Source organism: Ictidomys tridecemlineatus, chromosome 11 (genome assembly GCF_052094955.1).
Source record: "Ictidomys tridecemlineatus isolate mIctTri1 chromosome 11, mIctTri1.hap1, whole genome shotgun sequence".
Taxonomy (NCBI): Eukaryota; Metazoa; Chordata; class Mammalia; order Rodentia; family Sciuridae; genus Ictidomys; species Ictidomys tridecemlineatus.
The window spans coordinates 16,563,521-16,671,883 of NC_135487.1; the positions used below are offsets into that span (position 1 = coordinate 16,563,521).

Here is a 108,363-nt window from a genome sequence, read left to right on the forward strand (position 1 = left end):
TCTTAAACAGCCTTTCCCAAGTTCGCCATTTTATTTTAGTGCGTTTTGCTGCATGGTTTCCCTATTTAGAAGCTATAGGAAAAGCGATGCAGAGGAATATAGATAGAGAGACACGTAAAATTATTTTTTTTTTCTGAGAAGAGATTGCAAGCATCATGCTCTGCTTTTTTTTTTTTCTGTGCTGGGGCTTGAACCCCAGGCTTCACTCCTGCTGAGTAATGTCCTACCACTGAGCTGCACCCCAAGCAGATCAGATTATGCTTCTACCCCTTAACACTTCAGCACATATTTTCTAATAACAAGGATGCCCGCTCCTTACATAATCCAAGCACAGGTATTAGATTTAGGAAACTTACCATTGGTCTGATACTTTACTCTTCACATTCTAATTCTGCCAATGAATGATTTATTACTTATTTATTAGTTTTGGGTTTTTTTTTTGTGGTACCAGGGACTGAACCCAGGGGCATTCTACCACTGACTTCCATCCCCAGCTCTTTTTATTTTATTTTGACCCAGGCTCTTGCTAACTTACCTGGGTTGGCCTTGAACCTGCCATCTTTCTGCCTCAGGCCTCCCAAGGAGCTGCGGTGTCAGGCGTGGATATGGTCACTGTGCCTGGTTTCGCAATGTGTTTTTATGAGATTCTTTTCCCCACTGGTGCAGGTCTGCTGATATACGGCATCTAATTAAAGAGGTATAAGCCTTTTGACTCTGATCTGGAACAGGAACCCTGTCTTTTATGACATTGAACTTTAGAATACAGACCAGTTCTTTTATACACTCTTCCTGGAGTGGGGTGTGTCTGGCATCTCCTCACGATCAGATGCGGCCACGCACCCTCAGCTGAAATATGACAAAAGTGACATTGTGTGCCTCTCCGGGCTTTCCTTCCAGGAGCGCCTGACGTGTGTCAGCCTGGGCAGGGTGATGTCAGTTTTGATCACCTGGTCAGAGTGGTCTGTTTTCACCACCAAGTTACCATTTCCCCCTCACAAGCACAGGAGGCGTCTGCAGGACTCCCCTGGGCCATGTAAATACCCTGTTCCTGCAGATTCTTGCAGCGTTGATTTCTGACCAGCAGGAATGGATGTTCTGTCCCTGTTCACCTTCTTTGTCTCTCTTAGCATGATCTATCAGCCTCCTGCTAGGAGAGGCCATGGATGTTAGCAGAGGATAGGGGTTGGTTGTCGGGGTGTGGACCTTCTCCGCTCCTCATCTCTGGTCCCTTCGCTGATAAGGTGGACCTAGCAGCTGACCAGTATGGGCAGGTTCAAGGGAACAAAAAACTTCTTCGAGAACCTCACCTAAAACCTAAGGCCAATCAGGGAGTGCAGCTCAGTGACAGAGCACTCACCTAGTACCACGGGGGTGGGGGGGTGGGGGGGGTGGGGGGGCTGGGTTCCACCCCCAGCCCTGCGAAAAATAAAATAAACAAATAAACCCACAAACCAAACAAAAAAACTAAGAGGCTAACCAGATGGGGAAAGCCAATAAATGCTGGGCTGGCTCGACCCTCACAAGGCTGTTGTTCTGTCACGGGCTGCTCCCAGTGGGCTGTCAGACACAGCAGGGCTCCGCGCGGGACACAGTGTTCTGCACAGAGAGCGCCAGTGCTGGTCCCCATACAGGGGTTGCAGTGGGAAGCATGACTCTGGGAGGAGATTAGTGACGGCTTCACGGCTTCATGCAGGAAGCCAACAAACACACCAAGCCTGAGCCCTCCAAGTGTCACACAAGCCACCAGCGGGAGAGTGGGGTGGGCCGCCGGGCGGGCGTGGGATGCAGCTGGAAAAACATCAGATGGGCTGCCATTCCCGGGCCGAGCTTGCTGGGCCCCGCTGGCTGCCAAGGCTCTGTGCGGCTCAGAGCCGGGAGCGCAATGGGTTCTTTTGAAGCGTGAAGGGCACTTGTCAGCCCTGAGAAACGCGTTGCCTGTGGAATTCCAATAGCCTCACACCCCCTCTGCTACCCAGCTGTGATTTACAGGTCTAATTGTTCAGGACTCAAAGTACCCACTACATGAACTGGGAGTGTTCAAGGATGAAGAACTGTTCTTATTCAAACCACATCTTATGGCTGGGAGCGCACAGTCTGACTTTGTGGGGAAGCGATCGTGGCCTGGGGCACCCCTTGGCATTCACCCGGGGCTGGAGCTGGCTGTTCCTGCACCCTCAGGCAGTAGGAAGTGGGCACCTCATCCGAGCCAGGATCACCAACTCCGTGGGGAGAACCATTTCTCTAGGTTAAGGTCATATTCACAGTCTGAGCTCAAAGGACAAGCCGACAGGCGAGGATCTGGAGGGAATGCTGGACACAGTTCACTGCCCACGTGGTGGCTAAGGGTGATGGGAGAAGGACGGGGCCGTGGAGTGCACCATCGGGACTGAGAGCAGACTTGGGTTCAAATCCCACCCCTGCCGTTGCTTACCAGCTGTTTCGCTTGGGCCAGCAATTTAGCCCAGTTTCCACCTCTTCGGTGTGAAAGCAATTATGATGCTCAACTTGAGGACAGAGGTTGAATGAGATGGCACAGCCAATGCATACAACAGGCATTTATTTATTTATTTATTTTGTACTAGGCATTGAACCCAGAGATGCTCTACCATGCAGTTATATCCTCCACCCTTTTATTTTTTATTTTGAGACAGACAGGATCTTGCTAAGTCGCTTAGGCTGGCCTCTAACTTGAGATCCTCCTGCTTGGCCTCCAGAGTTGCTGGGATTACAGACACCTTGCCTGGAGCAACAGGCACATATTAAGTGTCCGACATGCCTCTAGTAATAGCGTGTGTTCTGATAATAGTTGGCGTGGGGATGGGGGCCCACGGAGCCGTGAGAACTGTGCTGAGGTCCCTAAACACAGAATGCTTGTCCCGAAGCTGACTCTATCAGTGCCTGTCCCTATCAGTAGCTCTGTCTTCAGCAGATTTCAACATTATTACTATTATTTTTTGGTGGCATAGGGATTGGACTCATGCGAGTTACACACTCTACCAATGAGCTACATTCCCAGACCTTTTTATTTTGAGACAGGGTCTCACTAAATATCTCAGGCTCATCTCTGGTTTGTGATCCTCCTCCCTGAGACTCGTAGCTGGGATGACAGGCAGGTACCACCACGCCCAGCTCAACATCATCATTTTTATTTTGGTACCGGGGATTGACCCAACCCAGGGACCATTTACCACCAAACCACATCCCCAGACCTTGTTATTTTTTATTTTGAGTCACGGTCTCTCCAAGTTTGGGTCTCACTAAGTTGCTGAGGCTGGCCCCGAACTTGCAATCCTCCCACCTCAGCCTCCTGAGTTGCTGGGATTACAGGAGTGCAACACTGTGCCCAGCAGGGATTATAATTTTTAATAGCTATAGAATATTCCAATGACAGTGTGATCCAGACTTTGATAGGGACACAAAGTGGTGTATTCGAATCAGAACAGGCTTTGAAGACAGACATGTTCAATCACTTAGTTGGGCCTGGTGTGTGCTACACCGCCACTGAGCTGCACCCCTGGCTTAGGCAACATTTTCTGAGCACCAACTTTGGACCAGATGGGGAGCTCTGTGCTGGCCACACAGATGGAGAAGATAAAAGCAGGCCTGGCCTTATAGAGCTGTACCTGGAGGGGAGGTAGTCAAGAACTAGACCTGAGTTGAAGTCCCTGATTGTGTGATTTAAAACAAATCACTTAGCTCTCCTGAGACATTCTTTCTTCAAATATGGAAGGTCCTGGTGGAGTATTCTAAGTACAGTCTATAGCCAACAAACATTAGTTTTCTCTTCCAAGCACTGCTAGTTTACTTAATCCGTGTTCTGTTGCTCTAACTGAATGCCTGAGGCCTGGAATTTTATAAAGAATGAAGGTTTATGTAGCTCATGGTTCTGGAGACTGGGAAATCCCAGGTTGAGGGACTACATCTGCTAAAGGCCTTCTTGCCGGTGGGGACTCTGCAGAATCCCAAGGTGGCAAAGGGCCTCACGTGGCGAGAGGGGTTTGCAAGAGACAGAACCAAACTGGCTTTGATGAAGATCTACTCTCAAGACAACTCATTAATCCATTAATCCATGGATGGATTAAGTCATTCCCCAGGGCAGAGTTCTTATGACTAATCACTTCTTAAAAGTTCCGCCTCATCCTACCTCTTAATTCCTGACAATGGGGATTAAATTTCATCGGAAGTTTGGGTGGGGACCTTCGAACAATAGCAGTTTCAAATCATTTTCCATATTCTCGTTTGCCTTCATGGCTATTATAACCCTGAATATCTCCCTAAATGTCATCTATTTTCTTCTTTTGGGGGATGGAGTGATTTATTCCTCATGGGGTGAGTTATACGCTGCAGCTAAATAAGTTTTCCTAAACCTTCTGCTATTCTTCGGTGTGCACGGGTCAGGGTGGTGGAAAGAGCCTCTGAATTGGTGGCCAGAGGTCTGAACAAACAAGGCACCCAAACTCTGCAGACCTGGGTCCCTCCGGGGGGTCTGTGCTGTTGGGCTGTGTGACCTCCCGGCTCAGTGTTTGTTTATTATACTTCTTCCCAAAGAGCACTGAGTCTGTGAGAGCCAAGATGATGTCTGCTTGGGGCCTGGGACAGTGCCTAGCACATAGTAGGCTCTCAATAAAAATTCGCAGCATCAGTGCATAGAGACTGGACAAGACCATTCACATTCTTACCATATTTACTGGTGTCTGGAGACAGCCACAAGCTCGTCCAATTAAGGGAGAGTCATAACATTTGGAAAATTTATACCGCACCTTATTTGGGTGGTAGGCCGTCCAGGACCTTGGCTGGGCTGCCTGCCGGTGGGGGCTGGGGCCGGGGAGGAAGTATTTCCTCTCTGCCAAGCTGCAGCAAGAGGCTAATGGCCTCCCCGGGAATCCAATCCAATTAAGAGCCTGGCTTCAAGTCAACTCGGGTTCCCTTCCTGGCTGGAGCAGCTTCCCAGTGACCAAATGTAACTTCCCCAAGATGAGACGGTCTCACAGGGAGCAGGGCCAACAGGGGCCCAGGGTAGGGTTTCTGCTTCCAGGGGATCAGGTCTGCCTGGCTCCCAAATGCTTTTAATGCTGGGGGGCTGGGGGTGGTGGGGAGGCAGACCTGGGGGACAAGGGCAGGCACACTGGGTGCAGAAGCTGGATCTTGGCGCTGCCCGTGAGGACAGCAGGGCAGGAAGCTGCAGGGTAGCTGCAGAGCCCCTGTCCTACAGGGAAGGACATCAAGTGGGTGGGAGGATGATGGTGTGTGCTAGGCACCCGCTCGGGTGCTCTGTCACTGAGCTACACCCTTGACCTCTTTTTTAAACCAATTTTTAGGTAGCTATTACATACACATGTGCCAAAAGTTACCAATGACCTAGTTCCCCTTTCTGGGTGTAAGCACTGTTACCAATTTCTCTCCCCTCCAGAGAAATGCGGATTTGATATGCAGTTATTCCAAGGTGGTATATACATATGTCAATGGCTGGGGTTTCGGCTCAGGGGTAGAGTACTCACCTGGCATTCGATCCTCAGCATCACATAAAAATAAATAAATAAAGGCATTGAATCCATCTATGCCTAAATTAAAAAAAAATCTAGATGAACAATAAAAGACCTAATATCGTTATATTTTTAAATTTCCCTGTCCAAGAATAGAAAATGCCTTTATGTATTTCTGTGTGTGTGTGTGTGTGTGTGTGTGTGTGTGTGTGTGTGTGCGAGCGCACGCGCGGGGTGCAGTGGCCCACGCCTGTAATCCAGCTGCTTAGGAGGCTTAGGCAGGATCGAGTTCAAAGCCAGCCTCTGCTGCAGTCCGGCTGGCTGCAGCAAAATAACCAGGGGTAAGTGGGAAGCCCTTTATTGTAGGACAACAGAGGTATTTATACATTTTGCACAGCTTATCTTAATTAGCATAAACTAGATACATCAGTCAACCAATAAGGAATCTCCACACTTAATGGCTCATTTTTGTTACTTCTCAAACCACTCCCTCTGGCATTTTGCCAGGCACCATCCAGACTTGTTTAGAACTCTAACATTCCCCTGGCAAAATACCAGGTGTTATTTTGACTTGTTTACAGACCTTAACAAGCCTCAGCAATTTAGTGAGGCCCTCCACAACTCAGTGAGACCCTGTCTCTAAATAAAACATAAAAAGGTCTGGGGATGTGGCTCAGTGGTTAAGTAACCCTGGGTTCAATCCCTGGTACAAAAGGAAAAAAAAAAAAATCTCCAAATTGTTATAAAGTTGTTTTTTCTCCAAGTGAAACATACACATATTAATATATTTTCATATTTCTTAGATTTTATATATTCTTGATTGTTCGTAATAAATGAGATCTTCAATTATAGTTCTAAGTGATGGGGCTTTTGTTTTGTTTTGACTGGTAGTTTTTTTTTTTTTTTTAAACCCCAAGATAAATTCAAAAGGTTTATGGCACCAAATGCCACAGAAAAATTGATCCAACTAATACATGAACAAGTTTTTCAGAAAAATTTTCCACGTGTTGACATTGGAATCTATTCAGCTCATCAAAATCATAAAGTCCTATCAATTTCTCTTAACGGACTTTCAATAACAATCCCCAGAATTTTCTCCTTATCTACCTCAAATTTAAGCATATTGCAATCTCACTTCCTAGATCTATGGTTCATCAAATTTCGATATTTAAAAGTGAACATTCAGGGGCTGGGGCTGTAGCCCAGTGGTGGGGTGCTTGCCTGGCATGCGCAAGGCACAGGGTTCAACCGATCCTCGGCACCACATAAAAGTAAATAAGTAAAAATAAAGATATTGTGCCCATCTAAAAATACATTTTTTAAAAAAGTTAACATTCAGAGGGGATGTTTGATTTAAGCAGAAATTATATTAAAATATCCCCTCAAGTAGAATTAAACAAAACAAATGGTTCGCCTTAACTAAGAGAAGCAAAGACTTTTTTCATTTAATGGTGAAAATATGCAAGAACGAAATGCTCTCAAAAGCACAAATTAGTGGAAGCGAGCACTGGTGGGGGATTGACCCCATGGGCAGTTTACCACGGAGCTATACCCCCAGAACTTCTCATTTTTTATTTTTTTTTTTTTTTTTTTTTTTTTTTTAAGAGAGAGTGAGAGAGGAGAGAGAGAGAGAGAGAGAGAGAGAGAGAGAGAGAGAGAGAGAGAGAGAGAGAGAGAGAGAGAGTGTTTTTTTTTTTTTTTTTAATATTTATTTTTTAGTTCTCGGCGGACACAACATCTTTGTTGGTATGTGGTGCTGAGGATCGAACCCGGGCCGCACGCATGCCAGGCAAGCGCACTACCGCTTGAGCCACATCCCCAGCCCCTCATTTTTTATTTTGAGGTAGGATTCTGCTAAGTTACCGAGGCTGGCCTCCAAATTGAGTTCCTCTTGCCTTGTCCTCCCGAGTTGCTGGGATCATAGGTGGGTGCCACTGTTGCCAAAAGCTCCGTCTTTGTTCCCCAATGCCAATCCGATAACGAGGACATGGTTTTGAGAAAAAGGAAAAAGAAGGTTTATTGCTTGGTTAGCAAAGGAGAAACACAGAGGACTCCTGTCCCAAAGGCTGTGACTCTGCTCATCAGCAGGAACAGGGGGCTTTTAAAGAGGTGATTCAGAGAAAATGAGATTAGGGAGCAGAGATTAGGGAGAAGATCAGGGAAAAGAAGATCAGGGAGGAGAAGGTCAGGGAGAAGTTGAGGGAAAAGAAAAAAACCTGTAAGTTTCAAAGCCCCCAGGGATCTAGTCAAAGCAGCAAATGAACTCCTGTCCCACCACCAGCTATGTAGAAGAGAACGGTTAAAAAAACAAACAAAAACCCCCAGTAACTTTGTAACTTTGTATCTAGTCACTTTCATATTGTTGGTACTTGATTTCCATTTTGTGGGTTTTTTTTTTTTTTTTTTGCAGGGGTAAGGGTGGCGTGAGGAGCTAAAGTGAAGACAGCCGATCCCTGGGACCCTGTGCCTGTGGCTGCTCCGTGGATAGGTTCTTCTTGATGGGAATGAGGACCCTTCCCATCAGTGTACCCTCCTCTCCCTGCCTCAACCTGAACTTCTGAGGGACACATTATTCCCGGTCTCCTTGGAAGAAGAAAATAAGGTGAAATGATTGGTCTAAGCTAGTCGAGGGCAGCAGCGCTGGAATTTGAACTGGGGCATTTTATGCAAAACTTTCTGACCTCAGCACCCTGAGGCAAAAGAGAGGTGGAGTTGGGGAGGGGCTGTGCAGAAAATGACACTTCCTGAGGGCCTCAGCTGTGCTCCAAACTTTTGTACTTTTTTTTCTTTTTCTTTTGGTGCCAGGAATTAAACCCAGGGCCTCTCTCGTGCTAGGCAAGTGCTAGGCAGGTACTCTATCACAAAATCACATCCTGACTTTTTGTAAAAATTTTATTTTGAGACAGGGTCCCACTAAGTTGCTTAAGCTAACCTGGAACTTGGCCTCAGTCTCCAGAGTAGCTGGCTTTACAGGTGTGTGCCCTTGTGCTTGGCTTGTGCTTGTATCTTTTTTTTTTTTTTTTTTTTTGGTCCAGGGATTGAACCAAGGGGTGCTGAACCACTGACCCACATCACCAGCGCTTTTTTTTTTTTTTTTTTTTTTTTTTGGTGGTGGGGATTTGTGCATGCAAGGCAAGCACTCTAGGAACAGAGCTATGTCCCCAGCCCCTATCACCAGCGCTTTTTATATTTTATTTAGAATCAGGGTCTCACTGAATAGCTTGGGACCTTGCTAAATTGCTGAGGCTGGCCTTGGACATGAGATCCTCCTGACTCAGCCTCCTGAGCCACTGGGATTACAGGTGCGTGCACCACCAGGTCTGCCTGTACCATCTTTTTTAATGCTTGTAAGAACTCTGTGAAGCTTGAATTATGAGCAAATGGCTAGCCAAGAGAAGGGCAATAAGGACAAAGAGATTCGGTTTTAATTATAGGTTCTGCCACTTACCAGCTGTGTGACCCTCAGCAAACCACTTAACTTCTCTGAACCTCAGTTTTCTCTACTCTACCCTTGTTATAAATGGTACCCAGATGGTTTTTCCCTCCATGAAATTTCATCTACAGGGCCTGGTGGCCAGGAAGAACATCTCTGTCCTCAAAACCACGGGCACTCTATGTCTAGGGCCGAGGAAATCAGAACTGAAACGTGTCTCCAGTTCTTGTGTTTGTCAGTGACTCGTGTCTTCCAGGGGAGCCCAGATCTATAGGGAAGCTGGACAGGCTGATGCTTCTGTATATAGCACAGCACGTTCCGATTAAGCTTTAGCCAAACTTATAGGTGTGTCAATTAACAGAATTTTATAGGACCAAATTCACGTCACAAGCACACGGTTGGAATTCAAAGCCACGTAGAATTTTCCACAGCCAAGTTGATGGCCATCACTAAAGATGAACCAAGCCCTGATTTCGTGGTAGGTGTAGTGAGTGAGAGAAACCCCATTTGGAACGTAGGAGTGGGAGGCTAAGAGGCAGCGCTTGGAATCTGTTCGTTTATTTCTTCAATCAGTCTGATTAGATGGAGCAGGAAGCTTCTTGGAGCAGGGGACTGTCTGGGTTGGGCCTTGAAGGATATGTGCGAGATTCCCTTCTCTACACCCACTTAGCATGCAGTATGGTGGAGAGCGGCAGGGCTCCCAGAGGGTCCTGGGTTTGAATCTGGCTCCACCTCTGCCCAGCTGAATGACTGGAGTAAGTTGTTCTCTGACCTGAAGTTTCCTTATTTGTAAAATGAGAACAGTGAACACTGTGCTTGTGAAACACCATGACGAATGGACATGAAAGCACCTGGCGAGGTGTCCGCCAGGCAGTGGGGCAGCGCAGAGACTGGTGGACAGGAGGGTATAATACCCACAGTGAGTGCTGATGAAGCTCTCCCTCCAGCCAGGGTCCTCACACACTTGACATTGATTTATCAATGATCCTATTAAATAGGTACTATTCTTAAACCCATTTTACAGATGAGAAACTGAAGTTCAGGGATAAAATAACAGGCAGATGACAGAAGCAGGACTGGAACCCGGGCAGTTTGACCCTAGAGTCCATGCCCATAGAGCCTCCCTCCTCTGCTGAAATCGCTGACACTGGGGTTGGTACTGTCAGTGTGCAGGACCACCTAGTCAGAGGAGGGAGCTGGCGGGTATGTCACAATGGGAGGCTTACGGGAGGGAGGGGTCCTGTGTCTTTGGAGAACCTGGTCCCTCGTGAAATGCTAATCATGAAGAAATACAACCTGTAATACAGCTTCTTGAGAGGCTGAGGCTGGAGGATTTCAAGTTTGAGGCCAGTCTGGGCAACTGAGTGAGACCTTGACTCAAAAATAACTAAAAAGGGCTGGGGATGTAGCTCAGCAGTAGAGCACTTGCCTGGCATGTGTGAGGTCCTGGGCTCAATCCTCAGCACCACAGATAAAAACAACACACAAACCGCCCTGGTTTCCCACGCCGGGGGAGCAGGACTGTCCTCCCGTAAGCCAGGGGCAAATGAAACCAAAGCTCAACAGGGCACAATCATTCATTTCTAAATTCGAGCTGTTCTATGAACCAGGAGCATAGAAAATAACCCAACAAAATTCTCTGCCCTAAAGGAGTTTATATTCCTGTGTGTGTGGGCGGCAGATAAGAAGCAGGCAAATAAGCAAAATATATATTAGAGAATGTAAATGTTAAGGAGAGAAAGAAAAGGGAGGGAGGAGTAAGAGAAAGCAGTTTGCAATGTTGCTTTGGTGGGATTTGGGAAGATCACTCTGAAAAAGGCAGTATTTGAGCAAAGACCTGAAGGAGGCTAGGAAGGGCAAATGCGAAGGCCCCAAGGCAGCATCCTGCTTGGTAGGTTCAAGGAATAGCAAAGAGGCAGGTGTGGCTGGTGTGGAGAGCAAAGGGGACAGAGTAGAGATGAGGTAAGAGGGGTGTGTGGGGAAGAGAAAGCACCTCCACCCATCTTTGAAATTTCTCTGTGTTATAAAAACAAACAGGAGCATAAGATGCAAACTAGGCTTGCACTTCAAAGCCAGAAGGAGACGTGAATGCAGTGTTCTGGGAGCCTCCCTGCATAAACATCCCTTCAACCCCTCCCCAGACCACCTTTCCCCATCGATCTGAGACTCATGGGGGTGGAAATTGGAAGCCAAGTTGGAACTGTGATCAGTTTTCTAACAGGCTCTGAGCCTGAGTCTTTGCTCCTCCTGCTAGGTCATCTGCCGACCAGATGCCTCGAGGCCAGCCTGGGGCTGCAGACACAGACAGGTGGAGAGTCACTGGTCCAAGCTGCATTTGACAAACCCTCAGCACACCTGAAGCCAGGCCAGCTGGGGCCTTCTTTGAGGTTCCAGTGGGATCTTTCCTTTTAGGCTTGGATCATCTTTGAACTGGTTCTCACTTGGGTTCGTTCCTTTTCAGGCAGAGCTGAAGGGGAAGACTGGACGGAACTTTAAGGCAGTTCACGATTCCATGAAAAATTAACACCAAGTTCAGTTCAGAGTCCAGCAGTCACTTCAGTTTGTTTTTCAAGCCCAGATCTAAGGGGTGGCCTCCTGGCATTTATTACTTTTTGACAAACAAGCTGATCATAGAGAGAGTTGATATGATGCCACCCAAGTCCACAGGGGTGGATAGGGACAGTACAAGGACCAGCGCAGGTAACAACCATCCGGACAGCATGGGACACATGGGAAGGCGAAGTAACTCACCTACCATCTACTGGATAATGAAAACAAACTTAGGGATTTTAATGACACTTCTGTGTCAAGATGTGAATGTAAGTAGTCCGATTTTAGAGGTGTTTTTTCCAATTACTTGCATATATCATCCCTTTAACAGAGTCCTCCAAGAACATCTGGGCAACTTGCTTTGGGCTGGCAGAGGGGAAAGTTGGAAGGTTTCACTGTATTTTCGTACATATATTCAATTTGTTCAAAGATTCTAATATGTGCTGTGAGCTAGGAATGTGGAGAACCCCACCTGCACCCCGTGTTTGGCCCTTCTGGAACTCAGTGATCAACCTAACCTGGGATGTCCAGTATAAGAGCTGTGAGTCAAGCCTTATGGAAAGTCAGAAGAGAGCCCAAGTTTCCAGAGGAGGTGACATTTGCCCCAGGGGTTCAATAGCAGCAAACCAAGGCCAAGTGCCTATCACGTGCCTGTTTCAAAGAATTCTGGCCCTTGCCCTCAAGGCCTTAAGACCCAGGGCAGTTTTTCCAGTTTGAAGACCACTTACTTTAGAATTGTTCCAGGTGCTTATAAAAATGTGAATTTCTTTCCTTTCCTGAGAATCTGAGAATCAGATAAAGCAGGGCTGAGTGTCGTACCCAGGTGTTTCTGATGTACACTCAAGTTTGCCAGGTGAATGTGGGAAAGCAATGGGTCTGGTGGGGGATAAATAGGAGTCCTGGTTCCAGCACCAAGGGTGCAGTTCGACTGCAAGCTCTGGCAGGAGAGGGATCCTGTTCCACCCCCCTCAGAGCCTGAACACCCTGCGACCTCATGATGCCTGTGAATATGCTGATTTCCAATACAGAAGAGACCCGAAAGTCAAAAAGGAAAAAAAGAAGTCGGAGGAAGAAAAAAGTATTTCTAAGGAGATGAAAACTCCGAAAAGTTTTCGTAGAAAAGGCAGCTCCACCTAACACTGGGAGCAGGGGGGTGGCCGCTCCGGGAAAGGGCGATGAGTAGTGGAGTGCAGCGGGGGAGAGGCTGGCAGGCGCCTCCTCGCTTCCCCAGGCCGGCCGAGGCATGAGGTCACCTGGAACCGACCCAGCAGCAGCTGCTCAGGACGCGCTGGCGCTTCGGAGGGAGGCGGTGTCAGGCTCCGACCCCGGGTGGAATTTCCCTCCCGCCCCTCAGGAGGCGTGGCTTGAAGGCCCGCCCACCGCCGGACTCAGCCTCCGCTGAGTACCGCTTCACCAAGGCCACACCCCGAGTCTAGGCCACGCCCCTTAGCCGCCTCCCGGCCTCCGAGTGGTCCCTTCGCCTCAGCTCGGACGAGGCCACGCCCCGCGAGCTCCGGCCGCCCCCATTTCCCTCGGAGAGTCCCGCGGCGCCGGGCCTTGGCCCCGCCCCCGACCCAAGCCCCGCCCCCGGAGCCCCGCCCCGTGGTTTGAAGCTGCTGGGGCAGCCGCCGCCTCCAAGTCGCGCGCGGGGCGTGGGGCGGTGCTGAGGAGCTGAGGCCGCGGCCAGCTCGACGCCGGGACTGTCCAGCGAGTGCAGCGCGGCGGGAGCCGGCAGTCAGAGTAGCCTCGGAGCAGGACCGCAGTCGCGCCGCCGTTCGCGGAGCCCAGCCGAGCCGGCCATGGCGTTGTCGATGCCGCTGAACGGGCTGAAGGAGGAGGACAAAGAGCCCCTCATCGAGCTCTTCGTTAAGGTGAGCGCTCGCCCGCCGTCCCGCCCCGCAGCCGCCGCGCCCGAGGCCCCCGAGGCCCCCGCCCCCGGCCGAGGCAGCTCTGCGGGTCCCGCGCCCTCGCCCATTGTCTCGGCACCGAGCCTTCCCGCCTCCGGGGGCCGTCGAGGGGGCCGGGCCCGGGGCGCGCGCGGGGCCGCGCGGGGCGAGCGGGCGCAGCCAGCACCCAGCATCCCGGCGGTGGAGGACCCGCGGCGGTCCCGGCCTCCCGGGCGGGCGAGCGACCTGTCACCTGCCCCACCCCGCCCGGAGCCCCCGCGTGTCCAGCCCCCGTGGAGTGGTAAACTTCCCTGAGCACATTTGCAAGGAATCTTTGCGCGCAGCTGGTGGGAAACTGAAACTTAAGTGTTCGGTGCAGTCTTTAAAAAAAGCAAAAATGATAAAGGGGACAGACGCTCCAGGGCCTCGGGAAGAGACCAAGATTCCCAACTTTGTTTTCCTGCCGTAGGTATTTTACCACCATCTGCTTTTCTTGTTTCTTAAGCGCAGAGTGTTCCGAATGATGCAACATTTTGGCTGCTCCCCTTGGTGTTGCTGCCTCGGGAAAGAGTGTGTGTGCCCTTTTGTCTTGAAAGAAAAATTGAGTCCATAACTTCTTTGGGGGCTTCAAAGGCTCGATCCCCTCACTCCCGGCTTGTCTCTTCCGCTTGTATATCCTGGAACTACCACTTTTTGCTTACGAATAATATCCGTGCCCCTTCTTCCTTTGTTGTGTTTTTCAGTTTAGCCAAGGGGTATCCAGCTGCTTTTCCTAACAGTCCTTTAAAGTCTTTTAGATTCTCTCAATCACTTTAGAAGCCGGTGTCATTTGGAGCTAGGCAACATGCTGGAAAGTTAGCAGGAATCTAGAACTATTCTGTCCCTTTTTTCTTCATTTTTTTTCTTTTTAAAGACAATGAAGGGTGTGTTTAAGAGATGGGGAGAATACATGATCTGTTAGTGAGCAGAAGCAATGTTTGTTTTAGGATTTTTTTTCAATCATCGGGTTTAGGAATGTTTTGGGCAAGAGAACTGAAAGAACATCTGGGCATAGAACTCCCAGAATATCACAGTCTCAGTTACTTTGAGTGGCAGACAGTACTTTGAGGTGCAGAGAATGTAGGAAGAAGCCTGGAGCAAGGGAAGGGAAGAGAGGGGCGGGAAAGCAGCCCAGAGAAGGGAAGGTCAGAGATTAGTAATTTTTTTTTTTTTAACTGAGCTAGGAATAGAAAGGAATTTCTATAAACTCAAAAATAAGTGTATCTACTTATAATGGTGAAAAACATAATACTTAATGGTGAAGCTTTAGAAGCATTATTAAATTTAGAATTGTATAAGGATAATATCAGTTGTGGCTTGTATTCAGTATTGTACTAGAGATCCTAGCCAATAAAATAAGCCAGGAAAGTATAGGAATTAGAAAGGGGTTGGAGGTGTAACTCAGTGGTAGAGCACTTGCCTAGCATTCTAGAGTACTGGGGAAAACAAAACAAACAAAATTGGGAAGAGACCAGTGCTTAATACTCTGCTTACTGCTGATTTAATCCTTCAGTCAGAAGGAGATGGGTGTGGCAAACTGTTTCCCAAACTATGGTCACTTGCCTACCTATTCCCAGTTTTCCATATTTATGCTGTGAGCCACCTGAAGTCATCCTGCTTATTTATCTTAAGTCTTTCTCACTGGGTTTGCAGGCAGAGAACCAGGATTCAAGGCGTAGTTGAGTGCTTATTGGCTGGATTATGCTGGGCAATTTGTTTTCCCTCTTCAAACTTATTTTATTTTTGGTACTGGGGATTCAACTCAGAGGCACTCAACCACGGAGTCACATCCCCAGCCCTATTTTGTATTTTATTTAGAGACAGGGTCTCACTGAGTTGCTTAGCACCTACCTGTTGCTGAGGCTGGCCTTGAACTCCCCCCTAGTGAGTGGGATTACAGGTATGAGCCACTGTGCAAGGTACCAAACATTTATTTGTGAAATGAGAAGTGAAATGCTTTTTGCTGGCCTGTGATTCACCATAGGCCAACTTTGCACTGATGTAGACCTGGTTTGTTGTTTGAAAGGAAGGAGAGCAACAAAAAAAGACAAGTAATGTGGTATTCTCAATTTCTTAAGAGCTATGTGTGGGAAATGCAAATGAGGGAAAATACCCTAATAAATATAGTTGTTTTTCAAAGCAACAAGGCAGTCAGAAGCTGTTATTGTCCAGAGTAGTGTTGATTATTCTGCCAAAAGGTATCCAGTTAGTAACAGAAAACTATCATTTTTTTAAACAGGAAAAGCACACAAAATTTGTTCACATGTCTAAGGCACAAGACTATGGATTCTGTATTTATATCTGAAGCATATAGTAGTGAAATAATGAGAAATCTGATGGTGAATGGTATTAATGGAGAATTGACTCTACTTGTCTAGGACTCAGCTTGTGTAAGAGGATTGGCCTAGGTCCTTAAAGGGTGTGAGTGGACTCGTCTACCTTTCCTTCATGAGTATTATTTTTGGAGTTGTCTGCCTGTGAGCCCAGTAATTCTCCATCACCTATATAACAACATTCCTTTTTTCAACATTCCTATTTTTTTTAACCTTAACACCTAAAGGGTAGGAACCCTCCTAATAGCTTACCTTAATTTTTAATTTTTTTTACCTGTTTATTTTTGAAGCAGTGATACGGGGTATCTCTTTATTGCCCAGGCTGACCTGAAACTGTGGGGCTTAGGGCTTACAAGATTCTTAGCCTTCTGAGTATCTGGAACTACAGGCATGAAGCTCAGCCCTCCTACCAGTAAAAGGGGCTTATAGTGGCAGTCATCCTCAACAATGGAGATGTACTCTCTGCCATTTTAGTTGGGAACTAGTGTCCAGTAAGGTAAAGTGCAGACCCTTTAGCAAGGGCATAAAGCCCTTTATAATCTGACTACTCCGGGTTTCTAATCCAGTTTGTCCACTTAACTAATCTTGTGTCCCAAGATACATTACTTCAACCTCTCTGTGCCATATCCCGAGAGTTGGTCTATTAATAGACCAACCTCAGGGGAACAAATTAATACATGTAGGTTGTAGTGATCTTAGAACAGTGTCTGGTGCACAGTAAGCAGAGGCTAGCTGTGTCATTTTGGTATATTGCAGCAGATCTTTCCTACACGAATGCGCCTGGAGCGTAGGGTCTGTGTATTGTTGAGAGTGGCTGGAACTGAAGAGGGTACCAAATGTTTGAAGGGAGATTGCTTCCTCCTTTTAGAGTATTTTATGTCAATGTATATGTTTATCAGTCCTTGGAATTGGAAACCATTACTTATTTCCTGATGTTCTGAGTCACAAACCATAGTCCTTTGTCCTGAATTCTCTAGTCTCTGGTCTGCCATACCTCGTGTGACTTCTATCTCCTCACCTCTTCTGTTCTTCTTTATTTAGTACTTTTAGTGTTTTCTACCATATTTTCCACCAATATTTCTTCTTGGCTATATCCAGAATTTGGGATTTTTTTGAGGGGGGTACCAGGGGCACTCAACCACTGGAGCCCCGTCCCCAGCCCTATTTTTGATATTTTATTTAGAGACAGGGTCTCAGTAAGTTTCTTAACATCTCGCTTTTTACTGAGTCTGGCTTTGAACTTGCGATCCTCCTGTCTCGGCCTCCCCAGCCACTGGGATTACAGGGGTATGCCACGCTGCCCGGCTATATCCAGAATTTGAGAATCAAATGCCTGTTTGGGTAAAGATACATATTAACTCTTAAATCACAAAAATGAGAGAAGTTGAGGAGACTGGATTTTTAAATTTTTCTTTTGCTCGTATAAGCCCAGCTCCTGTTGACATTGCTACCCCTTCTACCCTTACTGGTAGCTTTGGTATGATGTGATCTCCAATCTTTGACTAGTTTTTTGGACTGGAATTTACACTTTGTGTACTTTTATGAATTGCGACAGTCACTGTCTACAGCATTCAGTAAGCTGCTGGGTTTTAGGGGATAGTTGTAAGAAATTAATCTGGTTTTAGGGTGGCATAACATGTGAGAATAACTTCCTTTTGAGATATTTGGAAGGGATTTCTAATATGCAGGGACCCAGGAGCCAAGACTGCTTTGCTTTTATCTGGCTTTTTATAATATATCTGACAAGTTTCTTAACCTCTCAATGCTTAAGTTTCCTTACTGTCCCCCGTCCCCCGCCCCCGCCTCGGGGTGGTGGTGGTGGTGGTGGTGGTGGTGGTTATGGCACAGGGGAGTACTGGAGATTGAAGCCTGGGGAACTTAACTTCTGAGCCATATCCCCAGCTGTTTTTAAAAATTTTAAATTTTGAAACAGGGTCTTGCTAAGTTGCTGAGGCTGGCCTTGCAATCCTCTTGCCTCAGCCTCCTGAATCTCTGGGATTACAGCGTGCACCATCATGCCCACCTACCTTACTTTTAATATTAGGATAATAGTAATTATAATATCAATTTTATTGGGTTGCTGAAGGATTAAATGGTAGTTTGTGTGGATTAATTAAGGTATTCTAAACTGCTGTAATAAGTAATACTCCTTCCTGTCCCCAAACAGTGGTTCAAACCAGATGGAAGTTTCTTTTTTACTCAAGTAGCAGTCTGGGAGGGTATTGTAGATGTTGGAGTGGCTTTACTCCTCTGAGTCATTTAGGGACCAAGCCCCTGCTCTCCCAGCACCATCCTCTTCTGACTTGTCAAAGCTGGTGACCGAAGTTCTGGTTACCATTAGTGAGAGGTGGAGAATATGGAGGAAGCACATCTTAAGTGCCCCAGCCAGAAGTCTTTATCTGTAATTTCCTATCACACCCTGGAGGAAACTTAAATCACATGGCTTTATCTAATTGCAAAGGAGGCTGGGAAGTGTGGTGGCCACGTACCTACCACACACTAGGGAAAGAATTAAGAAGAGTGCTCGGCACATAGTAAAGTTTTTGTCACTGATTATACTATATTGTTATTTTGGGCACTGGGGATTGAACTCAGGGGGCGCTTGACCACTGAGCCACTTCCTCAGCCCTAATATGTAATTTATTTAGAGACAGGGTCTTGCCGAGTTGCTTAGCACCTTGCTTTTGCTGAGGCTGGCTTTGAACAAATGATCTTCCTGCCTCAGCCTCCTGAGCTGCTGGGATTACAGGCATGTGCCATTGTGCCCGGCTACAATAATAGTATACTCTTATTAAATGTAGATCTCATTAATAGGATTCAGGGGATGCTGTGCTTGAAATTACATAAAAAATTTGATGTGATTCCTAACCCAAGGATACAGTTATTGAGTATTAAAAACAATTCACATAAGCAAGGTATGAAAAAAGGGGATGGGCTAGATTCTGTTAGTTCTGATTAGCTGTGACTTCACAAATTGACTGGTATGAACCAAGTGCATATACTTTGGGAGATTCAAGAAATTATATTTAGGTTTATAAATTGTTTTTGGCAGGAAAATTATATAAGAGGTTACATACTTAAAGAGTCAAGTGTGATTCACATTAAGTTGGTTTAAGAGAAATGAGGAAATATGAAAGTAGACTTGAACTTGGCCTTGAAAAAATAGGAGAATATGCGGATTGGGAATAATCAAGAATGAAAATGTTAGTTTTGACATCATTTGTAGACTCCTTATACAGGAAACAGTTGATAGGTTGATATTTTTGAAAGAAGGAACCAGGAATGATTCAAATCTATAGTGCCAATTAGATAAGTTTTTAAAAAGTTGGATGAGATCATTAGAATGAACCTAGTTTTTTGTAAAGACATACGTTTTCCAGCCTTGTTTGTTCTCCTTGTATTTCCTCATTTCCTGGATTGCTGTCTATTCACCTTCCCCTTGGCATTTGGGAAGGTGTAAATGGATCCTGCAGATGGCAAGCTCTCAGCTGTTTGCTAGTGTGAACTGGGAGCTCTTTGTGTTTTCCTTCAGGGCCGACTTGGCCCCACTCCTGTGCCCCCCCTCCTTTTTTTCTCTCAAACAGAACAAAAGACATTTTCTATAGGAAGTGATGTTGTAATCATTGAACAAAAACTAACTCAACATCTAGAGAGTGTTACCTTGTATCTCATGGGTTTGCCTTTCTTTTGTGGTCTCTAGAGGGGGAAATTCAGGAAATAGAAAGGAGTGTAAAATGTGAAGTTAATAGAAACTGTTCTTGTTACTTTTTGCTGCAGCTGTTCCTGAAGAACTAATAATGCTATTTTGGCAAAGACCAAGGCAGTGGTTTTGGTTCAGTATAAAATTCTGAGAGAAAGTGGTCCAGAGTGGGGAAGAGAGAGGCAGCTGTTGAGCCAGCAGGACTGAGGAACGCAGGGAAGACCCCCGGCCACGTGAATAGCAATAGGAAAGAGGCACGTGAATAGCAATAGGAAAGAGGCACGTGGAAGGCCTGCCGTCACTAAAAGTCGAGTTGGTTTGGAAAGATGCTTACAGAGGTGCCTTGAAACAACCAGTTAAAGGATGGTGAGCAAGACTTTCCCACTTCCTGTTTCACTAGAACAGTGGAGCCTCAGTTTTCCCATATCTCCTGAATAGGGAATTTAGTCTATAAGAAGGAAACGTGTTAGGCAGGATGAGAAACGTGATTAAACTTTTAGTTAAGTTTTGATCAAGTAGGAGCTTAAGTGAGGATGGATTTGCTCATTTTAGAGGATGATATAGGGAATGGAAAGGGAGTTTCTGAAGGAAAAATAACATTTTGGTCATGATTACAAACCAACCAAGTATGATTTAACAGATATCTAATTTTAATTCAGGGCATTAGTTTGTGAATTTTCTTGGAACTTTTAATCCTGTTATCTTTTTTTGAGACTTGGTTTCTCTTCCTAGTTGTCAAGTATTGGAAGCCAGGCAATGTTTGGCATGCCTGTAGTCCCAGCAACTATGGAGGCTGAGGCAGGAGGATCACAAGTTGAGGCCAGCCTCAGCAATTTAGCAAGGCCCTAAGCAACTTAGTGAGACCCTGTCTCAAAATAAAGAATAAAAAGGGATGGGGATGTGGCTCAGTGGTTAAGCACCTCTGGATTTAATCCACAGTACCCACTGCCCCCTCCCTAAGAAATAAGGAATATCAATTAGTCTTAATTTGGTTTCTGTTTTTTCCTTATTTAAAACATAAAACTAGGAGACTCTGTTAATCTAATTATAAGTTTGCAAAAGTAACAACTTAATGTGGATAAATAAGATCGTATTTGAGAATGGTGTCAAAAGATAGACTAGGAGTATCTTAAATTTGACCATTATTTTAGATAAGTAGCAATAATAGAACTAGGGCTAGTTCATTATGCTTACAGTTTGTACTTCTAAGCTTCCTTTCATAGAATTTTTTATCTTTCTTTTCTTAAAGCTGAAATATGGTGTCTAACTGTAAGCTGGTAATAGGTTTTCTTCTTGTTTTTGGCAATAAAATTATTACTTCCACTTCATATGTGAAGTAATTCATTCTTATGAAAAGGATTTCATTATAACAGAGTTGTAAAAATGTCAGTTACCTTTTATAATGCAAGTAGTGACTCTTACCACTGTGCAAGCAGCATAGCTGTTTACTTGTATGTGTGGGAGAAGAATAAAAGAAAATTTGAACAAACTCTGATGAGTACAAAGCCAAATAATTAGAAGAAAATTGTAGTAATTAAGAAGTTCTAGGCATTTGTGAATTCTCTGAATGTCTTTTTTTCCCTCTGCTGACTACTGGTTACTTGACTTTGGAGATGGAGACCAGGTGGTAGATTACTAGAGTGAACATTCATTAAAAACTAAAGAGGAATCAAATTAGGTTATTGTGTCACTTAGGAAAGCTGGCTGAGTGGTAGCTGGGAGACCAGACCATACAGACTCACTGGGGAAAACAACGGTGATTCAACTTAAGAAACTAAACTTTGTCCTTGAATACAACACATACCCAAGACTGAGTTGACATTTTTGTAAAGATGGAAGCTTATGAGGAGTGTATAGTTTCATATTTCTTGATGGTCTAGGTTATAGCATGTTTTAGTTAACACAGGAATCCAAAATTCTAGGTTGAAAATGTTTAAGACTTGGGCTGGGGATGTGGCTCAAGCGGTAGCGCGCTCGCCTGGCATGCGTGCGGCCCAGGTTCGAGCCTCAGCACCACATACAAACAAAGATGTTGTGTCCGCCGAAAACTAAAAAATAAATATTAAAAAAAAATTCTCTCTCTCTCTCACTCTCTCTCCTCGCTCACTCTCTCTTTAAAAAAAAAAAAAAAGAAAATGTTTAAGAGTTGTTGAGTCTTCATTAAGTTGTGTAAAAACTGTTGGTAGCCATCAGTAGCACAGATGTTATTTATACTTTGTAATTGTCAATAAGGTCCTTCTTTGCAAATATATCCTAGTCTTTTTCCTAAATTTGAATGAATCATTGATGAAAATTTATGTGTGGTATTTTTGTGTTCTTTATGAGATCAGTGAATAATGAGGTTCATTTAAATGTAACATTGAGTTAACTAAGTTGCCTTAGAGATAATTCATTTATGCTTTGTAAAAGAAACTTAGACTGTGCTGGTATGTATCTTCCTAACAGCACTAAAAGAACATTTGTCCTGTTTGCTCTTTGCTGGAGGAAAGTAAGGTTTGATGTTGTAAAATTTGCCAACAACTAGAATTGCTCAAAGAATAGATATTGATTAAATGGTTCGAAGGTAGGCTCTTCTGTGTGCTCTTTAATCTTTTCTAAAAATCCAAGTTATTTTTCAGAATTAATTTCTCCCTTCCATATCTGCATAAGTAAGATATGACTATTTTACAGTTGGAGGATATAAGATACAATTCTTGCCTAGGAATAATTGAGCACAGTATAGGGATCATAATAGTAGCAAATATAAATCGAATACTTTCCATGCAATTACTGCTGAAGAGATAAAGAAATAAGAACAGGCCCCTAGTCTGCCAGGAGCTCACAGTGGAGCTGAAGGGGACAGTCAAATGAGGAGTGAGTCCCCCATGGTTGATGATAGTAGTCAGGCACTTAGCACCGTCTTTTTCCTATGTAATACAGAGACTTTTTGTTTCATTCACTTATAAAAATCCAGTTGAATTAAGAGTTTAAGGGATTATTTATATGTGGGTTGAGAAATTGACTTAGAAGTGAGTAAAATATTTATGTTGTATTCTGACAGATGGAAGGTAGTTAGTATTATCAATTAAGTGTTTTAAAGAAGCTTTTTATCTTTTCCCTCAATAATTGTGTGTTATGCTTTGTAATTTTTTGATTTATTTAAAATAAAACTGATAACTTCTTGCCTTAAATCTTTTTTCCTTTTCTAACTCGAGTATTGTAATTACATATAGTACTGGAATTCATTATGCTGTATTCACACAAGCACATAACACAGTTTGATCAGTCTCATTCCAAAGTACCTTCCCTTTTACTTCTCTCCTCCCTCTCAAATCTTGAATAAATCTTACTTTTGCTATTTGTTTATCAGATATAAATTACTTGATCAAGCATTTATGATCCAACTTGTATTTCCACTCTGGCTGCATGTATATTTTATATCCTAATTATATTGGTCTTGAACATGTCTTGTATTTCTTTGCCTTCCGGGGAAGAAAAAATAATTTTTTTTCTCCAGTACTCGGGATTAAACCCAGAGGCACTCTATCATAGAGTTACATCCCCAGCCCTTTTACAAGAAATATTTTAAATTTTTTAAAAAAATATTTTTAGTTGTAGATGGACACACAAACCTTTATTTTGTTTACTTATATGTGGTGCTAGAATTAGACCCAGTGCCTCACACGTGCTAGGTGAGCACTCTACCACTGAGTCACAACCCCAGCCCAATATTTTTTTAAACATTTATTTTTTAGTTCTAGTTGGACCCAATACCTTTATTCTGTTTATTTTTATGTGGTGCTGAGGATCAAACCCAGGGCCTTGTACATGCTAGGCTAATGCTTTACCGCTGAACCACAACCCCAGTTCCCACCCAATATTTAAAAAAAATTTTTTTTTTTTTGAGAGAGAGAATAAATCTTTTTTTGTAGATGGACACAACATAATGCCTTTATTTTTATGTGGTGCTGAGAATTGAACCCGGGTCCTGCTCGTGCTAAGTGAACGCTCTACCGCTGAGCCACAATCCCAGTCCATTTTTTAAAGAATTTTGAGACAGATCTCATCAAGTTGCTAAGGCTGGCCTCAAACTTGTGATCCTTCTGCCTCAACCTCCAGATTACTATAGATATGTGATTACTATAGGTGTGTGCCACTGTGCCCAGCACCTTGGAACATTTTTGTTGATATTCAAATCTCTTGAGATAGGTTTGGCTTCTGCAACCTTTCCCCTATCCCAAATTTCTGCCTGCCCAAATGATATCTTCTCTTTTTTTATTTCTTTAATAGATATCAAGGCAGTGCTGGGGTTGTGGCTCAGTGGTAGAGCACTTGCCTAGCATGGGTGAGACACTGGGTTCAATTCCAGTGAGCACTCTACCACTGAGCCACAACCGCAGCCCAATATTTTATAAATAAAAATAATCAAATAAAATAAAGGTATAAAAAATTAAAAAAATAAAAATAAATATCAAGGCACATTCCAGGTGCTTGGCTATACACCAGTGGATACATCATTTCCGTTGGGGGAGGAAATTAAACACAAGTCTACTAATGATTTAGTGCTATGAAGAAGAGTAAAGTAGGGTAGAAAGTAGAGTGAACGATGGGGGGTGCTGCTTTCTGACTTGAGGGGACATTGGGCAACACTGTGGAGGACAGCAAATAGGGCGGCAAAGGCAGAGACTACCTATAGGAGCCTTTTTCAGTAATTTGGGCATGAGGTGGTAATGGTTGGACAATGGTGGGAAGTAACCTAATTCTAGATATCGTTCTAACATGGAGATAGCAGGAGTTTGGATGAATTGGATGTGGGATATGAGAGAAAGAGGGTCAAAGATGATTCTGAGGTTTTTCTTCTGAACAAGTAAGTGATGGGATTGCCATTAATTGGTGTGAGGAAGTCTACGTCTGATGAGGAGGTTATCGAGATTTTTTTTGAACTGGTGATTGAACCCAGGGATGCTTTGCCATTGAGCTACATTCCCAGCTCTTTTTTATTTTTGTCTGTGAGACAGGGTATTGCTGAGTTGCTTAGGGTCTCATGAAGTTGCTGAACTTGGCCTTAAACTTGCTATTTCTCTGCCTCAGTCTCCCAAGTCACTGGGATTACAGGTTTGTGCCACCACATCTGGCTGGGGTTTGTTTGAGATGGGAGGATCTTACTACAGTTTCCAGGCTGGCCTTGAATTCATGATCCTCCTGCCTCAGCCTCCTGAATAGCTGGAATTACAGGCGTGTGCCACAGTGCCTGGTAGGAGTTTAATTTTTGACATGTTGAATTTGAATATGTCAACACCTTATAGGATCTATTGTCTAGTGGGAGAGGCTTATATTAAAGAAATACATAAATAGATAACTATGTAATTGAGGAAGAGAACAGAGCATCTTAAGAAAAGATGACAGGAAGCTCATTGTAGCTGGAGGTTCAATGAAAATTTATTTGAGAACCTGATTTGTAGGATGAGTAGTAATTAGAGGAATAAGGGGGAGAGAGCCTTCCAGGCTGGAGGAATCAGCATATGTCAAGCCTGGAAATAGTCGAGAAATTGAGAACGTGATTCGAACACGGAGGGTATAACTGAGGAGTGGAGGGAGGAATAGGATGGGGTCAGGTTGTTGAGGTCCTCGCATGCCCAGTTTTATCCCTCGTAACAGTGTCAGTTCCCAGAAGGGTGCAGGTGAGGGGACTCAGGGTTGGGGTTGCAGTTCAAGTTGAGAATCCTGGCTGTCTGTGGGAAATGCACTGAGTGGAGGCAAGGGCAGAACAGAGGGGGACTCTGGGCAGTCACTGCAGTCAGTGATCAGGGTGCCTGGGTTAGGCAGGAGGTGGCAGAAGAGAAGAGAATGGGTTTGGCGTATCTTTTAGTCAGCTTTCTTGCTGCTGTGACTAAAGGATCTGAACAGAACAATTATTTAAAAATATTTTTTAGTTCTACATGGACTCAACATCTTTATTTTGTTTATTTATTTTTATGTGGTGCTGAGGCTCGAACCCAGCACCTCACATGTTGAGGCAAGTGCTCTGCCACTGAGCTGTAACCCTAGCCCTGACCAGAACAATTTTAAAGAAGGAAAGGTTTATTTGAGGGCTCTCAATCCACCAGAGGCAGGCATGCCTCAGGGCTCCAGGTGAGGCAGGATGTTATGGAAGAAGAGTGTGCTGAAATAGCTCACATGTTGATCAGGAAGCAGAGAGAGATACACTCTCCAGACACGGGTATGCACCCCAAAGCCACGGCCCAACTCCCACCTCTAGCCATTCGCCACCACCTCAGTTACCACTCCATTAATCCCTGTCAGGGGGTTAAATCACTGGTTGGGTCAAGACTTTCACAACCCAATCATTTCTCCTTTGAACCTTCTTGCATTGTCTCATATGTGAGTTTTCGGGGGACACCTGACATCCAAACCTTACCAGTGTAGATTTTGGAAGTGGAGTAAATAGGAATCCATTGAAGAAGGAGGTGTGTGTGAGATACTGTGAGAAATGATAGGTCTCTAGTTGGACTCACTGGTCCAGAGGTGCCTTTTATGGAGACGGAAGAGGAGCAGACAGTTGACTTTCTGATTTGTTGAATTTGAGATAGCTGAAATGTCAACTTGAGATGTCTCCAGATATACAGATTTGTTCAGAAAGAAGTCTGGGAAGGGTGGAGAAATCTGGGTCTTGAGGACACATATGCGTATATGCTATTTATGTGGTATTTAAAATGTATCTGTTCACTCTGTGGATGAGGGAAGAGTTGGGCAATGCCAAGTTCTTAGGAACTCTCGGCACTGAGGCCTGGGTTATGGAGAAGCTAGAAAAGGAGAACAAAGAGGAGTTGTGAAACTGCCAAGGGAGGGGAACCAGAAGAGGTTTTTAAGAAGGAAGGAGTGACCACTTGTATCAAGTGGAATGTCTTTTGGATTCGTCAGCGTGGAAGTCGCGGATAACCTTAGCATTGTCAGCCTGGGAGCGGGAGGAGTGGTGAGGGGCTGAGATGATGGTGGAAGAGTGCGCAGGAAAGGCGGTAAGGGAGGGGGTCCCGGACAGTCAACTCTCAGTAAACTTGGTGCAGGAGAGACAGGTTGATAGCTGGAAGGGGACAGACAGATAGATGTCAAAGGAAAGCTTTTAAAATGTGTGAGCCTGAAGAGTTGGATTGAATGCTGATCTATTAGAGGAAGAGGTGAAAGATTAAATGGAGACATGGTTTAATAGATAATCCGTCCGGGAACCTCTCAAGTGCCATCTATTCCTTGAAGTCCCTCACATGAACCTTCTCTCTTTTGTGAACCTCCGTGCAATCCCTTTCCCCCTTTTTTCTTTGACCTCAAAGAAGGAGAGATTTTGTTGAGAGATTTGATGAGGGAGAGATTTTGTTGCTCGTCTTTGTATACTCCAGAGGATCCAACACCGTGTTTTCTTGAAGGACCAACCTAAGGTGGGTTCCTCTACTTCTTACCTCTAAATGCAAAAATTATTTTGTTGCTCTCTACTAAATAATCAAGTTCAAATCCTTACTCTGGCACTCAAGTCTCTGGCCTTCATAGTCTAGCTCCAGTTAATTGAACAAATCTATCTCCTACTTCCTGTGTCTTATATTCCAGCCAAATTGAACTCTTCGTTTCCTCTTCCTTATGGGCTGTCATTTTTCTGAAGCAACCTTTATTATTCCATTGCCATTTGTTTCAAACCTATATTGTATTTTAAGTCTCAATTTTAATGTTTCTTCATTTGTTGATCCTTTGGGGTTTGTATTTTTTAACTCTTTTATGGCTCTTCTATTATCTACTTTGTGGATAGTTTTGGGTGAGTCTTTGCTATAATAAAGGAAGCCCCATGCAGTAGGATCCCTGTCCTAGTCATCTCTGCACCCACCCAATGTTTAGTACATTGCTTGTCTCACAATAGATTCTCAATAAGTCTTTTTTTTTTAATTGAGTAAGTGCACTTAAGTATAATTAATAGAACTTCCTTCTGCTACTGATTATAGTTGGCCAAAAGCTAAAAATATTCTTTAAAATATGCTGCCTTTGGAAAAGGAACATCTACTTAACAGCAGTATTTGATGGATAGTTGACAGAAAATAAAGCAAAGACTAGCTGAAATTTCTGGCAGAAATTCTACCAAATTTGGCTACGCCACTGAAACACTGATGATTTAAATTAGATTCGGAGGGGGAATTTTACTTGATCAATTATCAGCCCAGTATTTCTCAGAAGCCTTCACTCACTTTTTCTGGTATCATAGTGCCTAGTTTGAAAAAAGATTCCAATTCATGGGGACATAACCTTATTTGACTCTAGCTTTTTAATATGGCAGAGCACTTCTTACAAGTTTGTTGTTTTGGGCTTTGAAGATTCAAAGCCAAAAGCAGAGTATTAAGAGTTTTCTCCTAAAGCAGGTTCCCAGTTAGGCTTTGTAAGGTAAAAAAAAAAAAAAAAAAAAAGCATCTTTTCTCTAAATGCTGTAATTAACAGCATCTTCCCCTTAAATAAAATGAAGTTCAAGCTTGAATAAAATCTGCCTTTCAACATTTATTTTGACCTCTTAAAATTTCCTCCATGCTTCTTGTATCCTCTGCCACGTCACAGAATTGGTAACATGGCTTCCTCCCTTTATTTCTGGCAGATATTCCTTTAACCGTGGTGTCGGAAGAAGACGATGATGCTGGGGCATCTAGATTCTGCCAAAACCTATTCTTTGTCTTGTTAAAAATGATACCTTAAGCAAGTTTAGGACTCACCAATAAAGCCCTAAATTCCTTTGTATTTATTTTGTATTTGGGTCCCCTCTCACTGCCTCCTCCTCCTCCTTTTGTTCCGTAAATACGGAGAGTACAAACTAGTACCAGTTTAAGCAGTCATCCATTAAACAAGCCTGTACTTCAGTGTCTACTAAGTACCAGAAACTGCTCTAGGCCCTGGGGAAACAGAGAAAATGTGCTCTCAAGCTCTAGCAGCCCAGATAGGAGCCTTAATGTAGGAAGGAACACTGTACCATCACTGCAGCTGGGAAAATATTTTCCAGGGACTCATCGCAACTCTCTGCCTGGGAAGCTGTTTTACCTCTACCAAGATCTGATGTGTGTGTATAGATGGCTGCTTATTCTCTCTGACTTATTTTTATGTTGCATTTCCCAAGTGCATGTTGCAAGAAATATATGGAACTAACATAAACATTTGTGGAGTACTTTCCATGTCTCAGATGCTGTGGTAACTGCATTATGTGTATTATCCCATTCAGTTGTCAGTAAAATGTTTGCTGAAGAAATGTACAGAAGCTTTCTTTCCCCCATGCACAAGCTTAATTCCAAAAGAGGCTACTGGGAAAAGAAGAAATAAAAGATCATGTGATTGGAAAAGCAAATGCCTAAAAATTCACAGAAATACTAATATAAGAAGCCAGAGAAATAGGCCATGAGGGTCACGCAACTCCCTGGACTCAGTTCATATTTGCTGTTATGGTGCAGTGCGTCAAAAGAACTCTTATTTTAGATTGAAATGAACAGATTTACTTTTTATTCCTTGTAAAGTAAAAAAAGATTGACAGGAGAGTCCATGACTGTGCGCCTGTGACCTGCCCACCATTGGGATTTAGATCAGTGGTGGCATTTACTGTCTTGATAACTCAGCAGGGACCCTGACTTAGGTTTATAGTGTTGCCTAGGTGTTGCTTGTAAAAAGGTTCTTTCCATCTTTGGGATGTTTGAGATCTAAGATCTCAAAGTCAAAGCCAGAGGATAGTTGTTGACCTGAAGGATTACTTATATTCTCCATGTAGGCACTGAAATGGTCCATTTTAGAGTTCAAATCATTAGAATTACTATTTCAGGTTTGCAGATGAGTGACACATAGAACACTGGATCCAGTGTTTTGCTATTGGAGTGTAGTGGTGAATTTTCCAGCCAGACAGCTTGTTTGATCCTGGTTCTTTATACCCTTCATTTAGTGCCTTAGTGTCTCCATTGGGGTAATAGTGTCTTATCTCTTGGGTTTTTGTGGAGTTCAAAAGAGTTAATAAAAGAGAAGCACTTAGAGTCTGACACATAGCAAACCTTGTTTGTGTATGTTATTCCGCCTTTGGGAATGTGGCGCCAAGGCTGTGTTGGTTAGTTTATGTCTTCAATATATGTACTTTCAACCTCCAGGATGTTATGAAGTGCAGTATCTGCCAGGCTGCCACCACACGAAAGTGGGGAACTTGCTACGCTTTCTCAGACACAGGGTTAGTACAAAAAAAGTCCAAGATTAGACTTGAACTTATTCCTGAGTTAATTTCAGTGACCGTGATCCTGTTTATGCTTACTGGGTTGCTAAAGGACAGTCCAACTGAATCGCAGTTTTACTCCATTTGCTTCAGCAGCTCTTTGTGGACTTGTAACCAAAGCAGAGGCCATTCTTTTCTTTTCTTTCTTTCTTTCTGAAAGCACAAAAGAAGTAAACAGGAGTAATTATGATATAGCAATAGCAACATATGATCTAGTGGTTCAGAAGAAGTATTTTGAGTTATGGATATTGGCTTCTTGTGCTGCTGAATTTCATTCTTCCTTGATTTTTGTGGTATTCATTTATAAAATTAAACGGGTCACATTTATTTGATTTTTTTTTTTTTGGCAGTATTGGGGATTGAACCCAGACTTGAACTATTTTTTTTTTTTGGCTATTAAAAATAAATCTTTATTTCTCAGCAGAAGCATATGCTTATAGAAATTACTGCATGTTTGAAAGACTTGAACTATTGCTAAGCTATGTCCCCAGCCTTTTAAAATGTTTTTGTTTTAAGACAGGGTCTATGTTGCCCAGACTGACTTCCAATTTAGGATCCTCCTGCCTTAGTTTTCCCAGCCCCAGTACTCTGGCTTATCTGATTATTTCTTTAGGGCAAATGTAACATGAATAGATATTTAAAATCTTCATTATCCCAGAAAGGGAGGAAGACTTTACTTTGTAACTGTGATAATTGAAACAGTGTAGATTTATAGGTTCCAGAGCCAATTGATATAGTACAGATTTACAAGGTTTTATATTTGACGCTTTTAGGGGGTAAAGGTAGAGTCGAAGTCTCCTAATTCATGTATTTCTTGACCCTAAATTTATTGTTTTGCCTGGTGCTGGAATTTGAACCTAGGGCCTTGCACATGGTAGGCAAATGCTCTACTGCTGAGCTACATCCCAGCCCCTTTTTATTTTCTGATTTCAGACAAGTTCTCACAGAGTTTGCCCAAGTTGGCTTCACACTTGTGATCCTCCTTTCTCACCTCCAGAGCGGGGATTACAGGTGTGTGCCACTGCATGTGGCTTAATTTTTTTTTTTAAACCTTATACCATGGTTACAATGGTGATAGAGCTTTAAAGTGTTAGCATGGCTGTAATTGATAGATGAGATAAGTAAGGGTCATAAAGTGACTTTAAAAATATTTATTATATATATTAAGTTATAAACTTCTTAAAACTACATGATTTTGTTTCTAAATAGGATATAGTGAACCAATACCTAAAAAATGAACAGTAGTTGTTAATTTCCCTGTTAAAGGTAGGATAATAATCAAAAGCTTATCCATAGCATTGGGTACTGATTATGGGTCCGGTACAATATGCCAACTTTTTACATGTTAGCTAATTTGATCCTCATATAAACTCTGAAATAGGTTCTGTCGATTCTACTGTATACAAAAGGTTTAGAGAGGCCATTGCTTGTGTATGGTCAGGACCAGTAAGTAACAAATTGTGATTCCAGGCCTGAATCTTCTTTTTTGTGGCGCTGGGGTTGAATCCAGGGCCTTTGAGTGTGCCAGGCAAGTGCTCTACCACGGAGCTGCTCCCCTTAGCCTCACTTGGTAAAATTTTAAAGGAAACTAAAATTTTATCATCTCACCTCTTTGCATTTTGGAGGCCTAGTTAATTAATATTTTAAAGCATTTATTTATATACTTGTAGAAGAAACCTGACTTGAATACCACATATTTTGATTTTAAAGTTATTTTCCAATTTAGAAATGTCAGAGGAGTCCAAGTTCAGCAAAAATAACATATTAATTTGTTAATATTTTCCTCTGAATTCTTTCTTCCTAAGCTCCTTCCCCTTCAGAGGAGCCTACACTTTCCATTGTTGATAGAAAAAAAAAAATAGTAAGGAAGTTTCTTTTTGTGGAGAGAGGAAATGGCTGTTAGTTCAGGACTTCATCCATATTAGGTATAAACTAAATTTAGAGTTGTAATCCAAGAGTGAAGTCACATCTATAAAGTTTTTTAGGCCGAGCTAATGAGATCAGCCAGTACTTTTGAATTGGTCTTTTATCCCCCCTACTTTTGGCTTACTTAAAAAGTTACCACATTGATTGTCCTGTGGTCAGCCTGCCTTTGCCCCTTTAAAAAAAATAAAAGCCAAACCATTTACAAGGAATCATTCTGTAAGGCAAATAATTAAAATTTCTTTTAGTTTCTTGACCCTGTTATTTTGCCCTCACTAATTTTTTTAAAAGTTAGTCTTATCCTTCAGCTTTTGTTACAGGAATTTTTACCAGGAGGCTGGACTTGTGTAAGAAACATGCTTCACATAATGCTTTCTTGAGTTATTCAGTTTTTGACCATTTAAGTTAGATCCCATTGTGGCTAAGTGGAAAACAGGATTTCTTCTGATTGGCTGGTTTTAGAGATTGTAGTAGAGACAGAATGATGGAATAAATCTCCTGTTTCTGGCTAGAGCACATGTTGTTCTCAATAAGGACTTTTGAAAGCTCCCCAAAGCATTCTTACTCACAATAACCGTCTTCAGCTCTTGTGGTCCTCCTTAGAGCCCTTTGCGAGCTTGCCAGGGCTCTCAGCTACTTATGAATGTGCTGTTTCTGAAAGGAAGAATTCTATATGTTTATGGCAGATTTAATTAAAAGTAGTTTGAAATGCAACTAACAGTACAAAGTTTAGCTTAACAGATTTCAAGAGTGTTTTAGGGAGGCAGTTCACGAACCCAGATATCTTGTTTAAATAACTTCGAGCCCTCAGCAGAGCTGGACCTTCCTGCTGTCTTTCTGAAGCAGTTGTGCGTTTTCGTTTTCTGCTATTCTTCTGAATCCTCTTTTTTCTCTGGCTAGAATGTGAATTCCAGGAGTTTTGGAATCAGACTGTTTTCTTTATCCTTTATATCCCCCACCTACCACAAACCTTGATAGATGAGATAGTTCATTAATTCAGTAAACATCTGTTAGCATTTTGGGGCAAATTGGTATGCACAGTACAGGAATAGAAGCATGTTAATAAAATAGTACGTCTGTTTCTAGTGTGGTGTTCTATATTACCTCATGGTAAAATACCAGAGGTAGAGGTAGTGTTCAATTTTCAAACTCAAGACATGTTATTTGGGTTTGGCTAGCTGCTCATTTTATAGCCATTGGTCTAAGCTTAATAACAGATTGGTAGAGAGGATTAGAATCTTCAAATTATATAACTGGAAGGCCAGGTTCAACCCTTGCGTGTACCTGGACCACTTTGCTGCTGTTTTCATCAGTAAAGCCTGCATGTTTCTTAGCAGTGGCGTCTGGTCTGGCCCACATGGATGCCAAGGTCGCTAGCCTTAGGCCTGAGTGTGAGGCCCAGACAGAAAGCTTGAGACCTGAAAATTTGAAGTCAGAGCCAGAGAATTAAATCCTCATAGTTAGACGTAGTCTATTAGCAGACACATATAGAGATAGAGCCAATAAATGTGATAATGGAGGCATATTGCCAGGGAAATGAAACTTGATTTCAAGAGTGAATTCTTTGAATAAAAAGAATATATTTTTCATTAAACAGGCTCAGTGGCCCATGTTTGTAATCCCAGTGGCTTGGGAAGCTGAGGCAGGAGAATAGAATAGCAAGTTCACAACCAGCTTCAGCAACAGTGAGGTGCTAAGCAACTCAGTGAGGCCCTGTCTCTGAATAAAATATAAAATAGGGTTGGGGATGTGGCTCAGTGGTCGAGTGCTCCTAAATTTAATCCCTGGTACCCCCCCACCCCCAAAATATATTTTTTCAAATAAACTACTTGGATGATAAAGGGATGATTTTGTTTGTCTTATCTAAAATAAAATTGACACATAACTATACTGTTTGAATTTGCCTTTGTCATATTTAGAACACTTGTGCACTGAAATGATAAGTTAAAAAGAAAAAAATCTCAGTAGCAGACATGCTGTCTTGTGTTCTTCAGTTATGAGAAGTTTTAGGCCAGGCCAAAGATAGACTATTATTCTGAATAATAATTTTTTTCACAGCTGAAATATGTAAGTTTAAAAGAAACTTATTTTGTAATACTTCTAATGAAAAAATTTTTAAAAATACAAAAAATACAATACCTGAGAAATATTCATTTGGTCATATGCTTATCAAGTGCTAATATTTTACGTTAAAATATTCTGTAGTATTTGCATGATTGTAATTTTTTATTGTCTTCGTTAATTTACTGTTCTTAGTCATTTAGAGGTCCAAAATTTAGCTATTAAACTCTTGTGATGTACATAATTAAAGTCAATTCTCTGTGCATATCCATGTCATGTAGTTCTTTTTCTAAAGTGAATCCTTGCACTTTCATTTATCTCCGAATCCTTTATTTTTGCCTGGAGAATTTAGATTGTTCTACAAAAGGAGAAACTGGAATTTTGACTCCACTGCTGAACTCTTGGTGGCATGTCTAGTTAAACTGGTCTGGAGCTCGGTGAGTGACCTAGCTGTTGCTCACTGTGTTTGGGTAGCTGCTGGTAGCACAAACAGGGGAAGCGGGGGTCTTTCTGGAACAATTCATCATTTTCTTTCGTTCTTAAGATTTTTTCTGAATCTAGTTTATACTACAGCTGGTGTATTTTTAAACTGCCCTCAGGGAAAACGGGTTGCTGGATTTTTGACTTGACAGGAGAATTTATTCTTCCTTCTAATGCATTTGTTTTTAGTTGATAAACAAAGGAAGACACCAGCAGTTAGTGAATTGATCTTAGGTCAGAAGATATGTTAAAAATGTGGCTTAGAAGCTGGGTGTGGTGGCAAATGCCTGTACTCCCAGGGGCTAGGGAGTCTGAGATAGGAGTATTTTTGCAAGTTCAAAGCCAGCCTCAGCAATTTAGCAAGACCCTGTCTCAGAATAAAAAAATAAAAAGAGCTAGGCGTGTGGCTCTATGATAAAGCCCCCTGGGTTAAAATCCCCAGAACAAAACCAAACAAAGAAGTTTAGACCATGGAAAAGTTTGGGATGCACTATTTTTGGATGTGACCAAAGTGAGAATAACTAGTTATACACGGAGTATGTTTCTTTATTAAAAACAAAACAATAATAATAAAATAATAATAAATACAAATTAATGTTCTGTATCCTGAAAGTTACTTATCTAAATGCTGAACATTGACATTCTGAATCGTTACCTGAAAATATCTTGACTTCACTTCTGTTCTTTGAAGAAGTTTATATAGGATGTGGGGTTTTGACTTTTCATGTTTTCTGGCTTTCATTCTTTCTTTCTTTTTCTTTTTGGCGTGGGAGGGTACCAGGGATTGAACTCAGGGGCTCTTAACCACTGAGCCACATCCCCAGCCTTATTTTGTATTTTATTTAGAGACAGGGTCTCACTGAGTTGCTCAATGCCTCGCTTTTCCTGAGGTTGGCTTTGAAGTCGATCCTCCTGCCTCAGCCTCGCCACCATGCCTGTCTTGGCCTTCATTATTTCTGATGAGAATTCAGCTGTCATTCAAACCATTACCCTCTTGTGTGTAGTGTGTAACTTTTTTCTAGATATTTTAAAGATTTCTTTTTCCTTTGCTTTTTACCTTGTTCCCCCTTTATGGTTCTAGCAGTTGAACCCATTGGGCTCTACTACTGAACTACATCCCTAGTACTTTTATTTTTTGGTACAGTTCTCCTTAAATTGCTGAGGCTGGCCTGGAACTTGAGATTCTCCTGCCCAACCTTCCATGTCGCTGAGATTAAAGGTATTTGCTGCTATGTCTGGCTGCTTTTAGCATTATATTACATTAAACCTGGGATGATTATTTTAACCTTTTTTAATGTTCAGGAGAGTTTTTTTTTTAAATTTTTTTTTAAGTTACAGTTGGGCACAATAAAACCTTGTTTTTTTTTTTGTTTTTATGTGGTGCTGAGGATTGAACCCAGCTCCTCGCACGTGCTAGGCGAGTGCTCTACTGCTGAGCCACAACCCCAGCCCTTCAGGAGACTTCTTGAGTCTATAACTTTATCCTTATTTGGAAAAACTGGGCTGCCTGCCTGCCTTTCTTCCTTCCTCATCGTCTTCACCATCTTCTTTTTAAAATCTTTATTATTTTTTTTTTTATTTTGCAGAACTGAGTATTGAATCCAAGGGCACTTTATCACTGAGCTCCATCTCCAACCTTTTATTTTTATTTTGAGATGTAATCTCACTAAATTGTGAGGCTAATGTTAAACCTCCTGTGTCACTGGGATAATAGGCATGTGCCACCTTGCCTGGCTTCCATAGAGAATTTCTATCTTTAGTATAAGCGTATTTTTGTTTTGTTTCTGAGCATAGTTGTGATAACTGCTTTATATTCTGTAGACTCTTGGTCATCTTAGGGTATGTCTCTGATTTTTTTGTTTGTTTGAGAATGGGTAATGTTTTCTTGTTTCTATGAGGAATAATTTTGATTGTTTCTGATATTACAAGTAACAAGTTGTAGAAACTTTGGATTTTGTTATGTTTCTCTGAAGAGTACTGATTTTTTTCCTTCTTTTTTGGGAGTACTGGGGATTGAACTCAAGGACACTTGACCACTGAGCCACATCTCCAGCCCTATTTTGTATTTTATTTAGAGTCAGGGTCTCACTGAGTTGCTTAGCACCTTGCCATTGCTGAGGCTGGCTTTGAACTTGTGCTTCTCCTGCCTCAGCCTCCTAAGCTGCTAGGATTATAGATGTGCACCATGCCAGCTCTTTTTTTTTTTTTAAGTAGGCAGTTAATTGAATTGAAAATGCAAAATGCTATTCCTTTGATAGATAGCAACTTAGATTTCATTTTGTTTCCTTTAGCTGAGCTACATGGAGTCTAGTGTGTGTGTGTGTGTGTGTGTGTGTGTGTGTGTGTGTGTGTGTGTGTGTGGTTTTTCAGGGATCAGCCAGAGATTTGGACAGAGTTTTATGCAGATTTTAGGGTTCCCCTTCTTTGGCTTTCTTTTTATTTATGGTGCTTTTATTTTTCAGTGCCGTTGGCAGTTCTGGACTATTCTTTGGTTCTGCATGCCAGCGAGACTATGAGTTTCCCATTAGCTGCCCTGTGTGGCATAAGGGTAAAAGATGAAAATAGGAAACCCGAGCAGTACAGCTCCTTCTTCAAAGTGTCAACTCCCTTCCAACATCTGCCTGCTTTTATTCAATCTCCAGGACCTTCAAGTGGTCATTTTTATATAGAAATTAAGCTGTTTTGAGAGGTAGAGGGTTAGTCCTTTAGTAACTGGTTGGCTATACTAGAAGTCTCAAAATAATTTTTAAATAAATTTTTAAATTTTAGATTTATAAAAAATTGCAAAATAGTTGGTTCTTAAATTGGTTTTAAGTAAAAATGTTTCTAAAATATGTCAGTGCTTCACTGGCTTCTTAAAATGCTGAGTTTAACTGTTAATTAATGTCAGTGTTCTGAATATAAATTCAGTAATGCACTAATAGTCTTAGTATGTGAGATTATTTTCCTTCTTCCTCAAAAGCCTCAGCCATAACACCTCTTTTTGTGAGAGCATCTCTGTGTGCATGTTTTTCTTTGCTAAATTAGCTCTGTTGATGTACTCTCTTTCCTTTAATTTTCTATTGCAACGTGTTGTGTTCAATAAAACAGCTAAATAAACTTTTAAAATTTGTTTGAAGTAAGAGTAAGTATTTCCGAGAGCTTGAGTGTTGGTTTAGTGAGTCAGGCACCTGATCCTTTGTGTGTGGTTGTGTGACGGGTGTGAGTTGCCCTGAGGCTGGTTCTCTAGACTGTGCCGGCCACCACATTGAGCACCACCCCGTGTGTGGCCACTGATTGCTTCAAAGTGTCTAGTCTGAATTGTGTAATTATACCATATACACCAGATTTTGAAGGCTTAGTACAAAGAAAAGAATGTAATAACTTTTTAGGTTGATTACATGTTGAAATGATATTTTAGATGATATTTTTTGTGTTAAAAAATACTACTTTAATTACACCTACTTACCTTTCTTTTTCTTCCTCCCTCCTCTCCCTCCCTCCCTTCCTCCCTCTCTGTTTTTCTCTCTCTTTTTCTCTCTTTCTCTTTTTCTGTCTTTCTTTCAATTGAATCCATGGCACTCTATCACTGAGCCACATCCTCAATCCTTTTTATTTTCTGTTTTGAGACAGGGTCTCACTAAATTGCCCAGACTGGCCTCAAATTTGGAATCCTCCTGCCTTGGCCTCCTTAGTAGCTGGGATTTACAGGTGTGAACTACCATACCTCAACTTTTTTTTTTTTTTTTTAAATGTGGGCTGTTTCATGAATTTGTGTCATTTTTGTACAGGGGCCATGATAATCTTCTCTGTATCATTTCGATTTTAGCGTATGTGCTGCTGAAGGGAGCACTCTTTTTACATTTTCAGTGTGACTACTAGAAAAATTAAAATAACATTTGTGACCCTCATTATATTGAATATAGTTTAGGAAATTTATCTTGCATGATAATGATGTGAGTTATGCCATAAGAACTGTGAGACCAGCCAGGTGATTCTTGTATCTCCTGAGCTTCAGGATAAGAACCTGCATCTTGGCAGCTAATACTGTGGAACCTGGAGTTCAGACACTCAGCTCTGCCCTCCTCAGTTGTGTGACCTATGGTGGATTAATTGGCCTCTCTAACTGCAGTTCCTTCATCTGAGCATGAGGAAAACAATACCCAACTTCATATGGCTATTGTGGGGTGAAATGTATGTGGACAGTGAATATGGAGCAAAGCAAGTGAGAAATAAATTGCTAGCTGTCTTATTTTCAGAAAGTTTTGGCAACATTTTGATTCATTCTAATTGGTATTTTTTTTTTTTAAAGAGAGAGTGAGAGAGGAGAGAGAGTGAGAGAGAAAGAGAGAATTTTTAATATTTATTTATTTTTTTAGTTCTCGGCGGACACAACATCTTTGTTGGTACGTGGTGCTGAGGATCGAACCCGGGCCGCACGCATGCCAGGCGAGTGCGCTACCGCTTGAGCCACATCCCCAGCCCCCTAATTGGTATTTTATAGGGAGTACAATCAAGGTCGATCCAGACAGACAATGACTGTATTCTTGTTCAACCCCCTCCCACTTTCTTCATGTCAGTCAGGTTTTGTTTTATACCCCACGGATCCCCCCACTTTTTGGTGGTATTAGGGATTGAATCTAGGGCCTTGTGCATTGCTAGGCAAGTGCTCTACCACTGAGCTGTATCCCTAGACTAACAGTATCTGTACTGAAGAATTTGGAAGAAAAAAAATGTGGATTCCTCTGTGAAAAGAAGAGATGTTACCTTTAAACATCAAGTCTTTTAATTATATGTTTTATAATTTGTTCTGAAGAAATACTAGACTTTGCTCCTTGTGGCTCAGGCTGTTGATGGGAGCATGCCCAAGGCAGAACTGAATGTTTTCATCCTGGTTCTGTTGTGCTTAGTTGGAAAGTGCGCTCCTTGCACACCTACACTTTGTTTTTAAAAATGATTCCAGCCGAGACATTTCAGATTCGGTTTAGTACAGATTAAAGCCTTCATTTTCATCTTTAGCATTTGCTTTATTTTTTATTTTTTAAAGAAAGAGTGAGAGAGAGAGAGAAAGAGAGAGAGAGAGAGAGAAAATTTTAATATTTATTTTTTAGTTCTCGGCGGACACAACATCTTTGTTTGTATGTGGTGCTGAGGATCGAACCCGAGCCGCACGCATGCCAGGTGAGCACACTACCGCTTGAGCCAAATCCCCAGCCTAGCATTTGCTTTCAATAAGAAATAAAAATACTTAAAATCTTTTCTCAACTGAATTAATTTCTTCCATTATTTTCAGTTAGTAGTTTTTCATCAACTACATTCATTTTTTATTTAAGAAATTATATTTTATTTAAGAATTTTAATATTTTGGCAGCTATTAGGGACAGAATTGAGATCAAACATCTGCAGTATTTTCTTAAATCTTAAAGAAAAACAAAATATGTTCATTTTAAAAAGGAAACAAATAAAAAAACCCCACAAGTGACGGAATTTCCCTTTCCACCCTTCAGCATCTCAAGGCACCTTGCTCCCATTTTGAGGCTTTCCTGGACTCAGTTGCTCAAAGCAACTGAGACATTGACATAGGAGACATTGATATTTCTCCCCCGCCACCCTCCTGTTCTGGGGACTGAACACAGGGGCTTGTGCGTGCTAGGCAGGCACTCTACCACTGGAGTGCGTTCCTCGCCATCCCCCCTCACCTTTTTTTAAGACTTTAACCTTTATTTATTTGTTTTTATGTGGTGTTGAGGATGAACCCAGGGTCACCTGTCCTAGGCTAGTGCTCTACCACTGAGCCACACCCCCAGCCTCCCCAGCACTTTTACTGGGTACTCAGCCCAGGGGTGCTTTATCACTGAGCTGAATCCCCAACCCTTTTTATATTTTATTTTGAGGCAGTCTTGCTGAATTGCTTAGGGCCTCCCTAAATTGCTGAGAGTGGCATTGAATTTGTGATCCCCCTCCCTCAGCCTCCTAGTAACTGGGATTATAGTGCGCCAACACACTCAGCTGTGACATCTTATCTAAAGTAGGTGCTCCTTGTCCTTCCTGTGAGTACTTGGTTTCCTTTAGACACTTAACCACAGTTTACAGTTTTTAACTTGATATGCTTACTATTTTTTTTTTCACAAAAATCTTAAGTTTCATGAGTCCAGATCTTATCTTTCTCACTCCCAGTAGTTTCTTGTGTGCCAACTACAGTGCTGCGAAGATAGTGGACCTTCAGTAAATATATGTTGGATGTGGAGTATCCCTATCTGGGGCCTAGGTAAGGAGGTTTCTGTAAGGTGCTCTGTGACTGCGGAAAGAAAGCCCATACTGAGAACTTCAGAGGAAAATACTGTCTTAAAATTGAAATCTATGGAGAATAGAATTAGTTATAAACAAATCAAGAGTCCTGGAATGCCGTTATTTCCCCTTTACTCATATAAAGAGTTTTCTTTTTTAGCCAAGCACAGTAGCACACACCTGTAATCCCAGCAACTCAGGAGGCTGAGGCAGGAGGATGGCAAGTTTTATAACTTAGTGAGGCTCTAAGCAACTTAGGGAGGCAGACCCTGTCTCCAAAAAAGTGGGTGGGGTTGGGGATATGGCTCAGTGGTAAGGCATTTTAATCCCCAGTACCTGCTCCCGCTTCAAAAAAAAAATTTTTTTTTTAATTCTTTTTTTTTTTTTTTTGGTGGTGCTGGGGAATTGAACCCAAGGCCTTGTGCATGTAAGGCAAGCACTTTACCAACTGAGTGATATCCCCAGCCCCTCTTTTTTCATTCTTTACCACGTTTAAATATTTTTATTCTTACTGTTTAATTTTCTTTTTTTTTTTTTTGAATTTTTTTTTTAATATTTATTTTTTAGTTCTCAGCGGACACAACATCTTTGTTTGTATGTGGTGCTGAGGATTGAACCCGGGCAGCACGCATGCCAGGCACGCATGCCAGGCGAGCGCTGCCGCTTGACTGCTTGATTTTCTTTTGTTTGTTTTTTTAAGTGGTACTAGGGATAGAATGCAGGGCCTGGTGCATGCTATCTAAGCACTCTACCACTGAGCTACTGCCCAGCCCTTCCTGCTAATCTTATTTAGAGATAAATGACAACATTGGTTTGGATACTTAAAATTGTTAATAACAGAAAACCCCAATTCAGTTCAGCTCTAATGACCAAAGAAGTCTAGGAAGAGCTCCATGTGCATGTTGCTTGCCAGGGTCCACTTGCTTGTGATTCTCTTGGCTCTGTCTTCTGGTGTTGGTTTTGTCCTCAAGCCACTGTCAAGTCTGCACAGGTTTCACATCCAAGGTGTTCCTTTGCTAGAATCCTGGGAGATTCTGTGTCTTAATAGTTAGAACTGGGTCCCGTGATTATGTCTAAATCAGTCAGTGGCAAGGCGAATGGAATTATCAAAACCGACTTAGAATCAGTCAGGAACTGCCCTAGGGTTGGGGTTTGGATCATCATCGCCTGCAGTCCTGGGAAGAGGGAGGAATGGATGCTGACCAAAAATAGGTGTCCTATCATCAAAAAATGATAAGAATGCATGGATGTTGGGCAGGCAACTATCAATTTGCTAAAGTGCCTTCTGTGCTCTGTTAGTTCCCAGATGATTTGGGGACTTATGTTTTTGCGAAAGATGATGGCTTAATTTTTTAAAAAATATGTTTTTAGTTGTCAATGAATCTTTATTTTATTTATTTGTATGCAGTGCTGAGAATCAAACCCAGTGCCTCACACGATAGGCAAGCGCTGTACCACTGAGCCACAACCCCAGCCCTCAATTTATTTTTGAGAAAAATTATTAATCAGGAAAATCAGGAGATAATATTTCAGGGCTGGGGATGTGGCTCAAGCAGTAGCGCGCTCACCTGGCATGCGTGCAGCCCAGGTTCGATCCTCAGCACCACATACAAACAAAGATGTTGTGTCCGCCTATAACTAAAAAAATAAATATTAAAATTCTCTCTCTCTCTCTCTCTCTCTCTCAAAAAAATATTTCAGTGGTACAATTAAAGTGAGCTATAATATAGTTAGAAGCTATTAGGGCTAATGTAGGAACTAGATTAATAATTAAAAAACACTTTATTTTGAGATGAATTCAAATTTACAGACAAGTTGCAAGAATAACAATTCAAAGAACACCCTTTACTTTTGTTTACATATTGTTAACATTTTACCACATTTTCCCTTATTATTCTTTTCCTGTCAGTTGCATACCCCATGGCTTTTTTTCCCCCAAGTACTCCAGTAAGTAGGATGTGTCCTGTATATACAATGTTGTTACATTACAGTTATCAACTTCAATCAATCAGTCTCCCACCCCCCTCCTGGAATAAGAAACCAAGACCCAAAAAGATTAAGTAACTTACCCATGGTTAAGTAGCTTCCAGATGGAAAGTTTAGCCTGTTTTGCAACAAGTCAGGTATTGGTTCCACCCCTATTACAACAGAATCCTTTCTGACTAGCTACAACATTTAGCAGTGTACATTATAGTATAAAATTTGTGATTGTTCTTTTAAACTGGATATAACTATCCCACAGCACTTGATCTATAAAGAATTCTGGGTCCCCAAAATTATCCTTGACACTATATTTAGTTTTTAAGCCAAAATTCTTAGAAACATTAATGTCATATTGGTTTGCCTTAAAAAGTTCTCATTTTTGCTTTTTAGTTCATGTGAAATAAAAATGTTTTTGAATTTGACTGTCTGAATCTTACAGGGTACTAAGCTGGCTTGGTTTAGGTTTGGGTTTGTCCAAGTTTAAGGCAAGGTAGGTTGATATTCCTTTAACATCAGGGAGGGAACTGTTATTTACCAAGCATGACAGTGTCAAACAGCGATCAGGTTACTGGTCTATGAAGAGCAGAGTCCAAAAGACATCGAGAGGGATTCAAAGTTTAACCATGGAGCAAACTCTTTGCAGTTTTTTTTGCATGTTTCCCTGTCAGTGTTTATGAAATATGGTGAACCCACCAAATGCATCAGAATTAGAATTGCGTGAAGGGCTTATTAGATTGCAGGTTCCTAGGCCCCTCCTCAGCCTACTGAAAGCAGGCATCTGAAGGGAGATCTGGTAGTCTCCATTTAAACCTGCTGCTTGAGGATTCTTCCACGTCCTATATAATTCTGTTAATAGATGCCCTTTATCTTTAGAGCTTTCCCATAGTCATTCTGTGACTTGTGTTTTCCTTCATTTTAATAGGTTTAGGGTAGAAAGGTTTTTGTTTGCTTGCTTTTTTAAAATGAAAGATGCATGTTCATATTATAAATATCGGAAAGAATGAAAGAATATGTGTACGGTGAGCTACACCCTCGACTTTGGAGCCTTGTGTTCTTCTAAGCCCTTGATGTGTATTAGCTCCTTTATTCCCATACAATCCACTGAGGAAGGTACTGATATAGTCCCTGTTTTATAAGAAGAAAACAGCCCAGAGAGGCCAGATTACTTCTTAGAGTACTTAGCTAGGAAATGGTGGAGTTGTCTGAGTGGCTGGCTCTAGATCAGTGCTCTTAACTACCATTCCCCGCTGAGTGAGTGGAAATAAGGATTAACCAGATTAGTGCATGTGGGGAGCTTGTTATAGGAGAGTGGAGAGTTCCTTAAGGTGAATATTCTACGTGGACTCCAAGAGACCCTCCTGACTGCCTCTCCCCCTGGTAGGTGGGATCCTTGGGTCACTTCACCCTCATCTGTTCCTCTCTCAATTGCACAGGCTCTTATTTGGAGAGTAGATTTTATGATTGGGTAATGCTGAATAAGGAAATGGTAGCAACCCAAGTCTTTCCATTGTCTTGTCCTGGACTGGGTTTATTTACATGGTAAGAGCTTGGGAGGGTCATAATTCTTCCACTTCCTATCATTTGACTTTATTGAATTTTAATTCTTTGATATGGTTATGGTCAGGAAATATTGGTACAGTCTGTGCAGTACCAGAGATTTTTGACATCCTACATAAATAATATCTTTGCTCACTCCATGCAGTGGACGAAACTTTATGGTCACTGTTTCTTAAAGCACAGGGTCACAACACACTTCATCAGCTAAGGGAGTTAAGTGTGGAATATACTTAGATTCTTTCCCCCATTGTTTTTTGAAAGCTAAAGTAATGTAGGGATTCTAATGACCAAGGGTTTGAACTAACGAAACTGTTTATAAGCCCTGGGTTCTATACCTGAAGCATCTTTAAAGCCAAGCAACTTTTTTTTTCCCCAAGCAACATTTTTTAAACTCTTACCATGTGCCAGGAGCTGTGTGTACCCTAACCCATGTGATCCCCATAATGATTGTATAGTGTTTTCATAGACGTTAAGTAACTTCCTTAAAGGTGACATAACTAAGTTGTGAGGTCAGGATTCAAACTCAGAAATTTGATTTGAAACCTTGTTACTTCCTGCACACTCTGCAGACATTATAGAAGGACAACAGCTTATTAAATCTTTAGGCTCTACATGTTGGCTTCAGCATGTGTTTAACACAGATCCTAAAGAAATCAGTAATAGAGGCCAGATGAATTTTCCATTTACCTGTTGGTTTGTGACTTGTAAATTAATTAAGGCATTTTGATGATTCTTCTCACTTAAATCAACAGAATCCACATTAAGCATAAATGGGGTATTGCAGTTTTTAGGTTATTCTTTAGCAACACTTTGCTCTGCATATTCCCTAGCAAATGTGTGCAGTTAAATAATTTAGTGGTCAGGAGCCCACTCTTACCTTTAGGTCCCAGCTTTTCTCTCTCTTTCCCCAGCTATCATCACCCCTCACCCCAGTCCCATGGGTGCAAAGAAAGAGATGAGCAAAGTTAAAACTCTCCCTCTTAGGTATGTTAAAGTCTCACTTGTCTGAAGACTGATTAAACTAGGTTTTCTAAGTGAGCAGTTCTTTAATCTTGACTTAGTAAAACATTAAAATATTTATGGCATTTGCCATTGACCTTGATTCTGTAATGTAGGAGTTAATCTAGCAGTTTCTCATTGAATACCAGAATTATGCAATTCCATGGGTGACAACAGAGGTCTGGAGCAAGGAGGATGAAGCTGGTGGTGAGGCGTAGTGAGTGTGTGAGAGGAGCTCCAGACAAAGCTGACAAGACACTGCTTTCATCAGAACAAACCCACATGAATGCTAAGATTCAGTCTTTTTTTTATTTTTATTTTTATTTTTTGGTGCTGAGGATTGAACCCAGGGCCTTGTGCATGCAAGGCAAGCACTCTACCAACTGAGCTGTATCCCCAGCCCAAGATTCATTCTTGATCTGGAAATCTGTGGTTATATTTATGTCAGTGAGAATACTCATGTTTTCTCTGATTATTTGGATTTTCTATTTTTTAAGAATATATAGAAATGTATATTTTTCTAAATTACAATTTTAGAACTATTTATATTCTTAAAATTAAAATCTTCTCCAGCGTGTATTTATACTTATAATATGCCTGTACTTTTTTTGCTTGTTTGTTTTTGGTATTGGGAATTGAACCCAGGGGTGCTTGGCCACTGAACTAAATCCACAAACCTTTTTATTTTTATTTTGACACAGTGCCTTGCTAGGTTGCTGAGGCTGGCCTCATTTTCCTGAATTGCAGGGATTGCAGGTGTGGGTTACCACATCTGGCTACACATTTCAAAAACAGTTTTATTAGACATTATTTTTATATCATACAATTCACCTATTTAAAAAAGGTAAAAAGAAGTTAGCATCCATCATCAGTCTAATTTTAAAACATTCTCTCACCGTCTCTAAAGAAACTGTGTACCCTTTAGTAGTTACTTCCCAACCCCTTACCCTCAAACCCTAGGCAACAAGTAATTTACTTTTTTAATTTTTTTTGTAGTTACAAATGGATATGATGCCTTTATTTAATTTATTTATTTTTATGTGGTGCTGGCCCAGTGCCTCACACATGCTGGACAGGTACTGTGTCACTGAGCTACAGTCCCAGCTCCTAATCTGCTTTTTGTCTCTATGAATTCGCCCATTTTGGACACTGGACATTTTATATAAATGTAATTATATAATATATCGTCTTTTGTGACGGGCTCCATTTATTTAACATGTTTGTAAAGTTCATTGAAGTTATAGAGCATGTATCAGTGCTTCATTGCATTTCTTTTATAATCTTTATTTTTTAGCTGTAGTTGGACATAATACCTTTATTCTAACGTGATGCTGAGGATCCCACCCAGGGCCTCACATGTACTGGGTGAGCTCTGTCCACCGAGCCCCCACCCAGCCCCGGCTTCATTGCTTTTTGTTGTTGAGTCAAGTTCACTATATGGATGTACATTTTATATATTTTTGTTTTGCTTCTTAAGTTTAATACTTCTTAGAGATTTTGCTTCTTGGACAATAGAGGAGATGGTAGTGAGTTTCTTGGCAGTTTTTTTTTTTTTCCTTATATATTCCAGGCTTGGAAGCAGGCAGTTTTTTTTTGGGGGGGGGATAGGCTCAGACAAAAAAAAAGAAAGAAAGAAAGAGTTCCAAAAACTCCTGGTCCTGCTAGACAAAGATTCAAGAAAGGGAAAACCTAGGGGCTGGGGTTGCGGCTCAGTGCTGGAGTGCTTGCCTAGCATGTGTGAGGCACTGGGTTTGATCCTCAGCACCGCATAAAAATAAAGGTGTTATGTCCATCTACCACTAAAGAAAGGGAAAACCTAAGTGATGCTGAAGTTTTAGACCATAATCACGGTGCTCCAGACTCCACAGTGGGATGTGGAGGCTCAATCCTCGCCCATATGCCGCAGGCTGAACCAGTGGCCTAGGTGCGGTCCTGGGTGCTGATCTGTTTGAGCAGAGCCTTTCCTTATGGTTTTGGGGGTCTCCAAGGCTTTCTGTTAGAAACATGCTTCAGTCACAAGAGATGAGTATCTTTGGACATCAGTGTAAGTGTTTCTACTAGGTTAAATTTCTAGATGTCTAGTTGTTGGGCCAGCGGCATACAAGGAAAGCTTCACAAGTGACAGTTAGATGTGGACATCAAAACATGGGAATAGTGGGGCATGGTGGCACAGGCCTGTAATCCCAGCGGGGCTCGGAATCTGAAGTAGGAGGATCGGAAGTTCAAAGCCAGCCTCAGCAACTTAGTGAGGTGCTAAGCAACTCAGTGGGACCCTGTCTCTAAATGAAATACAAAACAGGGCTGGGGATGTGGCTCAGTGGTCAAGAGTTCCTGAGCCCAATCCCCCCAGTACACCTCCTCAAAAAACAAACAAACAAAACATGGGAATATATAAGAAGTATTCAATTTTCAGCCTACTTTTTTTCTGTTGCTTACACTGAGTAAAGATTTTTTTGTACTGGGGATTGAACTCAAGAATGCTTTTCCATTTAGTTACATCCCCAGTCCTATTTATTTTGAGACAGATTCTCACTAAGTTGCTGAGGCTGGTCTCAAACTTGAAATCCTCTTGCCTCAGCCTCCTGAGTTGTGGGGATTACTGTTGTGTGCCACTGCACCTGGCTATGCTGGGTAATTTTTAAAAATGTATTTATTAGTGTGTTTTAATTATAGATAATAGTGGGGTTCATTGTGGCATTCATGTATGTACATAACATAATTATTCCAGTCCATTCCCTAGTGTTTCTCCTTCCCCTCCCCGTTCCCTCCTCGGGTTCTCCTTCCTCTACGCCTCTGGTCCTCCCTCTGTTTACTCACGAGCACTTCCCCGCCTTGGTGCATTGTGTTTATACATGAAAGAGGATTCATAACGGCTGTCGTACATGCATGTATAATTTGGTTGATTTTATTCCTCAGTTCTTTCCCTTTCTCTCCCTCCCCTTGATGTCTTTCCTGTCCTCTCTACTTTCCCTTCTATTTCTTTTCTCTCTCTCTAGCTTGTGCACATGAGGGAAAACATTCGACTCTTGACTTTTTGAGCCTGGCTTCTTTCACTCAGCATGATGTTCTCCGGTTCTGTCCCTTTTCCTTCTTGTTTATGGATGAGTGCTGCTCACTGGGTGATTCTCCAGCTCGTTCATTCTCCCTTTCTCCCTCCACTGGGCTCTGAGTCTATGTTAGTGAACTTTCCATCACTGCAACAAAATATCTGGAGTGATTGACTTATAAAAAGAGAATTTTTATTTTGGATCAGAGTTTGGAGGTTCTAGTCCAGGATCAGGCAGACCCGTTGCTTTGGGAATCTGGTGGGCCTGCTGGGTGGCACTTGCTGGAAGTGACCAAACATACTGCTCAGGGCCAGGGAGCTGCGGAGAAAGTGGGAGGTCAGGGTCCCCTGGTCACCCTTTTATTTCAGCTACTGCATTTTTTCCATCTTGTATTTCTCCGCTTGTGGTTTTTTTCAAGCTCAAGCTGCCGATAGTTGCTCATTAAAATATTTTTTATGACACCACTTCAGAGAGATGCTTTGTCGGATGTTCTGACATCTCTGTCTTCTTGGTGCTGGCAGCTGCTGATTGCCTTTTCTCACTCAGAGATGGTGTTTGGTGTTTGGCTTTTTAGGTGACTTTCAGTGGAAACCCTGGCGGTTTCATATTACAAGACCCTGGGTTTTATTTAACCCTGTGTTTCAACTTTTCTGATGGAGAGAGGTATAGGGTGAGGGGGGTGGGGACATCATTGCCTTGTTACAGACAAATGAAGGTGGAAATCCAGGTGTCCCCGTGGGTCTCCACTGATGCTCAGAGTGGAGGCACCTCATTACTGCTGGGCACCGGTGAGAGTCCACTTCCCCACGAGGCCTCCCTGATACTGCAGCAGAGGTGGCCTCACTACTGCTTCTTGGTGATCAAAGTCTCTCCACTAGGCCTCCTGTGACCCCACCCAGCTGGGAGGGAGGAAGCGGGAGGGGCCCCTGTTACTGGTCAGCAGGATTTCTGCTTCTAAAGGTCCAGTGTCCTTCCCATCTGAGGTGATCATGGCCCCAGGCATAAGCCTCCAGAAGGTTGATACACTAAGTTGGAAACAAAGTACTTCATTCCCTTTAAAGAATTAATGGCTTATTGTGGATGGAGCATTTTACTGAAATGCTTCTGAATTTTTTGAGCTCGATTTAAGTAGGATAGTAAGAAGTACTTTTTAAAAAATATTTATTTTCTAGTTATAGCTGGTTATTATATCTTTACTTCATTTAGAGACAGGGTCTCCCTGAGTTGCTTGGGGCCTTGCTAAGTTGCTGAGGCTGCCGCAGGCTCCCGAGCCCCTGGGATTACAGGCCCGCATCACCTCCTGACTCACCAGCGTCTTTGAATGACTTCTTGAAGAGTTATTTTTGGAACTCTTTATAGACTTCATAATAAAGAGGCTGTGTTGATGCCTAGCAAATGTCAGAATGTTTTCTTGTCTCCTTTTCAAGTTGGGGTAAACCTGATGAAATGAGGGAAATATGTCCCACTCAGATTTTGGGAAAATTCTACCTCATTCTTGAGCTTAGAAAAGTCAGCTGCTCCATCCATTAAAAAGTTTATAAATAGCTTATTACAAAGGCATCTTTTGTTATTTTCTTGCTTCCTGAAGGAATGTATAAGAGAGTATATAGGATTTTTATAATGAAAAAAAAATTTTTTTTTTTTTGTACTGGGGATTAAACCCAAGGGCACTTTACATTCTCAGTCTTTTTTATTTCTTTATTTGAGACTGGATCTCTAAGTTGCTGAGGCTGGCCTCAGAACTGCAGTGCTCCCACCTCAGCTCCTGAGTCGCAGGGATTCAGGTGTGTGCCATGTGCCCTGCTGGGCTGCTCGTTTCTCAGAAGAGAAGGAGGCAAATGAAAGACCCGGGTAATCTTTCTTTCCAGAACGCACCTGGCCCTGTCTTTGGTAGCTTGGATGGAAATCCACAGAAAGCCCTGTCGTTTTGCGAATCCTCATGCTGACCTCCTTGTTAATGTTTCTTTCTGCTTTCAGGCTGGCAGTGATGGGGAAAGCATAGGAAACTGCCCCTTTTCCCAGAGGCTCTTCATGATTCTTTGGCTCAAAGGAGTTGTATTTAGCGTCACAACTGTTGACCTGAAAAGGTAAGACGTGGTCGTAGTCTGGGATCAATTTAAATTGAGAGTATGCTGCTGTCTTTCAGTTTCATCCTTTCCCACCCTTCACCTTGATTGCATTTCAAGGAAGTGTACTTTATTAAGTCCTGCTGGTTTGTGTCAGCTTTATCGTGCGTCGTATCATGGACAACCTACGGTAGGGAACTGCCGTGTCCGCTCAGTCTGTTTGCAGCCTCTTGCGCACCTTAAGTTTCTCAGGAGCTACATTTTAGCGCGATTACAGAGGAATCCTTGCACTCCACTGGAAGCCTGGAGCAATGGAGAAGGTCTCCGCACACATTTTCTTCGTCTAAAATGTGCTAAACATGAAGATGAGAAGGGCACTTTTAGAACGCTGAATACTGTTCATTCAACTTTTTCTATTTCATTTTCTACTTTTCAGGGAATAAAAAGGAGTTTTCTATAAAAACGATTTTAATCATATTTTGTTAAATGGAATTATAAAACAAGAGCCAGTTACCCATGACCCTATGATTGTTGCTGAGTTTTTTTTTTTTTTTTTTTTTTTTGTGGGGAGGAAAGGGGACTCACTGGGGACTGAATCCATCTCCAGCCCTCCATTCCCTTTTTGTAGTTGTAGATGGACGACAGCATGCCTTTATTTTGTTTATTTTTAAGTGATGCTGAGGATAAAACCCAGTGCCTCACACATGCTAGGCAAGCACTTTACCACTGAGTTACAGCTGCAGCCCTCCAGCCCCTTTTTATTTATTTTTATTTTAAGCCGGGGTCTCACTAAGTTATCGAGGCTGGCCTCAAGCTTGTGATCCTCCTACCTCAGCCTCCCCAGTACCTGTGATACACACATGTGCCACTGTGCCAAGCTTGTTCTTGCCAGATGAAGATTTGTTTCTAGCTTTCTCTTCATAGGCCAGATTGAAGAAGATCCCTGACAAATAGAAAGCTATTTTTTATTCAGGAACTCTCTTCTTCCTAGCAAATTCATACTCCTCTTCTCCCCAGGAGATTTAAATCAAGGGTTAAGAATACTTGTATCAGTGGTGAATTTAGAATTTGGCAGTAGACATTTATTCCTCTGACACAAATGCCACAGCATTGTTTGCTGTTTATTTTTTAAGCATATCAAAGTCATGAACAATGTCCGGGGGAAATGTGGATAAACTGTCACTTGTGGTAGGTGGCAGAATTGATGTATGTTATCCCTCTGAACAGCACATCCTGGGAGTTATCTGAAAGCTGGAATCCCCTTTCCAGGGGTAGGGTAGCAGACTTGGGGTCTGTCCATGCCTTAAATTTATTCTTTATTTGCTCCCAGTGCAGTTTGAAATGGTGCAGACTTAATATTTATGAATCAAAAATAAGCCATAAAATCTTCTAGGAAACTTTTTAGTTAGGGGTGTGAATGTGGAAGTAAGCCTTTGAGACGAAAACTCCAGGTTGTTGAAGACCTTCCCCACTTCAGGTTGGAGAGTTATTTTAAGAATGAAGTAAGTCATGTAGTTACCCTTCTATTACTCCCCCCCCTCCACTCATCCAGAGAGGAAGTTTCCCAATATAACTCCTAAAAATAGACATGCCACTAGGCACACACCCTCACTCTGTCCTAAAATACACGGATTTTTTCTTTTCCATTTTTGGCTTTGAGCGAGCGAGTTGCCTGCCACACTTTGAAAAGCCCTTGCTCCACACAGCCCTTGGTTGTGCCGTGGTCCAGCCACAGTGGGCCCGGTTCAGAAAGTGAGGGGAATTCCAGGGCTGTTTCAAAGTCATCTGTTTTTTCTCTTTCACAGGTTTTTTATGGCATTATTATTGTTAGTTGATTGATGCTTAAGGGTTTGGTTACGTGTCAGTAACATATGAAAGGCGAAGGCATCCAGGGCCTCAGGACCAGAAATACCCAGGAGAACAAGCGTCTCCTAGGGCTTGTGTGAAATCAGAACCCAGAGGTCTGAAGTTGAAACCTGTATTGTTTTGTTTTCTTCATAAATTTGAGGTCTCTAGTAAAAGCTGTTCCTTAAGGACAACTTTGGTGTACAAGTTGTACATGATACTGAGTCCTTTCCACCCCATCCCTGGGGGTGGATACTAGCTTCCCCTTCACAGAGATTATTAGCTTTTAAGTTTGGTCTTTGTCCTTCCAGAACTTTTCCATGAGTTTACTTACATAGAATCTTGAACCAAGCCAGGCCCCAAGCCTGTAACCCAGTGACTGAGGAGGCTGAGGCAGGAGGGTCATGAGTTCAAATGACAGTAATTTGGTGAGCCCTAAGCAACTCTGTGAAACCCTGTCTCAAAACATAAAAAGGGCCGGGGATGTGAGTTAAGTGCCCCAGGTTCAATTCCTGGTTTAAAAAAAAAAAAAATCAAAGAATCTTGAACAGAATTTCAAAGAAAAAGTACCCCAAGAGAGTAAATAAATTAATATAAAATAAAGTCACAGAGAAATGAAACAGTAAAAAGGAGTTTTCATAATAAGTTATTAATTTCAAGCATTAAATGTGACTCTAGAACTCTGTGGGGGAGAAACTACCTGTAAGTGCTTATTTTACTGCCTTTCTTGGTAATTGCCCAATTCTTCTGTGAAAAGTACTGAACCCAGAACAAACCAGTGGTGAGCAATGGAACTCCCCTGAGCACTATTTAGAAGCCCACTCTCTGCTCTGAAGAAAACAATTGTCCATGACATTTCATCCCTAAGAACAGCCCATTGCCAGTTCTGGCGCTGATGCCCGTCTCTTTCAGCCTCTGTTGGGGCTGATGACGGTGCTGGGGGATTTGCGTGTCTTTTGTGAGGCTTTGAACAGTCTCCCATTACTCACTTCTAGTGCAGCCTTTCTGCTTTAGTGGGAGTTATTTCCAAACCTAATTTTCTGTTCATGCTGCATAAAGAAATTTTAGATAAAAAAGTACCCAGGCTTCAGAAAGAATTTACTTTTACATAAAGTTTGATTTGAACAAAAGCTGCGGACAAACATGCAAAAAAATTAAAATTGGGGGCACAATTGCAGGTGTCATCACATGTCATTCAGTGGGGACCAACCATGGTACAGGGGAAAGTCCCAGGCATTAAAGTTGGCTTTGTACAAAGTGCCCTGCCAGGGACTGGGGATGTGGCTCAAGCAGTAGCGCGCTTGCCTGGCACGCATGCGGCCCGGGTTCGATCCTCAGCACCACATACAAACAAGAGTGTTGTGTCTGCCAATAACTAAAAATAAATATTAAAAAAATTCTCTCAAAAAAAAAAATCTTAAAAAAAAAAAAAAAAGAAAGTGCCCTGCCACTGACATCTGTGGGATCCCAGGCAAGCTGCCCCTTAAGGTCCGCTACTTCATATTTAAGTTCACGAAGAAGGAGGGGAACACAAACTAACATGTCTTCAGTCTTGTGTGTGTGCTTGGGACTATTGAGGGTGCTTTTTCTATTTTATATTCTAAAATATATTTTCAGACCTAAAAAATATATTTTACTTAGAGATAGGGTCTCTCTGAGTTGCTGAGGACCTTGTTGTTGCTGAGGCTGGCTTTGAACTTGTGATCCTCCTGCTTCAGCCTCCCAAGCTGCTGGGATTATGGGCGTGTGCCACTGTGCCTGGCAACTTTCAAACCATTTTTCAACCTTGATATACTCTCTGACAGAATAAAGGCCACTTTTTAGAAGTCTGGGAAATGGGTGTTTCTCTTTGTCCAATTTCACTTTAAACACTGAAACATCATCAGTAACGATTTCCTTCTGTTTCAAGTGCAAGTATACCATTTGTAACAGGTTGTGTGTTTCTGACTAGGGTTCTAGTCACCATAGTAGCAACATAAGGTCTTGCAATATTGTGATACTTTAAATTTTAACAATTTCATAATAATAAAAAACTGTTACAGTGGAACTATGAAACTGTATACCTTAAAAGCGGTTATAAACTCAGAACAAAATCTGATTTCCAAATTCCACAAATAGTTTTACTTTCATTATCATGTTTCGTAGTTCCACTCTCCTGAAAAAATAATCTGCAGTAAATTGATAAAAGAGTTCAATAGATCTTCAGTAAAAGCAGCGTTAGTGCCACATGCAAAGACACAGAGTGGCACAGAAAGGCCGGCTGTTAGAGGAGTCATCCGTCAACTGCTGCCGGCCATTGGGGAAGGCACACTCCACCTTCCCCAGAATAGTTCGAGAAGCTTGAGTTTTCTGGATGCATTCTTAGTCCCGTATATGCTCTGTGTGCTGTGTGTGTGTGTGTGTGTGTGTGTGTGTGTGTTTGTGTGTTTGTCTGTCTGTCTGTCTTTGTGTTTCTGTTTCTCCCACACACATTGGGACAGGGAGAGCTTTGCTGCCACAAGTTTTTATGTTCTTTTCAAGATGATTTCCAATGATCATAAATCCTGTTGAGATGCTAAGAACTGAATTAGAAAAATTATTAGCAGAAGTTCTTCTAAATTCTGTTTATAAATTGCATTATTAAAACACTTTAAGAATTATAAAAGTTGTATTTGTAATCTTTTAATGTATGCTATTTTGTTCTTTAAATATTATTCCACAAAGAGATACTGAAGTAGATCACCATTAGTAGTGTACTACATTTTGAGAAATCTGTAAAATCCTTTTACTGTTTGAACTGGGGCACATAGAAAGAAGCTTCATTACTAGGAGACTTGGTGTCTTGCTGTGTGTGTTTTGGTGAGTCCATTAAGGTCCTTCAGTGACCTTAATATTGTCAAGCCAAAACATATCAAATCTAGAAAGGAATAATAAGTAGGAATAATGTGTACAGAAGCAAAGGATTTGGTGGTCTTCACTTTTATGGGGAGGGATCAATTATTTATTTAAATATAGTGCCCAATATTTTCTTTCTTTTTTTTTAGAGAGAGAGAGAGAGAGAGAGAGAGAGAGAGAGAAATTTTTTAATTTTTACTTTTTAGTTTTTGGCAGACACAACATCTTTGTTTGTATGTGGTGTTGAGGATCGAACCCAGGCCGCACGCATGCCAGGTGAGCGCGCTACCGCTTGAGCCACATCCCCAGCCCCCAATATTTTCTTGATGTGTGTGAATTTATTTTGTGCCTTGAAAATTGGCACCTGTAAAAGGGAGTGCAACTTGCGGGGCTGGGGAGATAGCTCAGTTGGTAGAGTGCCTGCCTTGAATGCACAAGGCCCTGGGTTCAATCCCCAGCACCACCAAAAAGAAAAGGGAATACAACTTAAAAGATAAGTTCTACACACTGAGACTTATTTCTTCATTTGGCCAGTCAGCTGGCTACAGACAGGTTAATCCTCACGAGCCAGCTCCAGTGTCATATAGCTACGACGACCTCACTTCCCACCAAGCAGCTGGGACTGAGCCACCAGCCCAGGCCTCCAGTTGGTCCATGTGCACTGCATTAAATCCTAATTGGAGGCCCTTAAGTTGCTGAGAGTATTAGCTTCTGTAGGGTCCTCCTTTTTGTTCCCTCATTTCCCTCTCTTGGTTTCCTGTTTTCGTTTCTCTTCATTCCTTTCTTTATCCAGAAATAAAATGAGAGAGAACAAAATAATTTGTTTTATGCAAAAAGAAATGGGCTAGTAGGGAAAAACCCACAGCACACAACACCAAAGAATAACCACGCCTGTATTTCAAGGCTTGAGCTTCGGGCCCTTTGCTTTTTCTAGATTATCACCCAAGGGAAGCATTTGAATGAGTCTGAATGAATTGCTGAGTATTTGTGGAAGGCCTTTTATGAAATAAACCGAAGATGTCCTGTTTTTAGCTGTTACTTACCAGTTCATTTCCACATATCTCAAACTGCAGTTCCTGCAATGTTAACTTTCTGTGAAGCATCTGTGAAATGAGCCCTTGTGAGTCAACAGGAATGCCTGTGGCTTGTGAGAGAGTCGCCCCACTGCCTAGGACTTGGCCCTTCAGTTTTGGTCCATTAAGTGGGACCAGTTTCTTCTTAGATCTTGCTTGGAATAAGGACCTGACATGGTTGTCCTGCATCTGTCTCAACAGTTCATCCTGGAAAGAGTTTCATTACCTTTGTTTTTATAGCTTTTCAGAAATACGATGGACTAATCAGCACATAGCTGGGAACTGGTTGTCCTGTGCCTGGTTTCATTTCCTTGGTTGAATATGTCCTCTAAATCAGGTTTTATTATTATAAACTGGCTAGTGCTGGACAACTAGCCATGAAACATCAGCTGTACTCAAGTTAAATCTGCTGATCTCATCATCTGTGTGACGCCCTGTTAATGTGATATGGAAGGCAGCAATGACTTCTGTTTGCGTACTTTTGTTGAGTTCACGTTCACGTTCACATGTATTATTTGATGATAAATCAAATATCTATACTCCCAGAGAGGCAGGGACTTCCTTAGGGAAGCAATGAGTGAATGACAGAGTTTAGGACTTTAATCAGCCCATCTTATTCCAACTTTGGTTCTTTCTTCTCTGCCATGCCACCTTAGTCCCTCCTCTAATAAATATTTTTGCTTGGAGAGTTTAAAAGCTGTCATGATTAATTATAGAAGTAATAGTTGTTATTTATTTTGGTTCCTTCATGGGCTATTTTTAAGCATGGTGTTCTTCCCCTTTATCCAACTGTACACCATGAAAAATTATTAGTAAAAAAAAAAAAACCTTGTGGGCCTGGGGTTGTGGCTCAGTGGCAGAGCGATTGCCTAGCATGTGTGAGGCACTGGGTTCAATCCTCAGCACCACATAAAAATAAACAAATTAAATAAAGGAATGCTGTCCATCTCTAACTACACAAAAATTTAAAAAAAGACAAACTTGTATTATTACTTTATACTTAGGCACATAATTTACTATGTATTGTAAAAATGTTGATGATTATGTTTTATGACTTTAGAATAAGAAAATTGTTTTCAGGTGATCACAATTTGTATGTGAAGAGAGGAAAGAACGTTCTTACTCACCCAGCATCATTCCCTGGGAGATGTGTGTTGTGTGTGTGTGTGTGTGTGTGTGTGTGTGTGTGTGTGTGTGTGTGTGTGTGTGTTTGGCAGTGCTGGGAATGGAACCCAGGCCTTGTGCATAAAAGGCAAGCTCTTCCACTACACTGAGCTAACCACCAGCCCCTCTTTTGTGTACTGTTTAAAATACAAGTTTTATTTTATTAGCCTTCTTGCTTTGGTGAGATGATTTTTCTTACCTTTATGCTATTTTTTTTGTTTGTTTAGCTTTCTAAAACATTTTCCCAGTATTAAAAAATAATACTGGGAATAGAACCTAGGGTACTTCACCACTGAGCTACATCTCTAGTGTCTTTTACTTTCTGTTTTGAGATAGGGTGTTGCTAAGTTGCCCAGGCTGGCCTTAAACTTGCAATCCTTTAGCCTCAGCCTCCTGAGTCACTGGGATTATAGGCCAGCCTGTTTAACTTTTTTAACTTGAAAAATATTAAGATTTGAAAAAGAAATATATGAACCCTGAACTTTTAGGGTTTCAGGACTTTTGATTATGTACAAGATCTTCTTGAATTGAAGAGGAAGTAAATTATCAGTGGGAACAAATGAGTCTGTCAGTGAGTGACGTCTAGACTAAAGATGACTGTGGTCTTGAACATATGGGATTCTTTCATGATCAATGAAGAACAGATGTCTGGATGGGGAGTAAGAAGAAGCCAATGAGGGGCAGGTTATAAAAGAATTAGTTCTTCTGGTAGTCAGACCAAAATGCCTGACGAACAACTTAGAAGAGGAAAGATTTATTTTGGTTCATGGTTTCAGAGTATTCAGTACATGGTTGGCTGACTCCATCGCTCTGGGCCTCAGTGAGGTAGAGCGTCTTGGTGGAAGGGTGTGGCAGAGGAAGGTGCTCAGCTTGTGACATTCAAGAAGCAGAACGAGACAAAGACAGTGCCAGAGAGAAGATAAGTCCTTCCAGGGAATGCTCCTGGTGACCTATAGGTCCCACCTCCCAGGAGTCCATTCAGCCATCCTGGATTGGTGAGCTCAGAGCCTCAGGACTAGTCACTTCCCAGAAGCCCCACCTCTGAGCCCATGAGACTTGGAGGGATGTTCTAGTTCTGAACCATAACAGTTATAATTTGAAGTTGAATATTTATAAAAAGTAACTAACATTATAGGCTTACCCCTATTTTAGTGAGTGGGGGTCTGGAAGACCTCAGGTTTCAGGTATTCCCGCCATTTTGAGCTCACCTTTACCTTGTCAGACTGAAGGGTGCTCAGGGAAAGAATCAAATCAGACCTTGACTTTTAGAAGTCATCTTTGGAGCTTAAGAAAATATGTCTTGTCTTTGATTTGGAAGAGAGGCCCTAGAGCTTGGGTAAAGTTAGAAAATTGGAATAATCGAATAGTTCAATAAGTCATCGTGTCTTTGCTTGGAATGTGGTCACAGACCGAAGAGGCGCTCTCCAACCTGGATGGAAAGATGGAGCTTAAGAGAGAATGGGAACGAATGAGACCAGGGGACGTGGACAGCTGGGCTAAGTATGGATCCAGGCCCTCTGTTTAGAAAATTCTTTTTTAACAACCAAGTATTCCATTCTCATGATCCACTTAAAGATATCTTATTTTATCCAGATTCTGTGCATCTGTGTTCAGGAAGGAAGGAAGAAGGCAGGAAAGCCAGCTCCTCCCGTGTATGGGCTGAGAAGGGGAAGTTCTTTGAAGTGATATATTGCTATATATTTTTTTAAGTTTAAAGTTTACTTTTTTAAATTTTGGAAGTTTTCAAACATATACTAGAATAAACTTCTCCATAACCCCAATATAGTTACCAAATCTTACTACATTTTCTGAAATGCTTAGACTTTACTACATTTTCTTGGCTACAATGTTTTAAAGCAAATCCTGGACATTATGTCATTTCCTCCTTGCTAACCTCAATGAGGTCTCCAAACAACAGGGACGTTTTTTTACCTAACCACAATGCCATTGTTATGCCTGGTTTCTAGTTTATAATCCGATTTTCCTGGTTATTGCCAAAGTATCTTTTTTATCTATGGCAGTTCTGTTCAAATCACTGTCTAAACACATGTCACTCATTGTATTTGGTTATGTCCCTCAGTTTTTGTTTTAAATAGTCTGCTTTAATTGAAGAGTAGATTTCTTGTATCTGTTTCAGGATTAATTACCTTGTCATCTTACACACAAAGTAGCCAAAATAAATTTGGAAACTTTACTCTGCATACACAAAAAAATGAGAGTGATCAGGCAGATGATGGATGCCCTGGTTTTGACCTCATGGACTACCCTGGGCAAGGGGTTGCCTGGTTCATACTTTGAGAAACACATGCCTCCAAGGCTTGATTAGATTCAGATTTTTTTTTTTTTTTGGTAAGAATATTTCATAGTACTTTATACTTCATGTTTTATCAAGAAACACACCATATCTGGTCATCTCATTTATGTATTCTAATATTCATGGGAGGGGCCTGAGTGAGACATTCTACTTTTTAGCTATTTAGTAACAATATTCCTTGCTTTTAGTGGTGGTGTTGAGTATAAAGTTTTGTCATCTTTATTAGTGTTTTATGGTATTTTCAGTTTTTCCTATTTAATAAGAGGAAAATAGCTTCATTGTTTAGTTTTTAATTCCTTGGATAATTGTGATATTTGACATATTTCCATGTGTTCACTTTTCTCCTATTAATTTCTTTCAACCCATTCTAATTTGATCTTTTGATGACTCTAAAAAAATAAATATATGGGCTGGCGTTGTGGCTCAGTGGTAGCGCATTCACCTAGCAAGCGCGAGGCCCTGGGTTTGATCCTCAGCACCATATAAAAACAAATAATAGGGCTGGGGATGTGGCTCAAGTGGTAGCGCGCTCGCCTGGCATGCATGCAGCCCGGGTTCGATCCTCAGCACCACATGCCAACAAAGATGTTGTGTCTGCCGAGAACTAAAAAATAAATATTAAAAATTCTCTCTCTCTCCTCTCTCACTCTCTTAAAAAAATTAAAAAAAAAAAAAACAAACAAAAAAAAACCAAATAATAGTTGTGTCCAACTACAACTAAAAAATAAATATAAAAAAAATAAATAAATAAAAATAAAAATAAATGTGGACAAAACTCCTTATAGATTTTCTTTTTCACTATAGTGTTTATCTACTCTACTGCCTTTTACCATTGATTTTGCTATCTCTTATATATTGAAGTAATTTTATTTTTACTTTTTGGTACCAGGATTGAACCCAGGGGTGCTCAACTATAGTGCTACGTCCCCAACCCCTTTTATATTTTAATTAGAAACAGGGTCTCGCTGAGTTGCTTAGGGCCTTGCTAAGTTTCTGAAGCTAGCTTTGAACTCATGGTCCTCCTGCCTCAGCCTCTGGAACTGCTAGTATTACAGACGTGCGCCACCATGTCTGGTTACTGAAGTAATTTTGATAATTATATAATCTGGTGATCTTTTTCCTTGTTAAGTCTGAACTTCTATAAAAACGAGGAGAGGCAGTGCCAAGAGTTGGAATCTTAGAGTTGAAAATGGCTGCAGGATCAGCTGCTCCCCTGTATTTTTTTCCTGCTCCCCTCAAAAAAAGGCCTATATAGTTTCTGTCTTAGGCACAATTGCTACCAGAGTCGAAAATCAGAGACTGACTTTCCCAAGTCTTTCTGCCCCTCATTCTACCACCATCTCTCATAAGCACCTTAGTTAAATTTGGAATAATGGAAGACACTTAATGGTCTTGCCATAGAATATGTGCTTTGTGGAGATCTGCTTTCTATTGGCGTACTTTTGCAGCTCTTAGACTTTAAATGCTGTCTCTTATTCATTCTAATATACTTTGAAAATTTAGAACTACTCTTTAAGAATTTAAAGTATTGTTGCTTTTTTTTTTTTTTCTTTTTTTGTACTGGGGATTGAAACCAGGGGCACCTTCCCACTGAGCCACATCCCTACCCTTTTAAATTTTTTATTTTGAGGGAAGGTCTTGCTAACTTGTTGAGGCTGGCTTCCAGTTTGTAATTCTTCTGCCTCAGCTTCCTGAATTGCTGGGGTTATGGGCTACAGTACTTTTGCTTTACTAGAGTAAAAAAAAAAGAAAAGAAAAAAAAATCTCATTTTGACTACTATTTTGCCTAACAGGAAGCCTGCAGACCTGCAGAACTTGGCTCCTGGGACACACCCACCATTTATAACTTTCAACAGTGAAGTCAAAACGGATGTAAATAAGATTGAGGAATTTCTTGAAGAAGTCTTGTGTCCTCCCAAGTGAGTATCAAATAAAATGTACATGGAGACATTTCTGCCTTTTTGTAGCTTTGTGTGATTTGTCCTTAGAGACCCTTTACCTGCTTACTTAAATTCTCATAGCATTGATTTGGGAATGGCCAGGTGTCTTTTCTAAGTTACTTATAATTAATGCTACATAGATGTCAGAAATGACTTCTTGCTAGGCCAGTAAGCCATACTGAGAAAGCAGGGAATGTGTCTAAGCTCTCAGGAACATGGAGAAAGCGGGTTTGGGACATATCAGAAAAGACTCTTGTGGGCTGTGGGTTCCACTGACCCTAGGCAGAGGTCTGAGCAGGTGCTTGGTGCAGGGTGCTGTTGAATTTGCTCTCACTCACTTTTAAAGGTAACTTTCGGAACCTATAGCTAGGGGAAGTGATTTTTCACACTGTTGGGATTCATTTTTACTTATTTCTTTGAGGTACTCCAGATTTCCAGGTTGTACATGTACTAGGTTAACTCAATTGCAGATGTGCAGTTTTGGATCCTTCTGTAATCTTGGCATAGGTTCAAAACATTATTAGTTTCTTTGAGACTTTTCCAGTTTCATTATCCCAAAAGTTGATGGGTTTTTTCCCTTTAACCCAAGCTTTTCTTGTTAGTAACTTGACTTTTACCCTCCATGTCCAGATAAATTCCCCAGGAAGGGAATTATTAGGTCAGAGGGTTTTAAAATGAATTGCTCATTATCTATCCATTTATTTGTTCCTTCCTTCCTTCATTCTGCAGTTACCGGGCAACAAAACAGTCTAGATACACTAGCGAGGGTGACACGGTCCCTGCCTTCACTTGGTGCCCTCAGTAGGAGTGGGAGGGGTTGGGTGAGGGTGGTGAGTGGCAGCAAGAAAGGCTTTGGAAAAGGGGCAGCACCCGCACTAAGCCTGATTTATAGGGAAAAAAAATGACAGCTAGCAGAAGAGTGGCAGGCATTTTAGGGTGCAAGACTCCTTTTAAGGAAACAGTGTTTCTTTTGGGGAGCTGGAGGCTGGCGGGAGCCGGCGGTGAGGCTTGGTGGAGAAGGAAGGCTGTCCTAGTGGAGTAACGAGCCTCCTCGGCAGCCAGCTCCCTGTCCCCTGGGAGCAGAGTGGCCTGGCTTGGCAATCCCGTGCCAACCCCAAGATCGTGTTCTCTTAATCCTTTTTATATAATTCCAAAAGCCTGTCCCCCGCCTGCCTACCTTCTTTCTAAGAGCTTCAAGCTTCTTTTATCTCTTTTCCCCAGACTTTCTAACTGCCTTGAGCCTCCAATAAAGTGTCTCCAGACCAATGTTAATAAAACTGTCCTAATTTTTCCTCTAGGCCGTGCTGTGATTAGAATACCCGTACATCAAAACTGGGATCTTTGTAAAATGTGAAGGAAAGCTTTAGACACATCAATAGGGAAACATTAGGAACTTTTTTTTTTTTAAATATTTTCTTTTTAGTTTTAGGTGGACACAATATCTTTATTTTATTTTTTTATTTTTATGTGGTGCCAAGAATCGAATCCAGTGCCTCATGCATGCTAGGCAAGTGTGCTACCACTTGAGCCACATCCCCAGCCCCAGCCCCACATTAGGAACTTTTGAAAGCCTGTTGCAACATGGAACATAGTAGATTAGATCCCTTTTTATTCTTGAAAAGTACCATGTTTGCCAACTTGTCCTCAGACTTTGATTGAAAGTGATCTTCCTCTCATACCTGTGGATCATTGTGTGAACATTAAATTATAAGTAGAGAAGGTGTTTGAATGACATACTCATTCTCTATGAAGAAAACTATTTTGTTTTAAAGCACTGTATGAAATACTTATTGTTTAAATTCCTCCAAGTTTAAGTTTTTAAAATCATTGTGTTGATAATATATGCATCACTTAGTCAAATGGACATTTTCCCATATTCCTTTCTAGTCTTCTTCACCAGCCAAAAATCAAGAATGTTTATCATTCCTTCTTACTTCTCCCAGAGGACTTTGACATGAAGAGAAATGGTAGCGCTGATATCAACATATTATGGTTTCTTGGTATCCATTGTTCTGTAAGACATCAGAGCTTTGAATTGGACCATGGAAACAAACATTTTCATTTTGCTTTGTTTTGTATGGAAATTTCAGCCCCATGGGGGGGAGGGCAGATTTGAAGAGATACTATAAACAGAAATGGTCTTTTCTTTCAGTTTAAATGCATGGAAATCTTTCTGTTTTGAGTATTCTTAAGGTGCCATACTCTCTCTAGGGTATTTTTCTTGTTTATATGTTGTAGTTTATATTCTGAAGAGAGTTTCTGAGTAAAGTTATAAAGTTTTACTTTATATAGAAGAAATTACTTTTGACACTGCTAATGCATGCTTCTGGTGTTACTAGTATGCATGTGCTAATGTGTACCATGTATTGTGCTTTGAAGATTATTTTTATGGGTGATCTCAATTCCCACATAGACTTGAAAAAGAAACTGAAAAATGAACAATCCAAATACTTTGTCCAGCCTCTCCCAGTTAGTGGTGTCAGAGCTGGGCCACCTTTAAAGCCAGGTTGATACGGTATTAAAAACGTGTCTCCTCTGTTCTCTGCTTTGTCCTCTCATTTCATTGGGTTTAACTTTTATAAAAGAGGCAAAATGTGAGTCTTTGATCAGAATCGTGCTTCATGAGTACAAGATTGAAGTCCAACTTGAAGTTTAGAGGAAGGGTGGGCTAGAAACCCAGGCGGGTCATTACCAGGCTGCTCTAGTGAGACCCACCACGGTTGGCAGCAAGTCATGAATGCCCCGCTGCTGGTGAGCTATGGTGAGGTGTGACTTTGGCTGTCCCTACTTCAACATGCTGGGGTGGCGAATGCCTTCTCCGAGTGGACTCTGTCGCCTACAGTGCGGAGCGCTGTCCACAGGACGGAGCTGTGGGTGCAGGAGCGGTGGAAGACACGCTGCTGGCGCCGCCTGCGCACCTCTGTGGCTTGCACCAGGAGCGCCCTGGCTGCTGGCCCCTTTCTCTCCTGGTGCTTTGCGGCCTTTTTCTGGATAGGATGAGAAGAGGCAGGAGAGCGGTGCAGGCCGGGGTGCAGGGTGGGGTGCGGAGGGGCCGGAGCCCAGCATTTCTAATGACAAGGCTTTGGCGCTGGTGATGCTGAGCACAGCGTTTCCATGTGAACGCCTCCTGGTTTAGTCACAGCGAAATACAGGCACCAGGCAGTGTCTCCTCTGGAGTGTTTGAAATTTAGGGACTGATGGAAAGCTTGACTCAGAGTCGGGTGTGTGAGACTACAGGTTCCACAGTGCGCTCCCTTCCTGCGCTTGCGAAAGCAGTTCTGTATTTTTTTAGTCCCTCTTGCTTGAACTACTCTGCCTTTGAAACTTGGGTTTTTAACTCAACTATACTTGACCAAAGTACTTATAAAAAGATAGAAGGATAAGAGAAGGATAATAGGATAAATTTGGAGGAGAATTCTATAAAAGTTAAGCTGATTTTATTTTTTAATTTTTATTAATTTTATTTTATTTTATTTTATTTTTTGGTGCTGGCTATCGAACCCAGGGCCTTCTACATGCAAGGCAAGCACTCTACCAACTGAGCTATATCCCAGCCCAAGATTAAGCTTTTACTCTTTTTGTTCAGTGAGGAACTACGTCATTAAGCCAATTTTAAAAAATGAGAAACACAAGGAAAGAATTTACAAGGATAATTCAATAGGCAGTATATAACCAGTTTTTTTCTTTTAATACAAGAATGAAGAAAATATTGATCTTTTTTTTCTTTCCCCTAAAAGGCTATAATATTCTTAGCTGGTCCACCATGAGTTGAAGGGCTGGTTTGAGACTCAGTCTGATGCCCTGGGTGCTCATATCTGTTCTGTTGTTGACACATAGTTCATGAATTATTTGCTTCCTTTTTGTAAAATATTAAAATGAATGCTCGAAATAATTGAAAATCATTGCTTGACTAAGCTAAAACTAATAATGGAGGAATTAAAATCTAGTGTTTTGTGAAGGTGCAAGAAAAATTGGCAAATGATTTTGGACCCACTAGTTTAGAATTTCATTTATCTGTTCTATTAGATTCTATTAGAATCTAATCTAATAGAAGCAAACAAAAAAATCCCCACTGATCCTGAAGATAGGAAATTTGAGTTTTTGTTAGTGGTTACTTTTAACTTGTTCAGTGTTTTTTGGGACCAAATACGTAAACTTGAGGAATGTAATTTTCTTTTAGGCCAACTATGATTTGAGGTGAAAGATCTCATGTAGCTATACTATTTTATTCATTAAACTAATAGTACACATTTAATACTTTCTCACAGTAGGAGGAGATCTTATAGTTAGGGGAAAAATTCATACACATGCATAAATTCAGGTGAAAATCCTTTACTCTGTTCATTGAGAAACTACGTCATTGTATCTATAAGGGAAATATTTAAGATTAAAAATTGAGAGCTACTTAGAGACTGTGTAGATCTATTGAGAAGGAGGTTAACTGGAGCATAGAGATGTTCAACAGGTATTGTTTATCTCCCTTACCAGTGTATAGTATTGTGCACAATTTTTAGAAGCTACATCTCTTCCTAAAATCAAAATTGTGAACAGAAGAAATGTGATTTAAAACCTGCACTGAAACACAGCTTGTAACTGAGCTCAGTTTCTTAAAGACTGCCTCGCCTGCGTCTTGGATGGCAGGACAGCATCTTCCAGTGTACGAATGATTGAAATAACTAGTTCAGTGTAAAATATTTTTTCCCCAGAGTTTTTCTGCTTTTTGGTCCATTTTCCGTTGGCATTTTACAGGGCTTCTGGCTGATTCATCATCCCTGAAATGGGGTGGAGGTTGAATTTCTCCAGCCTTGACTCTGGAGTGTGCTGGCCCTGAAGGGAACATGTCCAGTTGGGCCTTTTCATATATGTTTTCCAATTTGAGAAATGTGCACTGAGTATGTGGGTTTGAGATCTAAATATGTAAAATACACACATGTTTCAAAAGGCTGCTGTCATGTCTGTTTTCAGAGTTGAAAACTTTATAACAGTGCCCCAGAGCGCTCAGTATCATTTCCAACATTTATTTTTTTTTGCTGCTCACTGATGCCCTTATAAATGTAGTATGGAATATGTAACATGGAGGTTTGGGTAAGTATGGGTGAGGGTGTGCAGTGGAAGGCCTACCTGCCATGGGTGATCAGAACGCCAGATCAGCCTGGGTTTTCTTCTTGCTCTCAGCATCTCTGGTACCTGTGCAGGCCTGGTTCAGTGCGTGGACAACTAAAGATGTATGAGAAGGCACCTGAGCTGTGCTGTCTCGTAACTACTGAGTGCTTGAAATGTGACTAGTGCAACTGAGGAAGTGATTTTTAATTTCATTTTATTGTGATTCATTTAAATTTGTATTCAGACAGTCACTGGCACTGATGACGTCCACACTGGACCGTGAAAATGTGGAATATCTCCATCATCACAGAAAGTTCTCTTGGACAGTGCTCTCCAGAGGTCTCATTCTCTGATGCCTCTTGGCTTGGCAGGAATCACATAACAAGTCTACTATCTCCATAGTGTTCTAAATTATCAAATGGAGGTGGCATGTAGATGGTCTTTGGTTGCCAAGAATATTAACATGTGAGCAAAAACACTGTGCAGAGCTTTGTTTCCTAAGGAAAAAACATTTAAAAAATATCATAGCAAACAAATGATGGCTTTCTTACAGTAATAACTGTTATAGGAGAGCTAGCACAGTTCTTTGTTGATAGAACTTATGCTAATGCATTTTTGCATCTATAACACACTGTCACCTTTTCTATTTAGGTACTTAAAGCTTTCACCAAAACACCCAGAATCAAATACTGCTGGAATGGACATCTTTGCCAAATTCTCTGCATATATCAAGAATTCAAGGCCAGAGGCTAATGAAGGTAAAAAACAAAACAAAACAAAACAAAATTGAATCATTACAGCAAATAAATAAATAAACAAAAGCTAGTGTTGTGACAGTGATTATAAATGAACACTTGGAATCCAGGTATTCCCATAAACATTAAGAACATCTTTTAGAGTTGATCAGAGATTTGATGATAAACTGGAATAGTCCTTAAGTTGCTGTTTTTCTGTGTTTTTTTTACCTAATGCCCCAACACTCTGTGCAGAATAGAAATATGACAAGATACATATTGAATGAAATTGTTCTTATATTCTATTGAAGTTTTTGTGAAGGGAAATATGTAAAGAATAAAGATGAATAGAAAATAATGGATTATGTGGTTGTGATGGTTTGAAATGGATTGATATAGATAAAATATATTTATTGTATATTTATGATATTTATTTATTTATACTTATATTTATATTATTTATATTTGTGGTGCTGGGGATTAAACCCAGGGCCTTGTGCATGCAAGGCAAGCACTCTGCCAATTAAGCTGTATACCCATCCCTGAAATGGATTGATTTAGCTTAACTATTGCTAAATCTTTTATTTTTGGGTTACCAGCAGCCTAAAATCAGCCTGGATGATTTTTTTTTTAATGCTTATTACCCTTAAAAAATAGTTTTCAAGAATCGCTTTAAAAATAAATAAATAAACAAACAAATAAATAAAAGAGTTGCTTTTAGAGCATAATTAGATTCAACAGCCTTCCAGATTTCTCTGCAACATAAAAGTTTTGTTTCAAGTGATATTTTCATAGAATTATTTAGGTAGTACAGAGGCAGTTTTTAAATTTTTATTAAAAGATACTTCTGTTATTTCATTTACCAAACTTACATATAGTGAAAAGAAGTCTCTTTGAAAGAGGCCCCTTCTAATGAGCATTGTCTGACATATACCATTTGGTAATTTCTCATTTTCCTGTCTTTGCAATGTGAAGCATCGTTCTCTCTATAGAAAACCGTACAGAGGGAATGCTAGTGTTTACTTAAAAGTTGTAGCGATAACCAGAAAAACTAGCTTCTAAAGATGCTTTACTTCATCATAGTTTAGTTTGGTATCGAAGGTGGGGTTTTGGGTGTATGTGGCGGAGTACCAAATGGGGAACACGTCCGTGCTGGTGACAGGACAAAACATCTTTTTAAAGATTGGAAACACTGCTAATTTCCTTATGTTATTTTAGTAGGCAGTTCCAAACTTTTCAGACTATATTTTATAATTAAATTTTAATATTATAGCATTTATATAATTTAGTATTGAATTTCAATTGTTTTCTTCCCTTGGTTTCTGGAATAATATTCCCTGCATGAAATGTTTTTCTCCAGTGAAGGGAAAAAGGGGGGATTTTAGTGCCTAGGCCTAGATTGTGTCTATTTATAACGTGTTCCAGTGGCTGCCTTGGTTTGGGAGCAATTTTCTTTAGTAATTGGCTCTTTGTCTTTAACTGACTAAGCACATGTGTGTCGGAACCCCTCCTTCTGCCTGCGGTGTCTTCCTGCTGTCCAGTGTTTTTTCATCGGACTGTCCTTTTATACCCAGATCCTCTTGCTGAACAGTTCTTTGAGCTCTTAAAGTTTATGATGTTTTTATTTCTTGGTGTGGCTTTTGAGGGCTGGAGGGTGGCTGAATTTCTTCTGACACTTGGGAGAAAGGGGATTAAAATGAGTTTGCTTTTTCTTTGAGGGATAAGGTTAGGGAAGAAAAAGTGACTCACTTAAGTATAACTCTGTATTCTATTTTTTCCTATCAATTTGTTACTGCCTCAAGTAGCCACCTACACTCAGCTGCCTTCAGAGTGCTGTAACCAGTAAGGACAAACAGCAGTGGATCACACCGTTCAGAACTGCCGAGGCTTTGTATTAAATCACCTATTGGTAAATGAGAACTTCTGTTGCCAAGCAACTCCTCCCTACAGGGACTTGTCACTGCCATGAGACTTTAAAAAACGGTATTCTAAGTCACTCTGGAGCTCAGTGGGTGTCCCTTATGTATGTTGTTGAATGCCTCTTTTCTGTTTAGTGCAATCAAATGCCTTTAATAAGCCTAGGAAATTCGTGATCCATCTCTCTATTCCCCCATACACTCACCCAAATACCGGTAATCCGTGCAGAGATGGGTTCGGCATTTTTACATGAAAAGTCATGAGTAGACAAGTTTTTGATTAGTTTTATCAGCTTATTAAATATTTTATAAAATCCAATATGTGTGCACAATTTTAAGACCTTTGAGAACCTACTTCTAAGGAAGGGATTAGATTCCTGGATGCCCCAGCTTTGCAGAGCAGGGGCCAGTGCTGAGATTGGGGTACAGAGTAAACAAATAAGATTTGAAGAATAGGATAAAGGGAAGCTGTTAGCTAGCTAGCTAGATGACAAAGTATGTAATTCTTTTGGTGACAGGCCCAAGTTGATTGATAGTACAAGTTTGTGTGACCTTTTAAGCATTAAAAGAGAAATGAATGGTAATTCGTTTTATAGGAATGGATTAGGTATGACCTGTCTCAAATCTCCTAAGTTTTTTTCAGTCCTGTGATTTCATTAATTTAGGTAATTTACTAAGCTCCCACGTAGAACTAGTCTGTGGGTAGTTATACTATTCTTAAGAGAGAAATGAATTTATCATTGTTGAAATCTGCCACTATGTGTTCTGAGGTGTATTTCATGGTGTCCAAATTCCTGTTTTTAAATGGAGACAAGGAATCTGGAGATTCTTATGAGTTTCCTTTTTATTCAAGATCCACGCCTTCCCTTACTTTCTGCTGCCCCCAAGACCATTCCCACCCTTGTCTGCCTGCTGCTTTCTCCCTCCCTCCCTCCCTCCCTCCCTCCGCCTTCCCCCCCCCATCTTCCTCTCTGGTGAAGTGGGAGTGAGGATGGCCGTTCATCATTGTGACTACAAAACTGCATTCTATATTTAATCATCAGTAAATACTCATTATTCCTCTGTTTCCTGCCAATGCATAACCTAGCCTTTAAAAATTGTGCAAGAGTTCCCTCTATTAAAACTAGCAGTAGTTTATCAAAAACTACACCGAGATTTCATCTCACTCCAGTTAGAGTGGCAGCCATCAAGACCTCAAACAGTAACAAATGCTGAGGAGAAGGAAGGGAAGGGAGCACTTTGACACTGATATGGGATTGTAAATTAGTACAACCACTATGGAAGTCAGCATAGAGTCCTCAAAAGAGGAGGAATGGAACCACCATATGACCCAGCTATACCACTCCTGAATTAACGTCATCATACTGCAGTGACACATGCACACCCATGCTTATGCACACCCAGTTCACAATAGCCGAACTATGGAATCGGCCTACGTGTCCATCGGTAAAGAAAATGTGGTATATACACACAGTGCAGTTCTATTCAGCCATAAAGAAGAATGAAATTCTGTCATTTGTAGGAAAATGGACATTATGTTTATTGAAATAAGCCAAACTCAGAAAGTCAAAGGTTATGTTTTCTCTCATGTGCAAGCTAAAGAAGAAAAAAGAAAAGAAAGGTGGTAGCAACCTATTAATTTCAAGATAAGGAGCTACTTTCTGATGGCCTGCTGCTGCCTTCTAGTGGTTAATCTTGACATTTTCTTTGTCTGAACTACATACTCCTTTGTGATAGTCTCTAAAACTTTACTGCTCATCCAATGATGGTGTTGGTACCTATTGGTGGTTGTTTTTGTTTGTTTTGTCGGCCGTACGTTATGTAGATGCATAAAATTGTGTCAGACTAATTCGTCTATTTCCATTTGGCTCTTAAAAGTCTTGGGAGCCTACCCTGTCTCCTCTTTCTTTTTTCCTTTTAAGAACAACAACTGTGAAAATTTCTCCATCATGCCCTGGACTCCTTACTGAACCTAGCTATTTCTCACCTGCATTCTTCTGTTAATTTATGAACTTCACATTTCAGCTAGATGTATGTGTTATCATTAGCTTGCATGCAATTCATAATAGGTTAGATCTATTGCTTTGCATTTTGATCTTTTATTTTTAAATGTCTTGAATCCCAGTCACTTCTCCAGTTCCAATTGAGCTTTCCTAGTTCCTCACCTTTAATTTTTCTGGGTTCCAGTGCCCTCTGCTGCTTATCTATTTTCTCTATGAAATAAGCTAATTGATCATGGCTATTACCTTTTATTAATAAAATGTGTAGACCTGTGAACTTGTCACATCACTTGAGATAATACGCTACAATTTGGTATTTACCTAAGCACCTATCAATTACCTATCAGTTTTTCTTTTACATTTTAAGAGGGTGGTTTTGTGTTTATAGCAATATGCAGGACGTACCTTATTCCCATCTTCCTGAAAATATATAACAGTCAAGTACAAATATCTTCACTTATCTGACTTTATTTAATGGTGGTGCTGGAGATCAAACCTAGATCATGTATGTTAGGCAAGTGCTGTTCCCCTGAGCTTTGTCTCCAACTCTTATTTATATAACTTTAAAAGTTATATAAAAGACAGCTAAAAGAAGGCAAATCAAAATTCTGTGAATGGTGAAATACTAACTGGAAGCAAATACATCCAAATATTGTATCTAGCTTCAAAATGTGTAGCCTCAGAGTCTCGTGTTTGCTGAACCAGACGACTTTCTCTTACTGCCTTGTCTGTGAATCTCTGGAACTCAGCGCTCAGTTGATAATTCCAAGTCTTACCAAGCCAGATTCCAAAATTTTGAATCTCTTTTCTTTGATGCTAAAAATAATTTGAAATCGCTACTCCTTTATTTCATCATCTATAAAATAGTTTAATATCTACTCTTCCTATGCAATGAGAATCAGCTCCTTTAATATTTAAAAGTTCAAGGTTTTTAGCTGAAAAATACTATAAGAATGCAATGATTAAGACATTAGTTTTTTTATTTATGGATTTTAAAAGGTGAAGGCAGAATAGACATTTTAAGTAAGCCAAAGCTGGATATTCATTCACCTTGGCAGAGCCACACTAAAAAGATACTAAAAGTAGGGCTGGGGATGTGGCTCAAGCGGTAGCACGCTCGCCTGACATGCGTGCGGCCCAGTTTCGATCCTCAGCACCACATACCAACAAAGATGTTGTGTCTGCTGAGAACTAAAAAATAAATATTAAAAATTCTCTCTCTCTCTCTCTCTCTCTCTCTCTCTCTCTCTCTCTCTCTCTCTCTCTCTCTCTCTCTCTCTCCTCTCCTCTCTCACTCTCTCTTTAAAAAAAAAAAGATACTAAAAGTAGATTTCACATAGAGAGAAAATAATTTCAGGTTCAAACATGTAGGAAAAAATGAAAAACAAGAAATAGTGTAAATATAAATGAGTACTGTCCATACAAAATAGTAATGCCTTCTAAAAATTAAAATGCATGTGTAGTTTTTAAAACTGACAATGTTGCCTACAGATCAGGAAGTCAGTTAGTGGGGTTAATTGTTCTAAGGTTCTTGCCTGGAAGTCCTAACAGTTATGATTAAATTTTAATAAGTCAAAGAAACAGTGGCTGGTAAAGAAATGTATAATTACTTAATAGAGGGGGAAATGGGGCAATAATGTGAAAAATCTTAATCCTAAAAAAGGCAAAAGAAAAACAAAACAAAAACAAACAAACCAGAACAGGTGGCATGTAGGAAACAGAATGTAGGCTGGGATTTAGCTTAGTTGGTAGGAAATCTACCTAGCATGTTTAAGGCCAGGGTTTAATCTCTAGCAAGCACATTAAAAAAAGAAGAAGAAAAGAAAACAACAGTAAAAATGTGTTGACATATTTAAACCAGATTTTTTAGTGATTACCTTAAGTATAAATGGTTTAATATTCCAAATACAAAATTTATGGGATTAAAATATATTACTTATAAACAAAAATGAATATATTTATTTGTGAAGCATACAGAATATTGATCCAGGAAAATTGAATATGAAATAGTATGAAGCTAACCAAAAGAAAATGCAAATTTACACCGATATTGGACAAAGTAGTTGGTTGTTTTTTTTTGTTGTTGTTGTTGCTGTTTGTTTGTTTTTGACAGAGTAGAATTTAAGGAAAGAAGCATTATAGGTAATGAAGCATGTTTCAAACTGTCTTAAATTTACCAAGAAGATAAAATACCTCTGTACGTTAATAAATAACTAACATATACGTTTTGAAATTTACATATAAAGCAAATTGACAAAGCTAAAAGAGAACTCACAATCATAGACATTTTAACTCACCCCCCTTTGTAACTATTAGAATTGCCCAAAAGAAGAAGTCAGAAATTGTAAGAACTGAACGGCACATAAACAAATTTAACTCTTTGTGTGTGTGTTAGTGTGTTACCCAGCAACTTAGGAATATACTTTTGTTTTCCAAATGTACATGGCATACTTATCAAGAGTGACAGTAAAGCTCTGTCAAAAAGCAAATCTAAAAAGCTTTCAAAAAATGTTGAAATTGGTGGTAAGGTGGCACGTGTCTATAATCCCAATGGCATGGGAGGCTGAGGCAGGAGGACTGAGAGTTTAAAGCTAGCATCTAAACAACTTAGTGAGGCCCTAAGCAACCTAGCGAGACCCTGACTCTAAATAAAACATAAAAAGAGCAGGGGTGTGGCTCAGTGGTTAAGCACCCCTGGGTTCAATCCCTGGTAAAAAGTTGAAATTATAAAACATGTTTTCCCTGGCCAAAGAAAATAACAAAAGTAAAGCTAGAAAGTTTTTACTTGAAAATTAAGCAGTACATTTTTAAATATCCCACAAATGAAAAAGAATGAAATGATGAAAATATATCTAAATTTGTCAGATGTGTGTGGCGAAAGCTGTGTAGAGAGGGATTTTGTGGCTCTAAAGTGGGTACATTAGAAAAGAAAAAGAGTTAAATATTGGTAATCTAAAAATATCCACCTTGAGAGTTTAGTTGGGGGATGGGTAGAGATTAGCAAATTAAACCCAGTAAGGCAGAAGAAGGAAATCATCAAGGGCAGAATGTAATGAAATAGAAACAAAATTGATAATCCTTCACAAGCAGTCACCAAATTAGAAATGAAATGATAACTAAATTGCTAAGTCTGTCTTTGAACTTGTGATCCTTCTGCTTCAGCCTCCTGAGCTGTTGGGATTACAAGTGTGTACCACCACACCCAGCAAGTTGTAGCATCTTCATCTATTTGACTCTTAAATACACTCTTGATTCAGTATTATAAATCCAACTCTTTAATCTGACCCTTATGCTTTTTATGTAAGCTAGTGCTATTCTTGGCTTCTTGTGTATTATAACAGTGCAAAATCCCTAGGTTTTTTGCTCGAATTGTTCGTGCAGGTGTTGATGTTTCTCAACACATTTCTTTGTGATAAATCCAAATATTCCTGGTGGTACAGGATTTAAAGTTGAGAACTATAATCTCTGTCTCTGCAAGAGTTTCTTATCTAGATTCACGTTAATACACTTGCCCTTCCCCACTCATTTTTGCAGTTTAGGCATCCACCGTGTTGGGCCGCAGTGTGTCCATGTGTGGGCATTTGGTGATGAACAAGGCTTAACAGGGACCACTGCCCGACCCTCTGGAGCTTATTTGTCTCTTTACTTGAACATCCTGTAAACAAGCTCCAGGAGAGTGGAGCCTCATCCACCTAGCTCTGTCAGAGCGAGCGCTGGGTAGTTACTGACTGAAAGCGCTTCTCCTTAGGCGTAGGTCATTTTTTTCTTACAGTGTCTGGTCTTTTTTTCAGCGCTGGAGAGGGGACTCTTGAAAACACTGCAGAAACTGGACGAGTATCTGAATTCTCCCCTCCCTGATGAGATTGACGAGAACAGCATGGAGGACATTAAGTTTTCTACGCGTAAATTCCTGGATGGCAATGAAATGACACTGGCTGATTGCAACCTGCTGCCCAAACTGCACATCGTCAAGGTGGGCCTGTTGGGGGTGTGTCGCCGCCCTTAGGCCCAACGGTCAGGTTTACCTGGCTAGCACTTCCTTTATGCTAAAGCTTTTCTGGTGGTCTTCCATACGAGTAGGAAGTCCCCAAATAGTGTCACTCAGTGCGGCTTAGGCATAGCTGAAACACTCAGAGGTAATGAAATGGAAAACATGTCTTAAAATTGAGGCATTTGATAAAGAGGAATATTTTGCTTATTCTTTTCACTGAGTAAATATTCAAAAACATAATAGGTAAGTCCGACTGGAGTTTGCTACACTGGCTTCCCTTGTCAAATTCCACTCTGTGATCACCTGGCTTTTTCTATTCCAGTCAAAAAATACTGAGTGTGTCTGATGGGAGACGCTGTGCTAGACAGAACAGTGAGGAGCGTTGGTTGTGTATAAAGCTCTAAGATAGAAGAACAATTCTAAGTAGCATATGTTTTAAAAAGCATTTACCCAGTGGGTTAGACTTAGCTCTGTCTCTGGGGGCCCTAGTGCTCATTTATAGTCGCTATTACATTTCTGAGTCCCTGGTGTAGCTTGCAGTCTTAGTCATTATTTAAAAGTCTAATTAGAATGATGGTGACAGAGACTTAATAATGTGCTCTAAAATCAGACGTGTCTACTTTATGAGACATGGAAAGTGGATGTTGACTTTGAATCTCTTTGTATTTCAGGTGGTGGCCAAAAAATATCGCAACTTTGATATTCCAAAAGGAATGACTGGCATCTGGAGATACCTAACTAATGCCTATAGTCGGGATGAGTTTACCAATACCTGTCCCAGTGATAAGGAGGTTGAAATAGCTTACAGTGATGTTGCCAAAAGACTTACCAAATAAAATAGCACTTACGAGAGAGATGTCTTCAGATCTTCCCCTAAGAATACGCTTTTCCTAACAGACTGCTCATCTTCCTATAAAGTAGAAATGTGTTTTGCATGAACATGCAGTTATTCAAGATTAGGGTCAAGGATAGACAAGGTATAGTAGTTATCTTAAAGTGTACACTCCTAAGCAGTATTATTTTACAATCCTCCCACCCTGCCTGCCCTCCCTACCAGTAGTGTCCTCCTGTCCTCTAACTTGGAGACCCTCCGTCACAACCCTCCAGGTGAGAGGCAGTGTGCCATCTCTCTGGAGTCCTCACCATTCTGTGCACAGATGGCAGAACTTTTGAGGTGCAGTGTGTAACATCGGTCAGCCGCAAGCTGGTGCATAATACGTGGTACATGAAGTATTTATGTATTTTTTGGAATTTTGTAATATTTAGTAAGAGTATATGAAAGGATTACTACTGTATCAGAAATACTCTTTCAGTTGAGTCTGTCCTAGATACGTCCTGAGAGACACCACCGCCAGAGAAGAGCGCCCGCTACAGAAAGTCACTACAGATCCTGCTGTTCTTTTGTAGACAGATTTTTAGTTTTGTCTAAAATCATTTATCCTTCATACAAATTGTAACATCTGACGCTATATGGAAGGTGAAAGTTTAGAGGGAGGGATGGTATTCTCAAGATCGAAAGCATTTTGTCCTTAGAAGAGGAACAGATGGGCACCTGACACTCTAAATGTGTTGTTGGTTGTGTGTGTTTTGCCCAGTGCCATTCATTTGGAAGAGGATCACCTTCTTTATTTTAAAAAGCTCCTTTTTAGGTAACCATACGCCCTGCTGTCTGTAGATATTTTTGAGCACTACATACACTGACCTAGCTGACGTAGCTCTAGCAGTGATTAGAAATGTAAAAGTTAACGAGTACAGAAGTTAGTCTAAAGAATGTAGAGTGGGTTTGTCAACATGTCAAGTATATCTTGTTTCTAAAGCATATTTAATGTAGATTAAATCTGGAGAGTGCACTATCCATTCTGTTTTGAGACCCATAAAGCACACATTACCAACTCTCGCACCACCGTTTACTGTGGGGCTTTGCACAGAAGGTGGTTCGCTCTGTGTGGGCAGGTTGAGTGTTAGGGTGAGGGTGTGTTCACCCACTTGGCCTGATCTCAGTCTCTGTGCTTCCTTGAGTTAGATTTTTCTGCAGCTGCATTAATTGAGGAATAGCACTCTAGGTGTGGGCTTTTGACTTTGTTATTTAAATTGGAAGTCCTAAATTAGAAATTATTTGTGCTCTAACAAGAATGAACTTGGTGAAAGTGGAACAAAAGTTTGCTATGTGTTTTATTCATTTATTCAAAGCAAAACAAAACCAAGGTGGACTTTCTTAGTACTGCTCCAAAGACTGTGGCTGTGACTAATAACGTTTGTGTACCTAACTTGTTTAAGATGTGCTGTTCCATGGGCTCTTCTTTCTTTCTTTTTTATTTTTATTTTTTAATTTGCTTTAAGGATTTTAAGAATATTGCTTTAAGATGGCAATGTTTTCTCCCCTTTGATACGGTGACATTTAGTAAGCACTGGTTTTATGGAAGCAGCCTGACTTTTATAAGCACAACTGCATTCTTTAACCTGTCAGTAATCAGCTTAGTATAGGAAGATAAGAAAAGGCTCCATATTATATCCATTTGGCTCAGGGAGACTCCTTTACCTTACCTTTCGCAGTGCTCCTATTGCTGATCAAAAGTCTAAGCCCCCGTCTTGGATGATTTACCTGGTTCCAGAAAGAAGTTCTGTCCAGCTCCCATCGAGAGTCTGGGTGGCAGTGGCTTTGGTGGGTGCAGGTGTCCCATCTGCCCCAGGGCACAGCAGGCCTCAGCACCCTGCAGTCTTCACGTTTTAATCATGACAGAGTGGCCTCCGGGTGATACCGAACCACACCTATTAGCAAGCGCGAGGGAGATTTAAGAGAAGGGTGTCTGTTCCTTCAGAGAATGGTGGGCCAGGCAGGCAGAGTCGGGCGCCTAGAGGACAGCACTGCCGTCCTGAGACAGAGGTGACCACGAGCCCCTCAGAAACAGCTCCCTGTGCGCTTCTGTTCTCCCCGTTGCTTTCATTCCGCAGTGACTCCACTGGCTCTCTCCGCCTGTCCAAGGAAGGCCAGTCTTCTCTGACTTTGATGGAGGCAGAATTATATTTCTCTGTAGAAAGACTGATTTTATTTTTCTACCAAGGAAGTTAGTCAGACATGATCGAGTGGCAACTACATCACGGCTGGTAAGAGCCTGCACAGGGTTTTACTCCATCCTGTGTCTGGGGAGGGAGCCTAGCTCAGTGTGGAGAGACTTGGGACATAACAATGTTCTTGGCAATTCGTGTAGTATTTGCCTTGATGTATGGAAATCATCTGATTTTATTTCTACAGCTAAAAAGTAATTCCTCTTCATTTTGTTATACTTCTTTGAGGAGATTGCAGTCTGAATGGACAGTCTCACTATTTTCCAAGGGACACTGAGAAATTTATTAAACAGTTGGGAAGCTCTGTACTATTCCAGTTATAGACTTCCTTTTTTTTTAAAATTTAGATTTAAATTTTCAGTAAAATTCAGATAAGGTTTTATTTTTTGGTAACTTTGGCTTTCACAACTCTAACCCTTTGAACAATCTGTGTACAATTAAGAGATTTCTGATGTTTATTCTTACACTGAGTGGATCAGTTCTAGAATTTAGACATTTTTATTTCTGTTGAGTTTTGAGCCTCTCCAGAGTTGCATGCAGATAGTTTTAAAATTTCTGTGCATTAAAGAAAAACCCATTTAGAAAGTATCTACAAAGTAAAAATGAGAAGAAATAGAAATTATTTTTTCATGAACATTTTGATACACATTTCATCAAACTAATTGATTCACCAATTTCTTACACTGGTTATAATCAATATTTAATTCAAAGAGAGGGAAGCATTCATTGTTGATATTTATAGGCTTTAAAAATTCCATCCTTTACAGATTATCAAGGTTGGGGCATCCAAAATTATATTTTTATCAAGGGAGAAAAATAAAACTCCCCAAGCCATAATGTTAAACAGAATTGGAGTATTTTCTTTAGAATTTCCTGAGTAGGCAAATGAAAGCTTATTATTGAGTGCTTGTATTTTCTTTTCTCTCTCTGGAACATCAACACCAGTATATTGCTGGCAGCTATTATATTCAAAAAATAAAATATATTTTCACTATCATACAGTATTCTTGTTTTCTCCCTCATGAGAATAAATAAAAACTTGGGGTAGAAGTATTTTTGAGACTCTTTTTTTCTATGAATGTGCAATTCAGCACATTTAATAAGTTAAAGGAAAATAAAATCCATATGATCAACTCAGTAGGTGTGGAAAATAATTCGTTAAAAACTTTCATGAGGGGCTGGAGTTGTGGCTCAGCGGTAGAGCGCTCGCCTCGCATGTGAGAGGCCCTGGGTTCGATCCTCAGCACCACATAAAAATAAATAAAATAAATATATTTAAAAATGTTTTTAAAAAGCTGTCATGATACTTGATTATCAAAATAGGACCAGTATTTTAACAAGATGTCAACTCCAACCAAGAGCCTACCGCAAATGTCATGTAAAAGAAGACTTCTCATTAAAGTTAGGGATAAGAGTTGCCCCCTGTCAATTACAGCTACAGCTAAACTACATTTCATAGCTACTTCATCTAGAGACATCTTAGCCAGCACAATAAGACAGTAACAGAATAAGGAATGAGAAAGAAGTGACAAAATGACTCCTCTCTGCAGGCATATGTGTGTATGTGTAAAACCCAAAATGACCTACGGATTGTTAAGTCAGGAATACTAAGTATTCAACTGGATTTTTATATGCAATACTGAGGAGCAAAAGTCCTATTACATATAGTAATAGAGTCACTATATACTAATGTTAGCCACATTCACAGTTATAGTTGGTAACACTGATTTCTTCTGAAGGAAACCTAGATGATGGAGAAAAAACAGGATGTGTGTGCCTCTTGGAGCTTTTAGAGATTTGTGAATTTATTACTTGTTCTGAAAAACAAAGTGCTTCAAAGGATCGAAAAGACACTGAACCCTAAGCTATTTAGGATCAAATCTGACAAAGGATTTTCTTCCTTTATGGAGAAAATCACCAAATATTGAAAGGCCTAACAGAACTCTGCTCCCTGGACAGGTGTACCATGTTCATGGTTGGAGAACTCAAAAAGCATAAGAATCTCAGTTCGCTTTCCATCACGGGGACAAAATGTAATATAAACAACTCATAAATGAAATGCTTATTTTGGCGCATGATTTCATCACTTTCAGCCTGTGATTGTTGTTGCTTTGGGCCTGTGGCAGCACATGGCAAAGGAGGCCTCTTCACCTTATGGCGCCTGGTGAGCAGGGAGAGGAAGGGGCTTGGGGGCCCCAGTGTCCCCTTTAAGGGCACATGTCCTAAGGTTTCCATCACCTCCCACAGGCTTGCAACACATGGTCTTTGCAGAGACATTTCAAACCCAAACTATTTTCCAACAAAACCTCAACAATGTTTTGCCCCCAGATACCCACACGTGGGAGAGGGGTGAGAAAGGAAGCCCGTCCGATAAGATGCAAGGATTTATTAAAGAATAAATTGATGGGCAGGACGTGGGAGGCCACAGCAGCACAGTGAACCGCATCACAGCGCAGGGGGCCAGGGTTCAGACACCACAATAACACGCACCAGAACACCACCTAAACGGGAGACTCCCTGGGTCGAACGCAGAAAGGCAGGCCCTCCTCGTGGCCGGGCTGGTTTCTCCCCACTGGATTCTGGGCCCAGAACTGAGGTTTTGGCCCACCTAGAAGGGCACGTTGGAAACCCAGGACACCCGGATGTACAGCTGATTTTCTTACAGTTGTGCAGTTTTCTGTTTTTTTTTTTTTTTTTCCCTGAACTCCAGAGCTGCGCATGACAGACTAGAAGCTAAGCCGAGGGCTTCTAAAAGGCAGAGGAACATCTCCTGTAATCTCACAATATTATATTTTCATTAGGGAAAAGGACATGTCCAAAACACAACACATTTTAGTGATCTAGTGCTGGGGGCGAAAGGGAATTGGCGCAAACAGGATCTTTTGGGGATGATGGAATTGTTCTAAATAGTGTGGATTATTGATTAGGATCTCGTATCCAGAATATATGAAGAATTCTTACAACTCAAAAAGATAACCCAATTAAAAAATGGGCAAAGAATCTGAATGGACATTTCTTCAAAGAAGACACACAAATGACTCATAAAACATCTGTTCATTTTCCATGGCTGTAACAAAATACTCGAGGTTGGATATTTGGTAAAGAAAAGAAGAGATTCGCTTAGCACTCGGTTTTGGAGGTTCAGAGCCCAGCACTGACCTCAGTTTGGCTCAGGTGAGGATCTTCTGGCAGATGGTGTCACAGTAGCAGGTGTGTTTGAAGCAGAGCCATCGCCTAGCAAGACAGGAAGCCAGACAGAGGGAGGGGCCAGTCCTGCTCTTTTCCAATAACCTTATTTTAAGAACTAATGAAGGTGCCAAGAGAACATGAAGTTAATTCAATTCCTTCCAAGGGCAGTGGCTCCAATGACCTAGTGGCCTGTACTAGGCATTATCTCTTAATGGTTCCTCCATCGACCAATATCGCCAAACTGGGGACCAAGCCTCCAACCCAGGGACACACTGGAAGCTTATGCAAACCATGTCACGCACAAAGAAAAAATGTTTCCATTTTTAATCATTAGGGGAATGTAAACTAAACCCATGATGAGATCCTTCACCCCACTAGTATGGCTGGACGTGAGAAGGTGGTCACAGTGTGTTGACAAGGGTGTGGAGAAATGACAACTCACACTGCTGTTGGCAAAAGTGACACAGAGCCATTTTGGAGAACAGCTTGGGAGAGCTTCATATCTACCCAGCACGTCCATTCTGGGACTTACACCCGGAAGATTGAAACATGTCCCCATGTCACACACACGGATGCTCCTAGCAGGGTACTGAGCAAGATGGCCCAGTAATGGAAACAACCAAGGTCCATCTAATGAATGGATAAATGCAGGTGCAATAGCTGCAGGTGAACACTAGTGAATCATGAAGAGGTGTGGTGTCCACACGGCCGCAGCCTGCAGGATCCCGGAAATGCCTCGTGCTGCATGAGTTCACTTATTAAAGCATCCTCAACAGGCAAATCTCCCGAGGCCATGGGTTAATGATTGCTGGGAGCTGGAGGAGATGGGGAAAGCCTGCTACTGGGTACGGGGTTTTATTTTTTGGAGATAAAAATGTTCTGGAATTAGATGATTGTGGAGGCTGCACATTTTGTGAATATACTAAAAATGGCTGGATCGTTCAAGTTAAAAATACTAACTTTCTGATTCCTGAATTATAACAAAAGTATGGCAAGGGGACAATTGGCCTTGTTAAAATTTTGAACAATTAGTATATTGACAGGTTGAGTGGCAGTTAGTAATGTGGTTTCCTTCCTTGTATTTGAATTAAAAAGTTTGATTCAGATATCATCTAAAATATATTTTTAAGAAATAAATGAATTGTACTGATGGAGGTTCAACTCCATAAATTTATTAAAAGTCATTTAACTTTTCATCTAAAATTTAGGGTGAATTGTGAATTCTGAAGTTTGTAATAACCTCAATACATTAAAAAAAAACCTTAAAAACAATACTTAAGGAACTCACTGGAGGGCTTAACAGCAGACGTCAGGGTTAGTGCTTGAAGAATGGTCAATAGAAACCATTCCAACTAAAGCCAAGAGAATAAAAAGAATTCGAAATGCTGGGTGCAGTGGCAACACCTGTAATCCCAGAGACTCAGGAGGCTGAGGCAGGAGGATTCACAAGTTTGAGGACAGCCTCAGCAACTTATTGAGGCCCTAAGCAACTTAGTGAGGCCCTATCTCTAAATAAAATATAAAAAGTTATGGGGATGTGGCTCAGTGGTTAAGTGCACCTGGATTCAATCCCCAGTACAAAAAAAGAAAAGAAACTAAAAACAAAGAAAGCCAGAGCAGAGCCTGAGAGACACATGGGACCCAGTCTAAAAACACACACATGGAAGCCCCAGAAGGCAGAGGAGTGGCAAGAAGCCATATTTAATGAAATAATGGCTGAGAATTTTCCAAAACTGATGAAAGACACCAACCCACAAATCTTAGCACACTCCACATGGAGTCAAAACAAAAGAGACACTTAAAAAAACCAAACTGTTGAAAACCCTCAAGACAGCCGGGGGAAATGGAGTTATGTGTAAACTTTGAAGGAGCCGCAATAAAACCAGGGCCTGACTCTCCAGTGGGGACTGTGGACACAGAAGGCAGTGGGATAAAGCTCTAAAGGGCTAAAAATCCCCCCTGCTAACCCAAGATTCCCGCCTCAGGGGAATGAATCTCAACCATGAGGGCAAAATAAATCCTTTTTAGACAAAAGCTGAAGAGAATTTGGCACCAACACACTGTGGTACCAGAAATATTAAAGGAAGTACTTCCAGACAGAAGAAAAATGCCCCAGATAGAAACGTAGAACCCAAGTAAGGACAAAAGTAGCAGGTAGGGGCTGGGCTGGGGCTGGGCTGGGGCTCGCGGTGGAGTGCTCGCCTGGCATGTGTGAGACCCTGGGTTGATCCTGAGCACCACATATAAATAAATAAAATAAAGGTCCGTTGACAAAAAACAAAACCAAAAAAAGTAACAGGTAAATATGGAGACAGATATAAAAGAATGCTCTCTAAACAAAAGTAATAATAATGTGCTGATGACATACGCTCATCTGTTGTATGAAACACGTCTTGCTGGTGGAAGGAAGTGGAATTATGTACAACCTGTAGATGTTTACATGGGAAAGTGGTAAAAGTACTAATTTAACAAAAGTAGATTAAGTCTTGGGTAAGTAGTGTATAGTACAAATGAGGTTATTTTAAAAGTCCAAGATTCGTGGAGGACATGAAAATTTTAAGAAGTTCAATTTAAAGAAGGCGGGACAAGAGGACTAAAAGAACTAGGAGGAGAGCAAACTGGAAAGAAGCAAAAAGCTGTAAAGTCAACATCCTTAGTGATTCCATGAAGTGTCAACCAGGGCCACAAGCCAACCCCGGGAGCCTCCCCACCCCATAAAGAAAGCAGGGCCCAGTACTGTATGTGCCACATGCAAGACCCTGGCACATGGGACGTGTATTCAGCTCAAAAATGCACATTATTTTCAAATGCACATGGACCTTTTAGCAAATGGACCACCTGGTGACTTCTAATGCCAGCTTCAGCAAATTTCAAAGGAAGGAAATCATAGGAAATATGTTCACTTATCCTGGTAGAATTAAACTAGAAACCAATACGTGAAAGATAGCAAGAAAATCCCCGGGATAAGGAGACAAGCGCTTTCCCCATCCTGGAATTAATTCTTTTTTAATTTGACAAACACAGGTGCTTATTATGTAGCAGTAACTCTTCCAAGCATTTTATAGGTATCATCGACTCAGTCTCCTTAACAATCAATCCTATTAGATGGAGACTGTCATTTCCTTTTTGTGGTTGAGGAAACAGGCACCTGGAGGTGGAATTTGCTTAAGGTCATTAGGGAAGGTAGCAATATCCGGGTGGTGCTCTGCAGTCTTGAGATGGGTGCCTGCTTTTCTCATTAGTCATCTTGGTTCCCACCTCTGACAGCCAATGTAACTAGGCTGCCAGGTGAGCAGAGATCTCGCAGGAGCGCACGTCTTGCCTTTGCTCTCTGGGGCGAGTCTCCTGCAAGCGAGCAGAAGGCAGAGGCCCCGGGCCCAGACAAGCCCTGCAGCCCCCAAGACCACCACCTTCTGCTGAACGCCCCTGGCTCGCTTTCACGCCACCAGACGGGTGCCGTTTTAAAACGACCAGCAGGGGGCGCAGGCTCTCCTCCTTAAGGCGCCACTTCTGCAAACAGGGCTGGGCCAGCTGCAGGACCTCGGCAGTTTGCGGAGCTGTCAGCTCCCATCAGCAGCGTCGCCTGGCTTCCTTCCTCTTTATCAGATCTGTCAGGGCTGCTGTGTGTTGTGAAGGCACCTCCGGCCTCCTTCCCTCCTTCCTGTGTCGAACGGACGCTCGTCGGCGCTGCCACTCCTCGACACCTCCGCGCCTCGGGCCGGGCTGGGCGGGCGCCGATCGCACCCTGGGGGGAGGGCTGCGCCCCGCTCTGAGGTCAGGTCGCCCGCGGGCTTTGGCTGCCGCAGCCCCGGACCCTTGGCGCTTCTGCACACCCCGCGCTCGCGGCCTGCGGCGCACAGCTGGAGGAAGCGCTTCGCTGGCAAAACTCCCAGGTCTGGGTGGCAGCTGGGTCGCCGCCAGCCCAGGGCGGCCGCGGCGGCTGAGTTCCGAGGGGCTCCTCGCGCGCCTCCCCTAGCGCTCCCGGAGGCCCCGAGCGCCCGTCCCACACAGGTGGAAAGTGCACCCGCAGAGCAGGTGACTCCAGATAGCCAGCAGTGTCCCCCGGAAAGAAGGCAGACAGGGGCCCAAGGGGACAGGCAGGCCCCGCCCCGGGAAGAGGCCACTGCGCAGAGAGAGGATGGCGACCTGGTGCGCCCATTGGGAAGACATCCCTGCCAGTCGCATCCCTAGGAAAGAGATGGCCTTGGGACCTCATTTGGGGGAAAGAAGGGAAAACCGTTGACACATCGCTGATCTCACGTCATAAAGTAAGAAATGAGTAAACCTCAGTTTCTTCAAGCGTTCCTGGGTCAAATACCAAAAATAAATTATTTTCATTAAATGCCACGTTCCATCTGTTGTGCTGAGTTTTTTTTAAAAAGCATATTTCAAGTATTTTAACGTTCTTAAACATCTATTGGAGGAAGGACGATCATTATCCCTCCTCTTTTTTAATTTAGGAAACTGATGTATCGGGAGGTTAAATAATTTGCCAAGGTCTCACAGCCAGGAATGGGCTGAGGTCGTCTGGCTCTTGAGCTTGCCTTGGGCACTGAGTTCAGTGCTGTCACCTCCCCTGTGTTGGGAGAGGCTCCTGTGGCCACTGGCCTGTAGAGGAGCAGCCTGCAGCTCCCACGTGGACTTTCCTAGCAGGAGTTCAGGAGCCTGCAGGGGGGCAGGAAGGACTGCAGTTTTCATACCACTGCCAAGTGCAGAAGAAGGGGTCCCGTTGGGTTGTGAGGGGACTTTGCCAGGCCAGGGAGAGCAGACTCCCTGTCCCCCTTTTCCCCAAAGCTCAGAGATGGTCTTTCAATTCCCAGTTATCTGCAGAGGTCACTCTAACCCAGCAAAATCCTAATCATGGAAGGGACAGGGGAAGAGAAGCCTGGGGCCCTTTTTACGTCCTTTTTTCTTTGAAAACACTTAAAAAAAAAAAACTAGTTTCATTTCGTTCTCTTAAATAGTTTACAATTTAAAAAAAAATTGTTCCTAAATTCTACAGATTCTTCAAGAGTTCCGTGGCCCTTACAAGAACCTTGAGGTTGCCTACTGTGTGTTTATTTTTGATCAGGAAATGTCCATAAATGTAAATGCAGTGGAGCCCAAGTCCCTGACCCACACTTCGGAGTTGACAGTCAATGATTTTGCTTTATAATGCTATTTCTGCAATGTTCTAGAGTCACCTTTCAATTTAATTTTGGACATCACCTCTCATTACTCTGGTGATGGCAAGCTGTACTGCTACATCCTTGTCCCATGAATGAACTAAGGCTCTGTAGCTGGTTAAGTGCAGATTGGGGGCTCCTAGGATATGTTCTCAGGAAAGGCAACGTAGTGGCACAAATGTGACGGCCATCCAGTGAGGACAGAGTTGCCACTGGAACCACATCTGTACCTTTGTCCTCTCTTGTTGGCTTTCAGGTGGTTCCCAGACTTCATAAGGATTGGGTTTAACAAATAATTGTGTGTGTGCGCGCGTGGGTGCACGTGAGTGTGCACATAGGCTCACAGCACGGGACACAGTCCAGGGCTTGACACGCGGGAAGCCTGCGCTCCGCCACTGAGCTCCATCCCAGTCACCCAACAATCCTGGTGCCCAGAATCTTGATCTCATGTTTAAAAGTATCTTCGTCTCAGGCTGGGGATGTGGCTCAAGCAGTAGCGTGCTTGCCTGGCATGCACAGGGCGCTGGGTTCGATTCTCAGCACCACATAAAAACAAAATAAAAGATGTTGTGTCCACTGAAAACTGAAAAATAAATATTTAAAAAATTTTTTAAAAAAAGTATTTTCGTCTCATGTTAAGACACACACAGTAACTACCTGGATGCTCCAGGTTTTAAAGGTAACACTGTTGTCGCACGCATCCTGGGTGCCAGGCACTGGCAAGCTGTGCCTCCAGAGGCACGTGACCTCTGCTTTCCAGGAACTCCAAGGATCACATGGGGAAGAGACATAAACACAAATAACCAGGCAAATAAAAGCAGAGGGTGAGACAGGGTCCCAGGGGAGGCGAAATGCTCCTCCTTCATTCACCCACAAACACTTGTGGACAGATCTTGGCGGATTCATAGAGGAAACTTTTTGTTGGAAAATCAGGACACCAAGGAGCCTTTTTATTTTGTACAGATTTTTTTTACTGTTGAAGGGATTATCAAAGTCATTCTGCTCTTTGGAGAAGTTCTGGAAAGTACAGAACAAAATAAAAGAGATGAAGCATATTTCTCCCCAATTCACCTCTCAGAGGTAACCAGTTCATATGGAGTACATTTTCCAGTCTTATTGGTTACAGTTTTTTTTTTTTATAGCTTATTTTCTTACTGGGCATGGTGGCACGCACACCTGTAATCCCAATGGTTTGGGAGGTTGAGGTAGGAAGATCTCAAGTTCAAAGCCAGCCTCAGCCACTTAGCAAAGCCCTAAGTAACTCAGTGAGACCCTGTCTCTAAGTAAAATATTAAAAAGGGCTGGGGATATGGCTCAGTGGTTAAGTGCCTCTGGATTCTACCTCTGGTACCAGGAAAAAAAAAACAAAAAACAAAAACAGAAAACTACAGTTTACTTTCTATCATGAATCTATCTAAAAGATTATAAGCATTTCCCTGAATCATCTGGGACACTTGATTTTGTTTTCTTTCTTAGACAACTCAAAGTATATTTATTACCTTGAGTTACAACTGTCTGCAATGTAATTGTACAATTTAAAGAAAGGCACGGCCAAGAGATATTTAAGAGGACACATCTAGGTCGAGCTGAATGTAAATCATTCTCCAAATACTACATTCTGTCTTTGCATTGCAATCACTTTGTCTAAAGGCACACAAAAATTAATTAATTGCTTTTAATATGTGACTATGAAATATCAATCCTAGTGTCTCCAATAAAGAATAAAAAATGTTTTCATAGCATCAAGGTAATTAAAGTCATTTGTCAAGACAGTATCCATTGAGACTTATTAGCACTTACGACTAATCCATTATAAACAGAAGCTAATCTTAAAACAATTCCAGAAAAGTGCAGTCATGCTAAGAACAGATAAGAAGGTAGAAGCCGGGCAGGTGGCACACGCCTGTAATCCCAGCAGCTCAGGAGGCTGAGGCAGGAGGATTGGGAGTTCAAAGCCAGCCTCAGCAACTTAGCAAGGTGCTAAGCAACTCAGTGAGACTCTGTCTCTAAATAAAACACACACACAAAAATGGGCTGGGGATGTGGCTCGGTGGTTAATTGCTCCTGGATTCCATCCTTGGTACCAAAAAAAAAAGTACAAAGACCTCACAGCAAACATCTGCAAAACAACACTGATTTTATACCATAGGTCTATACAAATAAATAAATAGATGAAATCCTGTCTTTTCTTCTTGCATGGATGCTTAGATTTCTTCCACAAATAATGATATGCTTTATTTCATGCACTTCAGTAGAATGAATTCCTTAGAAAAAGACTAGAAAAAGTTGATAATCAATTCCAAGGTTTTAGATCTTTTTCTTTTTTCCTTTTTCTACTTCTATCAATTTCTTGATGTGTTTAACCTAAAGAGGAAAATTTTGTCAGGAAATTGAGCACCCGAGTCTAGAGTGGCTTGGAGAACTCTTGACAAATGACGCGTAGCTCCTGCTGTGTTCTGTTCCCATCTCTCCTTGGTTTCAACCTCCCGGGGCAAATTACTTCTTTATTGGAGCAGCCTACAAGTTTTCAGCCTCCTTTTTGGCTCTTACAAACTTGTGGCAGGCAATGGCTCTGACCATGTTTACACCAACCCTCTAGTAGCAAGCTGGTTGCTGAGTTCCTCCGCCTTCCCAACAGCCCGCCTCTCAGCATCCTTGTCTCTTTTCAAGGTCTGACTTGTCAACCTTCTCACTTATTATTATTGTGTTTCGCACTGTGCAATTGAACCCAGAGGTACTTTAGCACTGAGCCACATCCCCAGCCCTTTTTATTTTTTTATTTTGAGATAGGATTTCACTAAGTTGCTTACGGCCTCTCTAAATTGCTGAGGCTGGCCTCAAATTTATGATCCTCCTGCCTCAGCCTCCTGAGTTGCTGGGATTATAGGTGGGCACTCACCCTTTTTTTCTGTTTAACAGGGAGTTCAACTCTATCTTTGACTCCAAAGTGCTGGGTGAGCTCCTTCCAGTGGGTTTCGTTGAAGGACTGTTCACTCTGAGATCCTTTTTCATTCTTCAATTTAACTTTTCTGGAGCATTTTCTCTTTTTCCCTCTGAATCTTGAGGTTGAGGTTTTTTGTTCAGAATGGTTTTGTAAGCCATTCGTGAAATTTCTCCCACAAAGTTAAGGGCATTCCGGAAGGGCACTCTTCGGAGGCATCTGCACCGGCCTGTCTCCATTCCTGGTCTATCTGCTGGGAGACTGGAGATCTCTGCGTCTCTCCTGGACCCGCCCTCTTCATCTTCCTCCAAGTGGAGGCCCGACTTCTCCAGTGGGGCTTCGTCTTCAGAAGTCACCAGTCATTTCCCTGTAGGCCGGGAGGCAGTCCTCTGCACATCTTTGCCTTGGTTGGGAAGTGATCTCCCAGGGTCCCTCTCATGCAGGACTTCCGATGGCCACAGGTTGTTGGCCTCCAGCCACAGGGAGCCCCAGGATCCTCGCTCTCTCCTGACGCCGGACGTTGGGGCTATTGCTGGCTTCCCCTACACATTGAACCCCAGTGGTCATCTTTGTGCCTTTATCACTGGCCGTATTTCAACATCTGGGCTTCAGAGGAAATCAGCACAAACATGAATCCAAAGTGTGAACAGGGGCTGGGGCTCAGTGGCAGAGCGCCTGCGTCGCTTGTGTGAGGCACTGGGTTCAGTCCTCAGCACCACAGAAAAATAAATATATTGTGTCCATCTATAGCTAAAAAAAAAAAAAAAAAAAAATTTAAAAAGTGAGCATTTGAAATACATGGATAAGTATCACCAAATTATTTTCCAAAAAAGTTTTCTATGCAATGTTTTTTAAGTGCACAGAAACTTGGATTCATTTATTCTTTTTTAAGCACTTTGATAAATATTGCCAGTGGCTTGCAGACATATTTCCCAGTACACATACCCCTGGCACCTGGGCACATGCCATCTTTCTGTGCTTTGGCTACGGAAGAGGGGTATCTTTTCTGACTTAATGTTATTATTGTTGCACTTTGTTGACTCTTAGAGAGGTTGCAGCTTCTCCCTCTCCCAGATGTTTGCTGGCCATTTATAGGTGTCTTTGTTTTTAGTGGTGCTTGAGTCGAACCCAGAACCTCACAAGGGCCGATAGTCTTTGCTCTTCCCCCTGAGTTACATCCCCAATCCCAGCCATTTACATTCGCCTCTTATTGTTTGTACCCTTCGACTTTCAATCCATAGACACCTTTGGCTTTTTTTTTTGATTGATCTGGGTTCTGTATAAAGTAAGGATTCCAGCCATCTGCTTTTGCTATCTGCTGCAAACATGTGCCCAGTTGTTTGCTCTTGAGTTCTGCTTCTGTGTTTTAATCGCACCGGAATTTTTTATTTTTATGTGGCACAGCTCTGTCAAACATTTCCTCTGTGGTTTCTTCCACAGCTTTGAAGCTTAGAGAGCCCTTGGCCATGTGGAGATCAGTGGGTGAGGGGAGTTCCCAGGTGAAGAATGCCATGGGGGCTTGGCCTGGGGGCCAGAGGTGACACTGTATCCAGGAGCATGATAGCTTGGACTTGTGCTGGGGACCCCGTCAGGGACACTGTGTGAGGCTGCACTATGGGGTCATGGGCAGAGGGGGAGGTGCGGAAGAGTCTGAGCCAGGGGATGGAGCTGGGAAGGGCTGGAAAACAGAGGTGGCGGCTTCGGAGGAAACCTGACCCAGAGGCCACCATGAAACCTGAAATGACTCATTGCAACTTGACAGATCTCCCCAGTCTCCCGAGGGTGCAGCTGGTTTGGGGAATGGAGGGTGAGGTTTCTGTTCAGACTCAGCACCAGGAAGGATCCTTCAACCCGCAAATTTCCTTCTTCCTTCTCAGCAAATTGATGCCCACTGCTGGCCGATCACTCCCTGTGGTTGCCACGGTCGCCCCCTGCTGGGCGTGGCTTTCCCCCTGCTGGGCGTGGTTTTCCCCCTGCTGGGCGTGGCTTTCCCTTGCTGGGCGTGGCCCTGCTGGGCGTGAGTTTCCCCTTTATGGGCGTGGCTTCCCCTGCTGGGCGTGGCTTCCCTCCCAGCCTGGCTGCCTGGGGCACGTTGCCAACAGACCTCCACTTTTCTGCCCTAATGAAAACGGTAGTTTCAATGAGGGGCTCTGCTGGAGAAACCGCGCTTGAACCATCAGTGAAATCTCTGGGAAGGACGTCTTCTGGGTGGCCGCGTTTGGGGTGAATAAATAGCTTCCTCCTTTGAGGTCACCTGGCGGAAAGGTATTATGCTTCCTGGTCCTTTTTCATTCTCTTTGACAAGACAGTAGGATTCGTTCTTCAACGATATACTTAAATATTTTAAAACTACCCATAATCCCTGCCTCCCAACACAAACATTCCCCTTTCCTCCGCCTTCCCTGGGCCTGCGGTTTGCAGGGCTGCAAATCATTTGTCCTGACTTTCCTGAGCGCGGCCCCTTCCCCCAGCACAGCCCGGTCCTATGCCTCTAGATTTTCTAGGGTGAGAATGAAACCATCACATTAAAACATTTGAAAGTTGAAATAAACTTTTTTTTTCTATTGAAATATAAAATATTTAAATATTAAGACCCAATAATCTGTACGGCCGGAGCACACCCATCAGAAACAGGATGGATTTTGGCAAACTAAGCCCCCAGACCAGATGAGGGGATATTACCAGCCCCCCCGCCCCCCCCCACACACATGACTTTCCTGCTGCAAAAGTAGCCACCACCAGCATGACTTCAACATCACACATTAATTTCGAGTGTTTTTGACCTTTGCATCAATAAAATCCTGACCCGTGTCACTGGGTGTCTGCTGTGTGTGCCCCACACCAGGTCACTCTGCTGAGCAGTAGCTACGACCCTCACTGCCATGGCTATTCCCTTGGACGAGGCGCCTATTTTACCCATCGCTGTGAACAAATCACCCCCAACCCGGTGACTCGAATCAACCTTTGTCCTCTCTCAGGTGTCCCTGGGTAAGGAATGCCAGGGGGCTTAGCTGGGCTGCTCTGGCTAAGAGTCGCCCACGAGGTTGCATTGAGAAGTCACCCAGGGCTGCGGCCACCTGGTTGGGGCTTGAGGATGTCCATCCCCAAAATGCATGGGCAGGAAGCGGCCCATCTCCACAGCGGTCCCTCTAGAGCGACTTGACATGGCAGCAGGCTTCCCCAGAGTAAGTGACCAACAGACCATGGCAGAAGTGGCCACATCCTTTATAAGCTGTCCTTGGAAGTCATACCTGGTCATTTCCGTCATCTCCTCTTAGTCACCAAGCTAGCCCCATTCAGGATGAGAGGGGACTCCACCAGTCTACCAGGAGGGGGGGGACCTTGCAGGCCTTTTGGAGGCTGACTGACATTTTTCATCCATTGTTAGAGAATCACGTCCTCCCTTCACGCTGCCCACGTGTAAGTCATTCACTACTGTGGTCGATGGTGACGTGAACGTTTCACGCCCGTGGCTCCCGGTTAGTGTGTGGTTCTGAGAAGTCCGCCCGCACCTGGAATTCCTGCATCAGAGGACCTTGACCTGTTTGTGGTCAGTGCTGCCCAGAGGACAATGGTCAGTGCTACCCGCAAGGATATGGTAGACCAAGTCACTTCAGCCACTAATGCCACCAGACAAGACATTGTAGGGAACTTGAGACTGGCCGTCGGTCTTGAGCACAGACTCCATGGGCACAGTCACCGTCTGGGCTGCCCTGCAGGACACCTGGGAGCGCGGCTGTGGGGGACCTGGAGACTCTTCTCAAGAGGCCCTGAATGTCAGTCCTCTGGACGTTTTGAAACCAAACTGGCCTTAAAGTCACACTTCGGTCACCTCATGGAAAGGTAGCGAGGAGAGGCGAAGAGACGGGAATCTGTCAGAAGCAGGGCTTGGGTTCCGTTTTAGCTCAACCTCGAACCTGCCGGCACAGCGAGGACCAGACCGCCAAACTCCAGGCAGTCATGAGGGTTAAAGCGACAGTGGATGAAGCTCTGGGGCCACCTGAGCTCTGTCCTCTCCCATCTCCTCTCCCGTCTCCTCTTCTTGGTGAACAGGTTGGCCCGACTGGCACTCACTGGATGGACTATGTCCCTGGGCTGGGTTCTTGGTTTCTCCTGGAGGAAAAGAGAAAAAGTGCAGAGTTTTGGTTTTCTGTTTTGTTTTGTTTTGCAATTATAACAGTGATGCCTGGTCACCACAGAAAAATTTGGAAACTGTGGGAAAGTACGAAGAAGGAGATAAAAGTTGCCCACAATTTCACGCCCCAGATCTGCCACTGTGAATGTGTGGGTGTGCCCCCTCCAGGGTGTCAGGCCACTTATTTTCAGAATTCTAAGGTGTGGCTCCAGGGTAGTGTGACAACCCTGCCCAGGCCCCCATGGTGTGGGGGATGTGGTGGGCTCTGGCATCCACCCCATTCCCAGGGGTGATGGGTGCCCCCGAATGGGCCCCACTTCCTGTTGCACAGGTGGGAGGAGATAGGATTTCAGGTCTTGGTCTCACCATCTGCAGGCGGCAAGACCAAGGGCCTGAGGGACACAGAATTGTTCTTTGTTACTCCCTGCCCCCCTTCCTCTGCAAGGTCCTGGCCCTTCCTGTTCTGGCCTCAGTTTCCTCATCTGTTGAGTGAATGTTGGGCCTCCATGTCCAGGTCCAACCCTGTGACAGAGAAAGGGCTTTTGTAGCTTGCAGAGGATTATGCGTGTGGATGTCTTCATTTCTCCTAAGAGGAGAAGACAGCAAACCTTCTGCCACTTCAGTGGCCTTGGGACCTGAGCCGTCTCTCTGCCTCCTCAGCTGCCATGTTGGCCAGCCTTTCCTTACTGTAACAAATGCCTTCGACACCAGCTTATAAGACAGAAGGGTTATTTTGGTTCACAGTTCTGGAGGTTTCAGTCTGATTTCATTGACCTCGTTGCTTTTGGACCTGTGATGCAGCAAGTCACGGCAGCAGCCCATGGCAAAGCCAAACTGAAAACAACAACAATGACAAACATGTCATTTCGTAGCTGGGAAATGGAAAAGAAAGAAGAGACCCGGATCCCACAGTCCTCTCTGAGGGTCAGCTCCCTAGTGACCCGAAACCTCCCACTAGGTCCCACCTCTTCAGTTTTCACCTCCAATAGTGTCACCAGCTGGGGACCAGGCCTCCAGCACACGAGCCTCGGGGAGACATCCCAGATCTAAACTGTAGCACTGCTCTGACGGCCCTTGGGTCAGACAAGGAGCCTGAGAGGCAACCAGGCACCAGCGGCCTGGGAGTCAGTGCAACAGAGTCGTCAGCTCTTCACTCACTGGCTGTGTGACCCGGAGCAACTTAAGGGCTCTGTGCCTCGCTCATCCCAAAACCAAAAAGACAGTGATAATGTGGGGGTTCAACTGTATTCAGATTAAATAAGTTAATGTGCATGAAGCCCTTAGGGCAGTGGTTGGCACATAGAAGATGCTACATAAAGATAATAATAATAATAATAATAATAATAATAATAATAATAATAATTATTATTATTATTATTATTATTATTATTATTATTTGCATGCACTGCTCTGAGATTGGGCACTACTAGAACTGTAAATGGATTCCCCAAAACAGGCACGTTTGACATGTGACCATTTCTCCTGCCCCACTCAATTTCCCTGGAGCAAGCCATGGTGGAGTTCAGTCAGCCACCTTCCTACCATTCTCTAGAAACACAGAGGGTGGGTTTCCTTTTTGGAACGCATGGGGCAGGTCACCCTTGCTCCTTCATTCCCAGTGTCAGGCCATCAGCTGCTCCTGGGGCTGCCAGCAGAGCCAAAGGCTGTTCCTCCATTGTGAGGCCAGGCAGCGTCTTGGTTCAACTAGACCCAGAGGAGACCAGGCTGGGCTTAAAGACCAGACAGCTGACCAAAAAGCCACTTAGCTGTGACTCCTAGGGTCGGTTTGTTTTGGAGGGGAGGCGGTGAGCAGGAATTCTTGGCTTCTGCCACCGGTGGAAGCTCCGGCCTCAGGAGGGAGGCTGCCGGTGGGGACAGGGGCAGGTGTGTGCCTAGCCTCGGACAGACGCCTCGGAAGGACCGAGCCAAGAGTCGGGTGGGGAGGGGGGCCGGAGGAGAGGCAGGCGCACGGTGGTCCCTGGTGTGCCTGGGCCCGGGTTCCAGGCGAAGCTTCTGTGCACGCCCACACCTTCCCAGGCCACCTCCTGCCTCCCCTGGTGACAGAACCGGCATCTTCCCTGGGCCAAGCTCCGGGTGATGCGCTGACCTGGGCCTCGCAGGGTCCCGTTTTCTCTCATCCACCTCCAGTTTTCCTTCCCCGCCACCACCCTGGTGACCAGCTGTGACTCCAGGGCCCCACACCACAGGCACCGGCCAAACCGCAGGGCGGGCTGGGGCTCGGAGTGTCGCTGGCCCCACGCTCCCCCTCCCCCTGCTCTGGCTCCTGCCTCCCTCCCTCCCTCCCTCACTCGGGCCCTCCCTAGGGCCCTGCCAGCGGGGACAGAGAGGCGACGTCTGGGACTGCTCCATTTGCTGAGTCCCAGCCAGGCAGCGCACAGACGATTTACAGGGTCCCGGCGGAGACGGGCAATGGCCTTGGCCGCAGCCCTGGGGCGCCCTGCGGGGACCCGTGGCTGGGATCCGCCCTCCCGGGAGAAACGAAATGAAAGTGGCGCGCGCGTGGAAAGGAGCGTGCGTAGGTCTGCTGTGCATGTGCGTGCGACAGCGACCGTGTCTTGTGCCCAGGCCAACCTCCCCCCACCCCGCGCCTGCCCCATGGGAGGGTTCAGCAGAGACAAGGAGGTGGCCCCAGGTGCTCCCTGCAGGTGCGTCCTGGGGCGCCCAGCTGAGCCCCCAGGGTGGCTGCGTCTGTCCCCTGCTGCCCGAGGACCCTGATTGCGAAGGCTCCGAGCAAGGGGGCCCCTCCTGCGTGGCCCGAGACCTTTGCCTCTTAGGTTTTGAGCCCCCCTGGGCCACCGCAGTCACCTTTTCTTCTGAGAGCAGCTCTTCCTGCGCGCGTGCCCGTGTGTGCTAGCGCACGCCTCGCACCCGCGCCGACCGTTCCCCGCGTCCCCGACGGCTTCCCAGACTTTCCGGAGTCGTCCCCGTTAGCGCCCCGGCGCTGCCCATAAAACACCACTCCGCTCTGTTTTCTTTGCCCCGTTCCTCGCGCGGCCCCTCCGCCCCGCAGCCCGGCTTTCTCCGCGGCGTTTGGCCAGAAACACAAAATAAACACCGCCACCGCGCAGAGGAAATGACCTTGGGGTTCTGGGGGCCTTTTTAATGGGGTCTGAGCGCGGCTGACAGTTCCTCGCTTCCTGTTTCACCATTTCGCTCTGCTTGGGAGCCGGGGTCCCAGGCCGGGGTGTCTGGGGGCCCCTAGCAAAGCCTCAAGGCGGAGAGCAGGTCCCTGCCGCCACCCAGGTCCTCCTGGCCTGGCCCCAGCTTCCCTCTGCCTGGGGACACCCACTGCGTCTCAGAGGTCTGTCTCTGAAACTGTGAACAGTGTAGACACCGGGCTCCCTCTTGTCCCTGTCCTGAAGGGCTCCCCACAGGGGCAGCTCCTTGGGGCCTGGCAAAGGTGGAATGAATGAACCCCCGGACCAGGAAGCCCTGCAGAGCAGTTTGTCCCTGAGAGGGTGGTGACCCCAGAAGACCGTCCTGGGTCATCTCAGAAGGAGAAGATTAGATGTGGGAGGTGGCCCCGTCCTCCTCCTGTCTCCTCAGGGAGATGCCATTTACCTTTGAAACTTCACTTTTTCCATCTGTGAATCCCAGAGCTGGGAAGGCCGGGGCGGAAGGCTGGAGGGAAGACCTTGCTCTGTGAAAGGCAAACTTTTGAGCAGAAAAATCAAGCCAGGGCGCAGCCACCCAGGATAAAGGCTTCTCTCCTCCATGTCTCCTGCGAGGTGAAAGGCTGCAAGTCACTCACCAAAGCTCTGGGGTTTCCAGGATCTTGTTGGCTTTATTCACTATTTTGCTTGTTACTAGACTGAACGGAGGGAAATATTTTAATAAATGCATATAGATAAAATAAGATTAATAATAGTCTCCGTTGATTGGGCTCTTGCTCTGTCAAAGGCTACAGGGATGATAAGTGTGTCCATTAGAGGTCAAAGGACCCCCTCAAGCTCACAAAGAAAGGCTGAGATAGGCTGGGCCCAAGGAGGACTGACCCAGGGGGGAATATTAGTCCCTAAGTGGACGGTGGTCTCGGCCACACCTGGCCCAGCAAGACAAAGGATTCAGAGCGGCTTCCTCACAAGGGGAGATTCAGCCCAAAGCGTGTTTCTGGGGACAGAAATTATGACATCATGTGGAAGAGTAAGGGGTTTGCCATTGGCAAAATCTGGGCTTGCGTCCCAGCTCTGCCACTTGCTGGCTGTGTGTCTTTGGGTGAATCCTCCCACCTCTCTGGGCCTGAGTCTGGTCACCTGCAACAGAAATGAGGGAGAATTGGCTTCCTTGTGGGCTTTTGTGGATTGACTGTGTTGCAGCCATAAAAACACCATGTAAACTGTAAAGTGCTGTGAATTTGTTCCTGAATCAAGCACCCAGGGTGCAGCCGCTTCCATGCCACCCTCCTCTCCAGCCTGGGGCTTGGGGCTTGACCGTCAACCATAAGCGAGAGAGGTGGGGCGAGCCACGGAGCACAGGTACAGGAGGGCGTGACAGCTGGCTTGGCGGCTGGGCTGTTGAGCCAGGTCGCCGGCAGAGGCCTCCCCAAACAGTGACCTTGGAACTGAGGCCAAGAGGGGAGAGGTCAGGTCTTTAGCCTCGAGGAAGGGGTCAGCTGGAGCAGTTGAGGAACAACAGAAAGCTTTGCCCTCTGTGCCGCGCTGGCCGGGGTGAGGACTTGCGCTCAGGGCTCGTCCCTGTCCTTCCTGGGCTCTTGTTGGGGATCGTAGCCGCTCGGGGCAGAAGTTCCCTTAGACATTGAGGGCTCCATCCCTGTGTCCTGGGGCTGAGTCCCCTCTGTGGCCTCCCTGCCGGACAGCTTCCAGCCTCAGCAGATCCTCCCTGGTGACGGGCACTTACTCCCTACCCTTCAAAGTGGCTTGTGCCGTCCTGGGCAGGTGCCCCGGCAGCCTCTCCTGGAGCTCAGCTTTGCACCCTGGTGGGCTCCTCTGGGGGCTCCAGTCCCTTCTCCTAGACCAGCAGAGCCATCGCACTAGTCCACTCGTGAGTGGCAGCTGGCAGGGTCTCCCACCCGGGCCTTCCAGCCAGTCCCCCATGATGCTCTGGGCCCCCCTCCCCACCCTCCCATCTGTCCAGATCCTTCTACCACGTGAGCTCGAGCCTGAGATCCCGAGAGCAGAATGCAGATGAGACGGGGCCTTCGGGTCCCCATCAGGCAGGGTGGGCTTGCCCGATGCCTGGGCTCTGCCCTCAGCCTCTCTTCTCCAGCATCTGCAGTGTGCAGGTGGGCTTCTGCGGCCCCTGACTGTCCCCTTCCTCACTCAGCCAGGAAAGGGCCGAGCCAGCCCTGCACCAGGAGACAGGGGAGTCTCCAGCAAACCTGGATGGTTACCAAAAAGTAGGCTTTCTTCTCTTCTTTTGAAACAATTTTGTTGTCAATTAATACAATCATTTAGAAGCATAGAAAGTAAAAAGCAAAACCCTTTTTTGTCTCTCCCCCTCCCCCAGTCTCCCCCTCGTTAGCTGGGTACAGTTTCTTCCTTCCCCAGCGAAGCCGCACATGCTGGTGTCCGTGTATCAGGGGTCCGTCTCCATGCTGGCACAGAAAACTCAACTCCATTCTTTCTCACTCCAAAAAAATTTTTTTTTGGTACCCGGGATTGAACCAGTACTTCACCACGGAGCCACACCCACAGCCCTTTTGTGTTTTATTTAGAGTCAGGGTCTTGCTGAGTTGCTTAGGGCCTCGCTAGGTTGCTGAGGCTGGCCTTGAACTTATGATCCTCCTGCCTCAGCCTCCTGAGCTGATGAAATTACAGGTGTGCACCACTGTGCCCAGCTTTTTCTCATTTTTAAAAATCAGAGACTAAAGGCAATTTTATTAACTCTTAGAATATCTCGGTGCCCAGAACAGCCACGCAGATGCTGTCAAGGGTTTGTGATGGAGGGTGAGTCTTTTCACCTCAGACCCTTGGCCCCACACCCATGCTGACCACCGTGGATGGGTTTTCTGCACACACCTGGACCTGGCACCTCCACAAGAACACACACAGGGCAGGTGGTGCCACCTTGGTCTCCCAGCTGCTCGGGACCAGGAGAGGTGGACACGTCATGCTCTTCTGCCAACTCCCCTCTGAAGGGTGTCCGTCACCCTCAGCATTCCTCTTTGAATTGAGGTGGCAGTGGTCACTGTGGCACAGAGGTCCTTGGGCCTGCAGGGAGAGCATTCCTGGGTGTGGGCACCCCAAGCAATCTTGTTAAGCCCCAGCAGTCTCCGAGCCCAGCCCAAGGGCCACCTGCCAAGCTGCCCTCCAGAAGCTGATCCTCATGCCCGTTCTGGCCAGTGTGACCACTGTTTCCTAAGAGGCTGGGCCAGGGACAGCACAACACAGAGGGGACAAAGAGCACGGGCCAGGGAGCTGGGGCCTGGATTCCAGCCCAGCTCCGCCGCTCACCTGCTGGGCAGCCTTGAGAAAGTCACTGACTGTCTCTGAGCTTCAGTTCCCCACTCTGCACCAGGCTGCTGGCCTAGAAGTTCCCGGAGGTGGAGGCCTCTCCTGGCATGTGAGCAGGATGCCAGCTGCGAAGCTGCTGGGCAAGGGGCAGCCCCTGCTCTCTGGGCAGTTCTTCCTGCCATCAGCAATGGGGCTCTGGGTTCTGGAGAACCGCGGACAGACTCCTGAGTGCTGCTGGCTTTTGGGGGGTGTTCAGCTTTTGCTCCTGGACTGTTTGCAGTTTGGGTGGCACTGGCCTGTCTGCTGCCCCCTCAGAGGGAAGTGGGCACTTGAGTGGGGGTTTATGGAGGCCTGGGTCACCTAAAGCTGGAACGCCTACCCCGAGGTGCCAGGGAGGACTGGTACCCCCAGTTCTGACCACAAAAACAGGAATGTGGGTCCTTAGACCAGAACTCCCCGCAGGGAGTGGGCTTGGCAGGTTGTGGGAGAACTCGGAAGTCACAGAGAGGAGGGTCCACCCGGAAAATGCCCCCACCCCGGCCTGGAGGGACCAGGGAGGGGTCAACAGAGCGCAAGGGGCTGGGGCCACGTGATGCCAGGCAGAGGCTTGTTGGGTGGGAACGAGAATGCCCAGGAGACACAGCCGCCACTGGGGACCCCTCCTGAGACAGGAGGGCAGGGGACAGCGCGCTGGCTCCTCTCCTCCTGCCTGTCCCCTCTTCGTCTCCCCAGGGCCTTGGCTTGGCAGAACCCACCGGCAAGCGCCCTGCAGGAGAGCCCGGGACACACCGCCTGCAGCCCAGCCCCACGACACAGGGAGGGGTGCATTTGAGGGGAGAGGCCCCCGTTGGCCTAGGGAAGATTTCTCTTCATGCTCTGGGCACCCAGGAGCTCACTCTCCACTCCAGAGGTGACAGTAAGGCCCATTTTGCAGCCAGCAAAATATAAAAAGTATAAATGTTTGACTTAAAATGAGGAAGAAACTGGTTTTCCTGTGCCCCCCCACACACACACATCTAAAGTCATGGAGCTTGCCTTTGGAGCGGAAGGACTTGTGGGTGGCTTCAAGCTGTCGTCTTCCAGGCATGTCCCCACTCTCCGTCACTAGGCTGTTGCCCATCCAAGGGGAGGCAGCGCTCCCGGGAACCTTGCAGCACCCCAGCTGAGTGACAGTCCCTGGTGTCCCTCCCTAGCACCCACAGCCCCTTCACTCAGCACTAGCCTCACTGTGCTAGGTGTGCAGTGCCCTGTTTGTCCCGCCTGACAGCGAGCACAGAGCTTGGTGACCTTGACTTTGTCGCCCCTCTGCTACCCACCTGCCGGGAGAGTCACCCACGGTGGGCAGGCTACTAGGTGCTCTGCCTGCGTCATCTAAAGTGCCTCTCTAGGGGCCCCCGAGTCCTTGGGTCCCCATTGCCCAGCTGAGAATCCAAAGTTCAGAGAGGAGAGTGCCCCAGGCCACTTGGCCAGTGAGGGGCAGAGCGAGGATTTGCACCAGCCTCTTCTGGCTGAGAAGGTCAAGTTCCTCAACCACAGGCACCTGGTCGCACGGGACGGCTCACGGGAACGTTTCCACTTCAGCTTCTGGAGCCCTGTCCCCACCCGCTCTGCCCAGGGCCCACGTCAGCGCCTTGCAGACAAGGAGGCCCTTCCCACAGCCACTTCTCCATTCCGAAATGACAGAGAGGCCAGGCTGGGACGGCAGCCGTGACCACAGATGGACAGACGTTCCCACATGTGGAAGCGGCCTTAGCCCTGTTCTGTGGGCCTCTTTCCAATCTGTGTGTGACGTGTCCAGTCACCGTCTGGCTGCCGGAGGGTTTCTGTGTCTTTCTCCAACCATCGTCCGACGTGTATGGCATTCAGTACACACAGCTCCGTGGATCTGACAACCCAGACCCTTGGGTCCAGGCAACAGAGGGAGACTCGGGGAGGGGATGAATGTTGTTATTATTATTATCGTCTTTATTTTGGAAGAGGAGAAACTGAGGCTCGGAAAGGGCAATTGACTTGTCCAAGGTCACGTGGGGGCAAATCGAGACCTAGAATCTGCCTCCTGGGTGGGCCCCTCCTAACTCGGTTTTAGGATGGACTCTGAAGAACACCTGTAAAGCTTAGAAATACACATTATATTATTTTTGAAAATCTGCATCATTGAGAATAGACACACTACTATTTTTTACAACAGAGGAAATAAAAATGCGGTCCACGGAATTGACACAATACTTTATCTCTTGGAATTGTTTATTTATTTTTACTTATTAAAAGAGTTCTTCAAGGTTTACGTACATTGTATGCAGGTGCACAGACATGTGCGATCTCACTGTTGTCCCCACGTGAAAGGAAACTGCAGGTGAACAGGAATTTATATGAAATAAGCTTCTCCACATTTCGAAATCTGGTGCACTAGTCAAGAGGCCACAATATCCCACAATATCATCGTGAGTGCCATCAAGTGTCGGTGACAAACGTATCTCTCCCTGTAACCTTTTGTACCCTTGTGCTCCTGTGTGCGTGCAGGGTCTGCAGGCTGCCAGGGCGCGCTGGCTCACGGGGACCTATGGTTAAGTTGCAGGCCCTTTGCAAACCCATTTTTAAAATGCTGGTGGCTTAAAACCAGCCCCCACACTGCGGGCTCTGCAAAGGCTTCTCCAACAACGTCACTGCGCCTGTCTCCCACCTGGGACCAAGAGAAACTTGGGGACCGCGGAAGGCTCCCAGTGGCCTCCAGCCCCCTCCACCTCTCCAGCCCGGGCAGCAGCGTTTCCCTGAGGGCGCCGAGCTGCTGGGGCTGGCGTGGCGAAGGGCCAGGCCACCCAGCTGCCTCACCTCCTCCGCCCCGCGCCCACAACTTGAAAGAACCCTCCTCCATTGTCTGCCGGGTTTTTTCCAAGCCGCAGAATGCCCCAGGGACGGCAGGACATTCAGGTTCAGCACAGGGCCTGCCGATGGCCACTGTAGGCCACACCCTGATTCCAGAGAGGCCAGAGGTGGAGCGCCAGCCTCAGCGTGGCGATCAGGATCAGCTGGGCTGGATCCCTGCTGGCCAGCAGTGTCCTGGTCATCTCCTGGAACCAGGGGCCAGGCTCTCTAACTTCGAGGCTGCTCCTGGACACTGATGAAGACTGAATTGTCCCCTCCCTGGGCTGTTCAAGGTGGTTTTCTGGGTGGGACCTGGGACAGCCCCGATGACGGCTGAGGATCCGAGATGCCTTCCCAGCCTAACTGGGAGCCGGGAGCCGAGTGGATTCCAGTCACAAATGGGGTTCCCAAAGCCCAGGGTGCCCCTGACCTGGATGAGCTCCTGGCCAGTGTCTGGTGAGGGACCCGGGGGCCAGGAGGAGGGCCTCACTCTGCAGACTGCCTGCCTGGCTGCCCCTTGGGGAAGGCACTTTCTGTAAAAGCCACAGGAGCAAATGAGACACTGGTCCCAAACGACTTTGCACTTGGGGTTCACTGTGTGCATCTGTCTGACCTCCCTGGAGACCTCGTGGCTGCCCTCCCTTGACCCTGCTCTGGGGCCAAGGCCTGGGTCCCACGCCAGGCAGAGGGTGGCGTGGGGGAAGGGAAGTGGCAGGAAGCAGAGTCCAGCACTGAGGTAGATGGAGGTGGGCAGGCAGGCCCTAGACACAATCCCAGAGGGGGCTGGAGGTGAGCAGGGGCTTGTTGAGGACGGGGAGGGGGCTGGGCATCTCCCCGTCTTTCACTGACTGTGAGAATTTTGAGGAAAGTGAACTTAAAGGCTCAGGTTGGGAAGCGTCTTCAACCTGGATTTGGAAGACCTGGGCTCAAGACCCAGCTCCACCACATCCCGGCCTTCTCCTGGCCTCAGTTTCCCCAGTCGGGGAGAACCGACTCATATCCCTGGTCCTCGGCCGGGGGCTGGTTTCTCCCCTCTCCACCTTGTTGGAACGTGCTCATGGGATGCGGAGCCCGTGCTCTGGGGGCCAGACACTTTTCATGAAATGGTTCTCAGCCTGACCCCGGGACCAGCAGCACTTGGGGACTTACCAGAAATGGCAGCTTCTCAGACTCCCCTCACTGAGTCACCAACTCCAGGGAGGCCGGGAGCTGCTTGTGACTTAGCCAACCCTCCAGGAGAATCTGCCGGAACCTAAGGCTGGAGAACCAAGGCAGGGGCTGGTGGTTCTGCTCAGGGACCGTGAGCATGCAGGGCCAAGTCCCTCATCCCACTTGGTCCCCAGTGTCTCCAGACTTGAAGGCAACTCCGAAAGACAGAGTCAACCCTTTTAATGTGTGTGATTCAGTGGTGTTCAGTGTGTTTACCAAAAGGTCAGGCAACTGCCTCCATCAGTTCCAGAATATTTTCATTGCTCCCCAAAGGAATCTTGTACCTTGGTGGTTATTCCTACTTACCTTGGCCGTTGGTGACCACCAGCCCGTTTTCCGCCCCTAGATTCGCCTATTCCGGACAGTTCACATACTGGAATTACACAAGGTGTGTGGTCTTTTCTTTTTTTTCAAGACTCATCCAGGTATAACATGTATCAGTACACACACCCGTGAAACATATTTCATTCCTTTAAGAAATATATATATATTTTCAGTACTGGGGACTAAGCCCTGGGGCACTTTACCACTGAGCAGGGTATTTTGAGGCAGGGCCTCCTGAAGTTGCCCAGGTTGGCCTTGAACTTGCAATCCTCCTGCCTGGGCCTCCTGAGCAGTGTGCTACCACAAGCCACGATCAGACTTGGGGAATTAACCCGTGAAGTGTCCAAGCCCCTCAAAGCCCCAGAGCAAAAGCTCAATATCATGCCACCGTGGAGGAGGTGGGGAACAGCCACCCTTGTACGCAAGACCAGGGATAAGATCTTGGTGTTCCCCGACTGACTGGGGAAACTGAGGCTCCCAGAAGGCAGCAACTACCAGGAGGCCAGAGAAGGATGCTCAGCTTCGAATTTTTTAATGTAAAAGAATATTATTCTTTTAAAATAAAAAAAAATTAGTACATTCAAAGATTTTTAAAGAGCCAGTTTAGGTTCACAGCAACATTGGGAGGAAAATACAGAGACTCCCCGACATTCCTGCCCTGACACAGGCCTCCCATCAGCACAGTCCCTCACTGGGGTGGCACGATCACTACAGCTGGGGAACCCCTGAGGGCACATGGCTGCCATGCCACGCCCATGTTGACATCCGGCTCCCCCGTGTTGTATGTCCTGTGGGCTTTGGAAAAATGCATGTGACATGTATTCATCACTGCCCTAAAAACCCTCTGCTCCATCTAGTGGTCCCTCTTTCCCCCTAGACTCCTCTTACGACGTCACAGTGTACAGAGTGAGATCACGTTAGTCAGCCTTTTCAGACTGGCTTTGTCCGCGTGACATGGGTGTAAGGCCTCCCCACTGTCCTCCTGACGTGGTGGGGTAAGAGTACGGTGAACTTTGTCAGAAACTGTCAAACTGTCTTCCAGGTGGCTGTGCCCCCTTGACTCGCGCCAAGGGTGAATGAGAGCTCCCGCGGGCGGCTCCACGCCACCCCGGTTCTTGGTGAGTGTCCTGGATTTGCAGCGGCATCCTGTGGTTGTTTCAGATGGCAGGTCCCCGCCGCCCGAGGTCGCAGAGCGTCTTTCTGTCTTCTTGGTGAGATGGCCTCATCGGTGCCCCATTTCTTAAAATGTATTTTCTTGTCGTTGAATTTTCAGACTTCAGGATAGATTTGGACCAACAGTCCTTTATGGGGTGTGTGTTTTGCTAGCATTTTCATTTTTTTCCTAAATGGCTTCTCATTTCCTGACACTGTCTTTCACAGACGTCTTTTTATTTTAATGTTGAATCATACATTGTTTTGTTTTCTAGGGGTCATGCCTTGGCGCGGTATCTAAAGCGTCGTCCCTGTGCCTGAGGTCATCAGGGTTTCCTCCTGTGTTGTCTTCTAGAATTTTCAGTCTTGCATTTTGCATATTAGGTCTATGATACACTGTGAGTTGATTTTTATGAGAGGGGTAAGATCTGTGTCTAGGTTCATTTCTTTGCATGTGAATGTTCGGTTATTCCAGCCACATTTGTTGAAATATCTTTTTACTTCATTATTCTGCCTTCTCCTTTGTCAAAGATCTCCGTCTGCTTTAGGCTCTGTATTCTGTTTTATTGATCCATCTGTCTATTCTTTGGCCAGTGCCACACTGTCTGGTTGAGTGTAGCTCAGAGGAAGTCTTAAAGTCAATCAGTGTCTGCTCTTCTCTTTCAATCCTATGTTGTCTGTTCTGGGTCTTTTTGTTTCCATATAAATGTTAGAATCAGTTTATCAATATCCACAAATTAATCTTTTTGGGATTCTGATTGCGATTGCCTTGACTCCATCTGGACAACATTTAATCTTTTTTTTTTTTTTTTTTTTTTTTGGTGCTGGGGATTGAACCCAGGGCCTTGTGCATGGGAGGCAAGCTCTCTACCAACTGAGCTATGTCCCCAGCCCAAGTCTTCTTATTAATGAACAAGGAATATCTGTTCTCCATTCTTCTTTGATTTTGTTTTTCCAGGTTTTGTAGTTTTCCTCATATGGTCTTGTACATTTGTAGATTTATACCTAAGCATTTCATTTGGGTGGATGCTAATGTAAACGACATTATGTTTTAAATTGAAAATTCTACTTGCTCATTGCTAGTATAGAGGAAATGATTGACTTTTGTATATTAACATTCTACCCCATACCCTGTCATAATCATGTATTTGTTTTATGAGTTTCTGTGTCAATTCATTTGGATTTTCTACATAAATGATGCTGTCGTCCACAAACAAAAGCAATTTTATTTCTCCCTTTTCATCTGTATACCTTTTATTTCCCTTTCTTATCTTATTGCATTGGCTAGGATTTCTAGTGAGGTACCAAAAAAGAGGGGCGAGAGGGAGCATCCTTACTTTGTTCCTGACCTTAGTGGAGCTTCTAGTTTCTCATCATTAAGTATGATATTAGTTGTAGGTTTTTTGTAGCTATTCTTCATCAAGTTAAGGAAGTTGTTCTTTATTCCTAGTTTACTGAGGCATTAAAAAATCAAAAATTTTTTTAATCATGAATGAGCATATGATTTGGCAAATGCTTTTTCTTCATCTGTTGATATGATTAGGTGCATTTTCCTTTATAACCTGTTGATGGGCTACATTAATTCACCTTCAAATACCAGCCTTGCACATCCGGGATAAGTCTTACTGAGTCATAGTATAGAATTCTTTTTAAACACTACTGGATTCAATTTTACTAATATTTTATTGAGAATTTTTTTGCATTTATGTTCAAGGAAGGTATTGGTCTATAGTTTTCTTGTAGTGTCTGGTTATGGCCTCTGGTAATGCTGGCTTTGTAGGATGACTTAAGAAATGTTCCCTCTGTTTCCAGCTCCTGAAAGAGATTGTAGAGATTTTTTTTCTGGAGATACTTTGAATGTTAGAATTCTCTGGTGAACCCATCTATACCTCAGACTTTCTGTTTTGGAAGGTTATTAATTATTGATTCAATTTTTTCATGAGTTCAAAGCCAGCCTCAGCAATTTAGCAAGGTACTAAGAAACTCAGTGAGACCCTGTCTCTAATAAAACATAAAATAGGGCTGGGGGTGTGGCTCAGAGGTCGAGTGCCCCTGAGTTCAATTCCTGGTGCCCACACATCAAAAAAAAAAATTGTGTTTTCTGGGCCTAGAGTTATTCATAGTATTACATTATTATCCTTTTAGTGTTTATGGTATCTGTAAGATGTCTCCTTTCTTTCTGATATTAGGAATTATGTCCTCTCCTTTTTTCTTAGCCTGATCAGAGTCTTATTGATATTATTATCTTTTCAAAGAAATGGTTTTAATTTCATTGATTTTTCTCTATTGATTTTCTGTTCTTCATTTCACAGTTTTCTGCTCTAATTTTTCCTTTTTCTTTTTCCTTCCTCCCGGTCTCCCTCCCTCCCTCCCTTCCTTCCTCCTGTGGATTAAACCCAGGGTCGCCCATGGCGGGCAAGCGCGGTACCTCTGAGCTGGGTCTCTCTCCTTTCTTTGCTTACTTTGATCTTCTCTCTCTAGTTTCCTATGGTAGAAACAGAGATTGCTGATTTGGCCCTTTCTTCTTTTCTAACATTTACATTCAATGCTATGAATCTCCCTCTAAGAACACAGCTTTTGCTGCCTCCCATAAACTTTAATAAGTTGTGTTTTCGATTTTCATTAGGCAAAATATTTTAAAACGATTCTTGGAGATTTCTTCTTTGACCCATGCATTATTTGGAAGTGTGTCATTTAATCTCCACGTATTTTGGCATTTTCTTTTTGTTATTGCTTTCTATTTTAATTCTGTTGTGATCTGAGAGCAGGTATTACATCATTTCTGTTCTCTTAAGTTCATTAAAGTGTGTTTTGTGGTCCAGAACATAGTCTGCTTTATTCCATTTTATGGCCAAATAATATTTATTGTGTGGATATGACACGTTTTG

At 43.4% G+C, this 108,363-nt stretch overlaps 1 protein-coding gene, 2 long non-coding RNA genes, 2 other non-coding genes and 1 pseudogene across 7 annotated transcripts; 3 read left to right on the forward strand and 3 right to left on the reverse strand.

Moving 5' to 3' along the window:
* The first annotated feature begins 13,089 nt into the window (after window positions 1-13,089).
* On the forward strand, window positions 13,090-79,061 carry Clic4 (chloride intracellular channel 4). Of its 3 annotated transcripts, none has more exons than XM_078025614.1 (6): window positions 13,090-13,337; window positions 49,956-50,065; window positions 61,108-61,233; window positions 67,009-67,115; window positions 74,799-74,980; window positions 75,670-79,061. In XM_078025614.1, the coding sequence occupies exons 1-6, from the start codon at window positions 13,266-13,268 to the stop codon at window positions 75,832-75,834; spliced, it is 762 nt and encodes a 253-aa protein (XP_077881740.1). In that variant the 5' UTR covers window positions 13,090-13,265; the 3' UTR covers window positions 75,835-79,061. The 3 variants fall into 3 exon arrangements, with proteins under 3 accessions (XP_077881740.1, XP_005318130.3, XP_077881741.1); XM_005318073.5 differs by lacking the exon at window positions 13,090-13,337 and adding an exon at window positions 39,267-39,285; XM_078025615.1 differs by lacking the exon at window positions 13,090-13,337 and adding an exon at window positions 43,733-43,752.
* LOC144367944 (uncharacterized) lies at window positions 23,648-28,163 on the forward strand. Its single transcript, XR_013427599.1, has 2 exons — window positions 23,648-26,833; window positions 28,024-28,163. It is a non-coding gene; the product is annotated as an uncharacterized LOC144367944 (long non-coding RNA).
* On the reverse strand, window positions 28,897-44,926 carry LOC144367943 (uncharacterized). The gene is made up of 3 exons (XR_013427598.1): window positions 44,810-44,926; window positions 32,154-32,238; window positions 28,897-29,814 (listed from the first exon to the last, which is right to left on the reverse strand). It is a non-coding gene; the product is annotated as an uncharacterized LOC144367943 (long non-coding RNA).
* Window positions 37,853-37,957, reverse strand: LOC120891143 (U6 spliceosomal RNA). The gene has a single exon (XR_005735562.1). It is a non-coding gene; the product is annotated as a U6 spliceosomal RNA (small nuclear RNA).
* A 182-nt stretch (window positions 79,062-79,243) lies between the features above and the next one.
* Trnaa-cgc (transfer RNA alanine (anticodon CGC)) lies at window positions 79,244-79,316 on the forward strand. Its single transcript has one exon. It is a non-coding gene; the product is annotated as a tRNA-Ala (tRNA).
* A 9,619-nt stretch (window positions 79,317-88,935) lies between these two features.
* Window positions 88,936-89,709, reverse strand: LOC110597059 (protein FAM204A pseudogene; annotated as a pseudogene).
* Between the last annotated feature and the right edge of the window lie 18,654 nt (window positions 89,710-108,363).

What these genes read in the sequence shown, in the direction of transcription:
- Clic4 (XM_078025614.1), top strand. Translation starts at nt 13,266, where the DNA reads ATGGCGTTGTCGATGCCGCTGAACGGGCTGAAGGAGGAGGACAAAGAG. An exon ending in ACAACTGTTGACCTGAAAAG is followed by an intron (nt 50,066 to 61,107) that starts GTAAGACGTGGT and finishes TTTGCCTAACAG; the next exon opens with GAAGCCTGCAGACCTGCAGA. An exon ending in GAAGTCTTGTGTCCTCCCAA is followed by an intron (nt 61,234 to 67,008) that starts GTGAGTATCAAA and finishes TTTTCTATTTAG; the next exon opens with GTACTTAAAGCTTTCACCAA.